We start from the raw sequence: 139317 nt of genomic DNA on the forward strand, positions 1-139317 counted from the left end.
CTATTGTACACTTCTCCTGATTCTGATTTTGTGAATAATGTTGGCGGCGAGTTCCGGCGGTGGTGGTTCCGTTCTCCAACTCCGGACCAAACCTTCCGTCCTCGCTTCACCTCAGCTCAATGCCTCGCCGATAGCGAGGCTAAGCACCAGAGCCACTGCTCGCTCTGGTTCCAAAGCTATTGCGAAGAAGTTCTTCGGGACGAGATTGAGGGCCGCCGGATCCGACAGGCTGCACTTATGGCGATCCGACGGTCCCGGCCGCTCGCCGAAGCTGCGGGTGGTGGTCCGGAACATGCTCTCCGCCGTGCCGGAGAAGCCGCTCGGGTTATACGACCCGGCGATGGATAAGGACTCGTGCGGTGTCGGCTTCGTGGCGGAATTGTCCGGTGAAAGCAGCCGTAAAACGGTAGGTGACGACGTCGTTTCGTGGTGAAATTGAAAATTTGGTAGTAATTTACGTGCATGTGTTTGTATTTGTATTCATGTTTTTTTTTTTTTTTTTTTTTGATGTGATGTTTGTAGATTACGGATGCTCTGGAAATGTTGGTGCGGATGACACATAGAGGAGCTTGTGGATGTGAAACAAACACCGGTGATGGAGCTGGTGTTCTTGTGGCGATTCCTCACGATTTCTACAAGGAGGTATAGTTTCGATTTCGGATTTTTTCGGTTGGATTATATGTTTTTACTTTCAATTTTGACGGATTTTAATGAGATAAAATATCCTTTTCAATTTTGACGGATTTTAATGAGATAAAATGTTCTCTGGATAGATCTTATCCATTTCATTGCTGAATTTTTGTTTTCAAATATTATGTGAGTTTTGGTAGTTTCCTGTGAAAAAGGTATCTTTGTTTTTTTGTTGAAGCTGATAGAAAAAAAAAAAAAACTTTGGAAAATTCTATGTTTTCTAATTTTTTTTTTGTGATAATTTTCTATAATTTTTTTTTTAAAAATAGTTTGCATACTGAATACTGAATTCGATTTCTGTATAATTGGCACTAATTGTTGTTTGTTGTTGGGTTGGTGTTTCCCAGGCTGCCAAAGATAATGGGTTTGAGCTTCCACCGCTAGGTGAGTATGCTGTTGGTATGCTCTACTTGCCTACATCGGAAAGTCGTAGAGAGGAAAGCAAAAATGTGTTTACAAAGGTAATTTCAAATTGTTTGTTTTTGTGTTAGATGCACATTTTTTGTGCTAATGTCTTCTCTGTTTGTTTGCATGGCATTTACTGGAACATTTTTGATATGTTTGCAGGTTGCCGAGTCTCTTGGCCATACTGTTCTTGGGTGGCGATCAGTTCCCACTGATAACTCAGATTTGGGGAATTCTGCTCTCCAGACAGAACCTGTTATTGAGCAAGTGTTCCTTACTCCAACTCCGAGGTCGAAAGTTGATCTTGAGCGCCAGGTAATTTTTCCTTTCATATGCATATTGTAGAATTTAGATTTGAGGACAGAGATGGTGACAAGATGTCATCTCTGTGAATTAGAGAAATAAATAGCTGAAGAAATAAGTAGCTTAATTCATTATGAACCTAATAATGTGTTTGTGTTTACATTTCTTCCTTCCACCTTTCAGATGTACATACTTAGAAGGGTTTCAATGGTTGCCATCCGTGCTGCATTAAACCTTCAACATGGTGGTGCTAAAGATTTCTACATATGTTCACTTTCCTCGAGGTTTGTCTTTCTCATATCTAGCATGCTTTTTGCTTGGAAGTTTTTTTATGTTATTTATGTGATCACTAAACTCGTTCTGTCACTTGATCTTATTCAGGACGATTGTTTACAAGGGTCAGCTGAAACCCGAACAGCTGAAGGGTTACTATTATGCAGATCTTGGCAATGAAAGGTTTACGAGCTACATGGCCCTGGTAAATATTTTATCCATTAACTTTGTTTTTTCTCCACTAACTCCATACTCCACAAACAGCATGGGAACAACCAGTAACTGAAGAGATGCAAGGTTGAGGAATGACTTCTGAGGCATTGAGGTTTGAATGATCTCTTAAGTTCTTCCACTCCCTTGATTACTAATTGAAATTGGATGCTGGATTGGATGCATTGGGTGAGTTGGTAAGAAACCTCATTATCAAGTAATCATGTTTGCAGAACTTGGTGCACTGCTCTCTATGATCAGTTGTTGGGGTTGAAAATTTCGAATGAGTGGTGAAAAGGAAATTGTGTTTGGAAAGTATAGCTTAGGATTTTCATTTGTACTGGCACTGCAGTATACTTTGAACTGGAGTGGCCCGAACACAGTTTCATGTGTGTAGGTTTAGGTTTTTAGCATTGGATTTCCTTATTTTGAATAGAGAAGATGGAATTGTGTATGACAAGTTTGGTTATTTTGATATTTCCCGCAGGTACATTCTCGATTCTCAACAAATACTTTCCCCAGCTGGGACCGTGCTCAGCCCATGCGTGTCATTGGCCACAATGGAGAAATCAACACCCTTAGAGGAAATGTTAACTGGTAGGTTATGGAAATTGTTATTAAGCATGCCTTCAATCGATGCCCCCCTTAAGTTTTAAAATGTCTTAAATGAATTCCTCACACATATATGAACTTACTCAGGATGAAGGCACGTGAGGGACTGCTTAAGTGTACTGAACTTGGTTTATCAAAAAATGAGTTAAAGAAGCTGTTACCAATTGTGGATGCCAGTTCATCCGATTCAGGTAAATTAGAGCACTTTCTGTTGCATGCACAAAATTTATTGAAATTATATTGATGAGAACTAGTATGTGACCCTTGTGGAAATAGAAGGAATTGGTTATTTTTTTATTCATATCTAATTTGCATAAATTTAATTTTTCCTTTATGCAGGAGCTTTTGATGGTGTCCTTGAGCTTCTAGTTCGAGCTGGCAGAAGCCTCCCTGAAGCTATTATGATGATGATTCCTGAAGCATGGCAAAATGACAAGAACATGGATCCTGATAGGAGAGCACTGTATGAATATTTCTCATCTCTCATGGAGCCATGGGATGGGCCAGCTCTAATATCATGTAATATATGTGGTCATTTTTTTGGATTTCTATGGAATACATACAGAATGCCTGCTTTGTACATTTTTGATTTACTAAAAACAATTATTGCAGTTACTGATGGACGCTATCTGGGAGCTACATTGGATCGGAATGGGCTCCGACCGGGTCGCTTTTACGTCACCCACAGTGGACGAGTTATTATGGCCAGTGAAGTTGGGGTTGTAGACGTACCTCCAGAAGATGTCTGCAGGAAAGGAAGACTTAACCCTGGAATGATGCTTTTGGTGGATTTTGAGAATCATATAGTGGTCGATGATGAAGCCTTGAAGCAGCAATATTCACTGGCAAGGCCGTATGGGGAGTGGCTTAAAAGGCAGAAGATTGAGCTCAAGGACATAGTTGATTCTGTTCATGAATCTGACAGGGTCCCTCCATCCATAGCTGGAGTTGTTCCTGTAAGTGTGAGATGACTATTAATGGCAAGTTCTGTGTATTATTGTTGTTTTCAGCTCGTGTAGTTGATTCTTACATTGATAAGGTTTACTCTTTGTGATATCTAGGCATCTACTGATGATGACAACATGGAAAACATGGGAGTCCATGGTTTACTGGCACCACTGAAGGCTTTTGGGTATGTGCTGTTTTGTCCTCGGCCCATGTTCTAAACTTTGTTTTTCTCATGTTATAGCTTTTTCTTGTTTGTCTTATAATTTGCATATTTCTTCTTTATGCAGTTACACAGTTGAAGCCTTGGAAATGTTGTTGCTTCCTATGGCAATAGATGGCGTAGAGGCTCTTGGGTCAATGGGAAATGATACCCCGTTGGCTGTTATGTCCAATAGAGAAAAGCTTACATTTGAGTATTTCAAGCAAATGTTCGCCCAAGTAACAAACCCACCAATTGATCCAATTCGAGAAAAGGTAGTCACGTCTATGGAATGTATGATCGGTCCAGAAGGTGATCTAACAGAAACCACTGAAGAACAATGCCGTCGTCTCTCACTCAAAGGTCCTCTTTTAAGGATTGAGGAAATGGAGGCGATCAAAAAAATGAATTACAGAGGTTGGCGCTGTAAGGTTCTTGACATAACTTACTCCAAGGAACATGGTAGAAAGGGATTGGAGGAGACCTTGGATAGGATCTGTGCTGAAGCACGTGAGGCAATTAAAAAGGGATATACCACACTGGTGCTTTCAGACAGAGGTATTTCCTGGTTATTTATGTTCCCCTCAGTTGAAAATTTTGAGTCCTTCATTGACAGCTAAAGTTTTATTTGATTATTCTTCCAATTTGCAGCCTTCTCCCCAAAACGTGTTGCTGTAAGCTCACTCTTGGCTGTTGGTGCTGTTCATCAACATCTAGTTAAAAATCTTGAGCGCACGCGAGTAGGGTTGATAATTGAATCTGCTGAGCCGCGTGAGGTACACCATTTCTGTACGTTAGTTGGATTCGGTGCGGATGCCATCTGCCCCTACCTGGCTGTAGAGGCTATTTGGAGACTGCAGGTTGATGGAAAGATCCCACCAAAATCTAATGGTACAATATATTCCAAGGATGAACTGGTTAAAAAGTACTTCAAAGCTAGCAACTATGGAATGCAGAAGGTTCTCGCCAAGATGGGGATATCTACTTTGGCCTCTTACAAGGGTGCACAGATTTTTGAAGCTTTGGGTCTTTCATCTGAAGTGATTGAGAGGTGCTTTGCAGGAACTCCTAGTAGAGTTGAGGGGGCAACATTTGAGATGCTTGCTCGTGATGGACTTCATCTGCATGATTTGGCGTTTCCCTCTCGGGCTTTTCCTCCGGGTAGTGCAGAAGCTGTGGCACTACCAAATCCAGGGGATTATCATTGGAGAAAAGGTGGTGAAGTTCACCTAAATGATCCTTTTGCTATTTCCAAGCTTCAGGAGGCTGCCAGAACTAACAGTGTGGCGGCATATAAAGAATACTCCAAGCTCATTCATCAATTAAATAAAGCCTGCAATCTCCGTGGTCTTCTGAAATTTAAAAACACAGAGCAGCAAATTCACTTGGATGAAGTGGAACCTGCCAGTGAGATTGTTAAACGGTTCTGTACTGGGGCAATGAGTTATGGATCAATATCATTGGAGGCACACACTACACTGGCCATTGCTATGAACAGAATGGGAGGAAAGTCGAATACAGGTTTGCTTCTTAAATCTTTAGTAATCTGTACCGTCTTATTGGTAATCGCATATTAATTTCTAATTAATTGTTTCCCTTCTGAAGGTGAGGGAGGTGAGCAGCCCTCTCGTATGGAGCCGCTTCCTGATGGTTCAAGGAATCCAAAGAGGAGCGCAATTAAGCAGGTTGCAAGTGGGAGATTTGGAGTTTCAAGTTACTATCTTACAAATGCTGATGAACTCCAAATAAAAATGGCTCAGGTATGTTTGTATAAGCTCTGATGTACTGTGCCTTGGATTTCTATATTAGATTCTATTGTAGATCTTTTAACAGAGGTTAAATTTATATTGATTTATTTATACCATGGATCATAAATCTTTGCCTTTGTTGCACAGGGGGCCAAGCCCGGTGAAGGAGGTGAGCTTCCTGGTCACAAGGTTATTGGAGACATTGCTGTTACCAGGAATTCCACTGCTGGTGTGGGACTTATCAGCCCACCTCCCCATCATGATATCTACTCAATTGAAGACCTTGCTCAATTAATTCATGATCTTAAGGTATGTTTTGCTGTTCTTATCCTGCCATTAACTGTTTTAGCATCCGTATTTCACTCCACTCCTTTTTGATAGATGGTAATATTTCTTTTGCCGCTTATTGAGCACTTCCATGTTTAAAGGGGGGACTAAATTTTATTCCATTTTTCTGCAGAATGCTAACCCAGGGGCTCGAATCAGCGTCAAGTTAGTGTCTGAAGCTGGTGTAGGAGTAGTTGCTAGTGGAGTTGTGAAGGGGCATGCCGACCATGTTTTAATTGCCGGACATGATGGAGGCACTGGGGCCTCCAGATGGACCGGCATTAAGAATGCTGGGCTTCCATGGGAACTTGGCTTGGCTGAGACCCATCAAACCCTGGTTGCTAATGATCTTCGTGGCCGCACAGTTCTCCAGACAGATGGCCAACTAAAAACTGGAAGAGATGTGGCCATAGCCGCACTTCTTGGTGCAGAAGAGTTTGGGTTCAGCACGGCACCCCTCATAACCCTTGGCTGCATTATGATGCGGAAGTGCCACAAGAACACCTGTCCTGTCGGAATTGCAACCCAAGATCCAGTACTTCGTGAGAAGTTTGCCGGAGAACCTGAACATGTTATCAACTTTTTCTTCATGGTAGCTGAGGAGGTGAGAGAGATAATGTCACAACTTGGTTTTCGAACTTTAAATGAAATGGTTGGTCGTTCAGATATGCTTGAAGTCGACAAAGAAGTTACTAAAGGCAATGAGAAGCTGGACAACATTGATCTTTCCCTGTTACTTAGACCTGCTGCAGACATTCGTCCAGAAGCTTCACAATATTGTGTTCAGAAACAGGACCATGGGTTGGACATGGCTCTTGACCACAAACTTATTTCGCTGTCCAGTTCTGCTATAGAGAAGGCTCTTCCTGCATACTTTGAAACACCAATTTGCAATGTGAATCGTGCTGTTGGAACAATGCTTAGTCATGAGGTGACCAAACGTTACAACAGGGAAGGGCTTCCAGCAGACACCATTCATATCAAATTCAACGGAAGTGCAGGCCAGAGCCTTGGAGCTTTCCTCTGCCCTGGCATCACGCTTGAGCTTGAAGGTGACAGCAATGATTACGTTGGTAAAGGATTGTCTGGTGGCAAGATCATAGTTTATCCCCCCAAGGGAAGCAAGTTTGACCCAAAAGAAAACATTGTCATTGGTAATGTAGCTCTTTATGGTGCCACTAGTGGGGAGGCATATTTCAATGGAATGGCAGCAGAAAGATTCTGTGTTCGCAATTCAGGGGCAAGGGCAGTAGTTGAAGGTGTCGGTGATCATGGCTGTGAGTACATGACAGGTGGCACTGTTGTTGTGCTTGGGAAAACTGGCAGGAACTTTGCTGCTGGTATGAGTGGTGGCATAGCCTACGTTCTTGATGTGGATGGAAAATTTTTGTCCCGATGCAATCCTGAGCTTGTAGATCTTGATAAAGTTGAAGGAGAAGACAGTATGACTCTTAAAATGATGATACAGCAGCATCAGCGTCATACAAAAAGCTTGCTGGCCAGTGAAGTACTGGCTGATTTTGAGAATCTTTTGCCTAAATTCATCAAGGTTATCCCCAGAGAGTACAAGCGTGCACTTGCAAACCTGAGGGAGGAGGCCTCCAAACAGACAGTTGATCAAGCTGATGAAGAAGCTCAGGAGCAAGAGGAAGAGGTGGAAATAAAGAAGAAAGATGCATTTGAAGAACTTAAGAAGATGGCATCTGCATCTTTAAATGGGACATCTAATCAGGTAGAAGATGCTGAAACATTGAAGAGGCCTAGTGAGGTCAGCAAAGCTGTTAAACACCGGGGTTTCATTTCTTATGAGCGTGAGGGCGTTCAATACAGGGATCCCAAAGTTCGGATGAATGACTGGAAGGAAGTTATGGAGGAAACTAAACCTGGTCCACTTGTGAATACGCAGTCAGCGCGTTGCATGGACTGTGGCACTCCTTTCTGCCATCAGGTAATATCTTGTTTGCTTCTGGTCCTGTTTTGTTTCTGATTAAATATTATCTAGTCCTAGATGCACTGCGACTGTTTCAAATTCTCTCTTTTAATGTAAAGTTGTTATTTTGATGTAAACTGCAGGAAAACACTGGGTGTCCTCTTGGTAACAAAATACCTGAGTTCAATGAATTGGTGTACCAGAATAGGTGGCATGAAGCATTAGAGAGACTCCTCGAGACAAATAACTTCCCTGAGTTTACTGGTCGAGTTTGCCCAGCACCTTGTGAAGGTTCATGTGTTCTGGGTATTATTGAGAATCCTGTCTCTATTAAAAGCATTGAATGTGCCATCATAGACAAGGCTTTTGAGGAAGGTTGGATGGTGCCACGTCCTCCACTCAAGAGAACTGGGTATGATTTTGCATTTTCCTTTCTTCAGTCTCAGATTGGTTCTCTTTTGCATTGTTTTGTTATGGAATATTCAAAAATTTAGTGCGGCAGATTTCCAGTGCATGAATCATCATCTTTTATGTGACTGAAATTACAGGAAAAAGGTTGCCATTGTCGGAAGTGGGCCTGCTGGGCTAGCTGCTGCTGATCAACTAAACAGAATAGGTCATACGGTGACAGTTTACGAGCGTGCTGATAGAATTGGAGGGCTGATGATGTATGGAGTGCCTAATATGAAGGCTGACAAAGTTGATATAGTTCAACGGCGGGTTAACCTTATGGCCGAGGAAGGTGTCAACTTTGTGGTCAATGCTAATGTTGGAAATGATCCTTCCTACTCGTTTGATTGCCTTCGGGAGGAGAACAATGCGATTATTTTAGCAGTAGGCGCAACGAAGCCAAGGTAACTTATGGTTGTTTACTGCTATATATTTTTATATTTCCTATATGATTATTGTTAACGAGCCCTTATTGGTGCAGGGACCTTCCCGTACCTGGGCGAGAGCTGTCAGGAGTACATTTTGCTATGGAGTTTCTTCATGCAAACACCAAAAGCTTGCTTGATAGCAATCTCAAGAATGGTAACTACATTTCTGCCAAGGGTAAGAAGGTTGTGGTCATTGGTGGAGGTGACACTGGCACTGATTGTATTGGAACCTCTGTTCGCCATGGCTGTACTAATGTCATAAATTTGGAGCTTCTCCCTGAGCCACCACGAACAAGGGCACCAGGAAACCCTTGGCCACAGGTTGGTAACTGAGTTTTGGGACCTTGTATGCATGTTATGAGATGTCTTGTGTACTTATTTCCTTTCTTTTCTGTTTGCAGTGGCCTCGTATATTCCGAGTAGATTATGGGCATGCAGAAGTTGCAGCCAAGTTTGGCAAAGATCCAAGAACTTATGAGGTGCTGACTAAGAGGTTTGTGGGAGATGAGAATGGGGTTGTGAAGGGACTTGAGGTAGTACGTGTCAAATGGGAGAAGGATGCTACTGGCAAGTTCCAATTTAAGGAAATCGAGGGCTCTGAGGAGATAATTGAGACCGATCTTGTCCTTCTAGCAATGGGGTTCCTTGGACCTGAGGCGGTTAGTATCTTGAATTGTCAATCGACGGTTGCTTCTTGTATTGCATAATTGATGTTTTGCTCATTGGTTATCGTGTTTGTTTTTGCCAGGTGATTGCAGAGAAGTTGGGCTTGGAGCGTGACAATCGCTCAAACTTCAAGGCAGATTATGGTCGGTTCTCAACCAATGTGGATGGGGTCTTTGCTGCTGGGGATTGCCGGCGTGGTCAATCCCTGGTGGTGTGGGCAATCTCAGAGGGACGGCAAGCAGCTGCACAGGTTGACAACTACCTCTGCAAGGAAGAAGAAGACCACACAAACAGCAACGGGAGCCCTGAATCCGATCTATTGAAGAGGCATCAAGAAATCAGCAAGAGCCATAAGACAGTTGCAAGCACACCATAGATGACTTGATGATCAAGGATTCATGATTCTAAAATCTAAACTAGAGGACCAAGACACAGCAACGTAGATGGTATCTTTTTCATTTTGTTAGTGTGATAGACAGAAGGATTTTTCGAATGTGGTTGTTTCACGGATAATCCACTCGGTGATGCTTTTCCCTGTGATGGAGCTGAGACTGGAGGGACCGAAGTTGCATGAAGTGGCCGTTCAATGGGGCAACAACTACAAAGCTTTTATTCACATAATGAAATGGGGTTTTCCCATTTTGCCGGAGCTGGGTATTATATAATAGGTCTTAGGATATATTTATTATTGTCTATAGTTTTTACCCGGCTCTTTGCGTGGTTGTTTTAAAGGAATAATGTATAGTTTTGGTTCTTCCTCAATGATTTGGAATCAATGAAATTATAATATGGGAAATTATTATGTTTTCCATCAGCTACTTATGTGTTGCCAAGAATGCGAACTCGATTGTCTGCAGAAACTGAATGTGCCTAATGAAAAATGGTACGATCTATGAGGGATGTCCTCGTTCTCTTGTAAAATCAACCATTGCCAAAAGAATTAACATGTAGAGCATAAGGCCATCAAAGTGTATTGTACAGAGGTCCTTTTTTCATCATTAAGTATAAATCATACAAGAAACTAAGAAATGTATTGATTCACATTCCCAGCTCTCAGGTTCTTCTTTCATCATCAAATGCATCCACCTGACTGCACGAAAAGAATCAAAATACAAGAGGGAAACGCAGTTCGATCAAAATCTGATACTCCAAAACCTGCTGCATTGTAAGTAGGGTAGTATTTGGCTCACTAGTATGGCATCTATTTCTCTGGCCGTGACAGGTGTGCGTTCGGGCTGAAGAGAGGCCTTCCCTCCGACGCCAGGGTTTTTCGGTGGCGCTGGAACTTCTGACCCTAGACTAGCTGATGATGCATCTTGAGTATGTGAAGTAGAACCTACACAGGAAGAGAACTCATGACACACAGTATTGACTATACAGAACAAAGTAACAAAGATAAGCAGATCTCTAAATTCCATGGCAAACCTTCACTGTATCATGCAATTCCATGCAAACTTTGCCAACATCAGAAGTATTTCAAAGCAAAAAAACATAAACCGTATCTCAATTTTAAGCTCCAAGATGTCGAAAGGATTGCAAATTTCTTCATCACCCCTCTTTCCTTTCCAACCATTGTTTTAAAGATGAGTGCAAAGGGATAACACTCTAGAACCATTACTATATGTTTCTTGGATATCAAACTTTCCATCACACAATGTCCTACAAAGACTCAAAGAGTTTGAAGCTCGCAGTTTCAACTGGGCTCTGGCTTTGATGAAATTCATAGTCTAAGACCCAAAATGTTGGTTAGATCAATAGGCATGAACTTATAAAACTAAGGTTCCTATCCAATATCTGAATATCCATCCAAAAAATATCTTAGTTTTGCAAAAACCCCATATTTATCTTTCATTTTCAACCATTATGATACTCACAAATACATTCAAAAACAGATTGGGAAGATATGTCACACTCACACTGAAAACTATGAAAGAAAGTGATATTTTCTTTCTTTCTTTTTGGGTAAATAGCAATAAATACTTTACCAATTTATAGCAAAACATGAACCGTAAAGACCTAATTATACCTGAAGCTGAGGATTTTGGGTGTCTTTGTCTTTGTGGGAATTTGATTCTGGGAATTCTCTTCAAAAAATGAGGTCCCCCTCCCATCTTGTCTCTACTTCCACACAGTTAGAGGCTTAGAGCTATCCACCCACATTTTCCTACATCAATAATTAAATTTGCTTTGAAAACTTGCTTTGGGCTTATGGACCACTTACACAGAAAAGCCTATCTAAATCACTAATTTGTAGTCAGTAAGTTTGAGGGTTTTTCGGATTCGTCGGGAGGAGATTAATATGACTTTTCAAAATATCTAATTAGGTGCCTGTGTCTTAAGTCTTAACGTATCCAACGTGACCCGCACCCGCTACCCGAACCCAATAAAATGCCCCCAACTCAATTTCTAGGAAAGGAATCACCACGTGGCTTCGTTACACGAACCCGTACCAGGAACCTACAAGCTTATGAAGGCTTGAAGCCAAAAGAAAAAGGAAGAACTCATTGAAGATAGAGAGATCTGAGGCTTATGAAACCTTAAGATCTATCCAGATTTCATTGCCGGATCTTTCGATTCAACGCCTGCAAATTTCGACGTCGGAATTCTCGAATCCAGTCCAGCCCTACTTTTCTTCTTCCTCTCTGTTCGTTTTGTTTTTGCAGAAAAAATGGCGACGAATCTGAGCCGTCGATTCTCATCAACGATCGTAACGAAAGCCGAGCCTCTGGCTCGCTCAGCTGTCAACTCAGTGAGTCGGCTCTTGTCCTCCTCGACTGGGCAATCTCAACCGGAGCGCGAAAACGCGGAGGTGAAATACGACGGAAGCGCCAAACAGGACGACGATGGAAAGAATGAAAAGGGTGAAAGTGACGGAGATGAGTTGGACTTGAATAAAGAGACGGGTGAGATCGGCGGGCCGAAAGGGCCCGAGCCGACCCGTTACGGCGATTGGGAAAAAAACGGTCGGTGCTCTGATTTTTAAGTTTTTGTTTCTTCTTCAGAAGATTGAATCAGAATAATGTTACTGTTATGGTGAATTTTTTCAGATTAGGGTATGAAATTTTCTGGGTGACTTTAGTTGTGTTTATTGCTGCATGTGTAACTTTGAATTTCGATCAGTGAAAAATCACAGTTTGATTTTTGGGTTTTACTTTCAAGTTTTGATGAGCTATTGCTAAGGATCGCATTGTAATTTCAAGTTGAGAAGCAACATCCATCACACTTGGATGAATCAGTTGTGTCCTGTATAATTGACATCATTCAATTTGATGTGACACCAAGTTTACATATTTGATCTTTCTTCGTCTTATTAATTCACTTGAACTATGATATTGGAGAAAATTAAAAGAATATATTACATATTTGATCTTTCTAATTCACTTGAACTATGATATTGGAGAAAATTAAAAGAATATATTAGATAAACAAAATGAAGACGGAATGGATAGCAGATTCCTGTATCAGGTAGGAACTCAAGATATAATACCGACATCATTTGCAAGACATGCTTTCGGATTTTATTGAGAAATTAGAACCTGTTCATATTTAAAAATACAAATGGAGAGCCCGTTCTTGCGACTACAAACTATCTAGGTTCTATTAATATTTTAGCTACTGAAGCTTTGGCTTAGAGAGCAGGGCTTCTTGCTGCATTGATCCATGAATTCTCAGATTTGGACGCAGAAGGAGATTCCAGAGTTCTTATTAACAGTATAATGGGATATATTCAAACTTCTTGGAGAATTAAGAAGCTGGTCCAAAATATTCTACATTTGAAGAGGTTGTTGCAAATGGTGTCCTTCAAACACTTCAAGAGGGAAGTAAAATTTTTGGCTGATGCGATTGCCAATGTTGGTCACAAAATGATAGTTTAGAATTGGAGTCATGGCTTCCTCTTACCAAATTAAGCTTTCTTATTTAACAATTCAGGTCTTCGATGTGTATTGAGTTGTAGGTTGTAATTATTTTTGTTCTATTGAAAAAAAAAAAAAGTTAGATATTTTGTAGCAACAATGCAATGAATTAGGTGAGAGTGTGACTAGATGAAAGTGCTTATCACACTTATGATGTTACACATGTCTGAAGTCGTGCCCTGTAAGCTCAATGTGATATATGCTATTCTCAATTTGGATGTGACACCAATCTATGTATATATAGTTTTATCTTATTTTCCTCTCATATGCTGCAGCTCATTCTTATAAGATGAAATTCATGATTCACTTGACCTTGAGATATTGGAGGTAACAAAAAGATAATAAGAATAACTAGTTAGCTATCATGCTCCTATGCAGTAAATGGTAGAACATATTAATGTAATGCATCCCTCACAGAGGTTTAAGCGTAGAACGAATCAATGTAATGATTCCCCACAGAAGTTAATTGAGAAACTTTCTGGAAGAAAAGAAAACTTGGTCTGAAATATAAGCCGTGAAGATCAATAATTGAGTGGCAGCCCTATAGTTAGGTCGAAGAGTGTCGGTGTAGGAATCAATTAATCAAATAACTGCATGAATAAAAGTCTTAATGCTAACCGGATAACACTTTCGTTTTGGTCCGGTAAACATCAACTTTTGGATTAATATTGATTTAACCCATCGTTATTCAACATTTTGATAAACCAACTGTTGGATTAACATTGATTTAACCCATTCGATATACAAGATGTTTATAGCACATTGATTCATTGATTCAACGTACATGACAATTCGGATGGCTTGGATGACATTTTCCAACTGGATATGATGAAGATTCTTACCTAATAATTTGTATATTGAAACCAATACGTGACAACATCAAACTGTCACCATGCATGTTAGATTTCATCAAAGAAAAACAGATTTACAAAGTCCTGACATTAGTCCTTCTTCTGTTTTTTCCAAAACGATGGCCAAACTTCAACTTAACCTTGAGCTCGGCCCTCATGCAAAGCATTAGTCGTTTATATATGCATAGATAATGCAGAAAACTCTCCCTTACTGAATCTTTGGGATGATGTAGGCGAGCAAGTCAATTTTCAAATTCTAATAAAGTAGTATCATAGCATGCAGCAGCCAATATATACCGGGAGCTTTAATATATGTGGCATATCAATTATTCTAGCTTCAATTATTTTCAATTCAAAAGAATAGACGTCTAAGTTCAAATGTCAACATCTTAGGAGCCATCACGTATCTGACTAAAACAATAGTTCAAGCTTCATATATTGCGTTTTATTCTACTTGAGAGCAAATCACAAATACAAACAAGAATACAGTACTTTCCACATGAATTGACCGCTTCAAAATAGTTTGAACTGGTCTTACTAAGCAAAAGCTGCAGTGTGCTACATGCTCAACATGCACACGCAAAAGACCCCAAAAGAAAAGCAATTTCCCATGCCTTGATGATCTTGGTTGTTTAAGTTACTAGTATATATTACTTTGAAATTAATCTCCGGGTTGGTTCCGATTAATTCTGCTTTTTAACTTTTTAATTGTATTGCGCCCTTTGAAAATTTGTTTAACTGACCACGTAGCACTAATATAATCTTCAGTCTTATAAGACCTCTCTTACATTTCAAAAAAACAAAAAAAAAAGGACCTTTCTTAAATTGCAATGGTCCGAAATATATTCAGACGACTACTCCGATCACATCTATACATCGGTTCAAACTTCAGAGGTTCGACTATGTCGGTTTTGTAGAAGATACAAACTGCACTTTCAAATGGATGGTTTGACCTAGTCTTACGAGCTAGATAGCTACAGGTAAGAAATGTCCAATTTTTCACACATAAAACAGAAAAGTGGGCCTTGAATGTTGTAAAGGATGCTTACCCCAAAGTAGATGACTTCCCCTACCATCATGGCTTTCATATTATGGCACAATTTAGTCTGAAAAACGTAAAAAAAAATGAAGAGTTGTGAAGACTGAAGACTAGGCTTTATTTATACAAAGTAAAAAATGATATTGCATATATAAAATCAAGTGTGTAGCAATTGATTGCTATCCATTACTTCTCTTTCAGAAAATGAATACTCTCAGAGCCATCATCTTCTCCTTCCTTCTCTTCTCTTCATTCTCATGCCTTACAACGAGTAGTACCTTAGAGACTTGCAAAAACGCTGTTTGCCAAACCGGCGAGGCCGTAATCCGTTTCCCGTTTCGGATCGACAAACGCCAGCCGGAGACTTGTGGCTTCCCCGGTTTTGATCTGACCTGTGACATCACATCCCAAACACTGCTCAATCTTCCTTCTTCGGGAGATTTCACCGTTCAGGGCATAGACTACGGCGAGCAAGAGATATGGATCAACGATCCAAACACCTGCCTCCCCAAACGGCTCCTCTCTCTGAACCTCACCGGCTCTCCGTTTCGGGCTGGGTTTAGTGAAGACTTCACGTTCTTTAACTGCTCCTTGGACTACTTGAAGTACAAGCTAAACCCTATTGCTTGCATGAGTGGTTCCAACTACACGGTTTTCGCCACCAATTCTGCGAGGGTGATTAGGTCCTTGTCGACGACGTGCAGTAAGATTGGAACGTTTTCTGTTCCGGTCGAGTGGACGTTTCACCAGGAGGTTATGTCGTCGGATCTCGACGATCATCTCCGGCTAAAGTGGGACCGACCGGGGTGCGGCGCCTGCGAGTTGCGTGGCGGAAAGTGTGGCTTCAAGACCAATTCTACTAAAGTTGTTTGCTCCAGCCTTAATCAACGAGGTAAGAACCACGTCCTTTCTTACGTTAGCTAATTAACTCTTACTTTCGTTTTGAGTAATACTAGCTACACTAACTATAATTTCAACTGCTTAATGCAACAATATATAACTCATTTCTCCATATTTCGCGTTGTTATAAAGCTCATTTTTACTGGTAAGAAGATTGTTTCAAGATTGTTTCGTCAAATGACATCAATATAGTTCGATTCACTCATTTCGAAGTAATACACATACACCAAGGATCACTCAAACAACCAAAGCTAAAAACCCTAGATATATAGAATTCATACCACCATGAAAACTCCTTGATTCAAACACCTGTCATAACAAATGACATATCGCAATCATTTAGGAAATCTAGACCATTTAAGGAGATGTAGCCTTGTAACTATGAACGGTCTCATTCTTTGAAGGGGTCTTGCACTTCTTGAATCTTGCATTAGTTGAATGATAACAATGATGAACAGGGTTGAAAGAATGATACAATATGACAGTGCTGATTATCTTAGCATTGACTTTCTAACCACTACTTTGTCGTGGTCAACAAGCTTGTTTAACTAAAGCTTATTGTGATTGGCAACTCCTTGGAGATAAGCGTAGCTAGGCCAATCTACATGGTATTTTCTATGCGCCAAAGTTGGATTTTGGAGCAATCAGAGGCCTCGATCTGCTATAGTGCGCTCGATCTACCATTCTTTCCATACTGCAATCATATCTGGCTTTCGCCTCGTTGACTATTATCCTTAGAGAGCACTAAACCTAAGTTATGCCACTTTGGTCAACACCTCCACGCACAAAGCACACGCAAAACTGACAGAGATATACATAGAAGAAGTATAAACTCGACAATCCGCAGCTATTAGTGTTAGGGATGCTTCCTCTAAATTCTAACTACGTATTACATATCCAGATCTTACATGAGCTTGACCTCTCTCTTTTGTTCACAACCCTTTAGGATTATAGTAGACAATTAAGATTTCAAGCATATCCAAATGAATCCGGTCCAACTTTTAGTTTTATGGTGATACTGACTGGAACAGTCCAGCGTTGATATAATGTATATTTAAGAAACTTTTACAACATGTCGATCGATCATGATTGAATACTTGGGAATAATTTTTTATTTTCTTTTTGGGTCATCAGTCATGCCATAATTCATTTTTTTTTATTTTTTTTTTCAAACTGATGCTTACCGTTACCAGTCATATTCTAAATTAATTATTTGGTTTCTGTGTCACTTGACTTTCTACTCGTCTTTCTTGCCTTGCCACCGTTGTGTTCATTACTCTTCTAGGATTCAATATGCCACGTACTTTAAATTTTGTTTACTAAGTTCATAACTAATCTTATTCCAAATTACTATTTCAGGAATCCCAAGGGGTGCACGCTATGCTATTACAGTGGGCGTTGGAGTGCCAGCACTTATGTGCCTTATAGGGCTATTATGTTGCATGTGTGGCAGACTCAAGCCTTTAAGAATGAGACGCACATCACTCCCAGAATTTAATTCAATTGTGGCTCCTCAGCCTGGAATCGTAAAGGGACTCGATGTGGCAACACTTGCGGCTTACCCGAAAATAGTCCTCGGTGAAAGCCGGCGTCTACCGCAGCCGGATGAGAGCACTTGTTCGATATGCTTGTCCGAGTACCGGCCGAAGGAGACACTAAAGACCATACCCGAATGCCAACACTGCTTCCATGCTAATTGCATCGATGAATGGCTTAAATTGAATGCTACTTGCCCTATTTGTAGAAAATCTCCACAATGACTCAGTCAGTAGCAATTTTTGTGCTTTTCCTCCCTCAAATTTGTGCATACTTGTTCTTAGAAGGATTTCAATCAAATTTCCGTAAGATTTCTTTTGTTAACTAGTCGATCTACTCAAAGATCATCATTTTTTATCACTGTCAAAACTGGAGAATAAGACAATTGATTTATGATTTTGATCATTTCTGGGCCTCCCCTTTGTCTTGGGCCTGCCAGTGGTTGTGAAAGATATATGATACTGTAAGAGCAAAACTTTGTACGTGATCAGGTCAGCCCAAGTGTTGCAATTCAATATAACTATCTCCATAGCTGTCCAATAGAAAACGGAAAATTTTTATCAGTGGCCTGCATGATGAGGCAGGTGATTGGTATGAGGATGATGAAGGGTTGGAAAACATTGTCGTGCATTATTTTGAGAATATGTATAAAGCAGGAGTTGTTGATTCTGCTGCATTGGAGGAAACTTTACAGGCTATCATTCCTTCAGTCTCGGAAGATATGAATTTATCTCTTTGTGCTCCTTATAGTAGTGAGGAGATAAGGGAAGCATTGTTTCAAATGTATCCAACCAAGTCACCTGGACCGGATGGAATGCTGCCCTTATTTTTTCAGCACTATTGGGAGAGTATTGGTACAGATGTAACAGAGGCTGTTCATAACTTTTTGCATTCTGGTCAGTTACTCAAACAGATTAATTTCACGCACATTTGTCTGATTCCTAAGGTTGCTTCTCCTGAGACTATGACAGATTTGAGACCTATAGCATTATGTAATGTGATTTACAAGTTATGCTCCAAGGTTATTGCTAATAGGCTAAAGATGTTATTGCCTCAGATTATTTCACCATTTCAGAGTGCATTTATTCCAGGTAGATTGATTACCGACAACACGCTGGCAGCTAATGAGTTGGCACATTTTATTCATAATAAAAGATCAGGTGATGAGTTTATGGCTCTCAAACTGGATTTGAGTAAGGCGTATGATCGGTTAGAGTGGTGTTTCTTGCAAAAGGTTATGGAACAGATGGGATTCGCTACTAGTTGGATTCAGATGATTATGCAGTGTGTTACTACTGTTAGGTACTCATTTCTGGTGCGGCGTAAGCCTCGTGGATATGTGGTTCCAACAAGAGGTTTAAGGCAAGGTGATCCTCTCTCACCTTATCTGTTTTTACTTGGGGCTGAGGGTTTGTCAGCTTTGCTACTTAAGAAGGCTGAGGTGGGGGTGTTACCAGGTATCTTTATTTGTGAGGGTGCTCCTATGGTGAATCACCTCCTGTTTGCAGATGACAGAATGCTATATGCTAAAGCCAATTTACAGGCTTGTCAGGCGATCAGTAATGTGTTGGAAGTGTATGGCAAAGCATCTGGGCAACAGGTGAATTTTCACAAGAGTTCCGTTACTTTCAGTAAGAACGTTGGGATAGTGAACCAGAGGTTATTTGCTTCTTCTTTGGGGGTTGAGGTAGTGGAGTCTCATGAAAAGTACATGGGGTTACCTACTTTTGTGGGTAGGAATAAAACTAGTACTTTTCAATATATTCAGGAAATGTTGGATCAGAAACTTAAGACATGGCAAGGTCGTCTGTTGAGTGGAGCTGGGAAAGATATTCTGATCAGGGTGGTGGCCCAATCCTTGCCTACGTACGCTATGAGCTGTTTTCAATTAACAAAAAAATTTTGTGATGATCTTCAGCAGGTTTGTGCTAAGTTCTGGTGGGGAAGTACAACAGAGAAGAGAAAAATTCATTGGAAGTCTTGGCAATTTTTGTGCCGGCCCAGGGAGGAGGGCGGTATGGGGTTTAGAGATTTACATGTTTTTAATATGGCTATGTTGGCTAAACAGGGGTGGAGGATTCTGCAGTATCTGACATCTTTGATTGCAAGAATGTATAAAGCAAGGTACTTCCCGAATTCTACCTTCTGGGAAGCTGAGAGTCATCCGACACCTTCTTTCTCGTGGAGGAGTATCTTTGCTGCAAGGAGTGTATTGGAAAAAGGAGCTAGATGGCAAATAACCTTTTCGACTTTTACCTATTCAGGGTGGGAGGGACCTGAGCTGGCATGTTAGTGACTTGTTGACTAAGGAAGGGCAATGGAATGAGGAGTTGGTGTATCAGTTCTGTCATGGTGATGATATACCTCTATTCTTTCTATTCCTTTAAGTAGCCAGCGAGTAACTGATCGTTGGATTTGGCATTTTGATACCAAGGGTCTCTTCTCTGTTAAAAGTGCTTACCGACTTTTAATGGAGGAAGCTAGGGCTGAGGTTGTTCTTGACCAGGTACGTAATTCATGGAAGAAGTTATGGTCGGCTAATTTACCAGGTACAGCTAAAATTTTCTTGTGGAAGGTGTTGAATAATTGTCTTCCAACTGTGGAGAGATTAATTGAGAAACAGGTTCCATTGGAGTCAGGGACATGTATACTTTGTGGGGTGGAGAATGAAACAGCTGAGCATTTATGCAGGTTTTGTCCTTTTGTGATGGAGACTTTGGCAGCAGTGCCTGGATTAGCACGGGTTGGCTATTCTAGTGCAGCAACGCAGTTCCATTTTGTGGATTGGCTGTGGTATTGTGCTTCTCATCTGTCCTCTCAATTATGGGCAATTTTTGTCCATACTTTGTGGGGAGTATGGAGGGAAAGGAATGTAAGGGTATGGGATAATAAGCATACGGTGGTGGCCAATGTTGTGATGCTTCTTTCTGTCAGGCTTCAGGAGTACCAACGACACCATAGTAAAAATAAGAATGGGGGGAATGGAAGAGCTGTACCTTGGAAACCACCAAGTGCAGGATGGGTGAAAGTAAATTTTGATGGAGCTTATCATGGGGCTACTGGTACTGGTGGGATTGGAGTGATAATTCGAGATGATATGGGGCAGTGCTTGGGTGGTTGTTATGCTCCAGTTTCTAATGTTTCTTCTGCTGAGCAGGTTGAAGCTTTGGCTGGGAGAGAGGCTGTCTCACTTGCTATTCAGCGAGGCCTTTCTCCTGTGATTTTTGAGACAGATTCTTTACTCTTTTGCATGCTACAAAGCAGAGAGTCATCCCCCATACTTCCTTCATTGGTCGTGTGTATGATGACATTATCTTCCATCTTCAACAGATGCAAGGTTCTTATTTTACTCATGCTTATCGTCAAGCCAATGTTGTGGCTCACAATTTAGCTAGTTTTGCTCATTCTTCTTCTAGTTCTTTATTTTGAGGCTCAGAGCCTCCTTCTTGTATTATTGATGTACTTTCAAATGAGTTTTCCTCCTAGTTTAATTTGAGTTGACAGTTTCTAAAAAAAAAAAAAAAATAGCTGTGACCCTTTTATTTTCTTTAACTTCTTATTATTGCTCATTCATCGTAAGCCATAATTTTTTTTAGGGGAATAAATATGTATATATTTTCGCACGATTATATTGAGTCATTGTCCAAAAATTACATACATCAAAGTCTAAATTCCTGAATCAATAGCAGTTTTGTTGGTTTTTTCACTCTAATCAAGAAGAGACTCTCTAACAAGTAAAGACCATTATAAAATTACATGATCACTTTGAACCTAAAAGTAAAACAATAAAATTAAATTAAAACTAGCCAGCTAGTACACAACTGCAGGAAGACTCAAAAACCACCCGACTAGTAAGTCATAATTTGGTAAAGGGAAATGATAATAAATAATAATAAAATATAAAATAAAAAAAATAAAAAACCTAGTAGCAATTCCTTAGGTGACACATGGTTGATCAAGAAATAAATCAATCATGACAGATGAGTTTTCTTTCGCTAAGAAATATCATAGCTAGGGGCTGTGTGTGATATTATTATTGGCTGGTGATATATAGAAAGGGACCCTCTAACCATTCCATCATTCCAATGGGCCCTTTTCTGGTGGTTAGTTGCATGCTAGCTAGTTCGGGTCACTTTCATTCCGGCTAATCAAACAAACTAATGGCATAGTTCTATACCCAAAATGACTATACCTGGCTAAGACATGACTTCGTTTTTGTATTTGCCTCTCCAAATAAATACATGTGCACTTGGGAAGCAAAGGAAATTTCTCTTCAAAATGTCATACGCAGTGCCTTTTGTAAACTCTTGTGAAGATAAGATTAATTCATAGTTTTGTATCTTGGTAAACTAGAAGCAACCTAAACAATATTTTGCAAGAAGTAATTGGTTTGTATACATGTTACCCACCTTTATCTTCTAAGTTGAGAGTTTACGAATAGATTTAGTGCACTTTCACTTAAAAAAGTAAATTAAGATAACACAATCTTACTGAATAAGTTTCATTCATACGTCAATTAATTTAATATTCTGTTTAATTATTACAAACATCTTTTATAAAACTCGACAATTATTTCGATACACAGAAACCTGTGTCTTTAAAAGATTAATATAACTTTTGCGATCCATTTCATTAAACAAATTTCCACCAACTTAACCACAACGAATCAACCATTGAAATGTCATAAAAAAAAAAAAAAATCAACCATTGAAAACTAGCATAGTATCCTCCCAAGCTTCCAAGAAGAGAAATAGAAAATACTCCACAGACCCGACATGATAATGTTACGGCCACAAAGTACGAGGTCCAACCCGGACACGCGTCCTTCATTTGATCACAAGTCAACATTCCCGTCAAGCCGAAAAACCCATGAACCAAAAAAAAAAAAATTAAGATGGTATCTCACTGCCTCACGAGCCGCCACGTAACTAGATTCTAGATATCGCCGGGTGGGCCCCACGTGGCAGAAAATCTCCCGCGCCATACCGGAATCACTAGCAGCGCGCTCTTCCCTTACACCTGTCCCCCAGACCCCATCGGAGCCGTCCACGTCTCCCCTTGAAAAACCCAAGTCAGTGGTCCTTATAATGGGGTTTTGGCACCCATCGATCGGCCAGCGAAATATGGACGGTTCCGATTTGATACTTTCTTGTACGCTTCTGTTGCTTTTAGTTCGGTTTGTGTTAATCGTTTTAATTTCTCTGTGTTTTTGTCGCTGAGATATTTTCATGCACATTGAAAACAGGTCGCAGTATTGATCTTGGTTTTGGTTTCAGGGTGTTTGTGGAGGATTTATATCCGGTAAATGACGTTTGCTTCCGGCGATATGAGGCGGAGCCTTGTTATTGAGAAGAAGAATGATCGCAGCAGAAAGCGAATGAGAGTCCGACGGCTCAAGTACACGTGTCGGACAAAGATCCGGCTGGACGTTAGCGGCGGCGACCAGGAACGCAGCTCCGGAGATCGTCAAACTGAGAAGGATGCTGGCAATTCTGTGAAGATAGTATCGGTGTCGTTCTCCTCGTCGTTGGAGAACGACAGGGTCCTGTCGAGTTCTGGAGATGAAACGAGGGACGGGAGTGAGAGGAGTAGCTACGGCGTCGTTTCGGTGGCGGGGAGGAGGAGGGAAATGGAAGACGCGGTGAGAGCGGAGGTAGGGTTTGCGGTCGACGGGAAGTACGACTTTTTCGGGGTGTACGACGGGCATGGTGGGGCCGACGTAGCGAGGGTTTGCCGGGAGAGGTTCCACGAGGTGGTGGCGGAGGCGGTGGAGATGGAGGTGGTGAAGGGAGTGAAGGAGGAGGTTGATTGGGAGAGGGTGATGGAGGGGTGTTTTCGTAAAATGGATGAGGAGGTGAATGGGATCTCAGTAGCCAAGACGGTTGGGTCTACGGCGGTGGCTGCGGTGGTGACGGAGGAGCAGGTTGTGGTGGCCAACTGTGGTGATTGTAGGGCAGTCTTGTCAAGATCCAGTGGTACTATTGCCTTGGCCTTGTCTAGTGATCATAAGGTAACAATCTAACCTAGTACGTAGTCGATCAACATTATTTACTTATAGCTGGATTTTGAATCTAACTGGTACATTGGCCTTAATTTGCAAGCTTGCTAGTAGGTTAGTTAATAATAGAACAGTGTGTTATGGTTACCTCTAGGCATCAGTTATATAATTAGCCTTGATATTACGTTGTAATCGATCTATTAATATATAAGGGTTTCAGCTTGATGTTAATCAGATTTGTAAACCTAACTGAATATTTGTATGTGCGTTGTCAGCGTTGATGTACAATTAATTACTTTCTGTGTCAAATATAATTAGCCTGATAGAGCAGATGAGTTGGAGAGAATTGAAGCTGCGGGTGGGAGGGTGATCAATTGGAATGGAAGCCGTGTTCTAGGGGTGCTTTCCACTTCCAGATCCGTAGGTATGTACATACATGCACATTGTAAGGATAATTTTAGAGCACACTTTCGGACTTCATTATAAAATTGTTAAACCGTATCATTTGAACTGTCTCATCATTTCAACGCTTCCTAGAGTTGAAGAATACCATACATGCATTACGCACATTCAATAGCCTTGGCTAGGTAGTCAAGATGATTAAGGGTACCTAAGATCTGTTTCTAGCACTGATCATAAGTACTGTTAATCGATTGCGGGTACGTGTAGGTGACCAGTACCTGAGACCATATGTGATTTCGAAACCGGATGTAACGGTGACGAAGCGAACAGAGGAGGATGAATTCCTCATCCTAGCTAGTGATGGCCTGTGGGATGTTATATCCAATGAGGTTGCATGTCAAGTTGTGAAGAAGGTCCTTCAAGGCAGAATCATGACGAGAAGGATTATTAATCATGATCGTGATCATGTGCTCCTGAATTATGAAAGGCCGCCGGACAGTGCTACTAGTAGTAGAATATCTGAGGCAGCAGCAGTATTGGCTGAGCTAGCTATGGCCCGGGGAAGCAAAGATAACATTAGTGTCATAGTAGTGGACCTCAGAAAATTGCCTGACTAGCTAGCGGTTTTATCTATATATGCTTTCTGATAATCATATTGATTTTTTGTGCCAGTTCTTGTATAGAAGATTCAAAATTGAAGTTGATTTTCAATTAGAAAAACAAGTTGAGCGATATTGATTTGCAATTGTTCGATCAAAAGGTTGACTACATATATAGGGCATGCAATTTGAGTTCTATATCTGTTTTCATTGATTTGCTTAATAGAACAATGTTGGTAGTATATTTATGTCTTGGAACATAACTATCAATGCCATTGGGGATTGCATATTGTCTTTCGAGTTTTCAGCATGTCATGAAAGATCGAGTTTTAGATCCTACATGCTCTTTTCCATTATCAATGTAATGCGTTCTTTTTTTCTTTCTTTTTTGGGTCAAGTCAATGCAATGCGTTCTTGAAAATATGTGCTTCGCAAACATGTTAACAAAAATAATTAAATATGACGCATAACCAAATGGATTCTTGAGAAATATAAGCTTCACAACGCATGTTTCGATAAAAATCGAAATGACGCGTAAGCATTAAGCAACTATGTATAGTTTGAGTAAAGTAAACTAGTCGTATATATATTATATACAGAAAGGATCGGAAGCGGACTTCCACACCTGATGCAAAAGTGCGGACACGGCTCAGGGAGGCTCACGGCGGTGCGGATAGTGGCTCTGGTTCTGTCATTGCTCGGAGATCAGGGACATCCTAGACGGTGTCACCATCAAAGTGAAGGCCAACGTGATCGAAGTAGAGGGTCAGCGCTGGAATTTCAAAGGAAAATCCAAGCACCTCAATCTCGACTTCGAACTCATCACGGAGGAGTCCACCGGCAAGAAGATTCTCAAGATGGAGGCCTGGTTCGGCACGAGCAAGATCAGCGCCTCCATCCGCGCAGCCTCGAGCTGTTCTGAGCAGCGTCCGCACTTTTACATCTTTGCGGACGTTCGCCTCAGATCCGACCTGATATACGGAGCTGTTCAGAAGAGGACGTCAGCACAAATGAAAAAGTGCGGATGTCCTTCCTTAGGCCTCGATCAAGCGGCGATGGCAGCGCTGTGGTTGCCGGTGCTGAACCAGGCCTCGATGTCGAGCCTTTGCTTGCCGTTAGAGTCGTCGATGAAGAGTTCGAAGTCGACCTTGATGGGCTTCCATGGTTTCAAGCAAAACTCGCTGCGCACACATTCGATTCCGATCAGTTGAGCCTTCGCCTTGATGGTGACGCCGTCTGGGATGTCCAGAGTGTTCGTCCGACAACTGCAGCGCCTGAAATCGCTGTCTGATTGAGGCTTGAGGAGGGACGTGCGGACGTCTGCTTCTGATCCGGCCTCTGTGTGTGTGTGTCTATATATATCTATATATATATATATATATATATATATATATATATATATATATATATATATATATATATTATCAATTGAAGAATTTACGGTCACCGACATTTTGGTAATATATATGTAGATAGAAGGACGTCATGTTTTTCTTATTTGTCTGAGACTGAAAGGAGTCACAAGTGATGTTGGCTTATAGGGATACATTATGAATGTACTTGCATTCCTTTCGTGTGCAAATATATATAGTTGATTAGTTGTAGATTAACTTCTTCACCTAAACCCTACCTCTTTGCATGTGTTATGTGTAGAGTAGTGTAGAGAACAAACAAAGAAAGGGAGGCCTACTTGGAGGTCCAATTAAGAGGATATATGGTCCATATAATTTCTCAACCACAGTATTAATTTTTTGACAAAGCTGGTATTCCTGGGGCTATCGTACGGATGAAGTTGTTTTATTTTGATATTTTCTACTTGATTTAATAGGAAAAAAGATCAACTTAGGAAAGTGTAGATTTTAAAGGTTGATCATCTACGTCGTGAAAAAAAATACATTAAAAGATCAAACACGTTCATTTTTAAAATAATTAAAATGAGACTTGGAAAATGTATTTAGTTAAATGATTTATCAAATATTTAAGTTGGATAGGCACTTGGAATTACTCCTTTTACTTTCTTTATGATTAATTCCATTGAACTTGCACCAACTTTTTAAAGCGCATGCTTCTTGCTTGTTTAATGTTCTACCCTTTTTACAGTTGAAGCCTTACTGTATGAAGAAAAATGGGGTTTTATGGCATTTTATTATTGCTTGACAGTGCCAAAGCACCCTTTTTATTCTTGGCATCACATATCATTTTCCACACTCATTTAAATATTGAGACACGTGTAACTTCATTATTTGAAAGAAGGAATTTTGTTGATTATGAGTTGCATTAGCCAAAAGCAATTAGCCTTCGGATTATCTTTACATTTCGAATTGGGCTCGTCACTAGAATTAGCCAAAAATTATTCTCTTCTTTGTAAGTATACTAATTGTTCTTGTACTTACAGCTAATTATTCCCTCCTATAGTACTGTCCACAACTAACACATCTTAAATTCAATGAAGGAAATTATTTCAAGCGATTAATCAAAGTCTTAACTAATTTTGGGGGCAATAATTCAACGCTGATCACACACATGCACCTTGGCCCTGGATCACGACAGCCTTATTCTCTTTTCCTTTGAATATGATGCATGGCTTTTTCAGATTCTTATGACACGTTTTATTACGACGGGCTCATCTTTTTGCCTTTGTCAATGAAAAATCAAGCTTAATTTCATTTTGGTTGAACTAGAAGCGGAAAATGATGACGATCTAGCCTATTTAATTTGGTTGAAAATTTTTTTTTTTTTTGAGAAGAAGATAAAACTTTTATTCATTAACTGGAAATAATACAGCCATGGGTTTTTCTTCTGATTTGGATTAATTTGGTTGAAAATTGACAAGGACATTTATCAAAAACCTCCTTGATCCATCATCCATCAATCACATCTTATGAATAAATTGTACGTCTTAATCTAAATTGATCTGTGAAGAAACGTTAATTTAATTTGAATTATTTGCTTAGATTTGTTGATAATAATGTGTCTCTTAAATGTATATTTAATGTGGAATTCTAAATGGACATATAAATGAAAAAATCAACAAAAATAATAATAAAATGAAAAAGTCAAAAAATTAACACCGGCCAGCGGCCACACCACTAATGTAGTATCTTTCCACCTCAAAAGAATAGTTCTTATCAAAGTTAAAAGCATATCATGTTATCGCAGGGGTTCCTTCATTGCTTTCATAACACCAAAAGAAGAAAAGTATGCTTAGATGTTCTTTGTTCCAACCATTCCATGTTTGATAAGAAACAGAAAATGGATGCATATATATCTGGTTTCTGCTCAACAGGTTTGAAAGCTATTATTGGGGAAGAGGTCCGAAGAGCCAGCAGTGACTATGTGGTTGATAGCATTTCACTGGGCAAATCCTGGGGCTGGGGCTGGGGCCACGAAAATGATGAACGAACTCACCAAAACGAAAGCATTTCAGATAAAAAGCTAAATGCAGTGGTTCTCTTTGAATCGAGATCCACTGTTAAAGAAAACAGATAAACAATACGTACTAAAAGCATGCATCACATTGTTTTATTTATGTCGTTGATTGATACAGACGTCCATTAATTTGTGGGGTAGAAAATATCGATTCTTTTCTATATCTATCTCTCCGGCCTATATTCTAGCTATTTAGGGCAATGAAAGAATCCAAATTTCTATTTATTGGTCTGAGAATGAATTTGAATTTGAAATCTCATCTAGTAATTTAGCAGAGACACAATCAAAAACATTCAAACACATTAGAGAGTGTCCCGCTTGAAGATTATTCGATACATCTCATTTAGGAGTCATTGAACGAAACGGAGTTGCAGCCTGAAGTGCAAACATGACCAAATCATATAAGGAAAACGATGATCGATCGGAGAACATAAGGGCACCGACATCCTTGACCATGTCCAAAGTGTAGTTAGAGCAACTCCACCCGTAGTCAAGAAATGTCAAGGTCGAAAAGTCAAGGCCTAAACTAATCAAGAAACTGTTCACTGCCACTAGACATAGATTTCCACCCGTTCTGTTTCTTGACCAGTCAGATTTACTGTTCATTGATTTTTTTTTAATATTTTTTTTATTGGAAAATTGAAATAGATTTGATGTAAATAGATGGTAATAATGGAGATTTATGGATAATTAATGTCAGAATTGTAATTGCTATAGCTTTTCGGAAAGGGAACGACGCTAGGAAGAGAACTCATAGCTTTGCCACGACGTGTGGGGTTTTTTGGGCTTTCGGGATCGTTTTGGGCCTCAAAACTGCAATTTACTATTTTTATAATATTTTCGGTGGACAAATTTTCAAATACAACTTTTATTTCATAAAATTTATGCTTACATAAATGAAAAACTAGGAATAGTACAATACAATTACACAACATGCATAATCACCTAATTATTCAAATCATCATCCTCATCCTCTCTAGGAATCTAATTTGTGTTTGAAGGGTCATCATTAAGGTTAGGGTTGGTGGAATCACCTGTAGAGAAAGGTGAAAATTGTGGTTGTGTAGGATATCCCTGTTTGGCTCCAATTTTGTTGCAGCTGGTCAACAGTCTCTTTTTTGCGCGGGCGTGCCAGCACTGTTAAGGTGCGGTCGTCGGGGGTGTCCCTTGACCTCGTCACGAGATTGTGGACGAGGAGAGCACCAACCTCGTCGCGGGATTCTTTTTGCCTCGTGCTGGAGGACTTTGTCTTGTGTCACCAAGTCGATACTCAACGTTGTAGGTTGAGCAGAGCGAAATCACCGGGAAGTAGAGAGAACTTGTCAAAGCGTGACTTTAGCTTAGCTGGTTTGCGAGGGCGTTACCCTTGCTTGGCTGGTTCCGTAACCGTTGTGGTCGCGGTACTACAGTCGGCTCCCGAGGAGACTAGGACCGAAGCACTTTGATAGAGGGTTTGGTGACACTGACAGTCGGCTCCTGAGAAGACTAGGACTAGAGTGTGATCACCAGTAAGAGAAAGAGAGGGGTTGCTCTGGAGAGGCTTGGATAATCTTAGAGATTGTTGTTGATGAATTGTGTGTTGTGTTGCATGTTTCATTTTAGCCTCTATATATAGGCTACCATGCCAAAGTGGTTGGCCTTAAACAAATCATGATAATTGAGCACTAAATGGAGGTGGAGGTGGAGGTGGAGCACTAAATGGAGATGAAAATGATGAGTTTTGGAGTGATTTTGAATCACTTTCTGCTCCTTTATTCCTTCAATTATATATCCACCAAGAATTCAGAATGGGCCTTCGACTTCTTCATATCAAATGATCTACCATGAGTGTAGATCATTCTGGAAAAATTTCAGAGCTTACTTCCATGTGGTTGGGCCGGAAACGCTGCTGGACTCCTTACAAGTCCGGTTTTCCAGTTTTGTCTTTCAGAAAATTGGACTGATTGTTTGAAGGTTTTCCACTCCAAACTAGCTCTTGTACTATTCATAAGAAATGATCCTTGGGATGTCTAGAATGAATCTGGAAATTTTTAGCTCATTTGGATTTCATTTGTTTAGTCTTCCACCCCTCCTTCCTTGTTTAGCTCGGTTTCTCCTAGCCGAAGTAGGAAAATGTGCTAAAGTTGACTTTTCATTTCCATGCTTCCATCATTTCCTTTTCTTGCGGCTCGCATAATCTTCCATAATTCTGCAGGTAGGCTTTATTTAGCCTCTAAATAATATATCTCGAACTTGTTGACAATATATAGCTTGAGCCACTGATATTGACTCAATTTCTCCAAGACACGCCTTGTCAGGCCAAAATGCTCATTTTGGGTTCAAACAATCCCCCGGGGTAAGGTGGTTGCGGATAGTATCCACCGGGGTAAGGGGGTTGTGGGAATCCACCGGTGAAGGGAGGTGGTGGGACTCCACCGGTGAAGGGAGATTGTGGGAATCCATCGGGGCAAGGTGGTTGTGGGTATGCACCGGGGTAATTTGGTTGTGGGAATGCACCACCGGAATAGTATCCACCCATAGAAGGTGGCGTCTACTCACCAAGATCTTCTCTCTCCGCTATCTTCTTTTGCCTTCTTGACCAATAACGCTTTTTAGTTGGCGTCCTGTGACTTGTATCAATCTCCATAATACGCTCTTCCCTCTCTTTAATTCACTCTTCCCTCTCTTGTAATAGGAATGCCTCTTTTCGCATATCCATTTGCAATCGGATACAAGCTCGTTGATTTTTCTCTTGGAAACTTCGAGCGAATTCCTCATCGAGTTTTTTCTTGCCCGCGGTTGCCTCTTTTTGGTTGTTCGCTATACTCTCGACAGCGCTTGACAAAGGACTTTGATCTTTCGCTTCCTTCTTTCCTTTCCGAATTGCTTCTTTCGCAGCCTTCCTTCCTTGAGGCCTCACATTAGGATCTGTAGTTTCAACTGCAATTACCTCATCTACATCCATGTCCAAGTTGATGGGAGAATTTTCAGCAATTGGTTGTGTGTGCGTATGTTGACTTCCTTCATTTGATGTTCCTCCGGATGTATGGCTAGAGATGTCTTTAAATTGTGCAAAGCCCTCCACAACAGCGTAACTATCAAAACTTTGAAAATTGTGTCTTCTTTTCTTCCCTCTTCTCTTCATCCCGACATGACACAATTTATGTGTTTCATCTTGCTACGTAATTAAAAAAATAATAAAAAAATACAATTAGTACAAATATAAACGCTATTATGAAGGGTCATCTATTATAAATGTCATAATTTTAATAAGAAAGTATCTCACCGTTTTACAATAAAAATCAATAAGTACAAATATAAACATCGTTGTAATTACATCATTATTTATCAACTAATTATTTTAATTATAACAAAAAGCAATTACTACAATTAAAACGATATTATAATTACTACATTATTTATCAATTAATATTTTACTATAATGTATCAACAAATTAAATGATTTATCAACAAATACATACCTCATCAACCGCATTCGAACCGCTCTTGTACCAATTTTTCGCTTGCCTTAATGCACAATGCCACTCAAAGAGTTCAACCTTCAAAATTTTCCACCTTCCCTGCAAAGAGGAAGATGATCGGCTCTTGTACCAATTTGTGACAAAGTGTCGCTTCAAGCGCCTCCAGGCAGACTGGGTCAAGAAAAAAGTCACGGGCTTGGCTTTTTTTTTGGACTTGGTCAAGGAAAGCCAAACTTTGGCTAGCTAAATTTGGGCCGGTGAAGGCTTCTTTTTCCCCTTACCCGGTCAACACATCATCAATCCTACATGGCAGCCGGTCAATACCAGACCGGTGGAAATGCTCTTAGTTGTGGGATTGCCTTTGTGGATCGATCATAAAAGTTGATTTCAATGTCCACGACGAGGGGTATGTACGTGTTGAACAGAAGTTGGATATTGTTGTAAATGAACCACAACCTCGTTACCCCCAACTCAAAGGTCAATTAGCCAACACAACGAGTACTATTTGTTTGTCTATTTTTTTTAATAATAATAATACGGTATCAATGATTATGCACTATTTCATCTAATAAGGATGCTAACATTTATATTTATTCCTTTCAACAAAAAAAAAGATTTATTAAAATGAAAAGAGAACTGCAGGAGGGGATATGAAGCCAAAACTCCTAGGGAAAAAGAAAAAATGAAATTCAAAAGGTATAACCAATTGAATCAAAGGTTAACACACACAATTTGTGTCCGGTTATGGGTAGGACAGGGATCTCACGAACTAGTTGGACAGTGTTTGACCTTCGATTTTTTTTTTTTATGAGTCTTTGGCAGAGCCTGAATGAGACTTTCATCTTCTAAGGTTGCGTCACCCTCATCGTACCAAGAGCTTAAAAAATTGATGTCAGACCAAACATAAACAGTCTGCCCAATAGGTTCTTCATTTTTCAAATCACCCCAACAAAACTTAGTTAGAACATTATGTCGTGAAGAACTTGTTGGAGTTGGACTTGTTGCCTGTTTCAACATGTCCTAATCTACCAACATTAGTCACATTTGAGCTCTCAACTTGTATGCCAGGTTGAGCATCATTCAAAACCAAATTTGCATTAGATTCATCTCCTTCACTACAAATGTTTGCATCAATCTTCTTCACTTGATCCATTTCACACTTTGCTGAAAGAACTTGAAAAGAATTAGACAAAGGAACTAGAGAGACATGTTGTTGCCAGATTTCAACAGGTGGACTACGTGCATTAGGTGTTTTCAAGAACACCCATGACACATGGACTATGCTGACCTTCAATGTGACTGTCCACAAGAGACATCAAAATATTTGAGATTTACAATACACATGGTTCACATGGTTTGTTATAAAAGTTTTTGTTAAAGTTATGATAATGTCGATATGTGTTTTATGTTTTACCCAACAAAGTCTTATTGTTTTATGGTCCTTTTCTCAAAATCTTGATGTCAATGTGGTGGATTGCTTTATACTTTACATGTCCGTTGCATAATGATTTCTTTCTTTTTTTGGCAATAAGTTGCATAACAAATTGATACGAAAGAAATGTTTAGTTGTGAAAGGTTATTTCGTGAAAGACATTGCGGTCACTGTCAATCAAGATAATATATTGGTACACCAATTTTTCACCCAATGCTAAACATTTAGCTCATGTTTAGTGGGGTAAATCTATAGTATGTTAATATTTCTCATACATCAACTATTTTTACCACTTTAAGGACTCATGTTACCACTTTGAGGACTAATATTACTATTTTGAGGACTCATATGGTAAACTAAGAAAATTTACCACTTTAAGGACTCATGTTACCACTTTGAGGACTAATATTACTATTTTGAGGACTCATGTGGTAACTAAGAAAATTTACCACTTTAAGGACTCATGTTACCACTTTGAGGACTAATATTACTATTTTGAGGACTCAAATTACCACTTTTAAGGCAATTGTATGCATGTCATACGTTAACATTTTGTAGAATTTTCCATGTTTAGTGTACACGAATACAATTTTTATTAAAAAAATAATGTGTTTCAAATGGTTAATGACTGAATAGTTGAAATTATTTTTTTATTTTATAAGAAAAAAACTACAAAACAACCAAAAGAAAATTAAATAGAGGAGCCTCCAGGGCACTTATAGTTGATCCTATTAAACATAGAAGCAGTAGTTGTGGAGTGAGGAAGGTCCCGAAACCAAATATGACTTAAATCGAGATTATGACCCATCTTTGTCAAGGAATCAGCAACAAAATTGGATTCTGTTGAAGATGTGTTTAAGCTTGATATCCTCAAAACATGTAGCAAGCTTCCTGATATTCCGATAGCTGGAGTTAAGCTTTTGAGGAATCGAGTAATTACTAGTGATACAGTTCATAAGAGTTTTGGAATCACCCTACACTTGAACTTTTGCAACCATTTTGCAAGGCTTGATAAAAACTATCACGAAGAGCAAAACTTTCAACGAGCAAGACATTAGTAGTGCCCATGTATCTTGACTCCGCCAATAAAAAAGTGCCATTAGTACCTCTAATTATAAACTCAACTGTAGCTTTGTTGTTATGGATAACAGAACGCAGTCGTCAAAGTTAAGATTGACCGTTTAAGGACTAGGAGAAACCCACCTTATGCAATGAGCTTGATTAGATGGTTTCTTTGTAGCATAAGATTCTCTTTCTAGAAACTAGAGCCAATAGAAGCAGAATCCATAAACACTTTGGAACGATGAGGAAAGATTTGGCAAAACACGAGATTGTTTCGAGCCTCCTGAAGTTGCCAACATATAAGCAGAGCTTTACTCTTTACTTCTCTATCACAAGGTTGATCAATAAACTTTTCTCTAAGCCAAGTTACCATACCATCACTTTATTTTCTCTTTTGATAGTTTCAATGAAACAACGGACATGATGAGTGTAATGACCTAATTTCTCGTAAAAAGTTGATAATAATAAAAAAAAATCATATTTTGGTATATAAAAAATGTGTGTGTTGTGTGTATCATATGATACATATTTAATAGAGAAAAATTCAGGTACCATCCCCAAACTATGTTGCTAAGGCCAATTTGATACCCGAACTCTTAAAATTATCAATGTGATACCCAAAGACATATTTTGACATCAATGTGATACTTCAGTTAAAAATTTCCAACGGCTCCGTCTATTTGCTGACGTGGCAAGCACGTGGGCCCAAAAAAGGGCAAAATGGACTTTTTACCCTCTTTTTTTTTTTTAAATTCATTTTTTTTTCTTTTCATTTCTTTTTCTTCTTCTTCTTCTTCTGGGATTTTCTTCTAGCCCAAGACCAGTCTGACGACGATGGTGACTCTCTCCCAAGAAATCAAAGAAAAATGGTTTCTTCTTCTTCTTCTTCAACCTGACTCTTCTTCTTCTTCTCTCTCCTCCTCCTCTCTATCCTCTCCTTCTCCACCGCCCAAACCATCACTAACGCCGCCGAGATCCTATCCAATTCCTGCTACAAATCCATCTCCCTCACACTCCTGTGGATTAACGACGATGTTACATGATAGGAACAACAACCAAAAGAAATGAAAAGGGCTGAGTAGCAATTAAGTGAAAGAGAACATTTTGGAAGAAATTGCAAAATGATTCATGAATCAATCTTGAGTCCAAAAGAAATGTTACAAACTGGTTGGCTCCGCCATCGTCCGCAAGCTCCAGTCCTTAGGTTTCACCAACCTCGTTCTCCGCACCCACACCGACCTCAAGTCCTTCTTCGCCACCGAAAAGTCCCAATTCATAATCCTCGCCGCCACTAAAGTCGGTGGCATCCACGCCACTAAAGTCGGTGGCATCCACGCCACCAACACCACTTACTCGGCTGACTTCATCGCCCTCAACCTCCAAATCCAGACCACCGTCATCGACGTCTCGCACCGATTCGGAGTCAACAAGCTTCTCTTCCAGGGATTGGTGTAAATGCAAGAGGAGCCGATAACCTTGTCGGAATCGCAGTAAACGCCAGTGAAATTACTGGGGTCGGAAGTGAAATCCCATGAGGCACCCTACTGAGCATCAATCTCTTGTCACTAGGATTTGTGATGCTCGCTCTTTCATCGAGTCAACCGCCTTCATCAACCGCGACCCCTCCCTCAAGTCCCTCATCTCCCGCCTTGACCTCGCTGCCAACCCCAACTCCCGATCCTTGCCGAACTCCGCTTCTCCTGTCACCCTCCACCCCCGCCATCGCCAACCCAACCCATCCTCTTCAATTTCTCAGCATCCAACCACCGAGCTCGAAGAAGAAGCAGACCCCAGAAGAAGAATTTAAAAAAAAAAAATTGCTGATGAGATTTAACATCAGGGTCATTTTGGTCTTTTTTTTTTTTTTTGACTTGACGTCGGCAAACAAACGGAACTGTTAGATTTTTTTGACGAAAGTATCACGTTGATGCCAATATAGGTCGTTGGGTATCACATTGATACTTTTGAGAGTTCAGATATCAAATTGGCCTTGACAGCATAGTTTGGGGACGTGGGCTGAAATTTTCTCTATTTAATATCTGCTCAATCTATGGCCAAAGTCATAGCTTCCACCTTTGCATAACCATATGATTAGTTGAATCATGATCCTCACTTCCTAGTTTCAATAAACAAATCACCAACCTTTCAAACAAAAAAAACAAATCACCAAAAATTGGTAACGTTCCCAATTTACCCATATACACCAATCACAAAAAATAACACAAATAAAAGGAAACAAACAAAATCTATAAAAATATATTTATTCTTCTCCGAATTATAGAACTTTTCTATAAATATTGGCCGGTACGCCATTCTCGTCCAAACCAAACTGGGCAGAACACAAAAGCCAGATAGCCAGAACCCAAAGCTAGTTCTAGAGAGAGAAAGAGAGAGAGAGAGAGAAACTCATACTGTGTAACTCTGACAACACAGACTAGATTCCAGAGTCTAGTTCAGCCCAGGTTCTCCAAATTTCAAAGCAAAACCCAATCTTTCTCTCATCAACGTCAGGCAAGATCACCTTTTTCATTAACTTTCTCTCTCTGTATCTGTATGTTTTTGGCTTATATGTATACGTATGTTATGCGTTCGGCCACATTGGGATTTTGTATTTCCGAGTTATGAATGTAATGCTGGATTTTCTCTCAATTTGATTGACCCAATTTGTAGAAACAGAGGAATAGTCTCGGTGCATCAATTTAATCCTAACACCTTGTTTGCTTCCCGGAAAGTTTCTGTTTTTGTGGCCTTTTTGCAACCAAACAGGATTACAGAAAAGAAAAAAAAAAGGAAAAATCTTTTTATGTTTCAGGGGATGAAGAACAACTGGAATTTGAAACATAATTTATTAATTATTTTTTTTTGGTTGCTTTTGGTACTTGTCGGTGTAGAGGGTATAAATTCTGAGGTTGTCTGTTTCTGGGGAGAAAGCTTTGTGTTGATAGTTTATTTTTGTTGCTGAGGTAATGCTGGGCACCAGAAGTTTTAACTCCTTTGTCTTTTTGATGAAAACTTGGGGCCCAGTAAATGGAATAAAATAAATCTCAGATGATTCTTTTCATTCTTGCAATGTAGGTGTAATTTTTGTTTACTGCGTGATCGAGGTGTTTAACTCGAGTTTAATTGCAGATGACTCTTTTGAGGGAATTGTGTGATGTGGTTTTAGGTTCTGAAAAGGAAAAAGATCTTGCCTTGATTATGTTCTGTATACCCAATTATATTGCATCCGCAAATCTAGTCTATCTTTACGTAAAGAGTGAAACTTTCCATTTTTTAACCATATGTATGGGTTATAAGTTAAACCCTTTTGCTGAAGAGTCGTTTCTTGTGATTTTTCATCTGGTATGCCTCTTTTCCTTGTTAACCAAAGCTGTTGTTTTGTTTGCATTGGTTGTTTTCAATGTACAAGATAAAGGTTTTAACTTGGTGCAATTTGTGTTTGTGTGTTTCTGTGACAACTTGTCTTTGATTGTCATAGATGTTTTGGTTGTGATTACTATTTCATTTTCCAAAATGTAGTACTTAATGAATGTTGTTTATTTCAGAGGCTGGAGTCGGAGAAGAAAAAGATAGTCTATGGGGGAAGACGCAGGAAGAGGTTTGGAATGCCAGAAGACTATGGATGGGAAGGTGAGTAACAGAAACGGTTCAGAGAAGGCCATTCCTTCTTGTTGCTTGAAGGCTAGGGCTTCAGATCCTGAGGCCGATGCAATAAGCCATTCTACTGTTGTTTCTGGGTGGTTTTCAGAATCCCAGTCTCGCACAGGTCATTATCTATAATTTCCTCCTTGTAATCTTAGTCAACTCTTTTCTTTCCCATCAGCAAAGTAATACATAGTCTTGTTGGATGTCCAAGCAGGTTGATAACATTGACCCCTTTATTTTCTTTTTGATTTGAATCGCAGATAAGGCTAGTAGAAAGACTTACTTCAACAACCCGATGTGGCCTGGTAGGCATTACTTTGATGCATCTATAAATCCACTTCTTTTCATGTGTGCATTAGTATTTGTTATACTTTGCAGCACATATTTCAGTTATACTATGGTTGAGGTTTTAACAATTTCTGATGGTCACAATCCTCAAGTTCTTGAAAACTGCCCTTTAGAGGACCCATTGTCAAATATTTTCCAGTAATGAGGAAAGGAAATAGGGACTGATGAACATTTGTTGCTTGATTTATATCTTGCCCTATTGGCGTAGTATCTGTTTGTTTGTCCCTGTTTTTTTGGCTCACTAAAATTTCTTGTTAAAATATATTCTGTTGAAAAGTTATCATCTCTAACTCTAGACTGTTTTTGTGCATTAAAAATGCCTTTGATGTTTATTTTATTCTTTTATTTCATTTTGAAAGGTGAAGCTCACTCACTGAGGTTTTAACAATTTCTGATGGTCACAATCCTCAAGTTCTTGAAAACTGCCCTTTAGAGGACCCATTGTCAAATATTTTCCAGTAATGAGGAAAGGAAATAGGGACTGATGAACATTTGTTGCTTGATTTATATCTTGCCCTATTGGCGTAGTATCTGTTTGTTTGTCCCTGTTTTTTTGGCTCACTAAAATTTCTTGTTAAAATATATTCTGTTGAAAAGTTATCATCTCTAACTCTAGACTGTTTTTGTGCATTAAAAATGCCTTTGATGTTTATTTTATTCTTTTATTTCATTTTGAAAGGTGAAGCTCACTCACTGAAAGTAGAAAACATTCTATTCAAGGATAAATCAGAGTTCCAAGAGGTTTTGGTTTTTGAGGTTTGACATTCTCATCTTGAAGGTTACCTCTGGCTGTTTATATCCATTCTATTCATTCTTTTTTAAGCATTTTTAATATGGCTCCTTTCTGTGCAGTCTTCAACATATGGAAAAGTGCTTGTTCTTGATGGCATCATTCAGCTGAGTGAGAAGGACGAATGTGCATACCAGGAGATGATAACTCATCTACCTCTTTGTTCGATTCCCTCCCCAAAAAATGTAATTTTCATAATCTATCCATCTTATTTTTGATGTTATGGTGTGTTTACTACTATATGATTATGTGATGGAATATGGTACTATATCAGGCTGCCAGTTGTCCTTATTGCATATTCTTTCTGCTATTCAGTAGTGCCAGCTTATGTTCATATTGCTAAATCTACCATGAATTGCAAAGCATATCTGGGTTTAGGAGGCTCTTGAAAAATGGGATTGTCCACTTTTTTATTGATCAGTAAGGTTTTGCATATAGTGCCTTCCATGGAATGATGTGCCTTATTTTGGCTGGATTTGGCTGCACAAGTCTGCAGCTGACTATTTGCAATGTAGTTCATATGTGCTCTGCCCCTGTGCCTGTTTTCTGCCACATTTAGGGTGGATTTGGGTAGATGAGCATTTTGCACTATGAACAAGTTTTCTAAATACTTGTCTAGTCAGGGCTAGATCTTCGGTCAAATTTTGGTTTTAAAAACAGAGTTGATTAGATTCCCTCATGAATTTGATGATTAATACAGTTATTGTTAATGCTAAATGCTTTAAAATCCTTGATGCAGGTTCTGGTTGTCGGTGGTGGTGATGGTGGAGTTCTTAGGGAGATATCGCGCCATCCTTCTGTTGAGCATATTGATATATGTGAGATAGATAAGATGGTTATAGATGTAAGTATTGGTTGTATTTGATTGTTGAGAAATTCTGTGGCAACCAACTCATCTGCAGTTTGTTTTTTCTTCTAGGTGTCTAAGAAGTTTTTTCCAGAGTTAGCTGTTGGATTTGAGGACCCTCGTGTCCATCTGCATGTTGGTGATGGTATGTTTACTGCTACAATTTCTTCTATCTGTTTGATAAAAGAGTTTCATCAAATTGGTTTTTCTATTTTGCTTTGCTGTCCCAATCATATCTCATTTTTATTACATGACAGCTACTGAATTCTTGAGGCATGCACCTGAAGGGAAGTATGATGCTATAATTGTTGATTCATCAGATCCTGTAGGTACGTTTTTTGATCTTTTACTAGAACACTTACTGCTTATATATATATATATATATATATATATATATATATATATATATATATATATATAGTGACGTGTTTTTGCATATTCACATGATATGCATTCCTGACTTTTAAGGTTTTAGAATCTAATGCTTAAATATATGGTATCCTTCGGACATAGGGCCTGCTCAAGAGCTTGTAGAGAAGCCATTTTTTGAGACAATCGCTAGAGCATTAAGGCCTGGCGGTGTTCTCTGTAACATGGCAGAGAGTATGTGGCTCCATACACATCTTATTGAAGATATGATCTCTGTTTGCCATCTAACATTCAAGGGGTCAGTCAACTATGCATGGGCGAGTGTTCCTACATATCCAAGGTAACAACATAATTTGTTTCTTACATATGCAAGTTTTGTCATCAACTTCAGTTGGATGGTTTGGCATTATAAGAGAACTTGCCAGTCTGAGATAAATTGAATTCTTCCCATTCGGGGATCAGGTAGATATTATGAAGTGATTCTTAATCTGAGATTACTGTCGTGCAGTGGTGTTATAGGTTTTCTGCTATGCTCAACAGAAGGGCCTCCTGTTGATTTTAAAAATCCAGTCAACTCCATTGAGAAGTTGGAAGGAGCTGTCAAACACAGAAGAGAACTTCGGTTCTATAACTCTGAGGTAGGAGTCCCAAAAGTTTTTCCAATTCACCCTTGAGAAGAAATTGATCTTCTACTTTAATTTCCTTTATTCAGCTTGGGTTTGTTTGTTCGTTTGACAGATGCACTCAGCTGCCTTTGCCTTGCCTGCTTTTTTGAGGAAGGAGGTGAGCGCACTCTGTGATTCTTCAACTCCAGCAAGACAAAGCGGCTTGTCCTAGTAAATAACTAGCGACGACTGGTTACTCTATCTTCCTGATTATTGAAATGAGTACCGCATGGAAGAATAGAGACCAGGTAATTATCAAGTGTAGATGGAGCTCCTTTTGAAGCATCGGTGGGATTTAAGTTTTACTGTGATGTTACGTCTTGAATGACCTATTACTATATGTTTAGCCCTGTTACATTATTGGATCTTATGAGTAATTTGCTCAGTAATCAAATAATTATGAATATTTTCATTCGATTTTTTTTTTTTTTTCGTTTTTAGGCAATGATCGATTTTTCTTCAAACGATATGAAAATACAACTAGCGTTATGATTAACAGCTCTTGTCGCATTTAGAGTTGTTTTGAATTAACACACAATACAGGATAACTACTAGCTAGCATCTGATCTTGTTTTGTCCTACGAATTAAATAGCTAAAGGTAACCATGTTAGCAACGATTAACAGGGTATAGCCGCAGGTACCCAAGTTCTTGGGAGTAAGTAGACAACTGAGGAGCTTTTATATGCTTCTTTGATCGTTTGCGGCGACGGGCTCTTAGGGAAGAAAGAGCCAATTCCTCCAGCTGAGAATTGTTTCTGTTCAAATCGGGAACCGCCTTGCTGAAATGCCACCAGAATTTGGAGACCACAGCCTTCAAGTCCTTTGCCATGAGAGTAAAGGCTTCAACTTTTGTATGGCATTTTACATTTTGGGTCGAGATAGGGAGGTCGGAGAAGGACATGTATGAGGAAGCCCAACTCAAAAGTTCTTCTCCATAGAAATCACCTTTACCAAGACACTGTGTGATTGAGGAACCCATTTTTATTGAACCATCAGTACTTGTTGTGTAAGTCCATATAATGCCTTCTGCGTTGAAGAGCATTAGATCAAGTGGTTCTCCTGCTCGAATTACATAACTGTTCTCTGTGTAGATTACTGGTTTCAGATTGTCGCAGATGAGTTTTAACACACTTTCATCCATATATCGAAGCATCGGTACCTATATATATAAAGCTCAGGTCAATCCAATAAGAATTAGAACATGCAAGATAATTCATGGACTGAAGCCAAGTTTGGGGAAGCAAGTATTTACTTTCTTAAGTGAGTCCATGCAGAGAAGGCGCTTTATGGACCTTCTGTCCTTCCGGGGAAGAATAGAGAGTAGATTCTCCACATGAACATCTTTGTTTTCTTCCAATTTCTGTCTTACGTTTTCGATGATCACTGTCTTCATATCGTTAGGGAGATGATTTCTGGACATCCACCATTGTATCTCTAGCTCTTTCATTATCATCTTCTGTCTTATCTCTTCCGATTTCGTAGTTGCCAACTGTATATACGTCTGTTATTCCACAACACAGACAACAATGGAGCTCAGCACAATGTATCCTTTTTGAATTTAAAAACTAAACAGTGGAGAGCTGCATTACCAACCTGTACATTTCCAATAAGATACAAAAATAGTAGCAAACCAATTAGAGATATAACGATTGCGAAGCAGTTTTCCCACACATAGGTACTCGTTTCCAAATTTTGACCAAGAGAACTGCAGAAATTTACAATAGTTAGTTTTGAACACTGCGAATGACATCACAGTATATACAGTTTATATGTATCTGTATATGCAGACCTTAGATTTCGCAGACCCCACCAGAAAGAGTAAAAGAACTTCTTGGGAAAATCAGACAAATCGGGCTCAAGGGCATTAAGGAAGATTCCAAAATTAAATTGTGTTGCATTTGATGGAATTGCAGCCGAGCAATTTTTGCTGAGGAGTGTGATATATTGTTGATTTCTAGGTGTGTCATCACAGTAGTAAGTTGACATACATTCTATAATATTAGGATGTCCTTCACAAGCCCTGTGCCAGCATGATGTCTCTCGTTGAATAGAAATGAAATACCAAAAGGCTCCAAGTACCTAAAAATTAACAGCTTAATCAATCAATAGAAAACTCAGTCAAGCAGTAGGTACCAAAGGAACTAATTAAAGATTTATGGGAATGATTACAATGGAGATTAAACTTACATGACTAGCGAGGATGTAGAGAAAAATATTGAATGCACCTCTAGCCCATATTCCGGTTTGTTTAAGTTCTTTACACGAAAGGTAGATTCTATAAATCTTTGGCATATATTGAAAGAGCAGGAACCCGTTTAAAATCTTCCTTCTGTAATCTGAGCCATCCATTTTCAGAAAGAATACCAGCAGCGCCACCTTCACAAGACACACAATTGATGAATTGAATATATTAGCTAGGCTCAAAAGGGAAAATCTAACAATGTGATAACATGGTGCTCATAGCTCACCTTGAAAAGCTTGACTAAGCAACAATGGAGAAAACGAGAGAATTTGAGAGAGAGCAACTGGAGCAATTTCTAAGTTTCTTTCAATTAATGCCACACCACACAAATCATATCAGCACACCCTATTTATAGTTAGGAGATACCTAACACTTATTACACGCTGGAAATAAAAGAGAAGGAAAATATCTAGGCAACTAGTACATGGATGCCAGCTGGAAACTATATCATTGGCCAGCAAATACATTGCCATGCTATAACACCCCGTAACAGTCAACATAGGTCAAGGCATGTTGCATCCCACGTGATTGAGCTGAAGATGAAGTAACTGAGGAGCTGAGGAGCTGAAGGACACCGGTTAACACCCCCTCTCAATCTCAGTAGGGGATACTAGACTGAGATTGACACAATGCTGTTTGAATGCTGGACTGTGCAAACCTTTGGTGAATACATCAGCAGTTTGATATTCAGTAGGAACATACTGAAGTAACAAATCACGCTTTTGAACCCTTTCTCGGACAAAATGGAAGTCATTATCCAAGTGCTTAATTCTTGAGTGAAATACCGGATTGGAACACAGAGCCAGAGCGGAAAGATTATCACACTTTAGCAAAGGTGGAGCAGGGATTCTAACCTGTAAGTCACACAGGACATGTCTAAGCCAAGAAATTTCTGCAGCAGTATTTGCAAGGGCCCTATATTCAGCCTCTGTTGAACTTCTAGACACAGAACCTTGCTTCTTTGATTGCCAAGAGACAGGACAATGAGCAAGATAAACAATGAATCCAGTAGTAGACCTTCGATGATTAATCTCGCCAGCCCAATCAGCATCACAGTATGCATTAATATAAGGAACACCATTGCCATACTTGTAAAATAATCCTTTAGAAAGTGTGCCTTGCAGGTACCTGAGGATTCGTTTGACAGAAGCAAAATGAATATCTGTTGGTGTAGACATGAACTGGCATACTGTATTAACAGCATAAGCAATGTCTGGTCTTGTGAAAGTTAAGTATTGAAGTGCACCAACAATACTTCTGTACAATGTAGGATTTGATAATGGAGTTCCTTCATTTTTCATCAACTGAACATGTGGAAGACAGGGAGAATTGCACTCTCTGCATGAATCTAAACCTGCCTTGGCAATCAACTCTTTAGCATATTTTTCTTGAGACAAAAGAATTCCAGTTTTCTGATATTGAACATTGATCCCCAAGAAGTAAGACAAAGAACCAAGATCCTTCATGTCAAACACTTCACTCAATTCAGTAATAACTTCTTCAATGCCTGTACTATCTGATCCAGTTAAGACAATATCATCCACGTACAGAAGTAAGGCAATCACACCCTTATCAGTGTATTTAACAAACAAACTGGGATCAGAATGAGAAAATTTGAATCCAAGAGCTGGAAGAAAGTTGGTAAATTTTTCATTCCATGCCCTCGGAGCCTGTTTAAGGCCATAAAGAGACTTCTTTAACAAGCACACATACTCAGGGTGATTCGAATCAACAAATCCTTGTGGCTGAGCCATGTAGACTTCCTCTCTGAGATCACCATGCAAAAATGCATTTTTGACATCTAACTGTCTTAACTTCCATTTATTCATAGCAGCAAGAGCAATAATAAGTCTAACTGTGCTATGTCTCACAACAGGACTGAAAGTCTCATCATAATCCAAGCCTTTTTCTTGACTAAAACCTTGAGCAACAAGTCTTGCTTTATATCTTGAAATAGAGCCATCAGGATTCTTTTTGATCTTGTAAATCCATTTACTTCCAACAATATTTTTCTCTTTAGGACGAGGAACAAGCTCCCAAGTGCCCTGCATTAACAAAGCATCAATCTCTTCATTCATAGCTGCATCCCATTCAGGTACACCAGTAGCAGCTTTAAAGAACTTTGGTTCAATAGGATCATGCAAATCCATAATAGCAGAGAAACCACTGAAATAAGCAAGCTCATCAAAAAAACCTTGTTGAAGAACACAAGAATATGCACAATAATCCTGGAATGTTTTCTGTTTCACAATTCCATTTTTGGCTCTAGTCAACATAGAGTGGTTATTATAAACCTGAGCTTGATCTTCAACAAACATCAACTCCTGAGGAAGAGCACTAGTAGTATCAAGAACATCCTGATAAACATTGATGTTTTGTTCCACCTGTGGCATACTAGAATCACTCGAACCAGATAACATACTGGAATTATCAGGATTAACATCATTAGAGCCTGAACCAGTACTTTCCCCATCAGTAGAAGCAGAAATATCAGCTGAAGATTGAGCATCATGCTCAAAAGGAAGAACAACCTGTAATTGATCTGAGGTAAGGACAGGCATCACTGTTGAGGAAGCAGGTGTAGGAGGAACAGATAAGGAAGTGGAGTGAATATCAGAAGAAGAAAATGAAGGAGAAGGATAGGAAGATGAAGAGGATGACTGAGAAGAGACAGACTGAAAGGGAAAGACAGTTTCATCATGAACAACATGCCTACACATCCACAGTTTGTTAAGGCCAATACTATAGCAGAAAACACCCTTATATCCAAGAGCATATCCTAAAAAGACACACACAGTAGTCCTAGGATCAAGCTTATCATGAGAGTAAGGCCTAAGATAGGGATAACAAGCTGAACCAAATATTCTGAGAAATTTTAAATCAGGAACTGCACCAAAGAGTTTGAAATATGGGGACTGAAACTTAAGAGACTTGCATGGCATTCTATTAATAAGATAGGCAGAATGTGCCACAGCATGAAACCAAAAAGGTTTAGGCAACTTAGCAGCAGACATCAAGGTAATGCAGGTTTCAACAATATGTCTATTCTTCCTTTCTGCAACTCCATTTTGTTGTGGAGTATAGGGACAAGTAATAAGATGCAGAATACCTTTACTTTCTAGAAAAGACTTAAAAGCTTTGCTATTGAACTCACCACCTCCATCTGTTTGCAAAGACTGAATAGGAATGCGGAATTGAGTGCAAACAAAATTATAGAATTTGACAAAGGTGGAGAAAGTGTCAGATTTATTGATGAGAGGATAGATCCACACAAACTTGGTGTAGTCATCAATGAAAGTTACATAGTATTTGAAACCTTCAAGAGACAAGCATGGGGCAGGACCCCAGAGATCACTATGAACTTTCTGAAAGAGTGAACTAGACTGAGATACAGTTTCAGAGAAAGGTAACCTATGCATTTTACCACTGAGACAATCCCCACACACATGAGTGGAGGAGTCATTATTGTACGAAATCTTAGAAAGAGACAACATCCTAGACACAATGTCAGCAGTAGGATGTCCCAATCTGTGATGCCAAAGTGTGGACTTGACAGCTGAACCAACAAATGCAGTGTGAGAATGAGATGAGGACTGAGTAAGCTTTGGAGTTTTGAAGATGAAGAGTCCATCCCCATTACTCTTTCCTTTGTACAGTAGAGCTCTTGATGCCTTGTCCTGCACACATATGTCAACATCATCCATGACAATGAAGCAGTGGTTATCCTTGCAAAGTTTATTAAAGGACAGTAAGTTTACTGCTAAGTGAGGAACATGCAGAACATTATTGAGTTTGAAAGTATGTTCAGCAGGAGTAATATTAGCAGAACCAATATGCTTGATATGCAAACCTTCACCATTGCCAATTGTAATTGAATTGTTGGACTCAAAAGGATGAGCAATGGTAAGATTTCTGATATCAGATGTCATGTGATGAGTAGCTCCAGTGTCTCCAATCCAGACTCCATGATTCTGAGATCCAGATGAGCTTGCACCAGAAGATTGTGCACTCATGGCAGTGAGAGTAGATGGAGGATCTGCACCCTGATAGGCATAATTGCTCCTATGATGACAATCAAGAGCTACATGACCTTTCAGTCCACAAATTTGACAGATGACCACAGATTTTGAGGGATGATCAGCTGGCATGTCATTTCTGTAGAAGCAATTAACAGCAGTATGCCCTTTCTTGCTACATATTTGACACTCAGGAGATGAGCCAAAGTTATTCCTGTACTCAAGATTGCTGCCTTTGTAATCAGGTGAATCAGGATTCTGAAAACATTTGCTAGCAATATGACCTTTCCTGTGGCAGTAACTGCATTCAGAAGTCTGATAGCAATTTGAAGCATTGTGTCCCTTCTTGTTACAAATTTGACACTCAACAGCATTGTAACTTTTAAAACCACGATTATCCCCTTGAGATGACTGTTTGTTATAGGTCCAGCTAGATGACTTCCCATTCCACACTCCCTTGCCTTTGTCACTGTTGTAGAAGTCTGAGGTGTTGTTATTGTTTGACCGAAAGTTGGTTCCTCTAGCTGCCATTGCTGTCATAGAGTTATTTGGAATAAACTGTGCCTCAATATCTCTTTCAGCAGCTAACAGTTGAGCCCTGAAATCCTTGAGAGAAATAGAACTATCTCTGGCTCGAATCACAGTTTTGATCATGGAGTATTCTTCAGGAAGACCATTGAGAGTAACCACAACTATATCTTCATCCACAATATGAACACCAACAGACCTCAACTGATCTCTAGCATGCTTAATTCGCAGGAGATACTTGTCAATGGAATCAGCACCTTTCTTAATAGTCTGTAGATCAGTTTTAAGTTGAATGATATTAGCCCTTGACACAGTAGAGAACCTCTCTTGTAAAGCAATCCAGGCTTCATGAGATGACTTGCTGCCAACAATGATCTCCATAATCTCATCATCAAGAGTGGCCATGAGCAGACCAAGAAGAGCCTTATCAATCTTTTTCCACTGTTTGTAAGCTTGAGTAACCTCATTGGTCACAGATCCTTCCTCAGTCAAAACATATCGAGGTGGACAAGGATAGCTACCATCAAAGTAGCTGAATAGATCATTTCCTTCCAAAACAGACTGAAATTGAAAACTCCATTTAACAAAGTTACTCTCGCTCAATTTCACAGTAATCATACTGAGAAGGGAGCTGATATCAGACTGAGTGATAGCCATTTTGTATTCTCACAACCTTGATTTGAATCTACAAGTTATGAAAATATTATTACGTGAACATGAATCACAGCGATTATGTTCTCAACAATTATGTTATCACACCTACTCTCCACATGTGAGACACATTCTCAAATTGATATCAACATCCACAAGATTATCAGATCAATTATCACACCTGCTCTTCAATTATGAAGCAATATTATCAAATTGATATCAACAGCCACACAATTATCTGATCAATTATCAGTTCATAGTAACATCAGTAGGTAAACCTCCTTGTGTCCCTATTTCACATAATCAACACTCACATAGGCACAGACAGCTTTAACCATGGTAGATCTAGCTTTTCATATCATCAAATCAAAACACACAAGCAGCAAACGCTCTCAATCAAACAGATCCAACACTATCAAGGACGAAATGAGCTTTACACAGTCACTGACCAAGTATATAAGCACAGATCTAAAACATGAACAGAAAGATGTACATCCAAGCTTCAAATTCACAAATCACTGTGAATAATTCAGAAGAACAAGTAGAGATGAAACCTCGAAAGCTTGATTTGCAGAGAAAAACGCAGCAACCTGAAGAACTAGGGTTTCAGCTCACCGAAGCACAAAGAGCAAGAGATGATGCGGAAGCGAACTGTAAAATACAGTTAGAGTAAGTAAGAGCAGCACAGGATCAAGAGCCGGAGCTCTGATACCATGATAACATGGTGCTCATAGCTCACCTTGAAAAGCTTGACTAAGCAACAATGGAGAAAACGAGAGAATTTGAGAGAGAGCAACTGGAGCAATTTCTAAGTTTCTTTCAATTAATGCCACACCACACAAATCATATCAGCACACCCTATTTATAGTTAGGAGATACCTAACACTTATTACACGCTGGAAATAAAAGAGAAGGAAAATATCTAGGCAACTAGTACATGGATGCCAGCTGGAAACTATATCATTGGCCAGCAAATACATTGCCATGCTATAACACCCCGTAACAGTCAACATAGGTCAAGGCATGTTGCATCCCACGTGATTGAGCTGAAGATGAAGTAACTGAGGAGCTGAGGAGCTGAAGGACACCGGTTAACACAATGTACAGGCATAGCTGAAAATATGTTATGTCTTACTTGTGGGATCGGAAGAATGGCTATAAAGTCTATAATGATGGAGATAGATAACCAGGACATCTTCTGAGATATTGCCTTGGCAAAGCCAAGTAACTCTGCCTTTTTCCATGGCCAACCTGGCTTTCCTCTTTTTGATATCTCTGACACCACAGTGTTGGTACTAACACGAATTTCATGTATAATATGCATTATGAAAGTCATATCGGTGAGTGATCGGAGGACTAGAGCTGCAGTTCTCACCCTCTTGTCCCCATCAATGCACTTTTTATCTTTGTTGATGTAGGGGATGTAGAAGAACAAAGGGTCTGCGGTTACTGAAATCAGACATGAAATCACAAATATCTTATACCACATTGCAATGAAGGCCCCCTGGGGGTCAAAAAATTCCTTAAAGGTAGGCCATTTTGTCTCTGACAATATTGAATGTCCTCCACTGTTCATAGGAGTCTTAGGAGATTGCAGCCTCCCTTTACTGTCTAAAGTGTAACCTGCTGTAATGCTGATATAAAAACATACAAATTAGTTGAAGCCATGAGATGAGAACTAAAAAATGGACGCGAGCTAGCTTTCGTTACATGAAGTTTTTTTTTCTTTCAAGCGTATTGAAGTTGTTTAGGCCTTTAGGGACTAAAAGTGAAACAAAAAAAACTACTGACAATTTGTTGAAGCAAGAGTAATTTGGCTCCTAGAAGCGGCTAACCTTATGATGAAGCTGTCGTCTGGATTAATAGCCATAAATCAAGTGCCTGACTATGTAAGTATCTTATATGATGGACAAATTAGTAAGTTATATATGCAACCAAAATTGGACTTGGGCATTGCAGAAAATCCAGTACGTTGAAACTTGCAACAGAACTGAAATCGGAAGCTATTAATTACTATGTCAAAGAACATTGTTCACACTCCGTTTTATAGACTTATATGCAGCATTAGGTCGACAATTAATTAGAAAAAGAAAAGGTCAGTTGTTTTTTGAAGAGAAAGAAAAGGTCAGTTGGGTTGGGTTAGACAAGTTGTTGATTCTATATACTTAAACAAGGGCATGCAACACGAGGTGATCGTTTCATTGGTGGTACTAGTCTTGAAGATCGAAAGTCAATCCAGATATCACATTCGTTCCCTCAAGTTGTATTATTTATCTTCATTTCCTGTCAAATACTATGGATAAGTTGAACAATTACTAATCTCGGTTGATCCGTTAAAACTCTACTTGTCCACTGGGGTTGCCACTGCCAGTACTATATGAAGATTATATATGAATCATGAGCGTATTACCTCTCAAGTGGCCGGAACCATCAAATCCATGGGCGGCCACTGCAACAAGGCAATACTGCCATTCCTTGATCGAGGATGTATTGTCAAAGGTTCATGTCACATTGGTTAATTGTTTCATGCATAGAAGACTATTCTTATATACGTCACAAATTACGCGGTTAGTACTTAATTATATATCTTGAAATCCAGATTATGAATCTCTAAACTTGAGGCTAGCTGGGAAGTGGTAAGCGTCTAGGAAGGTAGCTAGCTACTAGCTAGTCTGCTTTCTAACTTTTTTAGGTGTTGATCTTCTGAAAGAATAAGTTCATTTTTTGTGTTGTACACTATTCATGTAATAAATTGGTGTATGTATTAGTTTGAATTGAACAAATTAGTCTATGCCTTTTTGACACGAACTTACTTTTTCAGAATATTTTTTTTTAAAATTAGTCATCAATTAGCAACTTGCGAGATTGAGAGATTAACTTGGTGCACTTTTTCTTACAAAATAAGATATAAGATGAACCATCTTATTTTGTAAGAAAAAGTATATCGGCAAGTTAATCTCTCAATCTTGCAAGTTGATAATTGATTGACTAATCTAGAAAACGATACTAAAGAATCAATAATTGAAAGTAAAAGTAGAAAGAGTCGGGAAGGAACCAAAACAATTGTAGACCAACAAATGCCGTCTGCTTTTCCGTTAGACTGACGGGGTCAACTCGCATAGGACAAGTTAGATGTACCAGAGGGGCTTTTAAGGGAGAAGGGGGAAAGGCATGTGCATGTAGAGGAGGTAAGGTTGGAAGACTTGAGAAGTCTTCTGGGTCATCCTTCATCTCTACAAAATATCATTGAAGAAACCATAAATGTGTAAACAGAGTTTAGTTGGTGTCGTCGTCTGAAATCACAACACCCTCCCAGCAAACAAAGCAACTTCATTCATCTGCGACTGCGAGAACCTAGTTTCAGGACCAGGTTTAATTCCTGATTGTTGTCCAATATGTTAATTTTGCTGGGCAATTGTAATTCCGATTATCTTTTCCATCCTGGCATTGTTGCTTACTATTCGTGCGTGCCATGAACCGGTCATGGTGGGTTTATATATTTTAGAATTGCTCTTGCAAAATTATATCCCATTCAATCAATTTCTTATCAACTATTGTCCTCTTATTTCCAACCATAGCATTCTACTTTTCCAAATGGGTTTAGCGACTCTAGCTCATATTTTACAAGTATTTACTATTTATTTAATTATGTTCATTCTATTCCACAAGTTCCTTATCATGGTTGATTGAAGTTCTAGCTAGATCACCTTAAATTCATGAATATGAAGTCAACAATTTAAATTCACACACAATCAAACAGAAATTGTACCCCCATCAATTCTTCCTCCTATCAGGCTATCACATAATAAGAAATTGATTCTAGCTCTTAAAAGAAATTATCTTTTGAAGATGGAGCTTTATATGTTGAAAACTGACGGAAGACATAGAAAGCTGCATGTAAATTATGTTGCTGGAATGAGTGGAATCATAAATGTTTTTTTTCATTCATTTCTATCAGTTTCAGAACATTTTGTTTCTCCTCAAGTTCTGCTTTAGTTAATACTTGGAATTGCACAAGTTAGTTCCAAGTTATAACTTTTCATTACCTGGAGAGTTATAGGCAATTTAATCTGACCCATTTGTTCATTATACACAGGCTGCTATAGTCTTTGAAAGTCTATTGGTACAGTCCATCTTGGAAGGTGAGGGAAACTTGCATGTCAAAAGCTTGCAACTACAACACTCGAAAAACTAATGCCGAGGATAGAAGGGAAGGGAAAGTTTGATCAGGCAAGGTGGAGGCTAGTGTATGCACCACAGATACCTAGCTTGCCTTTTGTTGATCCTACTGTGGATCCTCTCAAATCCCTGGCCAGTAATATTTCATTTGGTACAGAAGTTGAAGTCCAACTTGGGAAACGTCTTACAGGTATTTTTCAAGCAAACTCCTTAATCTGCTTTCTATATTGTTGCAACTCACATTTGATTCGACTTGATTCTTATTCTAGTTTTGCTATTTGTTATTATTTAGAATATTGTGTCGCTTTAGCAAGGGAGTTGAGATGATTAATTAATTAACCTTTCAGAGGGTTACTTGTATAATATCTTTCATTGTCTTATGTGAACTGAGTTCAGTAGCAGTTTACCTTGTAATCCTATAGTGTGGGTAGAGTTGTATAATATCTTTCATTGTCTTATGTGAACTGAGTTCAGTAGCAGTTTACCTTGTAATCCTATAGTGTGGGTAGAGAGACTGTTGAATAGATACTAACTACATTTTTTTTTTGTCTTTAAGTGATGTTGAACATAGACACTTGGCAGATATTGTTACTTTTTACCTTTGAATGTTGTTATGATCCTGTAGGAGATATTTGTCTCCTCCCGGCCTCACTTGTTCGACAAATGAAGGACTCGGAAATGGCAATGCAATGAACATTAATCTACCAGCTTACCAGCCGCCTGCACGTTCAAAATGCCTCATTTTTGAATATTTTGACTTGGGATTAATCTGCTAGCCATTATACTTTTAGTTGTGAACCAGATTAAGTGTTCACTTGTAGCTTTTAAATTTCCTCAACTGTCAATTGTACATATGACACTATTTGCTCAAAATTGAATGAGGCAACTTTGTAAGTTCACAATGTTACTTTGTACATAGTTCAATAAATCATCAATGAAAGGAGATTACCAGTTCTAAGTTTCAATTGCAGTACATCAATGACTTCTACTAAAAGGAAACTCAAATTCTTGCATTTCATCTCTCTCTCTCTCTCTCAAGCTCAAGTCAATGTTTGATTTCTCAGAAGCCCCAATAATGGAACTTAGAACCAAAATTTGAATGGTAATAGAATGAAGGTATACAAATTTCTCAAGTTTTGCACTAGTGGGACAAGAAATCAAATAGACAGTCACCAAAATCTCCATGGATCCTTGAATAGAGGAACATAGTTTTCTGTGGGAGGGAGAAGGTGAAATGAACTACAGTACGTTTCTGCATCACAAAAAATTTCATCATTCATAAGTAACAGTAAATTCAATAGCTGCTTCATAAGTAAATTGGGCATTGGTCTATGTTAACATGTTTCCTCAAAAAATGCTGGAGTCATCAGGCCATAGTACAACAATTAATAATATGCTGCAAACAGAAAGGCTAATGGAGGACATGACAAGTAAGGCTAACGGTGCATCAAGAACTGAACTCTCAGCCCTATACTGAGTGGAATAAATAGGCATGTGAGTGATGTGATTAAGACGGTATAACCAAATATACTCACAATTCTTACACACCCAAAATGGCCACAGAGAAGAAAAAAAAAAGTGACTGTATAGAGCTACATAGTTGCATTTCTACCAGCAGCGAAAAACACAACAGGATTATACAAAGAGACTCGGGTCTAGATTAATTACTGTGATCGAGGAGCCATCCCACTTGCATGTCCAAAATGATGCCCAACAACAACCACTGGAATCCCATGGTTTCCTGCAGCAATGGAAGCAGCATGCCTGTAAATTCAAAATTTGATCCTGCCTAACTTTGTCTTCACTATCTCCTCCTAGTCTTGCATCAATGCACTGCCTAACTTTGTCTTCACTAAGTTTTGGTGTAGCCTAACAGATCCCAAAAATTCCAGAAACTGCTTGGTTAATATGAACAAGAGCATATTCCTATGTCTCTATTGCTGTAGGTTGCTTCTCCTTGAAACAGATCAATATATCTAAGAACAAGGATGTCTAGATAATTATATAGAACTCGACATTCTAAGATTTCATCTAAAGCTAAGAACTATTCCTTAACTAATGAGTAGTTATATACTTACATAAGTTTTGTATTCCAATACCAACTGAGGCCTAGCATAGATGCAACTCCAAATACCAACAGAGTAAATTTCATATACTCTTCTATACACGACAAGCAAAATAACAAATAGTACATTGAGTTGGACAGTCAACAATTGATGAGTTCTAAAGTTTCCAACCAAGAACAAGAAAAGAGGCAATACAATTAATAAGTTTTATTTTATATAACTCAGACAATGATATAAGATTTCACTATCAATAAGAACAAGCCTATAGAGAACAACTATGAATTGAAAAACTTACTCTCAGTCCTGAAGGCATCTTTGTTTTGACTGGGCCAAGTTTCATCGTTCCACCGCCAACCTTCTGAGCAGAGGGAAGTAGAGAACCAAGTCGAGCAACCTTGGCCTTATGTTTGCCTCAAAAATGCCAAGACATGACTTATAAAGTGTTTCTTGGAGTCAGTCAGAGCCTCCCACAGTCCCATTGTTGTACATCCTGGGAGAGATCAACCTCCTCAACTATAAGCCAATTAACATGTCATTGTTGTAGGAGAATGGAATTGTGTGTCTATTATTGATAATAGGAGCCCTTTAAATAGGGAGTTACAAGGTACCCAAAAAGGTAATAGAATCCGATTACAATTGAATACCTAGAACACATTCCTATTACAACTCTAAACCCTAGTTTGTAGAGGCACACATTATGTCGATATCATTCAACACTCCCCCTTGTGCCGCTCAAACTTGGTGATGACGCTTCGATTGTTGCCTCGTTAAAAACCTTGCCAGGTAACAAAAACCCTGTGGGACAAAAATAACCTTGGTCGAAGGACAAAAGGAGCACAACACGTCCTTTACTCTTCGAGATCTAACATGTAGACATCATACCTCCCCCTGATGTCCATATCTCCCCCTGATTGCTACAATCATGGGAGTTCGGATAACTTCCTTAATCCGATGCTCTTCACATGTTTCTCGAAGGTGGATTTTGGTAACGACTTAGTAAATAAGTCCGCTACATTATCCTCAGATCGGATTTGGTTCACTTCAATATTTAGAAGTGTCTGTTGTTGCTGATTGTAAAAGAACTTAGGCGATATATGCTTGGTGTTGTCGCCCTTGATGAAACCTAATTTCATTTGTTCAATACAAGCTGCATTATCCTCATAAATGCATGTAGGTTCATCTGTGGTAGACTTCAAACCACAAGTTCCTCGAATATGTCTAACTATACACCTTAGCCATATGCATTCTCGCACAGCTTCATGTAGAGCAATAATCTCTGCATGATTTGAGGAAGTAGCAACAAGGGTCTGTTTTGTAGACCTCCAAGATATCGCAGTGCTTCCCATGGTAAAGACCTAACCCGTTTGGGAGCGACCTTTGTGAGGGTCAGAGAGATACCCTGCATCAGCAAAACCCATCAAGACATCGTTGTCATTTTGATGGAGGAGAGGAGGAGCACGGAAGGTGGCGTTTTGCCTTGTGGAGTCCGATCCCACACTTCCGTTATTTCTTTTCTCTTTGTAGGGATAGAACAAGCCCATATCAATCGTACCTCTCAAGTATCGAAGGATTGTCTTCACACCAATCCAATGGCGGCGTGTTGGCGCAGAACTGTGTCGAGCTAACAATTTCACTGCAAATGAGATATCCGGTCTTATGCATTGAGCTAAGTACAATAATGCGCCTATTGCACTTAGATAGGGCACTTCAGCCTCTAATAAGTTTTCGTCCTCATCCCTTGGACGAAATGGATCTTTTCCGGGCTCAAGACTACGGCCGATCATGGGAGTACTCACAGGCTTTGCTTTATCTTCGTCAAAGCGCCTTAGTAATTTTTGAGTATATGCTGACTGATGGATCATAATCCCATCACTACGGTGCTCGAGCTCTAGTCCGAGACAAAACCGTGTTTTCCCAAGATCTTTCATCTCAAATTCGGATTTCAAGTATTGAGCAGTTTCCTTTAACTCATCTAGAGTTCCAATTAGGTTCATGTCGTCGACATAAACTGCTACAATTGCAAATCCGGAACTTGTCCTTTTTATAAACACGCATGGGCATATTTCATTGTTGACATATCCATTCCCAATCAAGTAGTCACTTAGACGGTTATACCACATCCGTCCGGATTGTTTCAATCCATATAGTGAGCGTCTCAATATTATTGAAAACGCGCTCCGTGGTTTAGAGCCACTTGATTTGGGTAATTGAAGTCCATCTGGAACCTTCATATATATCTCTGAATCTAGATCCCCATAGAGATATGCAGTAACCACATCCATAAGCTGCATGTCAAGTTTTTCGGAAACTACCAAACTGACAAGGTAGCGGAACGTTATAACGTCCATTACGGGAGAATATGTCTCCTCGTAGTCGATTCCAGGGCGTTGTGAGAAACCTTGCGCCACAAGGCGGGCTTTGTATCTAACAACCTCATTTTTCTCATTACGCTTGGTACGCCTGAATTAAGCGCACAAAATTACCCTGCAAAAGACAATTGTTAGTATAGGATAAGCAGGGATCGTTCAGTCCGGGGATTGAGGGTACTTTCACAAATTACGTTAATTGAAATAAGACTATCGAAAACTAAAGAAAGAAAAGAGAAAATAAAATTGACGCAAAAATAAATGAAAGGGGGGGGGGTTAGGATTTTAAGAATGCAGATAATAATAAAAGAAAGAAAACGTTGCAATTTTTAGGAATTCTAAATCAAATGTATGGACGTTGAGAACTTCGTAATCCACCTCTAGTTATGATCAGAGAAAGACAATTTAACCTAATCTTCAATTACAATGGCATGTGAATGAAACCAATCAAGAACTTTAGGATCGCCGCTAAAGCCTTATTTTTCCCAAAATTACTTAGAACCGTGAACGCACTGCATCCTAAGCTTGCTTATATGCAATCAAGGTGTAGAACGCTACCCTATCAAATTAACTCATTAAGCACACATAAACACATTAAGCTCTTTGGAAAGATTGATTTTAGAGTACAAAACTAGTGAGGAACGCCATCCTAGCATGTATTCTATTTGTTTGATTTCACCTAACATGTAGGCTTTACTACTTTAGTGTTTTAAGACCGTGAACGCACTGCACCTTAAAACTAGCTCCAAATTACATGCTCATATTTTAGGTGATCAATCTAAGACATAAACATATAAAAGATTTTATAAAATAAAATCAAACAAAGCATTTACAAAACCTTGTAATCGAAAAAGAGATTCAAAAGCTAAAAGTCCATCACATAACTAGGATTTCATACTAGTTCTCAACAAGAAAATTACTCACTCATAGTTGGGAAATCCAAAACCATATACATATTGAATTCGAAAAGTACAAAAGGAATAAACCGTAGAGAGTAGTAGATATCACGATCTCACTTTGATTATTCTTCAAGAAAGCTTGAGGCGTCTTCAAAGCAGGAGTACGACAAGATGATGGAAGATGATTTGATGGAAGATGGAGGCTACGGCTTCTCCTTGGAGTAGGGATCTCGTGAGCTATGATGAGGGGAGAGTATGGAGGCGTGGTTTCTGAATTAGGGCAGTGGATGGTGTGTATATGTGATGGAAGAGGTGGTGAGAGAATGAGAAGAGAGGAAGTGATAACTAAGGAAAATGGAGAGGAAATGGTGAGACAAGGAGATGAAATGGATCAAGGAATGTGTGTTTTAGAATGAGAGGAGAAGGTGTTTATATAGGGAAGAAAAAGAAGAGTGAAATGATGAGTGGAAGAAAAATAATGAAAGTGGAGTATGAAAGTGATTTGTAAAATATGGAAAAGATAGAGAAATGATGAAATGAAAGCAAAGCATGAAGGTGCAGAAACATGGAAGTGATGATGATCTATTAAAGAGATTGTAGTAGAAAAATATATCCAAGGAAAAAAAAGAAAAGCATCTAGCTTTCTTCATGTGGGTAGGAAACATGAACATGTGAATATTGAGCTGGTTTTAGGTCAGTTTCTGCCCCTTTATTCCTTCAATTATTTCTCCAACAAGACTTCAGAATGAGCCTTCGACTTCTTCATAAAAAATGTTCCACTATGAGTGTAGATCATTCTGAAAAATTTTCAGAGCTTTATTCCATGCGGTTGGGCTGGAAATGCTGCTGGACCTCTTACAGGTCCAGTTTTCCAGTTTTGCTTCTGTAGAAAATTGGACTGATTGTTTGAAGGCCTTCCACTCAAAAATAGCTCTGGCACTCTTCATAAGAAATGATCCTTGGGCTTTCTATATTTAATCTAGAAAGTTTTAGCTCATTTAAATTTCTTTTGGTTAGTCTGCTGCCCCTCCTTCCTTGTTTAGCTCGGTTTCTCCTAGCCGAAGTAGGAAAATGTGCTAAAGTTGACTTTTCATGCTTCCATGCTTCCATAGTAGGCTTGCTTTAGCCTCTAAATATATATTTCGAACTTGTCGACAATATATAGCTTGAGCCACTGACATTAGCTCAATTTCTCCAAGACGTGCCTTGTCAGGCCAAAATGCTCATTTTGGGTCCAAACAGGACCTAATGCTCATTTCATCATCATCTACTCCAATGTACCTAAAAAAATAGAAATTGAGTTAAAAATCGATTCGTTAAGGAATTAACTAAGAAAAATGTGAGGAATTAACTATTAAAATACCACATTAAAATGCTCCTATCAACGCTTTCTAACAAAGACCCATTTATGGCCAACAGGCTTTATATTTGGGGGTGTCAGCGTTATAGGCCCAAATACCTGTCTCTTTGTTAGTGAATCCAATTCAACCTGGATCGCATCTTTCCATTTAGGCCAATCTACAACAAAAAACCTCATTTGCGAGGAACAAATTCCTCGCTAAAAACAGACATTTCGTCGCGGAAGTACTTCCGCGAGGAAATTCTTTTCGTCTTCAATTCGTCGGAGAATGCTCGTCAAGAAAAGCTTCAGCGACGAAAAAACAATGTCCTCGTCAAACCCTTTTCGTGATGAAATTTATTTGTCTCGCTGTTATTCTATAGCGACAATTTCATTCCTCACTCAAACCCATACTTCTTTCTCGTTAAAAAAGTTCAACGATTAGAAAATAGTCGTTAAATATATTTTCCGACATACTAGATTTGGTCGTGAAATTAATTATTTCCTCGCCAATGATAACTAAAATTAAAAATGTAAATAAATAAAATATTTAAACTACTTTTTCTGCGACGAATTTTCGTCGTTACAAGGTTTGGGTGAGGAAGCTTTTTCTCGCTGTAAACTGTTTTCAGCGATGATATTTTGTTTCATTGTACCATGTATTCTTTCAGCGAGAAAAAGTTTTCTCGTTAAAGATACTTAACAACGAGGAATATGTTTTCCATCGGCGTTGGAACTACTGTTTTTGGGACGAAAATATTTTCGTCGTTATAAATAGCTTTGGGCGACCAAGTTTTTCTTCGCTATAAACTGTTTTCAGCGAGGAAATTTTGTTTCATCGTAAAATGTATCTTTTCAATGAGAAAAGGTTTTCTCGATAAAGATACTCAACAATGAGGAATGTGTTTTTTGTCGGTGTAGGGACTACGGTTTTTGGGACAAAAATATTTTCGTCGTTATAAATAGCTTTAGGCGAGGAAGTTTTTCCTCTCTATAAACTGATTTCAGCGAGGAAATTTTGTTTCATCGTAATATGTATCTTTTCAAGAAGAAAAAGTTTTCTCGATAAAGATACTCAACGAGGAATGTGTTTTCCGTCAGTGTAGGATCCACAGTCTATAGTGAGAAAATTTATTTTTGTCGTTATTGATTTTAATCTATAGCGAGGAAATTTATTTTTGTTGCAGTTGTCTTCTTATTACGACCTGCCAGCGATACATATTATTTTATTCTAAAAAGAGGATTCTTATTCAAAACTAGTTAAACAATAAACAAAATAATAATTCATAATGTTGTCTATCATAACTACTAATTGGAATAGTCTAAAGTCAATACTGAACTAAAAAGGATCCAAAAATCAATGAACTTGTTTAACTGATACTAAATCCTAGATACGCATAATTAACTTGATGCTTGTTGGTTCATAAAGGTTGCCATGAACTGCTCAAACTTTTTGCCTTTGTCCTGCAATTCTTGGATCAGCACGTTTTGTGCATCAATCTTTTCTTGTTGAGCCTTTATAGTATCTTGGGTCTCTTCAAGTTTATCTTCTAACTCTTTATTCTTCTCAGACATTTCATCTATTGACGATCGAGAAGTGCTAGATGGTGGAGGCCTAGGGCCAAAACCACAACCCTTGATGTAGCCTGATTTTACTCCAAGGACCTTTGCACATATTTCATCATCATTCATGGTTCGAGTCCCATCAGGAAGGGTTCTTGTGCATAATCAAACTCGTATATATTATCAACACACATACAAATTAGCATAGAGTATATATGATACATATAAAAAATAAGAGCATATAACTCACCTGGTGATGACACTGACTAATTTTAGGGCTCTGTCTTCTATCAAAAATTTGAGGACTTGTCGTCTAACCTGCATTTTATGCACCAGATTGTGTTAGAAAGCCTTTTTTTTTTTTTTTGAGTAGTGCATGAGATAACCAAAAAGCAGTAAGTAATCTCTAACTCGATTCCCAGGGCATCTTTAACTCAATTCTTTCCTATAGTATTGTTCTCAACTTGTTTGACTTTTACTCTTTATAAATTCTGATCCAACTTTACTTAAACTGAGTCTTTGTAAGCAGACCCAGTTACTCTTCCTCAGCCAACACCTTCTCTACTTATCAATCTAGCTATATATATACACCCCTAACACATAATACCCAACACCATTAGATATTTCATTATATGCTCATTTAGACATGTGTAAACCCATCAACAGAACTCCTCCACAATTATATACTATCTCCCTTTATTAAGGATTCCAATCATTAATTTTTAAACTTTATAGAAGGTTAATATAGATCCTATCATCAAATAAAGTAACTGATTGTAAGACTAAAATGGAAGCTAAAAAAATTCTGAGTACACAGAACAAAATGATTACCTTAAGATCTTGAACTTGAGCTAAATTTTGGAAATGCTCCAGACTCTTTCCTGCACAAAAGGTAATTTAAGGACAATATGTAATGAATTCTCCACTCTTACAACTGGATGTATTCTACATAAGGAATGATAACACAAGAGTTACAAGATTTACATATTATGATACAGAATGATAATTCTGCGGGGATTTCATGTGTAATGTGTTATACACATCAATTAGCTGCATTTGTGGATCTTAGTATATGGACTGGAGGACCCAATAAATAGGTTATTAACTTATTATGTAGTCCAAGATCTCATTTATGTTAGATAGAAAGGATTTGCTATCAAGGTTTCTCACTTCTCAAATAAAAATGTCTTCCATATAAGGATTCCCATTACTTTCTTAGAAAATATTAATAACAGGAGATGACTCCTAGATACAACAATACAACATTATATGAGAGAATAGTACTTGTGCTTCAAACATAAGCCTTAATCATCTGAATTCAGTTCTGTGGTCTACATTACCGTGGCATTCATCTGCTAAAGCTAAACTTAGCATTTCACAACATAAGTTATTTTGGAGTGTCTTGGCACTACCATTTAATATTAACACAAGATTGGGCAACTATATTCTTATAATAATAGTGCAATGGATTGTAACAGAGGTTGCAATTGTATATAAACCAAAGTTTTGCAAGGAATTAACCAGAAAGATCAAAACTTTTGAAATACACAAATCACAAAATCATCAGAGAAATCCAAAAGCAATCACAATACTTGATCGGGTAACCAATAATGCAAAAATAGAGAGTATCCACCCAGAGCAGAACACAATCACATGCTTAAGATAATTGTTCAATTCTATATTATGATCGCAAGAGATCGAGACCCAATAACTCATGAAGATAACATACCAAAGAAACCCACAATCATCTGCATCCTTCAATGATTGCAAAGAATTCAATGTTGAATTGAAATTTAACAGCTTTTAACATAAGAGAGTAGAATGACCTTGACCGTGTTGTTGGCGGTGGTGGAGGAACAGATATGAGAGCTGCAATTATGTGTTTTGCTGAAGGCGAAGTGAGGGAGGTGACCAGGGTGCGCGTTCTTATGACCCTCCGTGAGAGAGAATGGTCTGAGAGAGCTTCAAAGATGTGAGATTGAGAGAGGATGCCACAGAGACGCAGTTGGAGTAGAGGAGAAAACCAGGAGAGATAGGATTATGTTCTCCTTAGGGTTTATCTTTATTTTTCTTTTTCTTTTGGATTAGGGCCGATTTGTTTTCCTCCCCGCCTTCGGTCATTTGGGTTTTCATTATCCCGCTTCTCTATTTGTTTTTTTTTTTGTCCAATATTTTGGTATGCCTTTTATAAAAATAAAAATAAATTTCCTCTATTTTAAAATAATAATAATAAGTGATGATTGACTTCAGCACTAGAGGACCCCCGATTTACATTAAGAGAAATATATTTTGAAATTTTGGTGTAGGGTTGAAAAATTTTGAAAATAATTTTAGTAACTCAATGAGAATTGTTTTCTAGGAGGACAGATCTTGTTAAGGTGGAGATATCTAGTCGAGGCAGGAATATTTGGTCGATGTGGAAATATCCTATCAAGGCAGATATATTCGGTTGAGGTAGAAATATCCAGTCGAGGCGGATATATCATGTGGATGCAGAAATATCTAGTCGAGGCTGATATATCTAGTCGAGGAGGATCTCGATAGGACGAAACTCTTCAAGGAGGATTTGAGTGACGAGAGATTTGCTAAAGGAAAAAATCCGAATGAGGTACAACCTCTTTCAGATACAATCTATTCGAGGCACAATCCTTTCGAAAAAGAATTCTCTCAAGTGGATCCGAATGAGGCAAAATCAGTCAGTGGGGTTATTAGCTATCTTGGGTCAACCAAGAAAACATGCAAGTGACTACAGTTGACCAATCCAATCGAGTTCGAAACTATGGTGAAATTGACTAAATTTTTAACCACACTCATAATTTATTGTAATAATCACATCCAACGGTCGGTTTTCCCATTTTCTTTGAATTGATAGGGGTTGCTCTTTGGAGCGTGTGATATATAAATATAGGTTTAGAAGAGTAACTAGGTTTGACCTAGTTGATCGAATTCGAAACGAAAACCAAATTGGCTGTATTTTTTACAACCACCATAAAATATTACAATCTCTCAATCGAGCGGTTGGTTTCTCCAAATTCATTTTCCACTTCATGGTTGTTTTAGAATGGACCTCAACAATTTAAATGCAATGTATAAGTCATACAACTTTAGGAAGAAAATTGGTATAGGCCAATGTGTTTGTAATTAAAATTAATTTTTTTTATCTTATGTCCATGCACATCCATCGATGGAATATATACAAACGTGATGTGAAAAAATAAGCACGTTTCGCGGTTGTCACGCCATCGGTCAACCAAGAAAACATATAGGTGACTACGGTTGACCAATCCGATCGAATTCGAAAATATGGTGAAATTTGCTAAATTTTTTATCACACTCATAATTTATTGTAATAAACTCATCCAACGGTCGGTTTTTTCATTTTCTTTGAATTTATAGGGGTTGCTCTTTGGAGTGTATGATATATAAATATAGGTTTATAAGTAGCGGATAGATCGTCTGTCAAGGGTTCTAAGTAGCGGATAATAGTTGGAGAGTCATATCCAACATAAATGCCTAAGCGTCTTTGAGGACCCATTTTGGTGCGCTGTGGCGGCGCAATTGGCACATAAACTGCACACCCAAATATGCGTAAGTGTGACACGTTAGGCTCATATCCAGTAACCAACTGGGACGCAGAAAAGGGTTGAGTGGCAGTAGGCCTCAGACGAATAAGCACAGCTGCATGCAATATTGCATATCCCCAAGCAGAAACAGGGAGATTGGTGCGCATAACCAATGCTCTAGCAACCATTTGAAGTCTTTTAATGGCAGCTTCTGCTAGACCATTTTGGGTGTGAACGTGAGGAACAGGGTGTTCAACCTCAATCCCAATGGATATGCAATAGTCATCAAAAGTTTTTGATGTAAACTCTCCAGCATTGTCAAGACGAATTGACTTAATGGGATGATCAGGGTGGTGAGCCCTTAACTTAATGATTTGTGCTAGGAGTTTAGCAAATGCAGCATTTCGTGTGGACAAAAGCATGACATGTGACCAGCGTGTCGATGCATCAACCAACACCATAAAATATCTAAATGGTCCGCAAGTTGGTTGGATAGGTCCACAAATATCACCTTGGATTCTCTGTAAGAATGGTATATTTTCTTTGGTGTCCTTTGCATAGGATGGTTTAGATCCTAATTTTGCTAATGAGCAAGCTTTGCAAAACGAAAGATGGGCTTTGGAAGTAACCAAAGAAGAATTTGGTTGTACCACGAAGTCACAATTGACTTTAGAAGTCGAAAAAGGAACCAAGGAGGCATTAGTGGTGTCAATGCCACTATTGGGCCGCAGGGGGTAGGCGGTTTTGGCTCTACCTTGGACCAAATTATGGTTTTGAGTTCTTTTCGTTTTGAAAAATGGATGTCCGTGTGAAGTCTTTAGTATACGGATCATCATATCACGACCTGGGTGTCCCAGACGATCGTGCCAAAGCCTATATGTGTCAGAATCCCATAAGTCATCTCTCATGACATGGTTAGATTCAACGACTCGAATAGTGGTTGCATACAACCCACTAGAGCGACACATAAGTCTCTATAATACTCGTTTATGTCCGTAGTCATTAGAGGTGATGCAAAGGAACTCTTGTCCATTCTCACAATGTGTTTCCACATGAAAACCATTGGCTCTTATATCTTTAAAACTCAATAGGGTCCTTCCAGCCCTAGGAGCATATAGAGCTTCGGTGACATTAAGACTTGTGCCATTTGGCAACATAAATTGAGCTGGTCCTCGACCATGAATCAATTGTGATGGTCCAGCCATCGTAGTCACAGAAGATCGACTAGGCGTCATCCATAGAAATAGTTGCCTATGTCGCAATATAGTATGTGTGGTGCCACTATCAACAAGGCATTCCAACTCTCCAGGAAACATACTGAAAAATAATAAAGTTCGAAATTAAAAACATGTCCATGACATTGAATACGATACTTTATTAATAAAAATAGCCAATGATTACATCAAAGGTTCCAAAAAGTCTAATCCAAAATAAAGAAAATCAAACTGAGACACATTGTAGTCACTCTATCCGTTTGGTAACTCCAATCAAATATGACCAGGAAAGTAGAGAGATGTTGGTGGAGCGAGGCTCGCTTAAGTACCAGTTATCTCAATGACTTTCCTAGACATCATATTTTATTGGGTGCGCCACATAAGAAAGAGTTGATACAATTGTCATTTATTGACTAAGGCTTATGCCATTACAAAAATTCTTGGAAAATAAAAAGGACTATTCTAATCAAAGTCTGCAGCATCCTTGTGCACTTTTTCAGCTTTGAAGTCCTCTATGGTGAGGTTGACATCTCCACCATCTTCTTCTCCTTCTTCTGCAAGGTACACTTCTTGCTCCCTCAGGTCCCTGTATGCCCTGTATCTTGAAGCTAGTTGCTCGCTTGCCTTGCATTGCTTGAACCAATGCTCACTTGACCCACATCGATGACACATGTCATTGTGGTTACCTCCCCTTAATTGAGGTGCACGTTGTGCACGTTGTGGTCGTTCCCTAGGAGGGTTGGCGCCACCACCACGACCCATGGCGCCACCACCACGAGCTATGGCTCTACCACCACGGCTAGGGTTGCCACGATCCCCTCTCCCACGTGTGGCATTGCCACACGTGTATCCGCTCCAAACTTGCGGTTTCCTTCCTGATTAGGGCGGTTATATGGACCTATACGTCCCTCATATCCCTTATTCCTAGGGTTCCGCTCCTTGCGCCCTCCTTTGGGTGCATTATAATTCACCTCATGAATGCTCTTAGTTCCAATGGGCCTTGAATTATAATTCCTCACGAGTATGTTATCATGTTTCTCAGCTACAGATATGATATTGATAAGCTGATGAAACCTCGTGATCCGTCCAGCATTGACTTCAGTACGATATTGCTTTGATATCACAATGGCTGAAACGGGGAAGGTGGAGAGAGTCTTCTCAATTAGCTCTTGCTCTGTGATAGGTTTTCCACAAAATCTCAACATGGATTGTATGCGAAGAGCTTCTGAATTATATTCAGCAACAGACTTGAAGTCAGCAAAGCGCAGATTGTTTCATTGAACCTTCAAGTCAGGGAGGAGGGAATCTTGGACATTGCCAAAGCGCTCTTCTAGCGCTACCCATAGCTCTCTTGCATCCTTGATCGACATATACTCCAATCTGAGTGCTTTGTCCATATGACGTCTCATCAAGATGACTGCTTGAGCATGTTTTGCAAGTGTTGGGATGAACACAAGATCCGGGTTAGGTGCCTGGATTATGGGCAATATTCCCTTTGAAGTGAGATGGTTCTCAACATCGGTTACCCAGCTATGGTACTCCGAGCCTGTTGAGTCAAGCATGGGAAAGTCGAGTCTAGGTTCATTCGACATCCTGAAAATAAGAAGAGAAGATATGTTAGTTTCGGAGCTAAACTTCCACGAAAACTAAAATAATAAGATTTCCGAGTTATGCTACCAAGAAATCAATTTCCAAGAATCTCTTTTGGATTAGACCAAACAATGATGTTTATAATATGGTCACAATTTGATGCTTATGGACGCTCTTAGTCCAAGCATTATGAACACTCTTAGTTCATGCGAACGCTCTTAGTCCGTTTGGTTATGAACACTCTTAGTTCATACGAACACTCTTAGTTCGTTAAGCGCGAATCCCCACAATTCCGCTTTGTTAAATATCAAAACCATTTGGCAACATATATTCCAATATTCTGCAGAAAATAAAATAATTTAAAATACATAAAAGCAGCAACATTAATTATAAAAACTTACGTGATTGTGCTTGGCTTGAAGACACGCGCGTGTTGGGGCAGCAGCAGCAGGTTCGTTTGTTTTTCTGGGCTTTCTTCTTCTTCTTTTTTTTTTTTTTCTTTTTTTTTTTTCTGGGCCGGGTCCTTTTTTTTTTTTTTTTTCTGTTTTTTTTTTTTCTGGGCCGGGTCCCTTCTTTTTTTTCTGTTTTTTTTTTTTCGGGTCTTCTTCTTCTTTCTTTCCTCTGTTCTTCCTCCTCCTAATTTGCAGGTGGGTGGCTGGAGCGTGCGCGGATGTAGGTAGCAAGTAGGCGGACTGGGCAGGGGCGCAGGTGTGGGCGCTGGTGGCTGGGTGCGCTGGATGCTGCAGATGGCTGCAGGTCGTGCGGCAGATGGCTGGGGCAGCAGGGGCTGCGGTAGGAGGAGGTGGTTGGGCTGGTGAGCGGAGTGCTGGGCTGCGGACTGGTGTATGCGGGCTGGTGTGCAGCGCGGGCTGCAGGGAGGAGGCTGCGAGTTGCAGGCGGGCTGGCAGCAGGGGCTGCAGGAGGGTGCGCAGCAGGGACTGCAGGAGGGTGCGCAGCAGGAGGACTGCAGGCTGCGGCAGGAGGTGGGCTGCTGCAGGGGGGAAGACCGAGCTAGGGTTTTTGTGGGCAAGGAGGGTTGCGGCAGGTTTTTGTGAGAGAGAGAGTTTTTAGGTTTTTTTTTTTCTTTTGGGCTAGGGTTAGAGCGTCGTGCTGATAACGTGTTGTAGGAGAATGGAATTGTGTGTCTATTATTGATAATAGGAGCCCTTTAAATAGGGAGTTACAAGGTACCCAAAAAGGTAATAGAATCCGATTACAATTGAATACCTAGAACACATTCCTATTACAACTCTAAACCCTAGTTTGTAGAGGCACACATTATGTCGATATCCTTCAACAGTCATTAGAATAACTGTGAACGCAGAAGACATTGAACTAGCAGATTCCTCCAAAAAAGGGAACAAAAAATTGACTGGATATAGGCCTTGTGGCTTATGTACACATTCCATCTTATAATACATCCACAGACCCTAAAGACCAGATATGCCTATCCAGAGTCCAAAAGCACATATATTATGTCATTGTTATTGTCTTGCTAGTGCTATTTACCACAGACAGAAATCAGGCTTTAAAAATTAGTACTGTAATTGTTTCTCTGTACACCTAGAATCATGAGGATTTAGTTTATCAAACAAATAGATGTGCACACCACTCACTGAGAGCACACATATCATATTGCAGTTAATTTTGCAACCCCAAATGGGTTTGCGCTCAAAGCATCAAATTCCAATTGGATGAATTCATCCCCTTCCCTTGTATTGTTCTGTAAACATATCACGTATACTGATTTAAGACAAAGGAAAAAGATTAAATAATTCATTTCCCAAATTAGAAGATCTACTGAGAGACAAAACCAGATGCTATTCCTTTCAAAAAAAAAAAACAGATGCTATTATCTAAAGTAATGTTATGGGCCTCATTAAAGAGAAGGAAGAAACCGCTTTCATAGTCAGAGAGTAACCATATCTTGCAAGTAATAAGTCACATAACCGCAAAACCAACTCAATTTTGAAACCAAATAAGTAAAAATATACAGAAAAAGATTAAATAAACAAATAAATGAAACATGCATCAATGAATTTCAATAAACTCAAGTGAAAGACACCACCATTGTTCAGATACCCTCTCAATTCCAAGCAAAGCAAATCCCAACTTTAAACAAATATGAATCAAATTGAAGAAAACAAACAGATACACACACTCCAAAACCCACACATACAAATAAGAAAGCAGCACCAAAATTGAGATGAAAGAAAGAAATTTTCATCTTTGTTTCACACTAAATGAACATGTACCAGTCCAAAAACTAGCCTTAGCCTTGTTGTACATCTCCCAAAGTTGCTGGTACCTGACGGGAAACATACAGAATCTCTGGGTTTGCTATGCTAAAATGGGCTCTTCCTCCTCCTTGTCATCTCTCTCTCTCTGATTCATTTCTGAGATCGAGAACCCATGTCCACTGGGTTTGTGGGTTTCAGTGTTGTTGGGTAGAGACTCTAATGACATTTAGGAAAATACCAGAAACCCCTCGTCCTTTCACCATGACGCCACAAAAAATTACCGTTCACGTCTCATTAACAGTCAACAAAAAGTAACCAATTTTTGAGGATGTGAACTGGCCACGTCAGTGGGGGCCCCCTTTGGTCTACAAATATTTTTGGTTCATCCCTTCTAACTAACGCGCCTCACGCGCCAAGGAAAAGAAAATCAGATCTCATGGTTCGCTCTCCCGGCCGGCCGTAGCCGGCGAACCTGCCGCTGCGTCTCGGTCCGGGAGGGGCTCTGTGCTTGCTTCTTTTTCTTCTTAGTAGTTTTCTAGAGTGATTCGTGAGCTTCCAGATCGGTGGGGGTGGTCGGAGTATGCTGGGTTCGTGGCGGCGGCTCGGAGATTGTACATCTCCATGGCAAGGCAAGGATGGCAGGATGATGCTGGGGGGATCGTGGTTATGGCGGAGCGAAGCTGCTCTGTCCAGATCAGTCCGATCTGGATTGGGTCTCTTCGAACTGATCTGGGAATGGGTTTGTTCGGCTGGTCTGGCGTGGTTCCATGGTTCGGACGGGAGGCTGGCCTGACGATGGCGGCGGTCAGTCAAGGATGATGGTTGGATGGGGTTGTGGGTATTGCCCCCGGATCTGGTTGAGATAGGGTGGTCGGAATAGCTGGGCTTTGGGACAGTCGGGTTGGTGGGGCGCTGACAGAGGTGATCGTCGGCAGGTGGGAGATCGATGCAGGCGAGGGCGATCTGATGCAGGTTGGGGAGTTCAGCTGCTGGCGGCGATCTATTGCAGGCGGTGGTCTGCGGAAGACGGTGGCCTGATGTAGGCGAGGCTCCGATGCAGGTGGTGGTTTTTTAGTTTTAGTTGTTGGGTCGCACTGCAATTTTGGTATAGACAATCTTCTCTTCGCCGGTCGAGAGGTCGTTCCTGTTCTGGAGTTGGGTCAGCATCGGTGGCGAAAATGTCTGGCTATAGACAATCATCCTTGGCCTTCTAGTGGGTCCTTCCTGTCTGAGATCGGGTCGAAGGCGAAGGCGATGGCGATTTGGAGCAGTGGTGGATGGATGGTGTTGACATGAGGGTGGTGATGGTGTTGAGTTTTTTAGTCCCAGGTCTGATTGTCTGGCAACCTTTTTGGTCGAGTTTAGGTCACAATGAGTGTTGGCTTGGTCGATCAAACGCTGGTCAGGAGGAATCTGGTGGGTGAGTTTAGTGTCGACACAAGTAAGTTGTCTAGTTTAGAGTTCTTACTGGCTGGACGAGAGGTGAGATGTCAAGCATTCACTGTTCCTGCGCTTTTGTCTGTCATACAGTTGTAGTGCAAGTTTAGAGTCAGTCATAATAGATTTGTAGTGCAAGTTTAGAGTCAGTCATCATAGATTTCCAGTGTGAAGTCTAGAGGCCATTTCTGAGTAAGAGGTGTCGCCTATAACTCGTTGTAAGCAGTTTCATTATTAATGAAGTTCTTATTTGATCAAAAAAAAAAAAACTTCAAGTTTAGAATAACCATCAATTGGCAATTGCATTATACTACTCATTCAACTTAATGCTCACTTTACATTTATAGTAACAGTCATACAGATCGATCTTATCCAAGAAATTGCTTTCCAATTGAACTCTGGCTAAAACAGCATGCGCGGTATATATCATTGGAAAGAACTACGTACAGTGCAGACAGTGGCGGATCCAGGATCCGAGACTTGTCTAGGCTAATTAGAAGTACACTAATATTTTTTTTTTTTTTTTTGAGGTTTGGAACCCACATGAAAACAGAATTACCAAAAGCAAATCCTAAACAAGATCGCAGGTCTAAAATTTGAACTGATGCATTGGAATATAGAGCAAAGCATGTTAAAACCACCCACATCCTAAACAAGATTGCAGGTCTAAAATTTGAACTGATGCACTGGAATATAGAGCAAAGCATGTTAAAAGCACACACATCCTAAACAAGATCGCAGGTCTAAAATTTGAACTGATGCGCTAGAATACTTCATAGGAACACACTAAAGGAGTTAACTTGCTGGTGTTTTACACAATTTATATAAAGATTAAGGTACCTCTCGGTTTATTAAAGACTTTCATCCAATATTTATTGCCTCTACCAAGCATATCCTAGTGCATACACTTCTTTGATTACACATTTGAAGAGAAGCGGGGGAACCACAGATTTATATGGAAAACGGTGCACCGTATATTGACAAATTGATCATAACCCAAGGTCTGAGTAGTGAGCTGCTGTGGGCTGTGGCTGTGGGAGTACGCGACCTGCAGAAAAGTTTTTTTTTTTTCTTTGGCTAGTATGGGCTGAAGGTAAATATATACATACTTAAGGGTTTTTGGCCCAAAATATTGTCTAGGCTCCAGCCCATAGAGCCTGCCACATGGATCCGCCCCTAAGTGCAGTATTTTACTACTTTACATATATACTTAAAATGTGATTGGCCAACAAAATAGGGAGAGGATCCTCTCCTGAGCAAGCTAATCACCTGAGCTTCCTGAGCTTTTGATGACAAGATGCCACGTGTATAAAACTACATCTAATGGTTGCTATTGCTTGAACTCAAATTTTTTTTTTTTCAATCAAAACTCAAATACGAACCAGACTTGGACTCTCTCTCTCTCTTCATTCATCCATTTATCGGCGACGGCAACCACTCCCAACCCAGCCCATCGTCACCACCGCCATCAACTACCCCAACCATCATCTTGCATCGTTTCTACCATATGGGCATCAGTTAAAACATCAACAAAAAGCAATTGCCAATTGGGTATCGTTTAAATTAAGACCAAAATCGTTTATGGGTATCGTTTCAATGCTTAATCTTAATTTACAGAGGTACTTCAATGCGTGGCTCATTCAAGAGCTGAGATTTTCGTCCAAGATATGAGGATTTTTTATTTTCTAGCAATTTCTTGAAATCTACGTGAGATTCTTGCTTGATAGCAGAAAAATACTTGTTTTTGTATATATCTGTTAACTGTTTGGATTGGAGAAGCTTTAATTGGGGAGAGTTTGGGTGGTGGTTTTGAAAGACCAGGAGGTGTGGTTTATGGATTGATTTGAATGCGGATATGGTTTATGGGTTTTGTGGTTTGATCTTGGTGACTGTTCAATTGAAGAGTGTTGGTTTTGTGGTTGAGGGCAGAAGGTTGATTAGGTTGTAGTTCGTAGGTGGGATATACTGCTTGGAGTATTTGCAGACTGAGCTTAAAGGAACGAAGACCAACACTCTTGGCCTCTTGGGATTGTGCAAGTGAAAGAACAGAAGGAAAAGAAGAACAGGAGAGAGGAAGGAAGGAAAAGAGAAGGGAAATAATAGGAAGAATTGTAGGCCATTAGATCAAACAATGGACACGTGTCGTCATCTGACAGAAAGCTCAGGAAGCTCAGGTGATTAGCTTGCTCAGGAGAGGATCCTCTCCCAACAAAATATCTCCCAGTGAACCAATAATGCATGGTCAGCAGGCTGATCAGTAAGACAAGAAAAACCGGCAGGTGCCATATTCTATTATTCTATTTAAGTTATAAAGCATCCAGATTCTGGATCATACATACAAGTTTCAGAATTCAGATGGTTGCAATTTTTGATTTTAGGGGTTCTGTTGGAGATGTTCTAAGTTAATTAGGACCAATAAGTCAGTAGCTTGAATCAGAAAGTTTTAGCTTATTGAACAGAGAACATAACAGAAATATTAGTCTACATATGACTAGCTACTAGGGCACTGCATGACTAGCTCGGGCGGCGCATGATTAGCATTAGGTTTTCTCGATCTGCAGATACTCAATTCCTGTTCTTGACGAGGTCGCAGCTCCTACTCCTACGGTAGCCGACCTATTTGGGTTATTGCGGTTTCGACGGAATGTCCTTCCTGTGGTAGAGCTCGCCACCCTCTCCTCTCGAAGATCATCGTAATTCCAAAGCATTTTGCACTTGGTGGCGACATCTTTCAAGTCCTGGGCCGCGATAGCAAACCCTACCACTTTTGTATGACATTTCACATTTTCTTTTGAGATCGGGAGGTTTGCAAACGAGACGTGTTGCGTGTCCTTCGACACCCAACTCAGAAGTTGTTCATCTCCATAAATGCCACCGTTCTCAACCGTCCTATGGATCTTGGATGGAGTACTAGTATTCGACGAGTAGATCCACATAGTTCCTTCTTTGACAAGCACCATCTGATCAACTGGTTCATCCACCTTGGCAACATAGTGATGCTCAGGGTATGTCACAGGCTTCAGATAGTCACATATCATTTTCAAAACTTTTGGATTCATACCTTCAAGCCTTGGTACATACAAACATGTATATACACATTATATATATGAAGGGTTATTATCACAAATGGTACCTGAAGTTATCCTCTATTTTATCGATGATACCTGAACTTCAATTTTGATCACAACCAGTACCCGAACTTTTCGATTTCATTTTAAATGGTACCTAGAGCCACCTTCGGTCACTATTCCGGCCAAAAAAGGCAAATCAAATAAATAAAAAAACCAGTTCAAGGCAAGTCTATTACCAAAAAGATAGTGATAATCGCAGCCCCTGAAATCACCAAAGATCATCACTATGATCACCTCACATGCCGTTTTTAGTCGGAATAGTGACCGAAGGTGGCTCTAGGTACCATTTAAAATGAAATCGAAAAGTTCGGATACTGGTTGTGATCAAAATTGAAGTTCAGGTACCATCGATAAGATTGAGGTATAGTTCAGGTACTATTTGTGATTTTTACCCATATATGAAAATCTTACGAGAATTGATTGAGTATCAACATGTAACTAAGAGTCCTACTTTTCTCAGTGTACTCATGCAGAGAGCACGCTTTAGAGATTTTTTGGTTGACGAGGGAAGAATGAAGTACAGATCCCCCATGTCAGCATGCTTGTCTTGTTCTAATTTTTCTCTTATATTTGCCATGATTTCTTTCCTCAACTTAGCAGGGAGGCAATTTTTCTCCATCCACACTTTCATATCTTTCTTTTTTGATTTGATCTTCCTTCTTATCTCCTCTGACTTTGCAGTTCCCATAGACATAAATGTCTGCATACAAAAAGTTGAGTTTGATTAGCCACATCCTCCAATCCTGTCCAGCCAAGGAAATAATATATAGATAGATAGATAGATTGCCAACCTGCACATTTCCGATGAGGTACAAAAACAGTAACAAGCCAATGATAGAAATAAGAATTGCGAATAAATTCTCCCATACATAGTTACTTGTTACAAGATTCGTGCCAAAATTACTGCAAAGAATCAATCAAATGATCAAGCATATGCATTAATATTTGATACGAATGGAAGAAAAATATGGTACAATATTGTAAGATATTCAACTTATGTATAAGAATCATTAATTTTAATTAGCATATATATGCAAACCTCAAATTTCGTAGACCCCACCAAAAAGAGTAACACAACTTTTGTGGAAAGTTGGTTGATGTCGAGTTATTGGACTTTAGAGAATCAAGAAATATTCCAAAATCAAATGGTTCAGTAGTATTTATAGGGCACGATGCATTCAGATATGTTATAAGTGTCACCATATTTTTTGAATGTTTGTACTCATCACAATAAAAGGTACTTATACACTTGTCACCGCAACTTCGATGCCAACATGATGTCTCTCGTTGAATCGAAAAGAAATACCAAAAGGCTCCAAGTACCTATTAAAAGGCAACACATAATTAAGATCAATTTTAACAATGTAAGTAGGACACTAAAGGAAATGTAAATATAGGATGTGCTCTCATTCATTGCCGAATTCTTATAGTATATAGGACTAGAGCTTCTCTCCCAATATATCCTATAGATTCTGCTCATATAAGCAGGTCCCTTAATTTTGTCAACGTTTATCAAATAAACTCAGACATGCATTGGTCACTAAAATAGAGATAAAACATAAATTGACAACAAAAAGCAACTTACGTGACTTGCAAAGATATAGAGAAATAAATTGAATAGTCCTTTAATCCATATTCCATGACTCTTTGTAAGTTTTTTGGAAGATAGGTGAATACGATAAATTCTTGCCAAATATTGAAGGAGAAGAAAGAAATTCAAAATCTTTCTGTGGTTCAAATATCCAGAGCCTCTCATTTTAAAGAAGACAACAAGTAGTAGCACCTGGACAACATAAACAGTAATCAGTGAGAAATTCATTCATCAGTCACAACTCACAAGTTGCTAATAGTTAAACCTAGCCAACTTAAAAACTTAAATTGGCTGGAATATGATGTTTAACTTCATTATCGATCTTACCTGTGGGATAGGAAGAACAGCTAGAATGTCAGTTATGAGAGAGCGCCATGACAAATTGTCAACTATTGCACCGACACGTTTAAAGAAGGGTCCTTTAAAGAAATCGGAAGACTTCGATTCTTCCTGGTTAGCCATCTTATCGGGGGCAGCCATCTTATCGGGGGCTGCAGCGATCATAGCTTCACGAATCCGATAGATAATATGCACTATAAAAGTGATATCCATCACTGATCGCAAAATGAGAGTTACAGTCCTCAATTGTGTGTCTGCTTGAAGGCACTTTTTTTCCCTATCGATGATAGGAATGTAAAAGAACAGTGGATCCAGTGAGACTGCGATAACACACGAGGCTACAAATATCGAATCCCACCATGTACCTCGAACCCATAAACTAGTCCACCACGAACTAATTCTGCTTTTGTTTTTTTTCAGTTCTGATTGTCTCCGGTCGTATTCAGAATGAGTATTGGAACCAACTGTGAGACTGATAAGAAGATGCAAAATGCAATCAGAAAGGAAAAAGAGCTTTGCATGTGTATGATTATTCAGAAAGCAGGTCAGCAATTCTAGATTCGAAGAGACAAACCTTACTTCTGGGGCTTCTTCATCATTCGGTTTAAACATAATTATTGCTGTTCAGATCATTCAAAGAAATAAGAACTTATGGAACTTGGCTACAATTGTAGGACTTTATAATAACCTAAGAAGCACCGATACGGGTACGTGTACCCGGATACGATACGATCGGATACGTGGAAACGGCAAATCTTAATTGTAATTGGAAACGGGTACGTGAAGGAAACGTCAATTAAATATATATATATATATATATATATATATATATATATATATATAATTAGAAGAAAAAAAAATTTGAAACATAAACAAAGTTACACACTCTCAAATTCACAATTCACTCATGCCATAAGAATAGTTTATACTTTATACATTATCACAATCATAATTGAGTAAATTGACATATATCACATATGCTCTTCCAATCATACCCGACCCAGCAGCTGTTATCACACATAATTGACCCACACCTCCACACTCCCACAACGAATAGACGAAGCAGAAGACTAGACGAAACTAGAAGACCAGACGAGCAGCAGAGGAATTCCGAAGCGGAAGAAGACGAGACGAGAATCAAGGAACTCCGAAGCGACTGGGTCTACGATTTTTCTTCTCTCTCTCGATCTGGGTCTGCGATTGACGAAGCTAGAAGACTAGACGAGCAGCAGATCGAGGAACTCTGAAGAGGAAGAAGACCAGACGAGAATCAAGGAACTCCGAAGCGATTGGGTCTGCGATTTTCTTCTCTCTCTCGATCTGAGATTAGGTCTCTCTCTCTCTCGATCTAAATTGAGGTTTTTTTTTTTTTTTTTTTTTTCCTATTTTGGGGGTAAAAAGTCGGGATTACCCCACGTATCCGATTTATTTACATTCTCACGTATCCGAATAGGATACAGACGTATCCAAACCGTATCCAAATCAGGATACGCGTTTCCGGACGTTTCCGTGCGTTTCCGACGCGTTTCGTACCCGTATCCCGTTTTGATACGGGATACGGAGGCAATTTGACGTTTCCATGCATCATAGATAATAACTAATAAGGATATGTGTACCTCTTGTTCAGTTGTGGTAGCTATTGGCCGTTGACAAAGACCATATCCTAATGTATCTATGTCAATATTAATGAATTATTATTAGTTTATTACCAACCCGTCCAAGGCTCCAAGCTAGTTCCAGACTTCCAGTTAAGTTCATGAATGACTTCTTGCTGCAGCTTGATAGGAATACACTTGACCTAAATCTATGAACAAGTCCCTCATTCAGAAATAAATTTAAATACAAAAATTATAAGAAGTATCTAAGGGATAATAGTTTATTTGGCAGTTGCTATAGCAGATGCACCAAAGAACGAATTGGGTGACCAATTGGAGAAGAGGGTCAGTCTGGGCATGCACAGGAAAAGATTGCCCAGGCAATCACTGGGGACCACTTGCCCAGGCAATTGATTTGCTAATCCTCAGTCACTGAATTGCCCGACCTTTAGTGGTGGGCTCCACAAGCACGTGGGCCTGCTGCCAACGGCTCCTCTTTTTTTTTTTTTTTTTTCTTTCGGACCCGTACTTTTTGTGTAACGTTATTTAATCGTAGCTGTTGGATCCTTCGATCCAATGGCTGTGATTAAATGATAATGGTAATTTTGATTTTCAACCTAAAAAATAATTCAAAAGGTCAAAAAAAATCTTTAAAATATTTTTTTCAAAAATTCTATAAATACCTATTCCTTCACCTTAATTATTAATTATTTAATACCAATATGCGTTCATCATGGAAATAGATGAAAATGACTCTCTCTCACCTAGAGAAACCCTAAGACTGGGGACTCCGTTTCTACAAATTTGTTCTCGTCCGGCGGCGCCCCGACGTCCTGGCTGGCCTCCGGCCTCGCCTTCGTCTTAGGGTTTTTGGCTGCCGGAAAGGAGATCAATCTCTACTGCCCATAGGACTCTCTCGAAAGGGTTTTTCTCAGGTTTTGTCAGAAGGTTTGGCTGGGCTGGTGGAGAGGAGGTGGTCGTGGTGTTACAAGCCGACAATTGATCTCGTTGAAGAGATTTTTGAACCGTCAGCGCCATGGGTTTCGATCGGTGGCTGTGAGGACCCGGATCGGGGATGGTTTTGTTCTGTGATGACGCAGGTCGACGGCGTGGCTAGAGACTGTTGAATCGCCTGGATAGATGTCGTGGCTGTGGGGATCGCGACGAGACGGGTCGGACAGCGTGGGTCAGCCGGAACTCGGCTGGAATGTGACATACGACGAAGGTGATGAGAGTAGGTGGTGGACTGGCCCGAACCAGATGATGGGCCTGAAGGGATCTCCTGGGTGACTACCCTATTGGGCTTCAAGTTGTTGGGCTGGGGTCCTACCCTAGTCCATTATCTTCTAAATTTGGACTAGGGTTTAGGCTCTTGGCCCAAACCTATGTTTTTAGCTTTTTGTCTAATTACAATGAGTTTTCTTGTATTAGGAACCTAACGAGTGTAGTTTGGCTTGTCTATTTTCGCTATGTTTTTTCCATAGCTTATAGGCTCGCTTTTAGTGAGCGATAAGTTCAAATATAGTTGGTCTATCCTATGTACCACTGTGGCTCCTCCACGAATCCTTGTTCTGGCCATTGTTATGTGTCAGCGGGTGGGTATGTAATGGCTTTCTTGGCATGCGCTATTATCAATGGAATTACCATTATTTCAAAAAATTATTAATTATTTAATTAATTAAATTATAAGTTTAACATGATTTTGAATTAATGAATTATTCAAATTTGAAGTGTGAAGGGTGGATTGGCAGTCACATTACCTTTCATTGGTGCATTGTGTAAGCTAGAGACAATTGCCAATTTGGGTTGAATAGTGGGTTAGTAGTACCAATTTAGTTGGCAAATCAACAATTGCCCTTGGTTCATGGGTGCATTTGCTCTTAGTGGACTATACATAACCTCAACAAAGGTGACACACCAACAACTGCTGACACTAAAAGATAGAAATAGAGGTGGAAAAAAAATAATTAAACTCAACCATTAGCGAATTGCTCATTGACTCATACCTCATAATGCATGATTTGCATAAAATTTGAGTTTTCTATTTTCGTTTTTCTATTCTGAGAACAATTAAGTTTTTTGATAATAAGAACAATTAAGTTTACGGATTCAATATTCTAGTCTTGCAAGTTGCTAATTGACTTAAATCTTTCAAGTCACTCAAGATTCCAAGAAAACAAATATGGGCACTAGGTGTTACCATTTAGGTACCAAGTTGTACTACTTCATTGTGGCATACCTACCAAGTTGACTAATAGCTTGTTAGCAATTTCGCCCTAAAAGACTAAACAAAAAATTTTAATTTACCAAAACAATTCAAGAACTCGGACAAGGAGAAGTCGGAGGCAAGGAGGCAAGGCGGACTCCCGTGATCTTTTCCTCTCGTCCGGCGGCGGTCGACGACGGAGTTGGCGGTTCTGTCTCGCTGTTGTTGTATCGTTTGCCGGACGGGAATGGTTTTGGGCTAGTACCCTATTGGCTTAGGGATTTCTGGCCTGAGGTTTGACTGTGGTGGCGGCGTAGTTCGGGATCTTTCTTCTCTACGCCATGGAGGCCATGGACATCATCTCGAGGGAGGCGATTCACGGCGTGAGGTGGGTTTCGGCGGCTGCGATGGCAACTTTGGGGGGAGCTGGTAGCGACTTGAGTCGGCGATCCAAGTTTGGCTGGCTTGCTCAGGCTTCATCGATGCTTTCTGGTGATCGTTTCAGGCGTTGTGGCTCTGGCGTGCTTGCGGCGCCGTGAAGTTGGAGGCGAGTTTTGGTGTACATGCAGCAATGCTGCACAGGGAAGGGATGATTGGAATGGGCTGGGCCACGGGTGGACCTTGGGTTAGGGTTTTCTTTTGGGCTTTAGGATTTTTTAAGGTTCTTTTAAATTCCAATAACTCCCTAGTTTGTTTGGGGAAAGTAGTGGGTTTTGGCCCAGGTTAGGCCTGCTTTATTAGTGGGCTTTAGTCTATATTGCTATGGTTTCTTCTTACACCAAGTTAATGAATCTCCTGGAGTACCACAATTGAGTGCATTGACGAAGGAAGATTCGACATAGTTCTCTTAGTGTACGCTGAGATTTGTAGTTGTGTAGGCTCGTAAAATTCAAATGAGCATCATTGTACTAGTGGATGGTACCCATATTCCCTTACCTGCTTGACCACTGATTTAGGGTACAAGCATATAGGGGTTATTTGTATGTGCCGTTCTGGCTTTGGGATTAAATGAAATTTCTATTACTCTGTCAAAAAAAAAAACATTTTAATTTACCTATTTATTGTTTCTAAATTAAAAAAAAAAAAAGAGACTTGTATTTGGAATCTCAACTAGTTATTGGCTCTCCCTCAAACGGAATCTTGAAGAAACTTATTAATTTTGAAATTTGAGATGGTTCTGGTGCACCAGATGCATGCATTAAATTTTATTGTCTTGCATATTATATTTCAAATTCTCCTATTATCACAAGCTCACCATTTGTAGAATATGATTTTTAAAATGTATTTCAATTGGCGGTTTATTATTCTACTATTTTTGAAAGTAAAAAAAAAAAAGTATATATATATATAATATTTTTTTTTTACTTTGGAAAATAATATAACAAAATTATTTTTTGATTTTTGAGTTCTGTCAGTTCGAGAAGTGTTTAAAGTTAGCAAAATTTTGACAAGAAAAATAAGGACAAGAGGTTTTGGTCAAAAATCTTGTGTTATAGTCTCTACAATTTTCGACAGAAATGATGGTTATGAAGAATGTTTTTTTTTATTATTATTGTTTTTTTCTTCTGAGTCCAAATTTTACAGGATTGGGACATGAATTTTAGTTATTTATAGTTTCAATTTTTGTTTTCATCTTGAAAATAAATAAATAATTTTATATTTGACATTATATAAACTAAATATAGCCTAAGTAGGTTGAAAAATTTGAGTCTTATGATGATATTTATGTCCAAGATGATATTATGTAACATTAAGCATCAATACAATAAGTAATTTTTAGGTGGGGCTGTTAATTTGAATGCAGGCAGACATGGTCTAGGTGTTAATTTTTAGGTGGGGCTGTTAATTTGAATGCAAGCAAATACACAAGTGCCCTAGATCACTAGCTAGGGGCGATTTGCAGGCTTCAGCTTCGCATCACCCACTGTAGCCGGTGGGGTTGATGATCGATGTTGACACACGCTTCTTTGGCACTTGTTGTTGCTGAAACTGCCCCAGTGGTGTCACCTGATTCACCGCCTCGGTCCCTGATGTTTAGACATAATAATTTTATGCCCTTCTTCTATGCTGGATGAAATGGTTTCTGAATTACTAACAGGGACAAGGAAAGTCTTCGTAGTCCCGCAATGTTCCGAACCGCCGTCTTGAAATTTGAAAAATATATGAAAATTAATTATAGAAATGATTAGTATGGTTAAGATCTAGAACGAGGAATGACAGTACTTAGTACGTACTTGGAAGCTAGAAATGTACGTGTTTAATTTATATACGTTTTACAATCAGAAATAGAGATAGAATTAACAATTAAGGAAGATATATGAAGACAGAGTATATATATACGTACTTCAGGAGAGGGTGTTCAACTAGACAACTCGTAGTACTGGTAGCTAGAGAGCAAAGAATGGCGCTCTAAAAATGATGTAGGATACATAAGCTAGAAATTCAGCTGGAATTCCAATACGTGACTTCCCAAACCAGATCAAACTGAAATAGCCTATGAACACAACTATGTCCAGAATGAATTATATATATATAGACTTAATTACATGCATTCAGTACTAACTCAATAGTCAATAGGGATATAGGAATTAAAAAAAGACTTGGGTTAAGTCATGAGGTGTGTTTTTTTTTTTTTTTGATAAGTGAGTTGGTGTTTTGTTTGTACTGGGACATGTTGATGAAGGCCTAGTCAATTATTCTTAACTGTCCTAATCAATAATAGAATGTTCATTAATTCATTGATTCCTCATGGCTGAATCAATAAACTAGTAGCATCATACATATATAAGCAAGTGCAGAAATAGAAGTTACTTATTGAAGAGAGTAGACATAAGATGTGATGAGAAAAGTGTGCGTTGATTTCCTTTCTTGTTCTTCTACTTCTCTTTTTTTCTTTTGTTTTTTTAACGTTTTTTCAAGGTGAGAAAAAGTGAGAAATTCAAATTTAAAATTATTTAATTTGAACTTTTTAACTTTTTTTGGACAAATTGATCATTTGTACATGTACCGAAAACTTTAACAGAAGTAAGAGGATCAAACTAACATAAGGGAGTGAACGATGGAAGTGTCAATTCACATTCTCTATATATTGAACACAAAAAAGAGTCTTTGGATACTCAATTAATATAGGTGAAAAATGTTAAATCTAAAATAACTTGTACATGTGTTTGTGTCGGTAGTTAGTAGCTAAGGACCCGCGCACACGAGAACCCGTATTGAAATGAGACCGACATCCAAACTCACCACACATAACTATATATATAATACATGATCAATTACTCTTGCTTGGAAAGATGAATATGATAAAATTTGGTTTATTTGACAATATGTATGCGCAATGTGTTAATTTAATTAAACTTTGGGCAACGACCTTTGGCCCAAAAAAAAAATTTCAAAAAACATTACAACAACCACTTTTTTAACTTCTTGCTATGCCTTGGTGGATAAAGTTTTAAGGATTCATATTCATTAACCGTTTGACGAATTGTGTGAAAGGGAATGAAGAACTTAATCAAACAAGGGTGCGCATATATAGAATCATGAAACTATATATAAGAGCATGAAAAATTTGATTGAAAAGTTGATGTTTTATACTATAAATGATCATCATTGTACTAATTTGATTTAAATCAATGAAAAATATATGCTCTCATTTACCTCCAAAGAGGGAGAGGTTTTTGTTATAATGAAATATATTTGTTCATAAAATTTTCAAATCTAGCCATATCTTTTGTGAAGAAGGCAATCAAGCTACGGATGCCCTTTCTAACTATGGTGCTTCATCAGATGGCTTTACTTGGTGGGATTCAACTCTAGATTTTATGGTGAGTCATTGTAATAGGGATCGTTTAAGTCTTCCTAATTTTCGGTTTTGTTAATCTGTCTTTTTTTTTTATATAAGAGGTTAGCTGCGTTTCTTATGTCTCTGTCCTACCTCCTTTCTCTTTGTAACCTTCTTTTCATTAAATAAATTTCACTTACTTGATCGAGTTTTCCAAAAAAAAAAAAAAAAAAAAATTGCTCATAAAATACAACAATTAGTCTTGATCTGATTCCCAAATTTCACCTAAATGACTCTCATTCATCCCACTAACAAATTTGAATTCCCACTCAACTAATTAAACGCAAAAAGTCACTTTTGAGCTCCAATTAATTAAAAAAATACGCACTGTGCCACTCACTCGTTCTTTTCTAATTAACCTCACTCTCACATCTCTCTCTCCTCAACAACGGTGCGTCTCTCTCCGACGAGGACAACGCCGACGAGGTCCGAACCCTAACGGCGACAACCTTGACCTCTTCCGCTGATCTTCAACCCGCATTCAACATCCGAGACGCCGACCTCCTTCGGTTTCGTATTCGGATTCTCCGAGCCCTCCACCACCTCAACCGGGTTTGAAGTCGGATCCTCGCCTTTGGGGTTACCCTGCGCCTTCAAGTCCCCCGGTTTGCTTCGTATACCGGTGGTCGGAAAACAGGTGCATGCCCTTGCCGTCAAGGCCGAGCAGATATGTGACGTCTGTGCTGTTGGGTGCAGTGTCTTTGATATGTACTGAAAAACCGGTCTCCGAGATTATGCCCGGAAGCTGTTTGATAAAATTCCTGAGAGAAACCTTGCCACTTGGAATGCCTACATGTTGGGAAGCCGAATTCTGTGCATTTCTCAATGCCTGCTGTTCGGAACTTGGGAGACAGTTGCATGGGTTTGTGGCGCGATGTGGGTTTGGGAAAGATGTGGTGATGTGTCAGTGCTCAATAAGCTAGCTTGTGGATTTTTACGGGAAATGTCGCACTTAGTCTGATGCCTATTCTAACTTGTGTTGTGTGGTTTCTTTTCACTGGAAAAATCTAGATTCGATGTGTTTTTGCTTAATTTCTCATTTTGATTGGTCTATGTTTTGATACAAAGCTTCTGGCTCCCAATGAGGCCTGGCGGTGTTCTCTGTAACATGGCAGAGGGTATGTGGCTCCATACACATCTTATTGAAGATATGATCTCTGTTTGCCGTCTAACATTCAAGGGGTCAGTCAACTATGCATGGACGAGTGTTCCTACATATCCAAGGTAACAACATAATTTGTTTCCTATATAATTTGTTTCTTACATATGCAAGTTTTGTCATCAACTTCAGTTGGATGGTTTGGCATTATAAGAGAACTTGCCAGTCTGAGATAAATTGAATTCTTCCCATTCGGGGATCAGGTAGATATTATGAAGTGATTCTTAATCTGAGATTACTGTCGTGCAGTGGTGTTATAGGTTTTCTGCTATGCTCAACAGAAGGGCCTCCTGTTGATTTTAAAAATCCAGTCAACTCCATTGAGAAGTTGGAAGGAGCTGTCAAACACAGAAGAGAACTTCGGTTCTATAACTCTGAGGTAGGAGTCCCAAAAGTTTTTCCAATTCACCCTTGAGAAGAAATTGATCTTCTACTTTAATTTCCTTTATTCAGCTTGGGTTTGTTTGTTCGTTTGACAGATGCACTCAGCTGCCTTTGCCTTCCTGCTTTTTTGAGGAAGGAGGTGAGCGCACTCTGTGATTCTTCAACTCCAGCAAGACAAAGCGGCTTGTCCTAGTAAATAACTAGCGACGACTGGTTACTCTATCTTCCTGATTATTGAAATGAGTACCGCATGGAAGAATAGAGACCAGGTAATTATCAGGTGTAGATGGAGCTCCTTTTGAAGCGTCGGTGGGATTTAAGTTTTACTGTGATGTTATGTCTTGAATGACCTATTACTATATGTTTAGCCCTGTTACATTATTGGATCTTATGAGTAATTTGCTCAGTAATCAAATAATTATGAATATTTTCATTCGATTTTTCTTCTTTTTTGTTTTGTATTTAGGCAATGTTCGATTTTTTCTTCAAACGATATGAAAATACAACTAGCGTTAGGATTAACAGCAGACAAGAGTTCGCATTTAGAGTTGTTTTGAATTAACACACAATACAGGATAACTACTAGCTAGCATCTGATCTTGTTTTGTCCTACGAATTAAATAGCTTAAGGTAACCATGTTAGCAACGATTAACAGGGTACAGCCGCAGGTACCCAAGTTCTTGGGAGTAAGTAGACAACTGAGGAGCTTTTATATGCTTCTTTGATCGTTTGCGGCGACGGGCTCTTAGGGAAGAAAGAGCCAATTCCTCCAGCTGAGAATTGTTTCTGTTCAAATCGGGAACCGCCTTGCTGAAATGCCACCAGAATTTGGAGACCACAGCCTTCAAGTCCTTTGCCATGAGAGAAAAGGCTTCAACTTTTGTATGGCATTTTACATTTTGGGTCGAGATAGGGAGGTCGGAGAAGGACATGTATGAGGAAGCCCAACTCAAAAGTTCTTCTCCATAGAAATCACCTTTACCAATACACTGTGTGATTGAGGAACCCAATTTTATTGAACCATCAGTACTTGTTGTGTAAGTCCATATAATGCCTTCTGCGTTGAAGAGCATTAGATCAAGTGGTTCTCCTGCTCGAATTACATAACTGTTCTCTGTGTAGATTACTGGTTTCAGATTGTCGCAGATGAGTTTTAACACACTTTCATCCATATATCGAAGCATCGGTACCTATATATTTATATCTCAGGTCAATCCAATAAGAATAGAACATGCAAGATAATTCATGGACTGAAGCCAAGGGAAGCAAGTATTTACTTTCTTAAGTGAGTCCATGCAGAGAAGGCGCTTTATGGACCTTCTGTCCTTCCGGGGAAGAATAGAGAGTAGATTCTCCACATGAACATCTTTGTTTTCTTCCAATTTCTGTCTTACGTTTTCGATGATCACTGTCTTCATATCGTTGGGGAGATGATTTCTGGACATCCACCATTGTATCTCTAGCTCTTTCATTATCATCTTCTGTCTTATCTCTTCCGATTTCGTAGTTGCCAACTGTATATACGTCTGTTATTCCACAACACAGACAACAATGGAGCTCAGCACAATGTAATCCTTTTTTATTTTAAAAACGAAACAGTGGAGAGCTGCATTACCAACCTGTACATTTCCAATAAGATACAAAAATAGTAGCAAACCAATTAGAGATATAACGATTGCGAAGCAGTTTTCCCACACATAGGTACTCGTTTCCAAATTTTGACCAAGAGAACTGCAGAAATTTACAATAGTTAGTTTTGAACACTGCAAATGACATCATAGTATATACAGTTTATATGTATCTGTATATGCAGACCTTAGATTTCGCAGACCCCACCAGAAAGAGTAAAAGAACCTCTTGGGAAAATATGTTGAGTGCGTGCTACCGGACTCAAGGGCACTAAGGAACATTCCGAAATTAAATTTTGTTGCATTTGATGGATTTACCGGGCAATTTTCATCCAGGAGTGTAATATTACTAATATATTGTGGATTTGTAGGTCTGTCATCACAGTAGTAAGTTGATATACATCTTTTGGTATCAGGATGTTGTTCACAAGCCTTATGCCAGCATGATGTCTCTTGTTGAATAGAAAGGAAATACCAAAAGGCTCCAAGTACCTAAAAGTTAACAGCTTTTCTATTAATAGAAAACTCAGTCAAGCAGTAGGTACCAAAGGAACTAAAGATTTATGGGAATGATTACAATGGAGATTAAACTTACATGACTAGCGAGGATGTAGAGAAAAATATTGAATGCACCTCTAGCCCATATTCCGGTTTGTTTAAGTTCTTTACACGAAAGGTAGATTCTATAAATCTTTGGCATATATTGAAAGAGCAGGAACCCGTTTAAAATCTTCCTTCTGTAATCTGAGCCATCCATTTTCAGAAAGAATACCAACAGCGCCACCTTCACAAGACACACAATTGATGAATTGAATATATTAGCTAGGCTCAAAAGGGAAAATCTAACAATGTATAGGCATAGAGGAAAATATGTTATGTCTTACTTGTGGGATCGGAAGAATGGCTATAAAGTCTATAATGATGGAGATAGATAACCAGGACATCTTCTGAGATATTGCCTTGGCAAAGCCAAGTAACGCTGCCTTTTTCCATGGCCAACCTGGCTTTCCTCTTTTTGAAATCTCTGACACCACAGTGTTGGTACTAACCCTAATTTCATGTATAATATGCAATATGAAAGTCATATCGGTGAGTGATCGGAGGACTAGAGCTGCAGTTCTCACCCTCTTGTCCCCATCAATGCACTTTTTATCTTTGTTGATGTAGGGGATGTAGAAGAACAAAGGGTCTGCGGTTACTGAAATCAGACATGAAATCACAAATATCTTATACCACATTGCAATGAAGGCCCCCTGGGGGTCAAAAAATTCCTTAAAGGTAGGCCATTTTGTCTCTGACAATATTGAATGTCCTCCACTGTTCATAGGAGTCTTAGGAGATTGCAGCCTCCCTTTACTGTCTAAAGTGTAATCTGCTGTAATGCTGATATAAAAACATACAAATTAGTTGAAGCCATGAGATGAGAACTAAAAAATGGACGCGAGCTAGCTTTCGTTACATGAAATTTTTTTTCTTCAAGTATATTGAAGTTGTTTAGGGACTAAAAGTGAAACAAAAAAAACTACTGACAATTTGTTGAAGCAAGAGTAATTTGGCTCCTAGAAGCAGCTAACCTTATGATGAAGCTGTCGTCTGGATTAATAGCCATAAATCAAGTGCCTGACTATGTAAGTATCTTATATGATGGACAAATTAGTAAGTTATGCAACCAAAATTGGACTTGGGCTTAGAGTTTTTCTTTTGAGAAAATCCAGTACGTTGAAACTTGCAACAGAACTGAAATCGGAAGCTATTAATCACTATGTCAAAGAACATTGCTCAGACTCCGTTTTATAGACTTATATGCAGCATTAGGTCGACAATTAATTAGAAAAAGAAAAGGTCAGTTGGGTTAGACAAGTTGTTGACTCTATATACTTAGAGCAAGTCCACCGGTCTCTATTTGACCGGGCACTAGCTCAGCATTTAAGATGTGTTGCCCAGCTGAAGTTCTTTTCAACTTCCACCGGCCCAATTATGACCAGCCAAAAGATGGCTTTGCATGACCGAGTCCAAAGAATTAGTCAAGCCTGTGACTAAAATCATGACCTGCCTTGCCCAGCTGCCACATCAGAATTGAGAAGAACGCGGCTGACGTCAAGAAAGAAGGAATAGCGACAGACGCGTGAAGGAGGGCTTGTGGAGCACACGGACGAATGAGGGAGAGGCAGCTGGCAATTTCTGTGTCTGCCAAAAATGAACAGTAACTTTAAATAGTGAAACCCCACGGGTGAACAGTGAAGTACGTGAACATTAGTATGAACAGTACTGTGAACAGTGAAAAAAGTGAACAGTGTTGGCCGGGCAAGAAAAACAACGGGTGCAAACCCGTGTCCAGTGGCAGTGAATAGTAGCTTGACTGGTCGAATTCTTGACTTATCGACTTTGCTTTTTCTTGACTACGGGTGCACTTGCTCTTAGAGCAAGTCCACCGGTCTCTATTTGACCGGGCACCAGCTCAGCATTTAAGATGTGTTGCCCAGCTGAAGTTCTTTTCAACTTCCACCGGCCCAATTATGACCAGCCAAAAGATGGCTTTGCATGACCGAGTCCAAAGAATTAGTCAAGCCTGTGACTAAAACCATGACCTGCCTTGCCCAGCTGCCACATCAGAATTGAGAAGAACGTGGCTGACGTCAAGAAAGAAGGAATAGCGACAGACGCGTGAAGGAGGGCTTGTGGAGCACACGGACGAATGAGGGAGAGGCAGCTGGCAATTTCTGTGTCTGCCAAAAATGAACAGTAACTTTAAATAGTGAAACCCCACGGGTGAACAGTGAAGTACGTGAACATTAGTATGAACAGTACTGTGAACAGTGAAAAAAGTGAACAGTGTTGGCCGGGCAAGAAAAACAACGGGTGCAAACCCGTGTCCAGTGGCAGTGAATAGTAGCTTGACTGGTCGAATTCTTGACTTATCGACTTTGCTTTTTCTTGACTACGGGTGCACTTGCTCTTAGAGCAAGTCCACCGGTCTCTATTTGACCGGGCACCAGCTCAGCATTTAAGATGTGTTGCCCAGCTGAAGTTCTTTTCAACTTCCACCGGCCCAATTATGACCAGCCAAAAGATGGCTTTGCATGACCGAGTCCAAAGAATTAGTCAAGCCTGTGACTAAAACCATGACCTGCCTTGCCCAGCTGCCACATCAGAATTGAGAAGAACGTGGCTGACGTCAAGAAAGAAGGAATAGCGACAGACGCGTGAAGGAGGGCTTGTGGAGCACACTGACGAATGAGGGAGAGGCAGCTGGCAATTTCTGTGTCTGCCAAAAATGAACAGTAACTTTAAATAGTGAAACCCCACGGGTGAACAGTGAAGTATGTGAACATTAGTATGAACAGTACTTTGAACAGTGAAAAAGTGAACAGTGTTGACCGGGCAAGAAAAACAACGGGTGCAAACCCATGTCCAGTGACAGTGAATAGTAGCTTGACTGGTCGAATTCTTGACTTATCGACTTTGCCTTTTCTTGACTACGGGTGCACTTGCTCTTAAACAAGGGCATGCAACACGAGGTGATCGTTTCATTGGTGGTACTAGTCTTGAAGACCGAAAGTCTATCCAGATATCACATTCGTTCCCTCAAGTGTTGTATTATTAATCTTCATTTCGTGATAATTATTATGCATTAGTTGAACAATTACTAATCTCTGTTGATCCGTTCAAACTCTACTTGTCCACTGGGGTTGCAACTGCCTGTACTATAAGAAGATTATATATAAATCATGAGCGTGTTACCTCTCAAGTGGCCGGAACGTACCATCAAATCCATGGGCGGCCACTGCAACAAGGCAATACCGCCATTCCTTGATCGAGGATGTATTGTCAAATGTTCATGTCACATTGGTTAATTGTTTGATGCATAGAGGACTATTCTTATATACGTCACAAATTACGCGGTTAGTACTTAACTATATATCTTGAAATCCAGATTATGAATCTCTAAACTTGAAGCTAGCTGGGAATTGCTAAGTCTAGGAAGGTAGCCAGTCCGTTTTCTAAATAAGGTGTTGACCTTCTGAAAGAATAAGTTACATTTTTTATGTTATACACTAATCCTGTAATACATTGGTGTATGTATTAGTTTGAATTGAACAAATTAGTCTATGCATTTTTGACCTGAATTTACTTATTCAGAATGTCATTGTCTAGTCATCAATTAGCAACTTGCAAGATTGAGAGATTAACTTGGTGCAATTGTTCTTACAAAATAAAATGGTTTGTCAAAATGTATATACATTTTGACAATCCATCTTATTTTGTAAGAACAAATAGACCAAGTATAATCTCTCAATCTTTCAAGTTGCTAATTGACTAATCTAGAAAGCGATACTGAGGAATCAATAATTGAAAGCAAGAAAATATAAACTAACTTCAAGTTTAGAATGCAAATTGATATTAGACTAACAATTAATTGGCAATTGCATTCAACTTGCCCACTTTACATTTATAGAACATTTTTTTTTTTGAAATAGAAGTTGATTGTTATTCAATAATCAACAGTAAATTGGCCATATATAGTCTACAAGCTTACATAAGAATCTCGGCAAGAAAATCCGATACAACCTATCCAAGCTAAAGCAAATTAATTAAAAACATTGGAAAGCTCACATTTAAGCAAGCCTATCCAAGAGTAACAAAGCTTCGCCTCCTATGGAAAAAATCATTCAACTAGCTCTCACTTGCCAGGCACGCAATTGTAGTACAAGCAAGAAACCACAAAAGTCATAGAAGACTCATAGAAATTGAATCACCCTCGTGTTGGCTTATGAGATGGAACTTATATCCCCACTTAATCACCCTCGTGTTCGCCTCCTATGTAGAACAGTTAATCAATAGATAGCTCCTTCTCTTTTGAGATGGAACTTATATCCCCACTTAAAATATTACCCTTTTCTTCATTTGATGTGGTACGCTTAACGCTTACCTCGATGTCCATATGGGCGACCCTTTTTCTTTGGAGCCGACCCCATCGAAACTGGAACCTCCACCAACTCACCAAGCTAAAATTCCGGAGGAATAAAAGCCAAACTAGGTTTAAACTTCTTCTTTCGTACACCCAAACCCTTGGTATGCAAAGAAACAAACCCAGCAGAAGCATCAGAACCAAGCCCAGCAGAGAGGCCCACAGCGCCGACCCCTTCAAAAAAGTGACCCGGCCCAAGAAACACGGGCCCAGTCAAACCTGCAGTCAACCCTAATTCAAAATTAGGGTTGCCCGCCAGTTTTTTCGGAGCTAGCAGCGCAGCCCCTGCTGCAATCCCCAACGCCGCTCCAGCCATCGCCCCGCTAAGCCCAGCATCCGGCAGTCCCTCCGATGACCCATAGGACATCTCCGGTCCCACGACGGTCGCCCTAGAGACCGGCGACCTCAACACCGAACCTAGCACCCCTTGTTCCGTCTCCTCCCTTTCTCGGCCCATTTATAGAACATAGTCATACAGATCAATCTTCTCCCAGAAATTGCTTTCCAATTGAAATCTGGCTAAACAGTATGCGGGGTATATATCATTGGAAAGAACTACGTACAGTGCAGTATTTTACTAGTTTACATATATATATATATTTTTTTTTTTGAGAATGAAAGAAACAATTTATTCCATAAAATACGATTACAAATGGGAACACCCGGTGGTGGACATAAATTTCTCACTCTCCTCCCTAAGAACACCCTCAGTTACGGGTCCATCATCCACAATGACATCCATGAGCCAAACGGGCCCAATCCCTAACCAACCTAATCGCCCCTCAACTCGGGCTTCCGAGAGTCACGAGTAATCCCTGTAGGCAACATTACAAACAACCACTTCCCCTTCATCAACACCGTGTCCCAAACCAACCAGACCACGTGCAAGAGCAAGTGACAGCCACGTTGACAACAAGATAACATCGAGAGTAAAACATATAGTCCCCGGAAAGAACGCCATATCCACGGCACTTCATCCATACTAATCCAGGAGACAAAGCACATCCTTATAGCCAACCTAAAAAAGAAAGCTACTCCCTTCAACACCATGACCCGAAACCGCTAGACCATGTGCAGGAGCTTCTCCCCATTACTTTGACCACAAAAAAGTAAATTGAAATCTCGGGAATAACATGGCACACCTACCATACCAAGACTCCAGAACCCTAACTCGAAAGAGTAGGGACTTATTAAACTAAGCCAAAAACCTAAAACAAAACGCCTCACCACAAAAACAACGGAAAGAAAACAACGAGAAACTAAATAATTAGACATTAAAGACCACCAGCAAGGCCCCAAAGCAAAGGCCTGGCCCAACCACCACTCCCCCATGGACCCAGCGCTAGAGCCCATCAAGCTTGCTGCCAGCGTGCTATGCCGTCACCACGCAGCTGCGCCGCAACCAAACCACGCCGCAACGCAGACCCCCCCCCCCCCCCCCCCCGAACCCAGCAGACGTACGAGACCGAAGTCCTAGCCGCTGCCCAGTTCCCAGATGCCGCAATGACGCCATCACCCGTCGCCGGCAAGCCCCACCCCAGCGCTGCTCCACACCTTGCCCTCATCCCCGATCCCAGAAGAACAGATCGAGATCGATCAGTCCGCTCCGAGATCCCGCCACCATTCTCCAACCCTGGACCAAACCGCTACCACAGAACAACGCTGCTAGCCCGAATCACCATCCTCTCCCGGGCCGGAATGCAGCTGCAGCAACGCCGGCGACGTTCGGCCGGGAGAGATCGCTCGAACTCTGCTCTGTTCTTTTTTCTCCGCGCGTAGGGTTTCGCTGAAGAGAGGTTTGTTCTAAGTTTTTTGTTTACATATATACTTAAAACGTGATTGGCCAACAAAATATCTCCCAGTGAACCAATAATGCATGGTCAGCAGACTGATCAGTAAGACAACAAAAACCGTCAGGTGCCACATTCTATTTAAGGTTTAAAGCATCCAGATTCTAGATCATATATAGAAGTTTCAGAATTCAGATAGTTGCAATTTTTTATCTTAAGGGATCTTGTTGGACATGTTCCAAGTTAATCAGAAAATTCTTAGCTTATTGAACAGAGAACATAAAACAAATATTAGTCTATATACTAGGGCACTACATGACTAGCTCGGGCGGCGCATGATTGGCATTAGGTTCTCTTCTGCAGATACTCAATTCGTGTCCTTGGCGAGGTCGCACCTCCTACTAGCTGGCCTATTTGGGTTACTGTGGTTTCGACAGAACGACGTTCCTATGGTAGAGCTCGCCACCCTCTCCTTCTCTCGAGGATCATCGTAATTCCAATACATTTTGCACTTGGTGGCGACTGCTTTCAAGTCCTTGGCTGTTATAGCAAACCCTTCCACTCTTGTGTGACATTTCACATTTGCTTTTGAGATCAGGAGGGTTGCAAACGAGACGTGTTGCATGTCCTTCGACGCCCAACTCAGAAGTTGTTCATCTCCGTATATGTCACCGTTCTCAACAGTCCTGTGGATCTTAGATGGAGTACTAGCATTCGACGAGTAGATCCACATGGTTCCTTCTGTGACGAGCACCATCCGATCAACTGGTTCATCCACCTTGGCAACATAGCTATGCTCAGGGTATATCACAGGCTTCAGATAGTCACATATCATTTTCAAAACTTTCGGATTCATGCCTTCAAGCATTGGTACCTACAAACGTGTATATACACATTATATATATGAAAATCTTACGAGAATTGATTGAGTATCAATATGTAACTAAGAGTCCTACTTTTCTCAGTGTACTCATGCAGAGAACACGCTTTAGAGATTTTTTGGTTGACCAGGGAAGAATGGAGAACAGATTCTCCATGTCAGCATGCTTGTCTTGTTCTAATTTTTCTCTTATATTTGCCATGATTTCTTTCCTCAAATTAGCAGGGAGGCAATTTTTCTCCATCCACACTTTCATATCTTGCTCTTTTGATTTGATCTTCCTTCTTATCTCTTCTGACTTTTCAGTTTCCACAGACATAAATGTCTGCATACAAAAAGTTGAGTTTGATTAGCTAGATCCTAGCTCCGATCCTGTATATATTATGATTGATTGATTGCCAACCTGCACATTTCCGATGAGGTACAAAAACAGTAACAAGCCAGTGATAGAAATAAGAATTGCGAATAAATTCTCCCATACGTAGTTACTTGTTACAAGATTCGTGCCAAAATTACTGCAAAGAATCAATCAAATGATCAAGCATACGCATTAATATTTGATACGTATGGAAGAAAAATATGGTACAAGATTGTAAGATATTCAACTCATGTATAAGAATCACTAATTTTACTTGGCATATGTATGCAAACCTCAAATTTCGTAGACCCCACCAAAAAGAGTAACACAACTTTTGTGGAAAGTTGGTTGATGCCGTGTTATTGGACATTAGAGAATCAAGAAATATTCCAAAATCAAATGGTCCAGTAGTATTTATAGGGCACGATACATTCAGAGATGTTATAAGTCTCACCATATCTTCTGAATGTTAGTACTCATCACAATAAAAGGTACTTGCACAGTTGTGACCGCAACTTCGATGCCAGCATGATGTCTCTCGTTGAATCGAAAAGAAATACCAAAAGGCTCCAAGTACCTATTAAAATGTAACACATAATTTAAGATAAATTTTAATGGTCTAAATAGGACACTAAAGGAAATGTAAATATAGGATGTGCTCTCATTCATTGCCGAATTCTTATAGTATATAGGACTAGAGCTTCTCTCCCATTATATCCTTTAGATTCTGCTCATATAAGCAGGTCCCTTAATTTTTTCAACGTTTATCAAAGAAACTCAGACATGCATTGGTCACTAAAACAGAGATAAAACATAAATTGACAGCAAAAAGAAACTTACGTGACTTGCAAAGATATAGAGAAAGAAATTGAACAGTCCTTTAATCCATATTCCATGACTCTTTGTAAGTATTTGGGAAGATAGGTGAATACGATAAATTCTTGCCAAATATTGAGCGAGAAGAAAGAAATTCAAAATCTTTCTGTGGTCCAAATATCTAGAGCCTCTCATTTTAAAAAAGACAACAAGTAGTAGTACCTGGACAACATAAACAGTAATCAGTGAGAAATTCATTAGTCACAAGTTGCTAATAGTTAAACTTAGCTAAGTTTTTAACTTAAATTGGCTGGAATATGATGTTTAATTAACTTCATTATCTTCCCTGTGGGATATGTAGAATCGCTGTAAATCTGTATGTAATTAGGATTTTATTTAATTAGGATATCCTGTAATTATGGAAAGATTGTTTCCTATTAGAGTTAGACTACTCCTTTGTACTTGTATATATACCCTCATTGTGGGATGAATAGAATTATCGAATTAACCCTGAATTGAAGTATTCTTTTCTACTTGGTATCAAAGCAGGTTCAATCCTTTGAACTTGCGCTGCATCCTTTGAATCCTGAATCCTGAATCCCGAAGAACACCACAAACCGCTGCGTACCACCACTGTTGAAATCAAACCATCCTGAATTTCAAACCACCATCACCCTACCTTTTTTCGAAAAAAAGAAAAGAAAAAAAAAAAAAACTTCTTTTCAAAAACATTCATATCCATCTTGAAACCCTTGAAAATCCAATCCTGCGAAAATCATGAATTCCTCAATGATGCAATCAGAGAAACAGGCTATGGGGCATTCGGTGACTACCGAATTTTCTGTTATGGCTCAACGCAAACAGGGTCCTCCAGGCTTCTCAGGACCTTCTCCACACCGTCCTCTAGGTAAACCAAATCCATATGCAAACAAAAGGTGCATTATCTGTGGGGAATTAGGTCATAGCAAGGAGCGGTGCTATGAAGTGATTGGTTACCCTGATTGGTGGGACTTCACCAAGAAACCGCGAAAGAATCTGGGCAAGGCCGTTGTTGCTACTACAGAGAAAGTTTACCTAGACAATGCCTCTGCTAATGTAGCGCAGTCAGGTATGAAGGGTAAGGTTACTTTTAATAGTACATGGATAATTGATACAGGTGCATCTGACCATATGACCAATGACCCAAGTCTTGTGAAAAACCTTAGACGTTCCCCTCAAGTCGTTGTCTCTACTGCTGATGGTACTCCAACTCCGGTCACCGGAGAAGGTTCCATTGCTTTATCTGATACCTTAACCCTTGAATCTGTCTTAGTTGTTCCATCACTAGCTTATAATCTCCTGTCTGTTGGTCAAGTTATTTTAGCTCTTGCATGTATTGTGACCTTCTATCCGTCTTTCTGTGTGTTTCAGGACATTCTGACTCGACAGATTCTTGGTTATGGTGTTAGAAGGGGGAAATTATACTATCTGGATCTGACAGAGACTGGAAAGAAACAGAAGCATCTTTTGGGACAAGCTAATCAGATCAACGGGGTAGAGAATGCGAAGGAAGCTGTATGGTTATGGCATCACCGTTTAGGTCATCTATCCTTTCGTTATCTTAAGAAGCTGCAACCTCAATTGTTTTCAGTTGTTAGTGATTTGGATTTCCACTGTGACATCTGTGAACTGGCCAAGAGTCACCGTATTTCATATTCACCAAGTCTTAATAAAAGTCCTGTTCCTTTTATGAAGATTCACTCTGATGTCTGGGGTCCTGCGAAAATTCCTTCTCTTTCTGGAGCTCGGTATTTTGTAACGTTTATTGATGATTGCACTCGCATGACATGGGTGTCATTACTGAAGAATAAGAGTGATGTATTTGGAATGTTTACAGAATTTCACAAAATGGTGGCAACTCAGTATCAACAATCCATCAGAGTGTTTCAGTCTGACAATGGTGGAGAGTTTGTGAATGGCCCTATGATTGAGTTTTGCCGGTCACATGGAATTCGTCATCAAACCTCCAATTCATATACTCCTCAACAAAATGGTTTAGCAGAACGGAAGAACAGGCAGTTGATGGAAGTTGTTCGTGCTTCCTTATTTGGCATGAATGTACCTCGGTCCTATTGGGGAGAAGCAGTAAAATCAGCAGCATATCTTATCAACCGTACTCCTTCACGGGTGATTGAGTTTCAGAATCCTCATCAGAAGCTTCATACACTTTTGACCATCCCTTCTATGCCTAATTTGGAGCCCCGGGTGTTTGGTTGCACAGCCTATGTTCATATTCCCAAGCCTCAACGCAGCAAGCTTGATCCCCGTGCCCGTAAGTGTATCTTTGTTGGTTATGCTGACTTCCAGAAGGGTTATCGATGTTATGATCCCCTTACTGGCACTATACATGTCTCTCTTGATGTTGCTTTTCGTGAATCCGAGCCTTATTACTCAGGGGGAGCTTCTCAGTCTTCCCTTCAGGGGGAGAGAGGTTGTGAAGGGAATCCTCGTTCTATTATTGATTTTGATGTCTTTGAAGACTTGGAAAATTTGGAGGATACATTTGAGGGTAGAAATTTGGAAACAGAAAATGCAGTTGCCGAACAGAGCATTGTGAATTCCGAAATAGACAATGCGACTGCCGAACGAAGTGTTGCGAATTCCGAAACAGAAAATGCGACTGCCGAACATAGTGTTGTGAATTCCGAAACAGAAAATGTAACTGCCGAACAGAGTGTTGTGAATTCCGAGACAGAAGAGACGACTTTTCTGGATAGTTTGAATCCAAATCAAGACGTATCTGAAGCTCACACACAAGATATTCCCCCTTCTGCATCACCAACTGAAGATCCCGGTCAGAATGATCCTCCTCAGGTACCCCTAAACTTTAATGAATCTTCTGGGTTAGAAAGTGTCGAATCTAGGAAATCACAAAGGGTTACCAAGGGAATTCCTAAGAAACAATATGAACCAGATATCAAAGCCAAAGCTAAATACCCTATAGCTAATTTTATGTCTAACCATAGGATTTCTGGGTCACATGCACTTGTTGTTGATCAATTATCTACTGTATCTATTCCTAGTAACGTGCAGGATGCATTGATGGATCCAAAATGGACAAAGGCGATGAATGAAGAATTGGAAGCTCTTCAAAAGAATGCAACATGGGAGCTAGTACCTATGCCGGTTGGAAAGAAGACTGTAGGGTGTCGTTGGGTATTTACTGTGAAGCTTAATGCAGATGGAACTATTAGTAGATACAAGGCGAGGTTGGTTGCCAAAGGATATACACAACGCTATGGGATTGATTATGAGGAGACTTTTGCACCTGTGGCAAAGATTAATACTATCCGGATTCTAATCTCACTTGCAGCAACCAAAGATTGGCCCTTGCACCAGTTTGATGTGAAGAATGCGTTTCTTAATGGGAATTTGGAGGAAGAAGTGTACATGGATGTGCCCCCAGGTGTTAAGAATTACCCAAGTGACGTTGGCAAGGTGTGTAAATTGAAGAAGTCTTTGTATGGCCTGAAGCAGTCTCCAAGAGCTTGGTTTGGAAGATTTTCAAAGTCCATGAAAGCCTTTGGGTACAGACAGAGCAATTCTGACCATACCTTGTTTATCAAACGCAAGAATGGTAAGATTACAGCTCTTATTGTGTATGTTGATGACATGATTGTTACAGGGGATGATCCGAAAGAGATGAATGAATTGCAAAAGTATCTGTCAAAGGAGTTTGAAATGAAGGATCTGGGACAACTGAAGTATTTTCTGGGTATTGAAGTTGCAAGGTCTAAGAAGGGGATTTTGCTTTCACAAAGGAAGTATGTCCTTGATTTACTTGCTGAAACAGGGATGCTGGACTGTAGACCAATGGAGACACCCATTGAGATGAATCACAGACTTGCTATTTATCCTGATCAAGTTCCAACTGACAAAGGGAGGTATCAACGTCTTGTAGGAAGGTTGATTTATCTTTCACATACTAGACCTGATATTGCTTATGCTGTGAGTGTTGTTAGTCAATTTATGCATTGTCCTAGTGAAGAGCATATGGATGCAGTCTTTCGTATTTTGAAGTACTTGAAGATGGCGCCAGGTAAAGGGTTACTGTTTCAGAAAAAAGATGAATTGGAAGTTGTTGGGTACACAGATGCAGATTGGGCTGGTGATAAAACTGACAGACGTTCTACATCTGGGTACTTCACTTTTGTTGGAGGGAACCTTGTCACTTGGCGTAGCAAAAAGCAGAAAGTTGTTGCCAGATCAAGTGCAGAAGCTGAGTTCCGAGGTATGGCACATGGAGTCTGTGAAATGTTGTGGATTCGTAATGTCTTGAAAGACCTGGGTTACAAGCTTAAAAAGCCTATGGATTTGCATTGTGATAATACAGCTGCCATTGAGATTGCACATAATCCAGTTCAGCATGATAGAACAAAGCATGTGGAGGTTGACCGTCATTTTATTAAAGAAAATCTTGACAGAAAGGTTATTCGCTTTCCATTTGTAAACTCAGAGGAACAATTAGCTGATGTTCTTACTAAAGGAGTGTCCAGGAAGGTATTTGACAGCTCAGTTGACAAGTTGGGCATGATAGACATCTATGCACCAACTTGAGGGGGAGTGTAGAATCGCTGTAAATCTGTATGTAATTAGGATTTTATTTAATTAGGATATCCTGTAATTATGGAAAAATTGTTTCCTATTAGAGTTAGACTACTCCTTTGTACTTGTATATATACCCTCATTGTGGGATGAATAGAATTATCGAATTAACCCTGAATTGAAGTATTCTTTTCTACTGGATAGGAAGAACAGCTAGAATGTCAGTTATGAGAGAGCGCCATGACAAATTGTCAACTATTGCATCAACACATTCAAAGAAATAGGAAAACTTCGATTCTTCTTGGTTAGCCATCTTATCGAAGGCTGCAGCGATCATAGCTTCACGAATCTGATAGATAATATGCACTATAAAAGGTATATCCATGACTGATCGCAAAATGAGAGTTACAGTTCTCAATTGTGTGTCTGCTTGAAGGCACTTTTTTTCCCTATCGATGATAGGAATGTAAAAGAACAATGGATCCAGTGAGACTGCGATAACACACGAGGCTACAAATATCGAGTCCCACCATGAACCTCGAACCCAAAAACTAGTCCACCACGAACTAAATCTCCTTTTGGTTTTCTTCAGTTCTGATGGTCTCCGGCTGTATCCATAATGAGTAGTATAACCTGTGAGACTGATAAGAAGATGAAAAATTAATGCAATCAGAACGGAAAAAGAGCTTGCATGTGTATGACTATCCAGAAAGCCGGTCAGCAATTCTAGATTCGAAGAGACTTACCTTACTTCTGGGGCTTCATCCATCGAGTTAATCATAATTATTTAAATAACTTGTACATGTGTTTGTGTCGGTAGTTAGTAGCTAAGGACCCGCGCACACGAGAACCCGTATTGAAATGAGACCGACATCCAAACTCACCACACATAACTATATATATAATACATGATCAATTACTCTTGCTTGGAAAGATGAACATGATAAAATTTGGTTTATTTGACAATATGTATGCGCAATGTGTTAATTTAATTAAACTTTGGGCAACGACCTTTGGCCCAAAAACAAAATTTCAAAAAACATTACAACAACCACTTTTTTAACTTCTTGCTATGCCTTGGTGGATAAAGTTTTAAGGATTCATATTCATTAACCGTTTGACGAATTGTGTGAAAGGGAATGAAGAACTTAATCAAACAAGGGTGCGCATATGTAGAATCATGAAACTATATATAAGAGCATGAAAAATTTGATTGAAAAGTTGATGTTTTATACTATAAATGATCATCATTGTACTAATTTGATTTAAATCAATGAAAAATATATGCTCTCATTTACCTCCAAAGAGGGAGAGGTTTTTGTTATAATGAAATATATTTGTTCATAAAATTTTCAAATCTAGCCATATCTTTTGTGAAGAAGGCAATCAAGCTACGGATGCCCTTTCTAACTATGGTGCTTCATCAGATGGCTTTACTTGGTGGGATTCAACTCTAGATTTTATGGTGAGTCATTGTAATAGGGATCGTTTAAGTCTTCCTAATTTTCGGTTTTGTTAATCTGTCTTTTTTTTTTATATAAGAGGTTAGCTGCGTTTCTTATGTCTCTGTCCTACCTCCTTTCTCTTTGTAACCTTCTTTTCATTAAATAAATTTCACTTACTTGATCGAGTTTTCCAAAAAAAAAAAAAAAAAAAAAATTGCTCATAAAATACAACAATTAGTCTTGATCTGATTCCCAAATTTCACCTAAATGACTCTCATTCATCCCACTAACAAATTTGAATTCCCACTCAACTAATTAAACGCAAAAAGTCACTTTTGAGCTCCAATTAATTAAAAAAATACGCACTGTGCCACTCACTCGTTCTTTTCTAATTAACCTCACTCTCACATCTCTCTCTCCTCAACAACGGTGCGTCTCTCTCCGACGAGGACAACGCCGACGAGGTCCGAACCCTAACGGCGACAACCTTGACCTCTTCCGCTGATCTTCAACCCGCATTCAACATCCGAGACGCCGACCTCCTTCGGTTTCGTATTCGGATTCTGTAAGTACAAGTTTTGATTAAATTGGTGTGTTGGCATTCCATACAAAACGGGAAAATATCTTTGAGGTTTAACTTTCTTTATTTAAAGATATTTTTCTGTTTATAAAATTGTGTATTTGATTCCCTAGGATTTTTAGGATTTTATGGATATCTTGGAATAAAAGCTCTTTCCTAATAGAAGTCTAATTAGGGTTGTTTCTGGTTTGTTTGAGTGGTTGCCGCTGGTTGAATATATATTGCAGAAATATGCATGGCAAAAAGGGGTGAAAAACGCAAGAATAAGTGTAGGTGTCTTGCATGGTTTTTGAGTTTGTGTCTTCACAAAGAGTCAAAACACTTGATCCATGTATAAGTGTTTGTGATCATAGTTTCATATGCATAATACTCTCTCAAGATCAGTAGGGAGACTGTGAAGAAAGAAGAACAAGATTTGAAGATTGTTCAAGTGAAGGAGTTCAAGAACGAAGACAAACTTTGTATTGGATTTTGTGTGAATCTTATAGCCGAGCTAGTGCTATATTCAAAGTTTGTAAAAGAACATATCCTTTTCAATATGATGATCTTTATTTTGGGTTCTCATGAGTAAGAGCCCCGCAGTGTTTTTTAATCTCATATTTTGAGATTTTCACTGCGTAACCAAAAGTCTGGAGTTTGGTTCATTGTTTCTGATATCTGCCCAGTAGGGATTGATCCATACACTGCAATCCTCGTTTTCCAGAAAATCATATTCTGTCCTTGTATTTTCATTTGGTATCAAAGCAGGTTCTAAAGCTTTTTTAGTTGATCCGTGGTCAAGGATGGAACGTGAATATAACAGAGCCTCTAGTTCTATAAATTGCCCGCCTTTGTTTGATGGTGAAGACTATTCACAATGGAAGATTATGATGAGGGCTTTTCTCTACTCTCAAGATGAAAACATGTGGAATATAGTTGAGAATGGATGGGAACACCCAACCAAGGCCGAAGAATCAAAGAAAGTAGAAGGGTCCTCTGCAAGGGTTCTCAAACCTAGGAAGGAATGGATAGAAGAAGAAGTTCGTGATAGAACTTGTGACTTTAAGGCAAGGAATTCACTATTCACAGCTTTGTCCAAGAAAGAGAGGATGAGAATTAGCCACTGTGACACAGCCAAACAAGCTTGGGATCTACTTCAGGTTACTTATGAGGGAAACAAGAAGGTTAGAGGTCAGAAGCTTCAAAGACTCGTATTGGAATTTGAGAACATGACCATGGGGGAAGATGAATCAATTGATGATTTTCATGCTCGACTTCTCAATGTGACAAACCAATGCTGTAGCCTTGATGATCCATTTGAGGAGCATCGAATAGTCAAGAAATTTCTCAGAGCTCTTCCCTCAAAATTTCAAGCCAAGCAAATTGCAATAGAGGAGACTCATGACCTGGACACCTATTCTCTTGACGAACTTATAGGTAATCTCAAAACCTTTGAGATGAGGATCAAGCCCGAGAAAAAGGTAAAAAATATTGCTTTCTCTTCTGTTAAAAAGAAAGATGTTGTTGATGATTATGTGGATTTATCGTTGTTGACAAAAGAGTTCAAAAATTTTCTGAAAAATAAAAAATCCTTTGGAAACTCTTCGAAAATTTTGCCTAACAAACCTAAATGCTTTGAGTGTGGTGGAATTGGTCACCTTGCTGCCGATTGTGGCAATAAAAGGTATAATTTGCGTGGAAACAAGGCTCTAAAATCTACTTGGAGTGATAGTGATGAAGGCTCTCAGTCAGATGGTGAAGAGGTAAATCTTGCTCTTACTTCCTCTCTTAATATTGATGTTTCTGATAATTCTGACTTAGAAGATGATACCCTTGATGAAGAAACAAATGTCAAGTGTAAGCAATTATATCATGCTTCGAAAATTGTTCTTCGAAAAAATTATACACTTGAAAAAGAAGTTGATTCTTTAAGAGAAGAAAAAGAGAAAATTGAGCTACAATTTGAAACTTCTCTAAAAGAATGGAATGTTGAGCGTACTAACCTTGTTGATAAGATAAAAGTTTTGCAGGATGAGGTTAAGTCTAAAGTTGGGGACAAGGAACATGGTGATCTCATTAATAAAATTAAAGTTTTGCAGGTTGAAGTCAAGGCTCAATCCACTTTAAATGTTTCACTAACCCTTGAAAATGAGAAATTGCAGGATGAGTTGCTTAAAGTCAAGGAAAGCTTCAACAAGTTCTCCATAGGGTCTGAAAAGGTCTCCAAGATGATAGGATTTGGTAAAACTCACGGCAACAAAGAAGGGTTAGGGTTTGAAGGTGAGTCGTGCAAGCCTTTGACCTTTGTAAAAGGTGAAAATTCGTTGAGTCAATCACATGCATCAGATGACATTGATTCTGGTCCCAAATTGCCCAAAAGACCAGAATGTAAATTGGATCTTCAAACCTATAAAAAGGTTGCTCAGGTAAGTCCTGACAAACTTTGTCAGCCCAGGTATATTCACAACTCCAAAAACTTTGTTCCTACTTGTCATTATTGTGGAAAATTAGGACACATTCGTCCTAGGTGTAATATGCTTCGCAGGGTTACTCAAAATCAAAGGAAAACGTTGAGCATTAACTCACCTGCTTCGCTGCAAGCTGAGTTGAAAGAAGGTCTGAATCTGATCGCCAGGATTGCAAAGCTGGCTTCAATCCCCGTGGATCTGGAAACAAAAACGAAGAAGAAGCAAATCTGGATTAAAAAAGGTTCAAATAATCATTTTTCTACTCATATGGATAATCTTGATAATATGCTTGAGCGTGCTTTTGTTCCTACTGATCACAAATTGGCTAATTCGTTTACTAGGCCTTTAGACATAACTCAATTTGAATCACTTAGAAGCACCGTTGGTGGATGCTCTAAGTATTGATACTCTCACTTCATTTGATCCATGTTGCATGCATTCATAGTGTATGTCTTCATGTTAGTATAGGTGCATTTTCTTTACTTTCTGCATTGTTAGGTTCAGTTTCTGAAAATTTAGGATTGAAAAATAGTGGTTTGTATCCCCCAGTGTCTGACAGATTATTTTGAACTTAGATTGACAAGGGCCATACTATTTTCTTTAAATCTGTGTGCAATAAGGTGCCTAGCACGTTTTGAACTTGTACTTACGTCACTCTGTAATTGTGAGCTTGAACAACATATTCTCTACAATCTTGAAACCTCACATGCACACATACTCTACGTGGTGGTAAGTCTTAATTGATGGTTGGCTTGTTCTCATTGCTCATGTACGAAATTACTCTTGTTGGTTGCTCCTTGATATAAAAAAAAAAAATGTAGTTGGTTAATGGAGCATGGTCAGGCTATTTCCAAAGTAAACAGGCCTCGGTCGTGACGAACGATATGAGGATTGGGAAGAAACGGGAATGGTTTGGTCACCCCGGTGGATTGTGAAACTATTGACTCGAGTAGATGTGCTCTTTGGGATGTCCTTGTTACATCTAGTACCCTAAAGTCATCTGACTTGGGAGCTGCTAGCATAATACTCGTTACATGGGTCGTAGTCTTCTTGAGCAAAAATGTTACTTTGTGTGAAAGGGCAAAAGAAAAATTCAAAATCAAGCCCACACGGTGTTATAAGGGGGAATAAAGTTTCTGTGCTTAAATGTGTTTCGTATGTGAGCATTGCTTTTCAGGTTTCCACAAATATTACACACCCCATCTTGAGATATGTTCACTCTTCACAACAAGAGGTATAGAATACTCGATCACCCTCTATCTTACCTTGTGATTGTCGGAATCAATTCACTCGTGTGAACTTATTTTGTTGCACTCTTGTTTATGGTTAAGTGGTATTGCTCTTGTTGGAAAAGCTATGCGAATTAAATCTGTTCTTAGCATTTGGATACAACTCACTCATTGTGTGTTTGCATTTCATTCTTGCATCTCTCATCACATGATCACACTTAGGGGGAGTATTAATACTTGGACTATCTTCCTCTGATTGATTCGACTTGGGCTACTGTCTATTATGCACTATCTATTTGTGATCCTCCTTCTACATTGCTTCCGCTACGTAAGTTACCTTTGTCATTCCTATTCAAAAAGGGGGAGAAAGCATATTCATAATTGTGATAACGTTATTCTATCTTATGCATTTTAAGAAATGTTTCAGGTATGAATGGATGAAGAGTTGTGATGTTCCTTCGGTACTTGTTGAGGGGGAGAGTTTGTCATAATTTATGTTTTGTATAGGAATGCCAAAGGGGGAGATTGTAAGTACAAGTTTTGATTAAATTGGTGTGTTGGCATTCCATACAAAACGGGAAAATATCTTTGAGGTTTAACTTTCTTTATTTAAAGATATTTTTCTGTTTATAAAATTGTGTATTTGATTCCCTAGGATTTTTAGGATTTTATGGATATCTTGGAATAAAAGCTCTTTCCTAATAGAAGTCTAATTAGGGTTGTTTCTGGTTTGTTTGAGTGGTTGCCGCTGGTTGAATATATATTGCAGAAATATGCATGGCAAAAAGGGGTGAAAAACGCAAGAATAAGTGTAGGTGTCTTGCATGGTTTTTGAGTTTGTGTCTTCACAAAGAGTCAAAACACTTGATCCATGTATAAGTGTTTGTGATCATAGTTTCATATGCATAATACTCTCTCAAGATCAGTAGGGAGACTGTGAAGAAAGAAGAACAAGATTTGAAGATTGTTCAAGTGAAGGAGTTCAAGAACGAAGACAAACTTTGTATTGGATTTTGTGTGAATCTTATAGCCGAGCTAGTGCTATATTCAAAGTTTGTAAAAGAACATATCCTTTTCAATATGATGATCTTTATTTTGGGTTCTCATGAGTAAGAGCCCCGCAGTGTTTTTTAATCTCATATTTTGAGATTTTCACTGCGTAACCAAAAGTCTGGAGTTTGGTTCATTGTTTCTGATATCTGCCCAGTAGGGATTGATCCATACACTGCAATCCTCGTTTTCCAGAAAATCATATTCTGTCCTTGTATTTTCAGATTCTCCGAGCCCTCCACCACCTCAACCGGGTTTGAAGTCGGATCCTCGCCTTTGGGGTTACCCTGCGCCTTCAAGTCCCCCGGTTTGCTTCGTATACCGGTGGTCGGAAAACAGGTGCATGCCCTTGCCGTCAAGGCCGAGCAGATATGTGACGTCTGTGCTGTTGGGTGCAGTGTCTTTGATATGTACTGAAAAACCGGTCTCCGAGATTATGCCCGGAAGCTGTTTGATAAAATTCCTGAGAGAAACCTTGCCACTTGGAATGCCTACATGTTGGGAAGCCGAATTCTGTGCATTTCTCAATGCCTGCTGTTCGGAACTTGGGAGACAGTTGCATGGGTTTGTGGCGCGATGTGGGTTTGGGAAAGATGTGGTGATGTGTCAGTGCTCAATAAGCTAGCTTGTGGATTTTTACGGGAAATGTCGCACTTAGTCTGATGCCTATTCTAACTTGTGTTGTGTGGTTTCTTTTCACTGGAAAAATCTAGATTCGATGTGTTTTTGCTTAATTTCTCATTTTGATTGGTCTATGTTTTGATACAAAGCTTCTGGCTCCCAATGAGGCCTGGCGGTGTTCTCTGTAACATGGCAGAGAGTATGTGGCTCCATACACATCTTATTGAAGATATGATCTCTGTTTGCCGTCTAACATTCAAGGGGTCAGTCAACTATGCATGGACGAGTGTTCCTACATATCCAAGGTAACAACATAATTTGTTTCCTATATAATTTGTTTCTTACATATGCAAGTTTTGTCATCAACTTCAGTTGGATGGTTTGGCATTATAAGAGAACTTGCCAGTCTGAGATAAATTGAATTCTTCCCATTCGGGGATCAGGTAGATATTATGAAGTGATTCTTAATCTGAGATTACTGTCGTGCAGTGGTGTTATAGGTTTTCTGCTATGCTCAACAGAAGGGCCTCCTGTTGATTTTAAAAATCCAGTCAACTCCATTGAGAAGTTGGAAGGAGCTGTCAAACACAGAAGAGAACTTCGGTTCTATAACTCTGAGGTAGGAGTCCCAAAAGTTTTTCCAATTCACCCTTGAGAAGAAATTGATCTTCTACTTTAATTTCCTTTATTCAGCTTGGGTTTGTTTGTTCGTTTGACAGATGCACTCAGCTGCCTTTGCCTTCCTGCTTTTTTGAGGAAGGAGGTGAGCGCACTCTGTGATTCTTCAACTCCAGCAAGACAAAGCGGCTTGTCCTAGTAAATAACTAGCGACGACTGGTTACTCTATCTTCCTGATTATTGAAATGAGTACCGCATGGAAGAATAGAGACCAGGTAATTATCAGGTGTAGATGGAGCTCCTTTTGAAGCATCGGTGGGATTTAAGTTTTACTGTGATGTTATGTCTTGAATGACCTATTACTATATGTTTAGCCCTGTTACATTATTGGATCTTATGAGTAATTTGCTCAGTAATCAAATAATTATGAATATTTTCATTCGATTTTTTTTTTTTTTTCGTTTTTAGGCAATGATCGATTTTTCTTCAAACGATATGAAAATACAACTAGCGTTATGATTAACAGCTCTTGTCGCATTTAGAGTTGTTTTGAATTAACACACAATACAGGATAACTACTAGCTAGCATCTGATCTTGTTTTGTCCTACGAATTAAATAGCTAAAGGTAACCATGTTAGCAACGATTAACAGGGTATAGCCGCAGGTACCCAAGTTCTTGGGAGTAAGTAGACAACTGAGGAGCTTTTATATGCTTCTTTGATCGTTTGCGGCGACGGGCTCTTAGGGAAGAAAGAGCCAATTCCTCCAGCTGAGAATTGTTTCTGTTCAAATCGGGAACCGCCTTGCTGAAATGCCACCAGAATTTGGAGACCACAGCCTTCAAGTCCTTTGCCATGAGAGTAAAGGCTTCAACTTTTGTATGGCATTTTACATTTTGGGTCGAGATAGGGAGGTCGGAGAAGGACATGTATGAGGAAGCCCAACTCAAAAGTTCTTCTCCATAGAAATCACCTTTACCAAGACACTGTGTGATTGAGGAACCCATTTTTATTGAACCATCAGTACTTGTTGTGTAAGTCCATATAATGCCTTCTGCGTTGAAGAGCATTAGATCAAGTGGTTCTCCTGCTCGAATTACATAACTGTTCTCTGTGTAGATTACTGGTTTCAGATTGTCGCAGATGAGTTTTAACACACTTTCATCCATATATCGAAGCATCGGTACCTATATATATAAAGCTCAGGTCAATCCAATAAGAATTAGAACATGCAAGATAATTCATGGACTGAAGCCAAGTTTGGGGAAGCAAGTATTTACTTTCTTAAGTGAGTCCATGCAGAGAAGGCGCTTTATGGACCTTCTGTCCTTCCGGGGAAGAATAGAGAGTAGATTCTCCACATGAACATCTTTGTTTTCTTCCAATTTCTGTCTTACGTTTTCGATGATCACTGTCTTCATATCGTTAGGGAGATGATTTCTGGACATCCACCATTGTATCTCTAGCTCTTTCATTATCATCTTCTGTCTTATCTCTTCCGATTTCGTAGTTGCCAACTGTATATACGTCTGTTATTCCACAACACAGACAACAATGGAGCTCAGCACAATGTATCCTTTTTGAATTTAAAAACTAAACAGTGGAGAGCTGCATTACCAACCTGTACATTTCCAATAAGATACAAAAATAGTAGCAAACCAATTAGAGATATAACGATTGCGAAGCAGTTTTCCCACACATAGGTACTCGTTTCCAAATTTTGACCAAGAGAACTGCAGAAATTTACAATAGTTAGTTTTGAACACTGCGAATGACATCACAGTATATACAGTTTATATGTATCTGTATATGCAGACCTTAGATTTCGCAGACCCCACCAGAAAGAGTAAAAGAACTTCTTGGGAAAATCAGACAAATCGGGCTCAAGGGCATTAAGGAAGATTCCAAAATTAAATTGTGTTGCATTTGATGGAATTGCAGCCGAGCAATTTTTGCTGAGGAGTGTGATATATTGTTGATTTCTAGGTGTGTCATCACAGTAGTAAGTTGACATACATTCTATAATATTAGGATGTCCTTCACAAGCCCTGTGCCAGCATGATGTCTCTCGTTGAATAGAAATGAAATACCAAAAGGCTCCAAGTACCTAAAAATTAACAGCTTAATCAATCAATAGAAAACTCAGTCAAGCAGTAGGTACCAAAGGAACTAATTAAAGATTTATGGGAATGATTACAATGGAGATTAAACTTACATGACTAGCGAGGATGTAGAGAAAAATATTGAATGCACCTCTAGCCCATATTCCAGTTTGTTTAAGTTCTTTACACGAAAGGTAGATTCTATAAATCTTTGGCATATATTGAAAGAGCAGGAACCCGTTTAAAATCTTCCTTCTGTAATCTGAGCCATCCATTTTCAGAAAGAATACCAGCAGCGCCACCTTCAAAAGACACACAATTGATGAATTGAATATATTAGCTAGGCTCAAAAGGGAAAATCTAACAATGTACAGGCATAGCGGAAAATATGTTATGTCTTACTTGTGGGATCGGAAGAATGGCTATAAAGTCTATAATGATGGAGATAGATAACCAGGACATCTTCTGAGATATTGCCTTGGCAAAGCCAAGTAACTCTGCCTTTTTCCATGGCCAACCTGGCTTTCCTCTTTTTGATATCTCTGACACCACAGTGTTGGTACTAACACGAATTTCATGTATAATATGCATTATGAAAGTCATATCGGTGAGTGATCGGAGGACTAGAGCTGCAGTTCTCACCCTCTTGTCCCCATCAATGCACTTTTTATCTTTGTTGATGTAGGGGATGTAGAAGAACAAAGGGTCTGCGGTTACTGAAATCAGACATGAAATCACAAATATCTTATACCACATTGCAATGAAAACCCCCTGGGGGTCAAAAAATTCCTTAAAGGTAGGCCATTTTGTCTCTGACAATATTGAATGTCCTCCACTGTTCATAGGAGTCTTAGGAGATTGCAGCCTCCCTTTACTGTCTAAAGTGTAACCTGCTGTAATGCTGATATAAAAACATACAAATTAGTTGAAGCCATGAGATGAGAACTAAAAAATGGACGCGAGCTAGCTTTCATTACATGAAGTTTTTTTTCTTTCAAGCGTATTGAAGTTGTTTAGGCCTTTAGGGACTAAAAGTGAAACAAAAAAAACTACTGACAATTTGTTGAAGCAAGAGTAATTTGGCTCCTAGAAGCGGCTAACCTTATGATGAAGCTGTCGTCTGGATTAATAGCCATAAATCAAGTGCCTGACTATGTAAGTATCTTATATGATGGACAAATTAGTAAGTTATGCAACCAAAATTGGACTTGGGCTTAGAGTTTTTCTTTTGCAGAAAATCCAGTACGTTGAAACTTGCAACAGAACTGAAATCGGAAGCTATTAATTACTATGTCAAAGAACATTGTTCACACTCCGTTTTATAGACTTATATGCAGCATTAGGTCGACAATTAATTAGAAAAAGAAAAGGTCAGTTGTTTTTTGAAGAGAAAGAAAAGGTCAGTTGGGTTGGGTTAGACAAGTTGTTGATTCTATATACTTAAACAAGGGCATGCAACACGAGGTGATCGTTTCATTGGTGGTACTAGCTAGTCTTGAAGATCGAAAGTCAATCCAGATATCACATTCGTTCCCTTAAGTTGTATTATTTATCTTCATTTCCTGTCAATTACTATGGATTAGTTGAACAATTACTAATCTCGGTTGATCCGTTAAAACTCTACTTGTCCACTGGGGTTGCCACTGCCAGTACTATATGAAGATTATATATGAATCATGAGCGTATTACCTCTCAAGTGGCCGGAACCATCAAATCCATGGGCGGCCACAGCAACAAGGCAATACTGCCATTCCTTGATCGAGGATGTATTGTCAAAGGTTCATGTCACATTGGTTAATTGTTTCATACATAGAAGACTATTCTTATATACGTCACAAATTACGCGGTTAGTGCTTAACTATCTTGAAATCCAGTCATGAATCTCTAAACTTGAAGCTAGCTGGGAAGTGGTAAGTGTCTAGGAAGGTAGCTACTAGCTAGTCTGCTTTCTAACTTTTTTTGGTGTTGATCTTCTGGAAGAATAATAAGTTCATTTTTTGTGTTGTACACTATTCATGTAATAAATTGGTGTATGTATTAGTTTGAATTGAACAAATTAGTCTATGCCTTTTTGACACGAACTTACTTTTTCAGAATATCCTTTTCTAGATTAGTCATCAATTAGCATCTTGCAAGATTGAGAGATTAACTTGGTGCACTTGTTCTTAACTTCTTACAAAGTATGGTTTGTCAAAATGTATAAGATGGTTTGTCAAAATGTACAAGATGGCTTGTCAAAATTTATATACATTTTGATTGACAAACCATCTTATTTTGTAAGAACAACTGCACCAAGTTAATCTCTTAATGTTGCAAGTTGCTAATTGACTAATCTAGAAAATGACACTGAGGAATCAATAATTGAAAGTAAGAAAATATAAACTAACTTCAAGTTTAGAGTGCAAATTGATATTAGACTAACAATTAATTGGTAATTACATTATACTACTCATTCAACTTCCTCACTTTACAGTTATAGAACATCGTCTCGTCATACAGATCGATCTTATCCAAGAAATTGCTTTCCAATTGAACTCTGGCTAAACAGTATGCGCGGTATATATCATTGGAAAGAACTACGTACAGTGCAGTATTTTACTACTTTACATATATACTTAAAATGTGATTGGCCAACAAAATATATATCTCCCAGTGAACCAATAATGCATGGTCAGCAGACTGATCAGTAAGACAAGAAAAACCGGCAGGTGCCATATTCTATTATTCTATTTAAGTTATAAAGCATCCAGATTCTGGATCATACATAGAAGTTTCAGAATTCAGATAGTTGCAATTTTTGATTTTAGGGGTTTTGTTGGAGATGTTCTAAGTTAATTAGGATAAAAAAGTCAATAGCTTGAATCAGAAAGTTCTTAGCTTATTGAACAGAGAACATAACAGAAATATTAGTCTACATATGACTAGCTACTAGGGTACTACATGATTAGCATTAGGTTCTCTTCTGCAGATACTCAATTCGTGTTCTTGGCGAGGTCGCAGCTCCTACTCCTACGGTAGCCGGCCTATTTGGGTTACTGCGGTTTCGACGGAATGACGTTCCTATGGTAGAGCTCGCCACCCTCTCCTTCTCTCGAGGATCATCGTAATTCCAATACATTTTGCACTTGGTGGCGACTGCTTTCAAGTCCTTGGCCGTGATAGCAAACCCTTCCACTCTTGTATGACATTTCACATTTTCTTTTGAGATCGGGAGGGTTGCAAACGAGACGTGTTGCATGTCCTTCGACGCCCAACTCAGAAGTTGTTCATCTCCATAAATGTCACCTTTCTCAACCGTCCTGTGGATCTTAGATGGAGTACTAGTATTCGACGAGTAGATCCACATAGTTCCTTCGGTGACAAGCACCATCCGATCAACTGGTTCATCCACCTTGGCAACATATAGCTATGCTCAGGGTATATCACAGGCTTCAGATAGTCACATATCATTTTCAAAACTTTTGGATTCATACCTTCAAGCATTGGTACCTACAAACATGTATATACACATTATATATATGAAAATCTTACAAGAATTGATTGAGTATCAATATGTAACTAAGAGTCCTACTTTTCTCAGTGTACTCATGCAGAGAACACGCTTTAGAGATTTTTTGGTTGACCAGGGAAGAATGGAGAACAGATTCTCCATGTCAGCATGCTTGTCTTGTTCTAATTTTTCTCTTATATTTGCCATGATTTCTTTCCTCAAATTAGCAGGGAGGCAATTTTTCTCCATCCACACTTTCATATCTTGCTCTTTTGATTTGATCTTCCTTCTTATCTCCTCTGACTTCTCAGTTTCCATAGACATAAATGTCTGCATACAAAAAGTTGAATTTAATTAGCTAGATCCTCCAAACCTGTCCAGCCAAGGAAATAATATATAGATAGATTGATTGCCAACCTGCACATTTCCGATGAGGTACAAAAACAGTAACAAGCCAATGATAGAAATAAGAATTGCGAATAAATTCTCCCATACATAGTTACTTGTTACAAGATTCGTGCCAAAATTACTGCAAAGAATCAACCAAATGATCAAGCATATGCATTCATATTTGTTACGTATGGAAGAAAAATATGGTACAATATTGTAAGATATTCAACTTATTGTATAAGAATCATTAATTATAATTATAATTAGCATATATATGCAAACCTCAAATTTCGTAGACCCCACCAGAAAGAGTAACACAACCTTTGTGGAAAGTTGGTTGATGCCGTGTTATTAGACATCAGAGAATCAAGAAATATTCCAAAATCAAATGGTCCAGTAGCATTGATAGGGCACGATGCATTCAGAGATGTTATAAGTGTCACCATATCGTCTGAATGTTTGTACTCATCACAATAAAAGGTACTTGTACAGTTGTGACCACAACTTCGATGCCAACATGATGTCTCTCGTTGAATCGAAAAGAAATACCAAAAGGCTCCAAGTACCTATCAAAAGGCAACACATAATTAAGATAAATTTTAATGGTCTCAGTAGGACACTAAAGGAAATGTAAATGTAGGATGTGCTCTCATTCATTGCCGACTTCTTTTAGTATATAGGAATAGAGCTTCTCTCCATATAAATCTATAGATTCTGCTCATATATGCAGGTCCCTTAGTTTTGTCAACGTTTATCAAAGAAGCTGTCAAAGTGGCCAGGCACTGTGCTGCAATGCACAGTTGGAGCATTTCACATGCGCCGAAGGGGTTTATCTTTGGCCTAGGAAGCCTTTGGGTTCCCCTTGACAAAGTCAAAAAAAAAAAAAAACTCATACATGCATTGGTCACTAAAATAGAGATAAAACATAAATTGACAGCAAAAAGAAACTTACGTGACTTGCAAAGATATAGAGAAAGAAATTGAATAGTCCCTTAATCCATATTCCATGACTCTTTGTAAGTTTTTTCGAAGATAGGTGTATACGATAAATTCTTGCCAAATATTGAGCGAGAAGAAAGAAGTTCAAAAATCTTCCTGTGGTCCAAATATCCAGAGCCTCTCATTTTGAAGAAGACAACAAGTAGTAGCACCTGGACAACATAGATAGTAATCAGTACGTAAGAAATTCATTAATTAGTCACAAGTTGCTGGTAGTTAAACCTAGATAGCTGATTAAGTATGAGGTTTAACTTAATTATCTTACCTGTGGGATAGGAAGAACAGCTAGAATGTCAGTTATGAGAGAGCGCCGTGACAAATTGTCAATTATTGCATCAACATATTCAAAGAAACAGAAAAATTTCGATTCTTCCTGGGTAGCCATCTTATCCGAGGCTGCAGCAATCATAGCTTCACGAATTTGATAGATATGCACTATAAAAGTGATATCCATGAGTGATCGCAAAAGAAGAGTTACGTTCCTCAGTTTTATGTCTGCTTCAAGGCACTTCTTTTCCCTATCGATGATAGGAATGTAAAAGAACAATGGATCCAGTGAGACTGCGATAACACACGAGGCTACAAATATCGAATCCCACCATGAACCTCGAACCGAAAAACTAGTCCACCACGAACTAAATCTCCTTTTCGTTTTTCTCATTTCTGATGGTTTCCGACCATATCCATAATGAGTAGTGTAACCTGTGAGACTGATAAGAAGATGGAAAATGCAATCAGAAAGGAAAAAGAGCTTGCATGTGTATAACTTTTCAGAAAACGTACAGGTCCGCAATTCTAGATTCAAAGAAACTAACCTTACTTCTGGGGCTTCATCCATCGAGTTAATCATAATTATTGCTGTTTAGATCATGCAAAGAAATTAAAACTGATGGAATTTGAGTACAATTGTAAGACTTTATAATAAGGATTAATTTGTGTGCGGTGTACCTCTTGGTTCAGTTGTTGTAGGCTGGTAGGTAGTGGCCGTTGACAATTTCCAAAGACCTTGTCCTAATTAAGCTAGTGGCCATTGATGAATTATTATTACCAACTAATTAAGCTAGTTCCAGTTGTTCATGAATGACTTCTTCCTGCAGCTTGCTCGGAATGCAATTGACCTAAAACCATCCCTCATTTAGAAATAAAATTAAATATAAAAATTATAAGAAGTATCTAAGGGTTAATAGTTGATTTGGTAGTTTCTATTAGTGGACTATATATAACCTCAACAAAGGTGACACACCAACAACTGCTGACACTAAAAGATAGAAATAGAGGTAGAAAAAATAATTAAACTCAACCAGAAGCGATTTGCTCATTGACTCCGACCTCATTATGCATGATTTGCATAAAATTTGAGTTTTTTATTTTCATTTTTCTATTCCGAGACAATTAAGTTTACGGATTCAATATTCTAGTTTTGCAAGTTGCTAATTGATTTAAATCTTTCAAGTCACCCAAGAACTGAAAAAATATGGGCACTAGGTGTTACCATTTAGGGTACCAAGTTGTACTTCATTGTGGCATACCTACCAAGTTGACTAATAGCGTGTTAGCAATTTCGCCCTGAAGAGTAAACAAAACTTTTTAGTTTATCTTTTTTTTTTGTTTCTAATTTTTTTTAATAAAAGAGAGATTTGTATTTGGAATCTCACCTATCATTGTGATAGACATCAAATATTTGACAACTAGTTATTGACTCTCCCTCAAACGGAATCTTGAAGAAACTAATTAATCTTGAAATTTGAGATGGTTCTAGTGCACCAGATGCATGCATTAATGTCTTGCATGTTACAGTTGGTTCGAAAGTCCAATATTGAACTGGTGGGAAACTTTCTCAAATAATTTTTAAAAAAAAATGGTGGGAATAAAAGAAATCTGCTCACACGACTCCGACTTCGACCAATAAATGAAATAAGAAGATCAAAACTCAATCTTCTTTATAATCTCAAATTGATAGTAAAATAGGCAGTTACCCATCGATAACAAGTAGCAAATAAGCTCAAGTACACAGCGACACAAGGACGAAACGACGATATATATGTAATTAATAAAACTAGCCAGCTTGAAGGTGTTGATCGATAGCTCTAGCCGGGCAAATGCACAAGTGCCCTTGATCACTGGCTAGGGGCGATTTGCAGGCTTCAGCTTCGCATCATCCACTATAGCCGGTGGGGTTGATGATCGATGTTGATACACGCTTCTTTGGCATTTGTTGTTGCTGAAACTGCCCCAGGGGTGTGACCTGATCCACCGCCTCATCTTTAGAAGCATTGTAGTCGAAAGGCCAAAAATTTTCGCATTTAGTTACTATGTTTTTCAAGTCCTTGGCCATGAGAACGAACGCCTCTACCTTTGTGTGACACCGGACATTTGCAGCTGAGGTAGGGAGTGCCACAAGAGATGATGATGCAAACTGCAGAAGAGCGTGTCCATAAGAATCACCCTTCTTGAGGAAGTTGGTGTCCATGGATGGAGAAGTAGCCAGTCCTGTTGCTTTTCCAAAATGACTACTCTCAGTAGCAGTCATGTAAGTCCACATAAACCCTTCTGTAATGAATACCATTCGATCAAGTGGTTCTCCCATCTGAAAAACCAGGGTATTCTCTGGGTAATTCACCGGCTTCAGATAGTCGCACATCATTTTCAAAACTTTTTCATCCATCTGGCTAAGCATTGGTGCCTAAATATGTATATACACCACTAATTAATAAGTTTACAATATATAATAAACAACACACACAAAGAAGGGTGAGTACTGTGATGTCGAACATACTTTTCTTAGCGCACTCATGCAGAGAACGCGCTTTAGAGCTTTCTTGGTATACCAGGGAAGAATAGAGAATAGATCCTCCAGATCTGCATTTATGTCCTCTTCCAATTTTTGCTTGATGTTTTTCATGATCTCTTCCTTCATGTCATCTTGGAGACCATTTTTTTCCATCCACTTTTCTATATCGTTCTTTTTGGTCTGAATCTTCTCTCTTACCTCCTCCGCTCTTGTAGTTGCCTTCGCCATATATATCTGTTTCATATGAACTCCATCAATCACCTCCTCAAATCATTTCTATGTACAAGTATATATAATATATACGTAACATGAGTGATTAATTACCAACCTGAACATTTCCAATGAGATATAGAAACAATAGCAAGCCGATGATAGAAATAAGAATTGCAAAGGTGTTTTCCCACAGATAGGTACTTGTTTCCAAACTTGTGCCAAAAGAACTGCCACAGAAGAAATTGTTAAATAATAAGTAATTGTGAAATACTAGTCAATTAATAACCGGCAAAAATTTTAAACTACATGTTTATAATGAAGATTACCTTAAGTTTCGCAAGCCCCACCAAAAACAGTAACCAATCTTTGTTGGAAAATTTATTGGCCCCTGGATATCATTTTTGAGGGCATCAAAAAATATTCCAAAATCAAACGGTGGATCAGTCACATTATATGGAACTTTCACAATGCAAAGTTCTCCTAGAGTTTTATTGACTTGTTCGGTTATATTTGCAGTTTTGTCATGGCAGTAAAAAGTACATTCTGATTCTGATCGTTTTGTATCAATGCAAGTTCGGTACCAACATGATGTCTCTCGCTGAATAGAAAAGAAGTACCAAAAGGCTCCCAGTACCTAAAAGAAAACAGACTCATATCAATAAAAATTTATGTTGGGAGATACTGGTAATAGAACTATCTGTTTGAACACAAATTTGAATGGTGTCTGCAATAGGATGAGTATCCACCTAGCTAGGATTTTATATGTAATTAGTGACGTTTTTTAATCGGTCATTGTCTTGCAATAACGTTGGTAAATATTATATTTTAAAAGTATCTTACACACTTATATTAATTAATCAGGACCGCTGCATTATTTGCTATGTAGATTTTTTACAGTTAGAACTTGACAAACACGCCACTAATTAATTCAAGCATATTACCTAAGTCAATGGAAGAAAAACAAATGAAAATCATAATTAATGAATTGAGAAGGGGTCAGATGAATAAACTTACATGACTGGCAAGGATGTAGAGAAAAAAATTGAATGCACCTTTAACCCATAGCGTAGACTGTGTAACCACGGCAGAGGATAGATAAATTCGATATATTCTTGGCACATATTGGACCAGAAGAAAACCACTCAGAATCTTTCTTCTGTCCAAATAGTTACTGCCTTCCATTTTGAAAAACAATCCTACTATTAGCAGCTGGACAAAATAAACAATCGTTTGTTAAGAAGTCCATTAATTACTGCTGTTTGAGCTAACTGCTAGCTAATAATCAATTTACACCAAAAAGAAAGTTACAATTTGTCTTACTTGTGGCATGGGGAAAATAGCGAAAACGTCGGTTAGGAAAGAGCGCCATGACAACTTGCGAGAAAATGCCTTCGCAAACTGAATCATCTGAACTCGGGATACTGATTCCCATTCCCAATCCGAATTTGTATCCCTTGGAACCTTTGAGGCTGCAAATTTGATAGCTTCACGAAGTTGGTATATGATATGCACTAGGAAAGTGATGTCCGTGACTGTTCGGGAAACCAGAGCTGCAGTCCGCACTTTTTTATCGATTCCCATGCACTTTTCTTCCTCTTTGATGTATGGAATGTAAAAGAACAAAGGATCAAATAAAACTGCAATCACACATGAAGTTACCAGTATCGTATTCCACCATGGATTCAAAACTGAAAGAATTTCCGCAGCTGTTGGCCTCTTCCATTTGTTGCTGGCTTGAAGTTCTCCAGGTTGAGGTGTCCGTACTGGATGTTGCAATAGAGCCTCCGGACTGTTGAAATCATAACCTATACCTGGTGTAAGGCTGATAGAAGAAAAACAAAATTAATGTAAATGAAGTCGTCAACCACAACTGACCATTGAACAAAAAGCTAAATGAATCCTTAAACTAAATTAATCAGAGTCGATGCCCTCTCGAAAGGAGAAGTCCTTTTCCCAAAAGAAAAAAAAAACACTCTTGCAGAAAACTAACAAGCTTGGTTTTTAAAACAAACCTCATTTCGATGATGCTCTCATCGTATGGTCCCTGATGTTTAGACATAATTATTTTATGCCCTTCTTCTGTGCTGTATGGAATGGTTTCTGAATTACTAACAGAGCCAAGCAAAGTCTTCGTAGTCCCGCAATTTTCCGAACCGCAGTCCTGAAATTTGAAAAATATATGAAAATTAATTATAGAAATGATTAGTATGGTTAAGATCTAGAACGAGGAATGACAGTACTTAGTACGTACCTGGAAGCTAGAAATGTACGTGTTTAATTTATATACGTTTTACAATCAGAAATAGAGAGAGAATTAACAATTAAGGAAGATATATGTAGACAGAGTATATATATACGTACTTCAGGAGAGGATGTTCAACTAGACAACTCGTAGTACTGGTAGCTAGAGAGCAAAGAATGGCGCTCTAGCTATGATGTAGGATGATACATAAGCTAGAAATTCAGCTGGAATTCCAATACTTCCCAAACCCCAGATCAAACTGAAATAGCCTATGAACACAACTATGTCCAGAATGAATTATATAGGGGAGTGAAATTTGCACTCCCCAAATTGCATACTCCCCAAATTGCAAACTACACTCCCACCTTCTATATTTGATACTTTTATAATTTTCTTTGCATGTCATTCCCATTCTACCCCTCTCTCTCTCTCTCTCTCTCGTCTACTTCTCTCTCATTGATGTTTCTACTTCTCTCTCCATCTGCTTCTTCTCCATAGAGAAGATAATATCTCAAATCCCAATCTCTAATTCTATCTCCAAATGAGATGGATTCTTTTTTGGACTCGCTAGTTGCCAAGCAGAGGTGGTGATCAGAGGCCGTGTGTGCCACCCAAGCATGAGAGACCCACTGGATATGGAACTCGATTTCATGACCCCGAAAGCTCACATTTGATCAAGTGGAGTTGGAGTCCAACAATCAAAGTAGCAACATCAAGAAAGTGGGTTCTAGACTTCTAGTGGTAAGAAGAAGATGTCCACTGCTGGGTTTAATCTTAACTTGAGTGCATTGAAGAACAAGAAGCGGAAAGCAAGAAGAACGAGATGGCATTGGTACATGATTTCTCTCCAACTCCTATTAAGGGTAATTGTTAGCTCATTGCCTCAAATAGTCAAATGTACTGCAATTTTTCATGGGTTATGTACGTACTTATGTAGATCTCTACTTTTATTTTGTTTATTTGTGTTATTTGAATAAATTGAGCTCTTTTTAAAATGAAGAATCTGAGTTGAGCAGAGGGTATTACATCAATATTGTATTTGAGATTAGACCCATTAGATTTTATATGAAAAATATGGATTCAAAGAGTTCCAGAAAGAGGGATGAGAAGCTTTTTCAAGTATAAGCTGAAATTTTTTCTGAACCATATAAAAACTCAATCAAGGAATTAAAGTTTGGGGCTTCTTTTGTAGTTTTAGCAGGGGAAAGATTAGAGTTTTAATGAATTCGATAACCGATAGTCTTCGGTATGATCTACTATTGGTTTCTCAACTGTAAATGTGTTTGGTTCAGGTATGGAATAAGGGCAAGATCAGGTATGGAAGAATCGAGGAAATCATCTTGAGGGTAGATTCTGTAAATATGGCGAGCAAGGGCTTCTGCAATGACCCGAGATTGGTCTCAGCCAAAATGGATTTCTGCTTTCTGGGGAGAAGATGAGTTGACTTAACTTGAAGGGTAATATTGAAAAATCACATGCCACAAAGATAAGAAAAATATTAAAAAATAGAGAGGGAGTGTGGTTTATAATAATTTGGGGAGTGCAAATTTCACTCCCCATTATATATATAGACTTAATTGCATGCATTCAGTACTAACTCAATAGTCAATAGGGATATAGGAATTAAAAAAAGACTTGGGTTAAGTCATGCATGAGTCGGTGTTTTGTTTGTACTGGGACATGTTGACGAACGGAGATTCTTCAGCCCACCTGGGTGGGTGGTCACCTGGGCTCTGTTAACAGAGCGTGCAATGCACTCGTTAACAGATTCAGTCTAAAACCTAAAAAAAAAAAAAAAAACAATCTGATCTTCAGTAACAATTGGGTTTACTGGCACGTGTTCTTCACGTGCGATGTTTATAATCGGGAAAGTCGACTTATTGTTCACGATGTTTATAACAGATTCCCATCGCCGGCTGCAAACCAGAGCAGAGAGTCGGCGATTGTCGAGAGTCGCTGAAACTTCATCGGAGCCCATTGGAACAGAAGATTTGCAACAAGTCCCTGCCATCCATATCTAATCAATATATGTAATTACCCATGTCAGCAGTGGAGTTCTCCTTTGGATTGATTGCTTAAATCTAAAGAGATTCAATAGGTTTGAATTGGATTGTGATTTTTTTTTTTCTGAGGATTTTCCTGATTCTTCTTCAACCTCCTCCAGAACCTGGGATTTCAAAATCTGAATTCAACACTTCACCCAAGTAGCTTTCTGATAACTAGTGGCTGCCTGTCGGAACTTCCCTGTCATCTCCCCTAAGTTCGGGGGACCCTTTGATCTTCTGAACAATATAATGAACATTTTTCATCAACAATTGAGCAATGGAAGCATCCTTATAGTGCTTAGACTTGCCGTCCAAATTAAACTGCAAAATTAAAATAATCCAAATTAAATGCAAAGCCAACGGGGTCTTCCCCTCCAATTCAGCAAAATTCCATATCCGGAGTCGTATGGTGGCTGGAGTACCGCGACCCGGTGGGTCTCTGACGTATGAATCAGAATTGACTCCGACGACGTCCATTCAAACACGGAATCAAGTCGTGTAAGTCGAGAATCTTGAAGAGCTTCTCGGCGACCTCTGGCTGATGCTGATGGCCTGGGCGAAGTAGAAAAGCTTAATTGTGTTTTTACTGGGTTGAGTGAAGAGTTTTTGTCCAATACTGTTTGAAACTGATGGTAATGGTCTAACAGATCATCCAATGGCTGAGATCTCTTAGTCGCTTAGGGGCAACCAGATCTCCTAACACCACATCAGGTGACCCCCCACCTGGGTGGGTAGAAGAATTTTCGGTTGACGAAGGCCTAGTCAATTATTCTTAATTTAATTGTCCTACTCAATAATAGTTTGTTCATTAATTCATTGATTCCTCATGCCTGAATCAATAAACTAGTAGCATCATACATATTCGTCATGAAGCAAGTGCAGAAATAGAAGTTACTTATTGAAGAGAGTAGACATAAGATGTGATGAGAAAAGTGTGTGTTGATTTCCTTTCTTGTTTTTCTACTTCTTTTTTTCTTTTATTTTTTTAACGTTAAGTGTGAGAAAAGTGAGAAATCGATCTAAATTTAAAATTATTTAATTTGAACTTTTTAACTTTTTATGGACTCATCTGTACATGTACCGAAAACTTTAACAGAAGTAAGAGAATAAAACTAACATAAGGGAGTGAACGATGGAGGTGTCAATTCACATTCTCTAGATATTGAACACAGAAAAGAGTCTTTGATACTCAATTAATATAGGTGAAAAATGTTAAATCTAAAATAACTTGTACATGTGTTTGTGTCAGTAGTTGGTAGCTAAGGACCCGCGCACACGAGAAACCCTATTAAAATGACACCAACAACCAAACTCACCACACATAACTATATATATAATATATGATCAATTACTCTTGCTTGGAAAGATTAACATGATAAAGTTTGATTTATTTGACAATATGAATGCGCAATGTGTTAATTAATTAAACTTTGAGCAACGACCTTTGGCCCAAAAAAAAAATTCAAAAAACATTACAACAACCATTTTTTTAACTTCTTGCTATGCCTTGGTGGATAAAGTTTTAAGGATTCATATTCATTAACCGTTTGACGAATTGTGTGAAAGGGAATGAAGAACTTAATCAAACAAGGGAGCGCATATATAGAATCATGAAACTATATATATAAGAGCATGAAAAATTTGATTGAAAAGTTAATGTTTTATACTATAAATGATCATCATTGTACTAATTTGATTCAAATCAATGAAAAATATATGCTCTCATTTACCTCCAAAAAGGGAGAGGTTTTTTTTTATAATGAAATTTGTTCATAAAATACAACAATATATTCTAAGGGTCTTGACTTAATGCTCAAATTTCACCTAAATGACTCTCATTTATCCCACCAACAAATTCAATTTAAATTCCCAGTCACCAATTTAAATGCAAAAAGTCACCTTTGAGCTCCAATAAATTAAAAAATTACGCACTCTGCCACTCACTCTCTCTCTCTGGCTCTCTGCTAATTGACCACCTCACTCTCAGATCTCTCTCTCCTCAACAACGGCGCGTCTTTCTCCGACGAGGTCCGAACCCTAACGGCGACAACCTTAACCTCTTCTTCCTAATCCTCCGATCTCCACTCCGCATTCAACATCCGCGACGCCGACCTCCGAGCCTTCTACGCTGGATTCTCCAGCTCCGGCGCCGACCTCGCTCCTTCGGGTTCTCCGAGCCCTCCACCACCTCAACCAGGTTTGAAGTCGGATCCTCGCCTTTGGGGTTACCCTGCGCCTTAAAGGCCTCCGGTTTGCTTCGTATACCGGTGGTCGGAAAACAGGTGCATGCCCTTGCCGTCAAGGCCGAGCAGATATGTGACGTCTTTGTTGGGTGCAGTGTCTTTGATATGTACTGAAAAACTGGTATCCGAGATTATGCCCGGAAACCGTTTGATAAAATGCCTGAGAGAAACCTTGCCACTTGGAATGCCTACATGTTGAATGCAGTGCGGGAGGGGAAGCCGAATTCGATTTCCTTCTGTGCATTTCTCAATGCCTGCTGTTCGGATACGTCGGCTTTGGAACTTGGGAGACAGTTGCATGGGTTTGTGGTGCGATGTGGGTTTGGGAAAGATGTGTGATGTGTCAGTGCTCAATGGGCTTGTGGATTTTTACGGGAAACGTCGCATTTAGACCAATCCATTTTTCTTGATTCTTATTTCTTCTCTGCGCACAAAGTCTGATGCTTATTCTAACTTGTGTGGTGTGGTTTCTTTTCACTGGAAAAATCTAGATTCGATGTGTTTTTGCTTAATTTCTCATTTTGATTGGTCTATGTTTTGATACAAAGCTTCTGGCTCCCAATGATGAACACTCTACTATACAAGTTTCAGCCTTTTCTGAGAATATAATGTTGAAGACGAGTTTTACAAGGTCTGAGAGAGCCAGCTGCTTCTCGTTTATGAACTCTCCATTGCCTGTGCTTGTGGGTTTTGTCTCTGCCGCTCTGGCATGCGTTCTTATATGCTTCAACTTCTGGGATGTGATACATGATTGTGGTAGGCCCAAATGTCCTATGTTTTCAGATTGGCCAATTTTTAATATGGTTCTCATTTACAATGTCTTCAAGTTTTTAATAATACTATTGTTGATGGTCTGCAAATGAAGTATTAAACTTGATCGCCATTCTTATAATTGGTAATATGTTATTATTGGTACTTGCGGGACTTGATAATTATGCAAGCAAAGACTGCAAATGGCTGTTGGGTTTTGGCTTCTGCTAAGTCTTGGTGCATATATAATGCAATTATATTTGAGTTTTTGCCATTGGAGATAACTGTTAAGTGTTAAAGAGTTTTCTTTCTTCAATAAAATTCTTTTATTGAGGGTCAATAAAAATTTTATTGCCCCCCAATAAAAGATTTTAAATTGATGTAATCTCCTCATCTTTTTCATTAATCAAAGTTTTATTTGTTAAATTTTAGAGAGATTAGTCCCCCTTTCCTGTAATAAATTTTGGGTGCGGCTATTGCCACCCTACAAGCTCCTTTGTTCACCCTACATTCTCTTCTCACCCTACACATACTTTTTTAATTTCATGTTTACTTTGTTCACCTATTTGCAGTACCCAAAATGCCCTTTTCCAATGTAGGGTTTAACTCAAATTCTTTTTCTATTTGGTTTCCTCCGCGTCTCTCTCTGTTGTTTTTGACTTCCTCCTCGTCTATCTCAGTCAATCTCATGAAGAGTTTTTAAGTAATGATGAATGAAACGATTAAGAATAAATTTTTAAGTACATATTATGTACGGGATAATAAGAAAAAATAATTGTAATTTTTAATAAAATATTGTAATTTTTTATTAGAGTATTTTAGTATTTTAATAAATCAAAAACTTGTTAGGTGAACAAAGTAGTTAGTAGGGTGGCAATAGCCGCGCCCTAAATTTTTATTATCCCCAAATAAACGTTTATTGGGGGGGCAATAAACCTCTCCGACTGTCTCTTTGGGGACCTCTGACTAGATTTAACAAAACATTTATTGGGGGGCAATAAACCTCCAAGAAGTCCAGGTGACCGGATTCCCGCGGCCGGTGACGGGACTCCAGCAAAGTCCCTTATGGCTTCTCTCTCTCTCTATGAGGGGTGAGAGCAAAATAGTCTCAAAAAAAAAAAAAAAAAACTTAGTTGGGTATTAGGGAACAACTTATTAGAGTTATTATGGGTAAGTGGAAAAAAAAGAAGTGAGTGGTGTAAGGGGAAAAAAATCCATAGAAATAAGGTAATTGGTCAAAACCCTTATATTCTATATCAAAAAAGTGGAGCAGCATGCATGAGTAACGAACTAACTAATGATGAACAGACCAAAAAAAAAACTAACTAATCATGAAAGAAGGTGAGCAAATTAAACTGACAATAGAGCTGTTAAACTGTCAATTTGCAGGAATGCGCAAATTAAACTGTCAAACTCAAACACCAACTACTTGTTAATTCGAGTAATAAATATTCTCTTTTTTTTTTCTTGGTCAGGTCAAGTATTTATATTTATGTAGTCAACAGATCGATGAAAAATTATGGGAAAGAGAATTAATGGAAAACATAATCAAACCAAGGTGTGGAACACGTTCAATAATCTTGCAATTCGTTGCTCGATCATTGACTGACTAACTGAGGATCAACAATAATTGAAGATAGAAAATGTTAAAGTCTAGTCTTTGTTTTTCCTTCTGGAAGTTAAAGTCGATCAATCCACGTTAATTTAGGAACTTAGGATAACATGTCCTTTCAGTGTCAACCCACTGTTGATAATAATAGGATAACATGCCCTTTCTATATAGGTCACCTATACAGAAATATAAATATAATCTTTCGCTCCTGGCAATGTAATATTGTATAGACCGTGAGACATGCAGTTAGTTCGATGGTCCAATATTGAACGGGTGGGAATAAAAGAATATGCTCACTCAACTCCGACACCGACCATTTAATGAAATAAGAAAATCAAAACTCAATATTATCTTTAATCTCAAACTGATACTAAAAAGTAAAAATACCGATCGATAACAAGTACCAGAGCTTAAGTACACTGCACACAACAAACACAAGGACGAAACGACGATATATATGTAATTAATAAAAGTAGCCAGCTTGAAGGAGTTGATCGATAGCTCTAGCTGCCTTGTAAGAGCAAATGCACAAGTGCCCTAGATCACTGGCTAGAGGCGATTTGCAGGCTTCAGCTTCGCGTCACCCACGGTTGCCAGTGGTCGATGTTGATACACACTTCTTTGGCAACTGCCCCAGTGGTGCCACCTTATCCGCCGCCTCATCTTTAGAAGCATTGTAGTCGAAAGGCCACAAATGTTCGCATTTAGTTACTATGTTTTTCAAGTCCTTGGCCATGAGAACAAACGCCACAACCCTTGTGTGACACCGGACATTTTCGTTCGAGGTAGGGAGTGCCGCAAGAGATGATGATGCAAACTGCAGAAGCGCGTGTCCATAAGAATCACCCTTCTTGAGGAAGTTGGTATCCATGGATGGAGAAGTAGCCGGTTTTGTTGCTTTTCCATAATGACTACTCTCAGTAGCAGTCGTGTAAGTCCACATAAGCCCTTCTGTAATGAAGACCATTCGATCAAATGGTTCTCCCATCTGAAAAACCAAGGTATTCTCTGGGTAATTCACCGGCTTCAGATAGTCGCACATCATTTTCAAAACTTTTTCATCCATCTGGATAAGCATTGGTACCTGAATATGTATATATATATATATATATATATATATATATATATAGACCACTAATTAATAAGCTTACAATAATAGACAACACACACAAAGAATGGTGCGTACTGTGATGAGGAACATACTTTTCTTAGCGCACTCATGCAAAGAACGCGCTTTAGAGCTTTCTTGGTATACCAGGGAAGAACAGAGAATAGATTCTCCAGATCTGCATTTATGTCCTCTTCCAATTTTTTCTTGATGTTTTTCATGATCTCTTCCTTCATGTCATCTTGGAGGTCATTATTTTCCATCCACTTTTCTATATCGTTCTTTTTGGTCTGAATTTTCTCTCTTACCTCTTCCGCTCTTGTAATTGCCCTCGCCATATATAACTATTTCATATGATGAACTCCATCAATCACATCCTCAAATCATTGCTATGTACAAGACTACAAGTATGTATAATATATACGTAACATGGGTGATTAATTACCAACCTGAACATTTCCAATGAGATATAGAAACAATAGCAAGCCGATGATAGAAATAAGAATTGCAAAGCTGTTTTCCCACAGATAGGTACTTGTTTCCAAACTTGTGCCAAAAGAACTGCCACAGAAGAAATTGTTAAATGATAAGTAATTGTGAAATACTAGTTAATTAATGACTGCGCTAGCAGAAATTATAAACTACGCGCTTATAATGAAGATTACCTTAAATTTCGCAAGCCCCACCAAAAGCAGAAACCAATCTTTGTTGGAAAATTTATTGGCCCCTGGATATCATTTTTGAGGGCATCAAAAAATATTCCAAAATCAAATGGTGGTTCCATCATATTATATGGAACTTTTAAAAGGCAAAGATCTCCTAGAGTAGTTTTATTGAATCCTTCGGTTACAATTGGAGTTCTGTCATGGCAATAAAAAGTGCATCTTGATCTTGGATTTGCATCAATGCAACTTCGGTACCAACATGATGTCTCTCGAAAAATAGAAAAAAAGTACCAAAAAGCTCCCAGTACCTAAAAGACAACAAACTCACATTAATGATGTTGGGAGGTGCTGGTAATAGAACTATCTGTTTGAACAAAAATTTGATTATTGTCTACAGTAGGATCAGTATCCACCAAGCTAGGATTATGTATGTAATTAATGACTTTTTTTTTAATTAATCAGTTATTGTCTTGCAATAACGTTGGTAAATATTATAATTTCAAAGTATACTCTAATACACTTATATATATCAGTACGGCTGCATTATTTGCTGTCTAGATTTTTTTACAATTAGATCGAACTTGACAAATGTACGATTAATTAATTCAAGCATCCTACCTAATCCAAAGGAAGAAAAAAAAAGTGAAAATCATAATGAATTGAGCAGGGGTCAGATGAATAAACTTACATGACTGGCAAGGATGTAGAGAAAAAAATTGAATGCACCTTTAACCCATAATGCGGAATGTGTAACCGCAGTATACGATAGATAAATTCGATAAATTCTTGGCACATATTGGATTAGAACAAAACCACTCAGAATCTTTCTTCTCTCCAAATAGTTACTGCCTCCCATTTCGAAAAAGAACCCTAGTATTAGCAGCTGGACAAAAAATCGTGGGTTAAAAAGTCCATTAATTACAGCTGGTTAACCTAATTTCTATCTAATAATAAATTTTTTACCAAAAGAAAATTAAGTTCACTCTTACTTGTGGCATGGGGAAAATAGCGAAAACATCAGTTAGGAAAGAGCGCCATGACAATTTGCGAGAAAATTCCTTCGCAAACTTAATCATCTGAGCTAGGGATACCGATTCCCATTCCCAATTTTTTGAATTTGTATCCCTTGGAACCTTTGAGGCTGCAAATTTGATAGCTTCACGAAGTTGGTATATGATATGCACTAGGAAAGTGATGTCCGTGACTGATCGGAAAACCAGAGCTGCAGTCCGCACTTGTTTATCGATTCCCATGCACTTTTCTTTCTCATTGATGTATGGAATGTAAAAGAACAAAGGATCAAATAAAACTGCAATCACACATGAAGTTAATAGTATCGCATTCCACCATGGGTTCAAAACTGAAAGAACTTCCGCAACTGTTGGCCTTTTCCCTTTGTTGCTTGCTTGAGTTTCTTCAGGTTCACGTTTCCGTATTGGATGTTGCGATAGAGCCTCAGGACAGTTGAAATCATAACCTATTCCTTGTGTAACGCTGATAGAAGAACAAGAAAAAAAATGTAAATGAAGTCAGTCAACCACAATTGACCATTCAACAAAAAAGATCGATGGATCCTTTATTAACCTAAACTAATTAATAAGGGTCGGATAAGCCTCCCGGGAGAAGTCCTTTCTGCAAAAGGAAATGAAGCTACCACTCTTGCAGAAAAATAATAGGTTAAGAAAACTAACCTCAAATCGATGATGCTCTCATCGTAGTTGGGTACCTTATGTTTAGACATAACTATTTTATGCCTTCTCTTATGCTTGAAGAAATGATTTCTGAATTACTAACAGAGTCAAGGAAATTCTTCGTACTCCAACAATTTTCCAAACAGCGGTCCTGGAATTTGAAAAATATATGAATGTAAATTATAGAAATGATTAGTATGGTTAAGATCTGAAAGGAGGAATAACACTATAACAGTACGTACTTAGTACGTCCTTGGAAGCTAGAATTAACAATCAGAATAGAGATAGAATTAACAATTAAGGAAGATTTATGAAGATAGTGTATACGTACTTCAGGAAAGGGTGATCAACTAGACAACTTGTAGTACTGGACTACTGGTAGCTAGAGAGCAAAGAATGGCGCTCTGACAATGAAGTAGCTAGGATACATATATAAGCTAGAAATTCAGCTGGAATTCCAATACTTCCCCAAACTACATTCCCTTTTCTTTTTGTTAGGCGCGTGTTTATTTTATAAATTGACATGGAAAAAGGAAAGAAAATGGTGTAATTTGTAAAAAAGTGGGTGCCATTTGCGCTCAACCTAACAAAGATATAGAACTTATAAATGACCAAATTCTAATAAAATTGTAGAGAAGTGACATTTTTCTAAACATTTATCGCGTAGCTTATCTGAGGTTCCACAATTATTGCAATGATATATAGTTTTATATTTGAGAGCTTTAGACCGGTGGAATCCATATATTGCCGAAACAAAAACAAACGGAGTGGGGAAAAGACAAGGTGGGGGGAGAAAAAATGACCACTGCAAGAAGAGATACTTTAATAGAAAGATACTTTAGCAGAAAGATAGCAATTAATTACTACAATGATTCGCTGCTTTATTAAAGCAAGCAGAAAAATCGATTTGATGTTTCGAAAATGAGGACGTACAAAGATTGGGAGACGACTTAAAAAGTTTGGTCTTTGTAAACCAAAAAAAAAAGAAGTGACTGTGGACCAGACTTTTGCATAACAACCATGATCAAAGTGGCCAGGCACTGTGCTGCAATGCACAGTTGAAGCATTTCACATGCGCCGAAGGGATTATCTTGGGCCTAGGAAGCCTTTGGGTTCCCCTTGACAAAGTCAAAAAAAAAGATTGGGAGACGACTTAAAAAGTTTGGTGTTTGTAAACCAAAAAAAAAAGAAGTGACTGTGGACCAGACTTTTGCATAACAACCATGACCAAAGTAAGCTGACTAAGATCCACACTCCAGTCTTTGTGCATATTCGCCGTGAAGCATGTGCAGAAATATAATTTATATATTGAAGGGATCCGGATCGTCTCCTTGGCACTCTTCTGTCCTAGATTATCCTCAGCTTTAGATCTCATGCGTCCATTTTATATTTAAAGGTGGATTAATACTCCCATCATCGTCGATATCTGTTCCTCTTCTCATTCTATGTCAATCTACCAATGTCTGATTGCCGGTTTATTTTTGATTTTTGTATCATCATCAACAACCACAGTGATTAAGTTGCACTCACATCAAATTACATCACGTTGTTATCATCATCGTCAGGCATTCTGGGGGCTTATTCGAGCAATCCAAATTTTCATATTTGAATTTGTATTGCAGTGCAATGGTTATATCTTGATAAGAGATTTGTTTTGTTTCAGATTTCAGAAAGGTTGAAAACTAGGCGCAAAGGAAGGAGTCGTCAGTCGTCAGATGAGAGATCTGTCTGCGAATGAGTCAAATCTCCGCCGACTGCTGCTGACTTCACCGGCCCGGGATGGGACAGCTGGAACCGTGTTTGGTGTCGGAGGAATCGTACAGCGGTGGAAGAGAGATGACTTGCTGAGGAAGAGATCTGTATGTGTAGCCATTAATTTTTCTAATGATTGTTGAAAACTCATATTATGCAAGATTAAAACTTTGGAAGAACTCAAGGCTATAGAAAAGGAAGGGGAAGACGAGAAGAAGTGAGATGACGGAGAGAGAATAAAGAAAACGTCGTTAGCCCAAGTTTAGGGGAATTAATAATCAAATGCTGATGTGGATTACTCTGGCCTTTCGATTTTGAATTACCGGTTGGGAAAAAATTCAGGATAAATAAGGCTGGAGGAGAAGATCCGGATCCCCATATCGAAGAGAGTAGACATAATATCTGATGAGAAAAGTGGTTATGTTGATCTTCCTTCTTGTTCTTCTACTACTTCTCTTTTTTTTTTAAGGTAGGTACTATGAGAGGAGTGAGCATTTTGAAATATTAACATTAACATTAATTTTAAATCCAAAGTCAAGTTTATTTAATTTAAACTTTTTAACTCTTTGGACAAACTAAGCATTTGTACATGTAATGAAAACTTTCACATAATTAATACAGGATAAATCTAAAGTAGGCCAAGAGAGCCAACGACCAGGTTTTAATTAAAATTCTCTACTATGGATACTCAATTAATAGGCGAAAATGTGAAATCTAACGAAATTTGTACATGTATTTGTGTCAGTAGTTGGTACTAGCTAAGGACTTGCATGCACGAGAAACCTTATTGAAATGAGACCGACGTCTAAGCTCACCACATAACTATATATATAATTTAGGAAGAATATCACAAATTGTCACTCAACTTTTACTTATTCGACACTTTGGTCACTCAACTTTAACTCTGTTATTCACTTCGTTACTTTTTTTCATTAAAAAAAATTATTTGCCACAATATTAATGATATTTTCATCCAACCAATTGTGAAAAATTGAGAAATCTGTATTAAAATGATTGGGAGAAGTAATTAAAGTGAGATAAAATGTCATTTGGGTGACTAAAGTGATTGACAGAGTAATAGTTGAGTGACCAAAGTGATATATTTGAAAGTTGAGTGACCAAAGTGTCGAATGAGTCATAGTTGAGTGACCATTTGTGGAATTCTCTCTATAATTTATGATCAATTACTCTTGCTTGGAAAGATGAACATGATAAGGTTTGGTTTACTTGACAATTTGAATCTGCAATGTGTTACTTTAAACTTGAGCAACGACCTCTGACCCAAAAAAAAAAAAAAAGGCTAGAACTCAAAAAAACATTACAACAATCACCTCTTTAACTTCTTGCTATGCCTCGGTGCCTTGGTGGAATTTTAAGGTTTCATATCAAACCACGGTGTGGAGTACGTATGTTCAATATTCTTGCAGTTCGTCGCTCGATCATTGACTAATAATTGTTGAAAGCACCAAACAGAGAGATCAACAATAATTGAAGATAGAAAATGTTAAAAGTCTAGTCTTTGTTTTTCATTCTGGGAGTTAAAGTCGATCAATCCATATTTCAAAAAAAAATAAAAAAGTTAACATGAGCGTCCTTTCAGGGTCCACCCACTATTGATTATAATAGTAACCTTAACAGTAATTTGACATTGATGTTGGTTTAGCATATACAGAATTTAGCATTACTCCTATATTTTTATAGAAAATGAAATCAATAATACGGATGGAGAACGATTCTTAATGACTATACAGATTACAGAGTATTATCGCCATTAAATTCTGCTAGTTGGGAAGTATTGCTAGCTACGTGATGAAGCTGACAAATCAACAACTGGAAAACGTATAAAAATTTAAAGTTAATTATATAGAAAGCAACCTTGATTTTGCAAGTAGCTAGCTAATTTGAATAATCTTCAAAAGAGTGCTGAGAATTAATCAATAGTGATTGAAGTATAAAAATGCAATAAGCACAAACCAAAGTAGAACATTTATTAATCAACCTTAATTGTAATATTCAAATCTAAAACAACATAAGTGCATGCACACCCTATGTAAGACCATGCCAGATCAATGTTGGCTTAGCTAGTTGCCTTGTAAAAGGAAAATGGACCAAGTAGCTAGCTAGGGGAAGACAAGCTAAACAATGTTTATTGGCGAGTTCTGAGCCCCAACTGCCGACGGATTTGATCCGGACTTCTTTGGTGCTTGTAATTGATTTCGAAAACGACGGACTGCTGCGGCTATGGTAGTACGTGCCACCTCCTCTCTTTCTTGAGGATTGAGGGCATTGGTGAAGTTCCAAATGCCTTGCCATTTGATGGCTACCTTTCTCAAGTCGCTGGCCATGAGTGTAAAGCCTTCCACTTTTGAATGAGATCTCACATTCTCGTTCAGGCAGGAAGGTTGGAGAAAGGGTTGTCGGGTACTGCTGCCCGCCTGAAATAGCCTTCCTTGAGTGACTTGGTGATCATTGATGGAGAAGCACTACCCAGTTTTTGTTTTCCGATAAGTACTGTTTGACTCCAAAACCAGTCGGCTTGCAAACTGTCTCTTTTGAGCGAATGATTGCGCAGGCGTGCCAGCACCGCGGGGTGCAGTCGTTGGGGTAGTCCCTTGACCTGACTTCTTCTTCAAGCGCTGTGGACGAGGAGAGCACCAACCTTGTCACAGGGTTCTTCTCTAGCCTTTCGGAAAAGGACTTTTGCCTTACGGATAAGGACTTTGGTTGTGATCTCTTCGCGTCACCGAATCGATACTTAGTATTGTAGACTAAGCAGAGCAATCATTGGGAAGTTTGGAGAAAGCACGGGTTGCGCTAAAGCGTGACTTTAGCTTCGCTGGGTTGCGAGGGCGTTACCCTTGCTTCGCTGGTAGTAACGGTGGCGGTTGCACTCGCAGTCGGCTCCCGGGGAGACTGGGACTGGAAGTACGGTCGCCGGTTGGTTTGGTGATGCTGACAGTCGGCTCTTGGAGAGACTAGGACTGGCGCACGGTCACCGGGTTTCAACGAAGTTGAAGGTTTGCTCCGGGGAGGCTTTGTAATCGCTAGGATTGATTGATATGAGAGAGGTCTTTAACTTGTCCTTGAAACCTGGTATATATACCTAGGGTTTCGACTGCTCCTTGTCGTAGAAGGATTATTGATTGAAGTTTCCTAATCAATCTCTGCTACCTGACTCCAATAAGGTTTCGTTTTCCTCATGGATTCCGGAATGGGCGAAGCTGTAACCCAAACCCCAGTAGGCTTATTTTTTGGCCGCAGGTATCGGCCCGCTGTGCTAGATCCACTAAAGGATATTGCCAAAATTACTTTTGGGCTCAAACATTGCCCCCCAGGCCTCGAAATCAGGCCCATGAACATGTAACTGATTGAAGGGGACTAAAACGACGCGTTCAATGCTTGAAACGATGTCATTAATGAGGGTTGCGTCCTTTCGCTCGCGAAAACGCCTTTCTGTCGTATCGTTTCCCTCACAAAATCTCTTATTTAAATCCGCAGCCACTTCAGACCTGTCACATCAGAAACTCTTTTAGTCTCCTAAACCCAGAAACCCTCTTTTGCACACATCTTCCTCTTTGAAACCCAGAAATGGCTCCCCCGAAAAAGATAGTTATCGACCAAGAAGAAGAACTGAATGAACAGGCCGCCCATTCTTGGGGAACCAACATCGGTGCCAGCCTGGTCCTCCAGACCATTATCCAGAGACCTCTGCTCCTCAGACTCTCGAACAACCATGCCGGACTGGGTCCAACGCCGCGAGATTCTTTCCCGGCCGACGCCATCGCCTTCTATGGCTTACCTGTTCGCCACCCCATCCCAATCCTCCGAAGGACTCCTGGGGATTTTACCAGTTGGAGTGCCCCTAATCATCGATCAAAAATAGGGCATTGACCATCTTTTATCAGTGCGGCGGAGCTTTCCTGGTATCGTGAAGCGCGAGCTCGAGATCTGGCTCGCTGGAACGCAGCAGGTATCACCCATACGATCGATCTTTGTTTTTGTCTTCCGCGCGGTGGCAATCGTTCGCCACTCGCTGCCTTTCTCTGTTTTTGGAACACCGCCACCAACACCTTCGATTTTCGATTCGGCCAAATGAGTATCACTTTGTTGGATATCCTCACCATCACTGGCCTACCCATCGACGGCGAGCCCTATCTGCATGGCCAATTTGACTCTGATATTTTTACTTCCACCATGGCCCAACATGGTCGCAGCGCTCATAGCGGCTCCTATCCGCGGTGGTTGGCTTATTACCGCCAGGAGCACAATGCGACTGGCGGGATTGCTTTCTTGGAGTATTGGCTCTGTAAGTTTATCTTCTGTACTTCCTCCTGTAAGCCTACTGGTGCCTGGACCTTTCTGGCGACGGCCCTCTACAACGGTCGCCGCGTTGGGTTAGGACAACCAGTGCTGGGTGCCCTCTATCGCACTTTGTACCAGGCCACCATGCATCCCTTCGAGACTAGCATTTCTGGCCCTTTTTGGATTCTTGACTTCTGGATCCAAATTTACTTCCCATATTTTCGTCGCGACGACATCCCATTGCTTCCACCTAATGATCAACTCCTGGGACGATGGCTCAGTCGCGATGAACGGTACACATCCCCTCCTTATTCTGAGTGCTTTACATACTTGTACCTTCTGCACGAGATGCCATACTGCGACTTAGTGCTGAGTAGAAGATTCCCGGCTCCGCTTGAACATGGATTTCTCCCTGGCGCCTCTCGCTACAGTGATCGCGCGCGCAATTTCCTGTTCAGACATCCGGATTGCTGCTGACGAACTCAGTTACGAGCTCTACGCTCCCAACCACTTCGCTCGCCAACTCGGCTTTGTTCAATTAGTGCCATTCCCTCTGTATGATGCTTGGAACTACAACACCTCTTGGCGTAGACTTGGGCCTCTTTCTGGGCCTCCGCCAGCACAAAGCACACTCGCACTGGTTGATCTCCCTGACTGGGCTAAAGAGATTGACTCTGTGGATGGGGCTGAGGAAGGATACGAGGCATGGTGGGCAGAAGTTTCTGTTAACTGCTGGAGGCAACAACATGATGAGCTATTCGCTGCCATTTTCGGGGAACTGCGATACCCCTATACTGCTGACGTCGATTTACTTGCTCGCGTCCCTGAAGACGCTGCACAAGCTCCTCCTCCTGCCGCTGAGCAGGCTCCGCGACCCGCGTGAGCCCCAAGTCAGGCCCAGGCTGGCATCGTAATCCGCGAACCCCCTCAAGAGGTAAATAACCTGACTCATGTTTTGTCCTTTGTTCATTTGCTCTTTTAATTCAAATTTTGCTATTTCAGGGGGATGCGCCATTTCCTGGCAGTCGCGCAGCCAACACTTCCCAAGCCACTGGCCAGTCTGGGAAACAAAAGGCAGTAATGACAGAGCCTGAGGACAAAGAATCCTCCTCTGATGATGATGACTCGCAGACGGTAAGAATTTTCTGTTTGAATAAATCATACTTCCTCCATGAATCAAACCTAATCTTCTGACCCCAACAGATTGCCGCCCTCTCGGCCCGGAAACGCAGTCGCTCTGATCCTCGAATTGACCTATGGGCAGAAGATGAACCAATCGCTGACCGACTGGTAAGACATAAGTACACTTAGTACTTGTTAGTAATTTCTTTTCATTCTATGCGACCATGTAACAATCCTCATTTGCAGGTTCGCCACAGGTCCTCGAGACACACTGAAGAAGGATCTTCAGCTGCTGGTGAAGGCACATCTGCTTCCCAAGCCCAAGCGCCAACTATTGTGAACAACTCTCCACCTCCTGCGGGCGCTGCCAGTAGTGCACAGTTGGCCTTGATCCCAGTGCAGATCATAGATGATAGCTCGCCTGAGGCCGAAGATAGAGTACCGTTACTGGATGCACCTCGCGAGGAATCAAGCGACATACCTGTCCTGGAACAGATAGCGCCTGACTCTATTCCTATTTCCAGCGAAGCTAACCCAGAGGCAATGCCAACGGTCGTTGTGCGTGAGCCCCCAGCTGAGGAGGTATTTCCCTTAACCAATTAATTCATTATTACTTCCTGGCTTAAATAGTCTGACAATACCTTCCTTCAGAATCCAAATGCCTTCAACATGAGGATGCTGTAGCTGAAGCTGTAGAGGCAGAGGCTGCTGAGCCCGCTCTTAATATGGTTGGTCAGGAACTTCCTCCCCCTGCCCCCCAAGTCGCTCAAGCCGGAGAATTGGCAGACCTTCCTGAACCAGTGCCAGAGGCAGCACCTGTCGCTGAGCCTCCAACTCCCTCCACTCTGGAAAGGTTGGCTCGCGTACTCGAAGTGACCCCTCCTGGGGTCGTAGATGAAGCTAGAGAAGGCCTTCGTCGCTTCCTGGGCCCTGATATCTTGATTCCTGGTGCGCCCGTGAGAGTCTTAGAATATTTGAGGGTACTTCTCCGCGAGGGAGCCATCACTGAAGATCAATTCCAAGAGGTCGATCAACTGCTGCAAAATCTTCCCCAAGGGCTCAATGATCGGGCAGTCGCGAACGCGCAGGCTAGGCAGACCGAGACGCACTATCAGAACCTCACTCAGCACACAGAGACCGCGCGCGATTTCTTGGGTGACCAAGCTAACCTCATCAGGGAGTTGACGCTCGAAAGGAACCACTTGAGGTCCCAGATTCAGGCCTTTCAAGCCCGGTTAACTGACGTTACTACCAGGCTTATTCATGCGGAGCCTCAGCTAGAACAACCCCTCGCTGCCTTCGAGACGCTATCCCAGGAACTGGCTCAAGCTCGTGTGGCAGCCCAACAAGCCGCACAAGCTGCTGCGGATGCTAGTTTTCGCTTAGATGAACTTTTCCTTCGCCTGACCCGTGCAGGCCGCAGACTTTTGGGCCTCTAGAATTAAGCCCATGTTTCGTATGAACAAAAATATTATTATTAACTTAATATTTGGCCCACATTGCTTGGCCCAAATACATATCAACTTAACTTCTCCAACTGTTCAGCGCTTTAATTTGTTTTAATGCTTCTAAAACTGTTTGACAAGATTGAAAAGATAATCTCGAAATGGAGCGGTTACCTCCTTGGAGACTGCCCCGCTTCCCACGCGCTTTCAATTATCTTTATTTCCGAGATCTTAGCATTTAACACCAATTGATACGCTCCTTGATGGCAGTGAGAATATCACAACCTCCCATCGTACGGTCGAGGCCACTGAGACTGGCACTATAAATACCTGCACTCTGGAGAGATGATACACACAAATGAATATGGGTTTCCCAGAAATAGTATCACAATCTCTGCTTCTCTTCCTCCAGTTTCTACAATCTTCTCCTCACGATATCAGCCTTAGCCTCAAATCCCTAGGCCTTATGGCTTAACCTCAATACCTGGGTAGGTCTTATGGCCTAACCTCAGGTCCAACCACATGTCTTTGGTCTCTGGAAGTCGCGGTGAAATCCACCGGTTTCATTTAGACTGAAGAACATGTGGTGCTCCCGACGCGGCGGAACAAGATTCTGAGGGGTCCCCTCTCTCAGATTGCTCGCGTGGAGCAGGAGGAAGAAGGGCGGAAGACCAATATGGGTCGCCTGTTCTTGCTCCGTAGCCTACCTCCAGGGTCTGACTG

General features: G+C 39.3%; 16 protein-coding genes, 1 long non-coding RNA gene and 1 pseudogene across 25 annotated transcripts in view; 7 read left to right on the forward strand and 11 right to left on the reverse strand.

The window, feature by feature from the left end:
- The window catches only part of LOC133713907 (glutamate synthase [NADH], amyloplastic), a 10405-nt gene extending 398 nt beyond the window's left edge, over positions 1-10007 (forward strand). Inside the window, exons 1-21 of one of the 4 annotated variants that reach the window (XM_062139938.1) lie at positions 1-406; positions 523-642; positions 1038-1151; positions 1258-1410; positions 1582-1682; positions 1780-1876; positions 2369-2478; positions 2581-2684; positions 2833-3012; positions 3106-3449; positions 3555-3625; positions 3729-4198; positions 4292-5161; positions 5246-5400; positions 5536-5697; positions 5849-7663; positions 7789-8057; positions 8194-8499; positions 8577-8844; positions 8925-9182; positions 9272-10007. The exon at positions 1-406 is cut by the window's left edge and continues 398 nt beyond it. In XM_062139938.1, the coding sequence (XP_061995922.1) occupies positions 38-406; positions 523-642; positions 1038-1151; positions 1258-1410; positions 1582-1682; positions 1780-1876; positions 2369-2478; positions 2581-2684; positions 2833-3012; positions 3106-3449; positions 3555-3625; positions 3729-4198; positions 4292-5161; positions 5246-5400; positions 5536-5697; positions 5849-7663; positions 7789-8057; positions 8194-8499; positions 8577-8844; positions 8925-9182; positions 9272-9565 (6630 nt within the window). In that variant the 5' untranslated portion in view covers positions 1-37 and the 3' untranslated portion in view covers positions 9566-10007. Of the gene's footprint in view, positions 407-522; positions 643-1037; positions 1152-1257; positions 1411-1581; positions 1683-1779; positions 1877-1935; positions 2079-2368; positions 2479-2580; positions 2685-2832; positions 3013-3105; positions 3450-3554; positions 3626-3728; positions 4199-4291; positions 5162-5245; positions 5401-5535; positions 5698-5848; positions 7664-7788; positions 8058-8193; positions 8500-8576; positions 8845-8924; positions 9183-9271 lie in introns of those variants that run through there. The other 3 variants (XM_062139939.1, XM_062139940.1, XM_062139941.1) reach the window with 3 other exon arrangements.
- Positions 10008-10124: 117 nt separating this feature from the next.
- On the reverse strand, positions 10125-11353 carry LOC133713909 (uncharacterized). Its single transcript, XM_062139942.1, has 3 exons — positions 11216-11353; positions 10380-10525; positions 10125-10279 (listed from the first exon to the last, which is right to left on the reverse strand). The coding sequence occupies exons 1-3, from the start codon at positions 11298-11300 to the stop codon at positions 10262-10264; spliced, it is 249 nt and encodes an 82-aa protein (XP_061995926.1). The 5' UTR covers positions 11301-11353; the 3' UTR covers positions 10125-10261.
- Positions 11354-15083: 3730 nt separating this feature from the next.
- LOC133715472 (putative RING-H2 finger protein ATL21A) lies at positions 15084-17753 on the forward strand. The gene is made up of 2 exons (XM_062141984.1): positions 15084-15885; positions 17253-17753. Exons 1-2 carry the CDS (start codon positions 15198-15200, stop codon positions 17651-17653), a joined length of 1089 nt encoding a protein of 362 aa, XP_061997968.1. The 5' UTR covers positions 15084-15197; the 3' UTR covers positions 17654-17753.
- Positions 17754-22441: 4688 nt separating this feature from the next.
- LOC133715783 (probable protein phosphatase 2C 8) lies at positions 22442-24638 on the forward strand. 2 transcript variants are annotated; one of them, XM_062142426.1, is made up of 4 exons: positions 22442-22580; positions 22706-23439; positions 23746-23851; positions 24097-24638. In XM_062142426.1, the coding sequence occupies exons 2-4, from the start codon at positions 22735-22737 to the stop codon at positions 24444-24446; spliced, it is 1161 nt and encodes a 386-aa protein (XP_061998410.1). In that variant the 5' UTR covers positions 22442-22580; positions 22706-22734; the 3' UTR covers positions 24447-24638. The 2 variants fall into 2 exon arrangements, with proteins under 2 accessions (XP_061998410.1, XP_061998411.1); XM_062142427.1 differs by having other exon boundaries at positions 22544-22605.
- Positions 24639-36115: 11477 nt separating this feature from the next.
- On the forward strand, positions 36116-41253 carry LOC133715755 (spermine synthase). 2 transcript variants are annotated; one of them, XR_009849200.1, is made up of 12 exons: positions 36116-36323; positions 37358-37578; positions 37718-37762; positions 38485-38561; positions 38658-38780; positions 39335-39439; positions 39515-39587; positions 39700-39771; positions 39956-40151; positions 40320-40449; positions 40550-40724; positions 41115-41253. XR_009849200.1 is itself a non-coding variant. In XM_062142396.1 (11 exons), the coding sequence occupies exons 2-11, from the start codon at positions 37389-37391 to the stop codon at positions 40646-40648; spliced, it is 1110 nt and encodes a 369-aa protein (XP_061998380.1). In that variant the 5' UTR covers positions 36116-36323; positions 37358-37388; the 3' UTR covers positions 40649-40893. The 2 variants fall into 2 exon arrangements, 1 of the variants encoding a protein (XP_061998380.1); XM_062142396.1 differs by lacking the exon at positions 41115-41253 and having other exon boundaries at positions 40550-40893.
- Positions 41085-69143, reverse strand: LOC133717009 (cyclic nucleotide-gated ion channel 1-like). Its single transcript, XM_062143634.1, has 8 exons — positions 68949-69143; positions 54455-54672; positions 49050-49548; positions 42665-42853; positions 42267-42556; positions 42071-42182; positions 41730-41978; positions 41085-41636 (listed from the first exon to the last, which is right to left on the reverse strand). The coding sequence occupies exons 3-8, from the start codon at positions 49488-49490 to the stop codon at positions 41085-41087; spliced, it is 1833 nt and encodes a 610-aa protein (XP_061999618.1). The 5' UTR covers positions 49491-49548; positions 54455-54672; positions 68949-69143.
- Positions 60021-62447, reverse strand: LOC133715442 (uncharacterized). Its single transcript, XR_009849074.1, has 3 exons — positions 62153-62447; positions 61158-61207; positions 60021-60644 (listed from the first exon to the last, which is right to left on the reverse strand). It is a non-coding gene; the product is annotated as an uncharacterized LOC133715442 (long non-coding RNA).
- A 3620-nt stretch (positions 69144-72763) lies between the features above and the next one.
- On the reverse strand, positions 72764-73412 carry LOC133717826 (cyclic nucleotide-gated ion channel 1-like). Its single transcript, XM_062144569.1, has one exon. It carries the CDS (start codon positions 73406-73408, stop codon positions 72911-72913), a length of 498 nt encoding a protein of 165 aa, XP_062000553.1. The 5' UTR covers positions 73409-73412; the 3' UTR covers positions 72764-72910.
- A 504-nt stretch (positions 73413-73916) lies between these two features.
- On the reverse strand, positions 73917-76182 carry LOC133717825 (cyclic nucleotide-gated ion channel 1-like). Of its 2 annotated transcripts, XM_062144568.1 has the most exons (6): positions 76006-76180; positions 75420-75903; positions 75087-75284; positions 74541-74824; positions 74293-74404; positions 73917-74201 (listed from the first exon to the last, which is right to left on the reverse strand). In XM_062144568.1, exons 1-6 carry the CDS (start codon positions 76041-76043, stop codon positions 73929-73931), a joined length of 1389 nt encoding a protein of 462 aa, XP_062000552.1. In that variant the 5' UTR covers positions 76044-76180; the 3' UTR covers positions 73917-73928. The 2 variants fall into 2 exon arrangements, with proteins under 2 accessions (XP_062000552.1, XP_062000551.1); XM_062144567.1 differs by having other exon boundaries at positions 75420-76182.
- A 7223-nt stretch (positions 76183-83405) lies between these two features.
- LOC133713497 (spermine synthase-like) lies at positions 83406-85135 on the forward strand. Its single transcript, XM_062139542.1, has 3 exons — positions 83406-84297; positions 84482-84611; positions 84712-85135. Exons 1-3 carry the CDS (start codon positions 84155-84157, stop codon positions 84745-84747), a joined length of 309 nt encoding a protein of 102 aa, XP_061995526.1. The 5' UTR covers positions 83406-84154; the 3' UTR covers positions 84748-85135.
- A 120-nt stretch (positions 85136-85255) lies between these two features.
- Positions 85256-88120, reverse strand: LOC133717010 (cyclic nucleotide-gated ion channel 1-like). The gene is made up of 7 exons (XM_062143635.1): positions 87820-88120; positions 87130-87628; positions 86841-87029; positions 86433-86737; positions 86237-86348; positions 85895-86143; positions 85256-85807 (listed from the first exon to the last, which is right to left on the reverse strand). The coding sequence occupies exons 1-7, from the start codon at positions 87852-87854 to the stop codon at positions 85256-85258; spliced, it is 1941 nt and encodes a 646-aa protein (XP_061999619.1). The 5' UTR covers positions 87855-88120.
- A 5251-nt stretch (positions 88121-93371) lies between these two features.
- On the reverse strand, positions 93372-100411 carry LOC133717011 (cyclic nucleotide-gated ion channel 1-like). The gene is made up of 8 exons (XM_062143636.1): positions 100389-100411; positions 99854-100283; positions 95083-95280; positions 94753-94819; positions 94536-94704; positions 94288-94399; positions 93961-94209; positions 93372-93878 (listed from the first exon to the last, which is right to left on the reverse strand). The coding sequence occupies exons 1-8, from the start codon at positions 100409-100411 to the stop codon at positions 93372-93374; spliced, it is 1755 nt and encodes a 584-aa protein (XP_061999620.1).
- A 2344-nt stretch (positions 100412-102755) lies between these two features.
- Positions 102756-103813, forward strand: LOC133717012 (uncharacterized). Its single transcript, XM_062143637.1, has 3 exons — positions 102756-103024; positions 103331-103713; positions 103809-103813. The coding sequence occupies exons 1-3, from the start codon at positions 102756-102758 to the stop codon at positions 103811-103813; spliced, it is 657 nt and encodes a 218-aa protein (XP_061999621.1).
- A 1991-nt stretch (positions 103814-105804) lies between these two features.
- On the forward strand, positions 105805-108076 carry LOC133718773 (spermine synthase-like). Its single transcript, XM_062145654.1, has 3 exons — positions 105805-107319; positions 107504-107633; positions 107734-108076. Exons 1-3 carry the CDS (start codon positions 107177-107179, stop codon positions 107767-107769), a joined length of 309 nt encoding a protein of 102 aa, XP_062001638.1. The 5' UTR covers positions 105805-107176; the 3' UTR covers positions 107770-108076.
- Positions 108077-108144: 68 nt separating this feature from the next.
- On the reverse strand, positions 108145-110592 carry LOC133718772 (cyclic nucleotide-gated ion channel 1-like). Its single transcript, XM_062145653.1, has 6 exons — positions 110137-110592; positions 109848-110036; positions 109450-109739; positions 109254-109365; positions 108913-109161; positions 108145-108819 (listed from the first exon to the last, which is right to left on the reverse strand). The coding sequence occupies exons 1-6, from the start codon at positions 110575-110577 to the stop codon at positions 108268-108270; spliced, it is 1833 nt and encodes a 610-aa protein (XP_062001637.1). The 5' UTR covers positions 110578-110592; the 3' UTR covers positions 108145-108267.
- Positions 110593-112531: 1939 nt separating this feature from the next.
- On the reverse strand, positions 112532-115691 carry LOC133717774 (cyclic nucleotide-gated ion channel 1-like; annotated as a pseudogene).
- Positions 115692-116497: 806 nt separating this feature from the next.
- LOC133717744 (cyclic nucleotide-gated ion channel 1-like) lies at positions 116498-120151 on the reverse strand. 2 transcript variants are annotated; one of them, XM_062144465.1, is made up of 8 exons: positions 119979-120151; positions 119630-119778; positions 118938-119439; positions 118632-118826; positions 117944-118251; positions 117733-117844; positions 117390-117638; positions 116498-117296 (listed from the first exon to the last, which is right to left on the reverse strand). In XM_062144465.1, the coding sequence occupies exons 2-8, from the start codon at positions 119674-119676 to the stop codon at positions 116769-116771; spliced, it is 1941 nt and encodes a 646-aa protein (XP_062000449.1). In that variant the 5' UTR covers positions 119677-119778; positions 119979-120151; the 3' UTR covers positions 116498-116768. The 2 variants fall into 2 exon arrangements, with proteins under 2 accessions (XP_062000449.1, XP_062000451.1); XM_062144467.1 differs by having other exon boundaries at positions 119869-120003.
- Positions 120152-126835: 6684 nt separating this feature from the next.
- On the reverse strand, positions 126836-130590 carry LOC133715740 (cyclic nucleotide-gated ion channel 1-like). Of its 2 annotated transcripts, none has more exons than XM_062142368.1 (8): positions 130305-130590; positions 129974-130124; positions 129272-129776; positions 128971-129165; positions 128283-128590; positions 128067-128178; positions 127713-127961; positions 126836-127497 (listed from the first exon to the last, which is right to left on the reverse strand). In XM_062142368.1, the coding sequence occupies exons 2-8, from the start codon at positions 130021-130023 to the stop codon at positions 127090-127092; spliced, it is 1827 nt and encodes a 608-aa protein (XP_061998352.1). In that variant the 5' UTR covers positions 130024-130124; positions 130305-130590; the 3' UTR covers positions 126836-127089. The 2 variants fall into 2 exon arrangements, with proteins under 2 accessions (XP_061998352.1, XP_061998351.1); XM_062142367.1 differs by having other exon boundaries at positions 126836-127593; positions 130305-130577.
- Between the last annotated feature and the right edge of the window lie 8727 nt (positions 130591-139317).

The sequence above is a fragment of the Rosa rugosa genome, chromosome 6, assembly GCF_958449725.1.
Source record: "Rosa rugosa chromosome 6, drRosRugo1.1, whole genome shotgun sequence".
NCBI classification, from domain to species: Eukaryota; Viridiplantae; Streptophyta; class Magnoliopsida; order Rosales; family Rosaceae; genus Rosa; species Rosa rugosa.

Bases quoted from the DNA above. Each gene is read 5' to 3' on its own strand.
- LOC133717826 (XM_062144569.1), bottom strand. From the start codon at position 73,408: ATGATATGTGACTATCTGAAGCCTGTGACATACCCTGAGCATCACTAT.
- LOC133715740 (XM_062142367.1), bottom strand. From the start codon at position 130,023: ATGTCTAAACATAAGGTACCCAACTACGATGAGAGCATCATCGATTTG. The intron at 129,166-129,271 runs GTAAGAGTGAAC...TTTTTTGTCCAG, and splicing joins CTATTTTCCCCATGCCACAA to CTGCTAATACTAGGGTTCTT. The intron at 128,591-128,970 runs GTAAGTTTATTC...GTTGTCTTTTAG, and splicing joins TCTACATCCTTGCCAGTCAT to GTACTGGGAGCTTTTTGGTA.
- LOC133715755 (XM_062142396.1), top strand. From the start codon at position 37,389: ATGGGGGAAGACGCAGGAAGAGGTTTGGAATGCCAGAAGACTATGGAT. The intron at 38,562-38,657 runs GTTTGACATTCT...CTTTCTGTGCAG, and splicing joins AAGAGGTTTTGGTTTTTGAG to TCTTCAACATATGGAAAAGT. The intron at 40,450-40,549 runs GTAGGAGTCCCA...TTCGTTTGACAG, and splicing joins TTCGGTTCTATAACTCTGAG to ATGCACTCAGCTGCCTTTGC.
- LOC133715472 (XM_062141984.1), top strand. From the start codon at position 15,198: ATGAATACTCTCAGAGCCATCATCTTCTCCTTCCTTCTCTTCTCTTCA. The intron at 15,886-17,252 runs GTAAGAACCACG...TTACTATTTCAG, and splicing joins CTCCAGCCTTAATCAACGAG to GAATCCCAAGGGGTGCACGC.
- LOC133717012 (XM_062143637.1), top strand. From the start codon at position 102,756: ATGAGAATTAGCCACTGTGACACAGCCAAACAAGCTTGGGATCTACTT. The intron at 103,025-103,330 runs GCAAATTGCAAT...TGGCAATAAAAG, and splicing joins CCCTCAAAATTTCAAGCCAA to GTATAATTTGCGTGGAAACA.
- LOC133717825 (XM_062144567.1), bottom strand. From the start codon at position 76,043: ATGTTTAAACCGAATGATGAAGAAGCCCCAGAAGTAAGGTTTGTCTCT. The intron at 75,285-75,419 runs GTAAGATCGATA...TATGTTGTCCAG, and splicing joins CTGTTCTTCCTATCCCACAG to GTGCTACTACTTGTTGTCTT. The intron at 74,825-75,086 runs GTAAGTTGCTTT...GCCTTTTAATAG, and splicing joins TCTATATCTTTGCAAGTCAC to GTACTTGGAGCCTTTTGGTA.
- LOC133717011 (XM_062143636.1), bottom strand. From the start codon at position 100,411: ATGGATGAAGCCCCAGAAGTAAG. The intron at 94,820-95,082 runs GTAAGTTTCTTT...ACATTTTAATAG, and splicing joins TCTATATCTTTGCAAGTCAC to GTACTTGGAGCCTTTTGGTA. The intron at 94,705-94,752 runs GTCACAACTGTG...ACTAACATTCAG, and splicing joins ATGCTGGCATCGAAGTTGCG to AAGATATGGTGAGACTTATA.
- LOC133713497 (XM_062139542.1), top strand. From the start codon at position 84,155: ATGAGGCCTGGCGGTGTTCTCTGTAACATGGCAGAGGGTATGTGGCTC. The intron at 84,298-84,481 runs GTAACAACATAA...ACTGTCGTGCAG, and splicing joins AGTGTTCCTACATATCCAAG to TGGTGTTATAGGTTTTCTGC. The intron at 84,612-84,711 runs GTAGGAGTCCCA...TTCGTTTGACAG, and splicing joins TTCGGTTCTATAACTCTGAG to ATGCACTCAGCTGCCTTTGC.
- LOC133717010 (XM_062143635.1), bottom strand. From the start codon at position 87,854: ATGGCTATTAATCCAGACGACAGCTTCATCATAAG. The intron at 86,349-86,432 runs GTCTGCATATAC...AAATTTCTGCAG, and splicing joins TGGGGTCTGCGAAATCTAAG to TTCTCTTGGTCAAAATTTGG. The intron at 86,144-86,236 runs GTTGGTAATGCA...GTGGAATAACAG, and splicing joins ATCTTATTGGAAATGTACAG to ACGTATATACAGTTGGCAAC.
- LOC133715783 (XM_062142426.1), top strand. From the start codon at position 22,735: ATGACGTTTGCTTCCGGCGATATGAGGCGGAGCCTTGTTATTGAGAAG. The intron at 23,440-23,745 runs GTAACAATCTAA...AAATATAATTAG, and splicing joins CCTTGTCTAGTGATCATAAG to CCTGATAGAGCAGATGAGTT. The intron at 23,852-24,096 runs GTATGTACATAC...GGGTACGTGTAG, and splicing joins TTCCACTTCCAGATCCGTAG to GTGACCAGTACCTGAGACCA.
- LOC133717744 (XM_062144465.1), bottom strand. From the start codon at position 119,676: ATGTCTAAACATCAGGGACCATACGATGAGAGCATCATCGAAATGAG. The intron at 118,827-118,937 runs GTAAGACAAATT...TATTTTGTCCAG, and splicing joins CTATTTTCCCCATGCCACAA to CTGCTAATAGTAGGATTGTT. The intron at 118,252-118,631 runs GTAAGTTTATTC...GTTTTCTTTTAG, and splicing joins TCTACATCCTTGCCAGTCAT to GTACTGGGAGCCTTTTGGTA.
- LOC133718772 (XM_062145653.1), bottom strand. From the start codon at position 110,577: ATGAACAGTGGAGGACATTCAATATTGTCAGAGACAAAATGGCCTACC. The intron at 109,740-109,847 runs GTAAGTTTAATC...GTTAATTTTTAG, and splicing joins TCTACATCCTCGCTAGTCAT to GTACTTGGAGCCTTTTGGTA. The intron at 109,366-109,449 runs GTCTGCATATAC...AAATTTCTGCAG, and splicing joins TGGGGTCTGCGAAATCTAAG to TTCTCTTGGTCAAAATTTGG.
- LOC133718773 (XM_062145654.1), top strand. From the start codon at position 107,177: ATGAGGCCTGGCGGTGTTCTCTGTAACATGGCAGAGAGTATGTGGCTC. The intron at 107,320-107,503 runs GTAACAACATAA...ACTGTCGTGCAG, and splicing joins AGTGTTCCTACATATCCAAG to TGGTGTTATAGGTTTTCTGC. The intron at 107,634-107,733 runs GTAGGAGTCCCA...TTCGTTTGACAG, and splicing joins TTCGGTTCTATAACTCTGAG to ATGCACTCAGCTGCCTTTGC.
- LOC133713909 (XM_062139942.1), bottom strand. From the start codon at position 11,300: ATGGGAGGGGGACCTCATTTTTTGAAGAGAATTCCCAGAATCAAATTC. The intron at 10,526-11,215 runs GTATAATTAGGT...CTTCCTGTGTAG, and splicing joins CCCAAAATCCTCAGCTTCAG to GTTCTACTTCACATACTCAA.
- LOC133717009 (XM_062143634.1), bottom strand. From the start codon at position 49,490: ATGAACAGTGGAGGACATTCAATATTGTCAGAGACAAAATGGCCTACC. The intron at 42,854-49,049 runs GTAAGACATAAC...TGTCTTGTGAAG, and splicing joins CCATTCTTCCGATCCCACAA to GTGGCGCTGCTGGTATTCTT. The intron at 42,557-42,664 runs GTAAGTTTAATC...GTTAATTTTTAG, and splicing joins TCTACATCCTCGCTAGTCAT to GTACTTGGAGCCTTTTGGTA.